The sequence below is a fragment of the Callospermophilus lateralis genome, chromosome 7 (genome assembly GCF_048772815.1).
Source record: "Callospermophilus lateralis isolate mCalLat2 chromosome 7, mCalLat2.hap1, whole genome shotgun sequence".
Classification (NCBI taxonomy): Eukaryota; Metazoa; Chordata; class Mammalia; order Rodentia; family Sciuridae; genus Callospermophilus; species Callospermophilus lateralis.
The window spans coordinates 17,223,003-17,328,253 of record NC_135311.1 but is presented as its reverse complement, the minus strand read 5'-3'; the positions used below and the strand labels follow the sequence as shown (position 1 = coordinate 17,328,253).

General features: G+C 40.1%; 1 protein-coding gene and 4 pseudogenes across 2 annotated transcripts; 2 read left to right on the top strand and 3 right to left on the bottom strand.

Moving 5' to 3' along the window:
• The first annotated feature begins 11,270 nt into the window (after positions 1-11,270).
• Positions 11,271-11,977, top strand: LOC143405195 (large ribosomal subunit protein eL29-like; annotated as a pseudogene).
• A 14,355-nt stretch (positions 11,978-26,332) lies between these two features.
• On the bottom strand, positions 26,333-40,554 carry Reg4 (regenerating family member 4). 2 transcript variants are annotated; one of them, XM_076863466.1, is made up of 5 exons: positions 40,488-40,554; positions 34,765-34,862; positions 33,345-33,482; positions 30,303-30,408; positions 26,333-26,400 (listed from the first exon to the last, which is right to left on the bottom strand). In XM_076863466.1, exons 1-5 carry the CDS (start codon positions 40,552-40,554, stop codon positions 26,333-26,335), a joined length of 477 nt encoding a protein of 158 aa, XP_076719581.1. The 2 variants fall into 2 exon arrangements, with proteins under 2 accessions (XP_076719581.1, XP_076719582.1); XM_076863467.1 differs by having other exon boundaries at positions 40,491-40,554.
• Positions 40,555-55,758: 15,204 nt separating this feature from the next.
• On the top strand, positions 55,759-79,557 carry LOC143404079 (ras-related protein Ral-A pseudogene; annotated as a pseudogene).
• A 3,840-nt stretch (positions 79,558-83,397) lies between these two features.
• On the bottom strand, positions 83,398-83,490 carry LOC143405284 (U6 spliceosomal RNA; annotated as a pseudogene).
• A 6,058-nt stretch (positions 83,491-89,548) lies between these two features.
• Positions 89,549-98,392, bottom strand: LOC143404078 (autophagy-related protein 16-1-like; annotated as a pseudogene).
• Positions 98,393-105,251: the final 6,859 nt, after the last annotated feature.

Below are 105,251 nucleotides of genomic sequence, written 5' to 3'. Positions count from 1 at the left end.
CCTTTATTGCCATCATTTTGTTTGTATAGTCTAACACAATTTCCATTTGGGGTGTGATTAGTGCTGTAGTAGATGTATGGAACTCCCCAAAGAGGTTACTGTCATTTGATGTTCAAGCTCTCCTAAGGAAAAAAGACTTATTTTAAAAATGATATAGCTGGTTGTTAGAGTGCTTGTCTAGCATATGTGAGGCACTGGGTTCAATCCTTAGCACCACATAAAAATAAAATATAGGTATTGTGTTCATCTACTATAAAAATATTTTTTAAAAATGATATCAGAAATATGTAGAAAGGTGTGATTTTTTTCTCCCCAAAACTTACAGCTAGTGAGTTGCAGAGTAGGGCTCAACCTTATCTTTTGACTTTAGATTCTAGTTTTTCCATGTTGCTCTTCTACTTCTCAATACAAAGTTTCCTGCTGATATTCTAAGTGAATCTCTCATAGCATCAATCTCCCTCTCCGCCTCTTGCAGTACTGGGAATCAAACTCAGGGTCTTATGCATACTAGCCAAGTGTTCTACCACTGAGCTACATCCCCCGCCCTGCCTCTATCTTTTATGAGGGTCATGTATTCACTTATTAATTCATTCAGCTAACCACTCTTCTCTAATATAACACTAGGGAGGACACAGAAGATCGAAAGTGATTTTTATATTAGGGAGACAGAGTTTCCTGGAAACAGAGAACTTCTAGGCGTCCCCAAAAGTCTGAGACCCCTAGGTCTTCTACCATCTTTAGGTTCTTGTCTCCATGCATTTTGGTTCATTACTATCCCACCTCATTCTGTCACTCCAATGAGCCTTTTGCAAAGTTCTATCATCAAGAAACTACTTTATTACCTATCGCTTCTCTGAAATGCCCATTGTTTCTTGTCTATGTCAACCCGAAGCTCTTTCAAATGGTGTGTGCTTTGTTTCCTCCCAAGCCCCACACTCTGGCCACAAACACTCAGTGTATTTCAGCGCTTAGAAAAAGGCATGTGTCCTCTTTGCTCTCTGTTGATACTCCAGAATATTTTTGCTCTTCATGTTCTCAAAAATCCCCACTAACTTAAAGCACACACCATCAGTCTGGCAACCAAGGGCACCTTTGTTCTGATAGTCCTCTAAGAGTCTTGCTCTACTTCCCCCATTCATAAAGAGTTAAGCACATGGATCAAGCCTTCCTCTCCACCATCAGTCCTCTCATCCACCTTGGCCATTTGGTAAAGCTCTCCTTTCCATGTTCTTATCCTGCCATGACTTCAGCTTCTCCCTCCTCGATGATAAGCTTGACTTATTATTACAGTACCCATACCACCTCCAAAATTTCATTTTCATGCATCCCAATTTCTAACAACTTCTACTTTTCCAGCTCACTTTTAAAATACCTTCATCTTTGCTTCCCCTGGGACCACCATTGATTCTACTAGTTTTGCACCCTTTATCATAGCTCATAACATCTTTTCTTTCCTTACTCAGCTCAGATTAGCCATGGTGTATATCATAAATAATTCCTTGGATACATTTTGCCATTCATTCTCTTTGACCCAGCAAACCTTCTTCTGTGTATAAACCCAGCTCCTGATCTATTCTAAACTTGCAGCTGAGCACCTAACATGGGCGAATTAGAACACAATGTCATATTGACTGCTAGGCTTTAAATTTACAAATATGCTCCTCAATTGGACAGACCCTTAGCATGGCCTGGTCATTCTACTGCATTTTTTCAATCCCAAGAGGGCTAGTAACAATGTCCCTTTTGTCTTGATCCCCTCTCTGCTTGTTCTCAGCTGATCACTTTGACCTTTGTTTCATTGAGAACATAGCAGCAATCAGAAAAGGGCTACTCCGATTCCCATTAACAAGTTCAGCAACCTGCCTTTATTTGCAGTCCCTACTCTACCTTCTCTCTGTTCCTACAGAGAGGAACCAGCCCCGTTTTGGTGCAGGGCCAAAGTCACCCTTATACAGTGATTACTTGCCTCTTTTCTGCATAAGGTCTGTCCTACAGCTACTCTCCCTCTTTCTTGTACTCAATTTTCCCTTTCTACTAGGTTATTTTTATCTTATTGTTCTTGCATCATCCCATCTTTAAAAACTCTCTTGGCCCTATATGTCTTATTGAGTGCACCACCAACTTTATGTCCCCTTGTATAGCAAAATTTATTAAAATGTCTGTCCTCAGCTGGTGGCCACATGCATATAATCCCAGCAACTTGGGAGACTGAGGCCAGAGGATTACAAGTTCCAGTCCAGCCTGGGCAACTTAATGAGATCCTCAGCAACTTAGCAAGACCCTCTATCAAATTAAAAAATAAAAAAAGACTGGGGATGGAGCTCAGTAGTAAAGTGTGTCTGGGTTCAGCCCCAAGTACAAAAAAAAAAAAAAAAAAAAAGTCTGTCCTTATTTCATATCCTGTCTTTAAACAACCAGTTAGACTTTGTTTCTCAGTGCTCCATTGAAATACCTCTTATCAAAGTCAACAATGATTACCTTTACACCAAATCCAATGGTTGGTCCTGAACCTTTAGTTTCCCACACCTCTCAGGAGCAAAGCTGTGATCCCTTCGCCTCAAAGCACTTTTTTTTTTTCCACTTAGTCCACAAGACCTTACAGTTCCATGGTCTTCCTCTAAATCACTGATCGATCCTTGAAGCTACCTTCCAGGTAATACTCACCTGCTCTTTTTTTCACTAAGGTGATAGATAGAACTGGTTAGAAACATTAGGCTCTTACATAAATAGTCACGTAGGATTATGGGCACAGAATGAGTCAATTTGAAGATTAAAATCATCCACTCTAATACAAACTTTACTTACTGTATATTATAATTCAGGCACTTTGATAGGCCCTTCCCCTGTTTTTGTTTGTATGGGGGATTGAACTCGGGGCACTCAACCACTAAGTCCCATCCCCAGCCCTTTTTATTTTTAATTTTGAGACAGCAGCTTGCTAAGTTGCTGAAGCTTAGTTTTGAACCTGCAATCCTCTTGCCTCAGCCTCCCAAGCTGCTGAGTTTACAGGCATGTGCCACCAAGCACGTGATATGCACTTTTGAAGAGAATGCATCATAATTGTTGCATCTAAAGAAGACATCACCTCTCCAATCCCTAAATGAATCCACATTTATTTTGATACTTCTTAAAGGAAAAGACTTTTCGTTTTTGCTTTGAGATTTTGAGCTCCTTCAACTCCTTTGGAGTATTAATGAAAAGTAGGATTAATCAAAAATGTGTGTTAGGTATTTTATAAACATTAAGAGTCAGAGAAATTGATTATACATCTAGGGCAAGATATTGCAAAACCAGTGTTTGTTTTTTAAGCAATGCTGCTAAGAAAATTGGTTTAGGAGAGCAAAATCATAAACAGAGTTCCCAAGCATCTAGATTTTTCCTCTTTTTGCCCACAAAAGTTCTGTTTCTTGTACCTCAGAAAGCCATAGTCCTTTTAGCAAAGGCCCTGAAAATGCACTTTCCCAAGGTTCCCATGACTGATCAATTGAAGTAATCTCCTCTATGTAGATTGGCACTTTTAACTTCAGCCAAAAGGGAAAAAAAGCTTTTGGAATTCTAGGTATCAGAAAGTGGGTACAAAAGCTATATCTATAGCAAGTGTAGACCTAGGGAGATGTTATATGTTTGCTGTTACATTTTAATGTTATATTTTTGGATATTAATTGTCTATTTCACAATGATACTAATCCAGAGCAAGTATACCTGGTGCTCTTTCAGTTTCCAAATGCACATGGTCTGTACTTACAACAGTTTCGTGAAGTTGACCTGAATTAGAAATGTCCCTTTCAGAAGACACGAACATTGAGGCTTTGAGAGATTAAATAACCTGTCTATGGGATGTGTGAAGAGTGACAGTGGCTGAAAATGGATCTAAACTGCCACAGCTGCAAATCTAGGGCTCTTTCATTTTTACCCACATATGGGTTCTGTTCTGGAAAGGAGAAAGCCAACAATATTTGTGATTTTGCTGCTGGTTAGGCCAATCTCTTATTTGCCAGGTCTTACTTTTTATGATGCCTGGGGTGAAATACAGACCTTTGATTCCAAACCCTGCAGAGTTTGGTGAGGAAGGAGTGTTGAGCCCTGTGGGTAGTGTGTTTAGATTCCTATCTCACTGAGTCAGAGTTGCTGAGAAAAGTAGGGGAAAGGGCATGGGCTGGAAGGAAGTTCTCATAATAACAAGGAGTGCTAGCGTCTGCTTCCCCGTGCCAGGTGTGTCTTTATGTATGTTATACACCCTCCAGGGGACAGACCTAGCAAGATGATATGGGGTCTCAAGTGGGAGTGACTTGGCATCTGCATGGGGCAGGGGGAACCTAGTTAGAGGTGGTGAAGTTGCCTGTGATCATCAGTGAGGGTGTCCTGTGTCATCTTTTCTCCAGCAGCTATTGTCAAGCATTCACCTCCACAGACCTGTAAACAGGTTGAAAAAAGAAAAAAAATGTTTTTCTGTTTTCACAACCATTTGATGTCAATAACAAAAAATAAGTCACAAAAATACCCAATTGGCAAGAGTAATTTCTTTTTCTTCCTTTCCCCTTTCCTTTCTTTCTCTCTCTTTTTAAAGTTTTTGGAGTTTTATTCATAGATAATTAGTAGTATTTGTTCTAGTTATCATCACAACTTACATTTGCCTAGATTTGATCACGTCAAACTTACTGCCTGGCAATATGGTAATTGCCATAGAGTGTTGAATGCTTCTTCCTAAATCTACCTGAAAAGCACCTGAACAAGGGGAAAAGTATAAATTTGAAGAAAAGGTACTTTAAAAATTCATGAGCTGGGCACAGTGGCACATGCCTGTAATCTCAGAGGCTAGGCAAGCTGAAGCAGGTGGATTGTGAGTTCAAAGACAGACTCAGCAATTAGTGAGGGCCTACACAACTCAATGAGACCCTGTCTCTAAACAAAATACAAAAAAGGGCTGGGGATGTGGCTCCGTGGTTAAGTGCTCCTGAGTTCAATACCCCATACTAAAAGAAAAAAAAGAAATTTTCTTAAAAAATTCTTGAAGCATCTACAGGATGCCCAGTATAAATATATCAGGGCAGAGGCAGGGCTGGGGAGGGGAAAAAGCTGGAGCTTGGGGTGGAGGATGGCTGGGGGGGGGGGCGGTGTAGGAGAGGAAACATCATAAAAACCCCATTGTGGTGCCCAGTGGATAAAAAGAGCTACAGATCGACTAATCATACTCCAAAAAATGTCACTTTCATTTCTAAATCCTCACACTGGTATCTCCTCCCAGGACTGTTGCTTCCTGGCACCTTAAATGCTAAACCTGGGAATCTCCTGGTGAGGTGGCAGCAAACCGATTGTCCACAATGGTTCTGCAGGGTCTGGAGCTCTTCACCAGGGAAGTGCTTATCCCCAGCCCCTTCCACCGATCCCATGTAAATACACCCTGAGGAACACAGACCCGGCAGGACTCCAATGCTTCCCCAACACAGCACTGGGGAGAACAGCCATTACTCCTGGCCCCAAACACAAACTCTCATGCCAAAATAACAATGCCCGAGGACTAGAGGAGTGAGAGAGCACAGCGTGTACCCTCTGAAACAGAAGTCTTGAAACAGACAAAACAGGAATTCAGGAAAATCATTCTAGGTGTACTTGAGAAGACAAAGAAAACTTTCAAACTTTCAAAACTTTTTTCAAACGAAAAAAGAAATCATAACTAAGAATTATGTATGTAACTAATTAGGCATAATGTTGAAATAAAATATATGCTAGGTGAGGAATATTATAGGATGGACAGAACTCAAAATCATTCGTGAGTAGGAATATTTTTGAGGAGTGATAACAAAAACATCAATATGTAAGAGCAAAAAAGGGAAGATGATTCATCAGATTTGCCAGAGACAATGTCAATTGGGTTTCCCTGTACTAGCATTCACCGATTAGGAAATAAGGTGAACATGAACGAACAATGGAAACAAAATGTATAGCATCAGAGACATTAGTTTGACCAAGATCTGTGCAAGACTTCTACAGAAAAACTTTCAAAACTTGAATTCATTTTCCCTCCTTCCTTTTGAAATCAGTCCGTGTTTGAGTATGGGGGTGGGCAGGATGTAGAGGAAATGTCAGTGTTAAAGCCTTTGGACAGAATACTCAGAAAACAAATGCTTTGCTCACATGTTCACTGCTGGGGCAGTGGTGTTGCCTGGACTTTGGACTCCTACTCCTGCGAAAACTCTGCAGCCTGCAAATTATAATTAAATACTTGTATTTCCTAATAAAAACATGAACAAGTGTAATATTTCCCCCCAAAGTCAGTTTCCTCAGTTGTTCTCTTCTCCATATAAAGACAAAACACTCATTTCAGCAAAATGCAAACAAGCAAACAAAAAACATACCATGATTCTATAAGGACGAGATTAACACTTTCATGTGTTTATGAATGGTTCCTGAACAGATACATTAAAGTTGAAAAAAAATGTAACATCAATGCAGAAAACTTGAAGCTGATAGGGGGCTGGAGAATTTATATCAGATATCAGATATCCCCTTTTTGCAGTACAGGGTGTTTTGTTGCTGCTGTTTTGGGGTTTTGTTTTGTTTTTGTTTGGGTACCAAGCATTGAACACAGGGACACTTAACTGCTGAGCTACATCCCCAGATCCCCTGTTCCCCCGCCCCTTTCTGACACAAGGTCTCACTAAATTGTTTAGGGTCTCGCTAAATTGCTGAGGCTAGCTTTGAACTCCTCCTGCCTCTGCCTTCAGAGTTTCCGGAATTACAAGTGTGTGCCTCCATGTCTGGCTATTTTTTTTATTCTTATGATTTTTTTCATCCTAATTTAAAAGCCACTTTTTCTTCACTTTCTGTTTTGACACTGCTAAGCTGTTCATGGTGTGCTTCCCAAGTATTGTCTCATCAGTACAAATCCACCCATCCTCCAGATGGGTCCACTGGCACCTTCCAGATGATTCATCATGCTTACACTGATGTCACTGTTCTCTGACTTCAGGAATTGATTGTTCAAGGCAGAACTGTGTTCTTCAGTAGTCCCTAGTCCCAATTCACCAATTCTGGAATCCCCACAAAACCAAGCCATCTCCCTCACACTTTCCCTCCTGCTACCATCTCAGTTTGGGTTGAGAGGATTATTAGACACACTCCTCTTTCTAATCATATTATAGAAATCAGTACACAAAGAGCCATTTCCTTCTGTGAAGGAAGATCAGCTAATTTCTTCATGCAATGGTGTCTGATGAAAAAAAGAAAAGAAATATAGAAAATGGAAAGAAAGAAATGAAGGAGGAAAGGAGGGGAGAAAGGAAGGGAGGGGGATAAAGGGAGAAAGGATTAAATATCCTGGAGTTGGATTTGTGCTATTTACTCTCTGTACCATCTCAGTTGGTTTATTTAACCTCCCAAGCTTTAACTTCCTCATCTATAAAACTGGAATAATAAAATTAAAATATTTAAATGTGTTGTGAGGGTTAAATGAGTTAATTTAAAATTAACATACTTGAAAAATATTCAACAAGTACTGGTTAACTGTGATGGTTAATTTTATGTGCACTGGACTAAGGTTCCCAAACATATGACCAAATAGTATTATGGGTGTTTCTGTGAGGATATTTTTTGGATGAGTTTAACTTTTTTTCAGTATTAGGAATTGAGCCCAAGGCCTGTGCCTGCTGAGCAAGCACTCCATCACTGAGCCACATTCCCAGGGCTTTTTATTTTTCATTTTGAGATGGGGTCTTGCTATGTTGCCCAGGTTGGTCTCCAGCTTGCAGTGGTCTTGGCTCAGTCTCCTGTCACTGAGATTACAGGAATGTACCACAGAATCCAGCATGTTTAACGTTTTAATCAATAGACTAAATAACGCAGATCGACCTATCTAACATGGTGAGCCTCATCCAATCACTTGAAGATTTGAGCAGAACTAAAAGTTCTATGAGTGAGATGGAACCCCTCCTACCTGACAACCATCATGCTGGAACATCAGCCTCTCCTTGCCTTTGAACTCAAACAGTTGGAGAAGTAATCTCTTTCTAGGTTTCAAGCTTACAACCTTTGGACTAGAGCCATCTTAACAGCTCCCCTGGTTCTCAGGCCTTCAGATGCCAACCAGAACTATAGTACTATCTCCCCCGAGTCTCCAGTTTGCTATTTGCAGACCTTTTGACTTGTGAATCTCAATAATTGTATAAGCCAGTTCCTTAAAATAAAACCACACACACACACACACACACACACACACACACACACCCTGTTGGTTCTGTTTCTCTGGAAAGCCCTGATTAGTACAGTAATTTATATCATTATTTAAAGATTGCATCTTGATGCTTTTCTGTTATATTCAAGATATCTTCACTCCCTGATTCATTCAGTCCTGTGGAAAATTATTTTATTTGCAAAGTAAGAAACTGACATTAAGTCTTCTAACAGAAATCTCCTGAAACCACAGTCCTAGAACCTTTATTTCTTTTTCTGGTGGTGAAGTGGTGGAACCCTCTTTCTCCACAGAAAAGCCCTCCTCACCATGGCTGATTTTAGGACTGTCAGCAAAAGAGTTCAATGTAGATAAACTTCCTATTTTCCTGTCACCCTGTTTACGTGGCCCCTGGCAGAGAAGATACCAGCACTCCAGGTGCTGGACACCCCCTTACTAGTTTTTCACAAACGTATCCAGTATAGTACTTTATAGAAATGTGCAAACAAAGCCTCTGGCCTTGAGCTGGACTTCACAGAGATGTCTACATTTTTAAGATAAGTTACAAATGGGCTCCATGGTAACAGCTGGCAGGGGGAGGAAAGAAAGGGGAGATGAAGCTCTCCCCTTCTCAGGTGTTGTCCTTGAAGGGTTAACTTGCCCAGAACAGTGAAAGAAAAATATGCTTTATGTGAATTTCTGCAGACTGTGAACTTCTGAGCCCCTCCCCTTACACACTGGGTATAAAACTCTGAAACTCCCTGAACTCGGGGTTCAGGGGGATTGATTGATTACAGCAAAAGCTGTGCCCTCTGAACCTGGCTGTAGTCAAATAAAACTGTTTCCTGCTATCTTCGGTGCCCTGCCTTGTTTGTCCCTATAACAGTGGGGGAACATTTCCAGAAAAGTGGCTATTTATTTGGAGGTGATGGTTTCACACCCTGTTTTTAAATTTTTATTATAATTGCTTTGGTATCTGATGAGTTAAACAGTGACTAGAAAGTCAGGGGGAAATCAGAGGCTGTATGGAGTAGGCAAAAGTTTGGCAAGTTCAAAGGAGAAAGCTCCAGACCCCAACAGCTGGTAGAAAAGGGGAAGTACATTCTATAAAAGTTTAACTGGGTGGGTGCGGTGGTGCATGCCTGTAATCCCATTTAGCTCAGGAGGCTGAGGCAGGAGGATTGAGAGTTCAAAGCCAGCCTCAGCAATGGCAAGGCACTAAGCAACTCAGTAAGATCCTGTCTCGAAATAAAGTACAAAATAGGGCTGCGGATGTGGCTTAGTGGTTGCGTGCCCTTGAGTTGAATCCCTAGAACCCGCCCGTTCCCCCCTTCCCCCCCCCCCCCCCGCCCCCACTAAAAAAAAAAATGTTAAACAGAAGACCTTTCCTCTAACAGGCCAGTAGTACTTTAGTCCTTGCCCTCAGGAGGCCTGCAGGGGCCACCTGGGAGGCCAATGATAGCTCTAAGTCCAAGTCACTATTTGACAAAAGAGATTTCAGTGATCTGAACCCAGTTGATTTCAGATCTGGAATGAATCTGAGAAGTTATCCAACTAATAGATTCTGGGAAGGTGACAGTAGCATAATTTTTGAATCTCTGAATTCCCACTTAAAAATAAATAGAGGAATGTCAGAATTTCGAAAACATTTGCAATAATGTGATTGACAGCATATCCCCATGATCCCCCAAATGCAAGTGGGTGAGCATAAACCAACAGCCACGAAAGCTGTGGTGGCATCTGTGAGGGAGAAAGCACAGGACACAATGGTGTGTCTGAGGCATCTGAGAACTGCAGAACCTCTAAAGAGCCTGTGAGAGCCCACTGGAGAGCAGGCAGACACACTGAGGATCTGCAGCCCCAACCCGGAGTGATCTGACCCACCCAGTGCTAATGAGGCTCCACGCCCTGCAGGCTGGAATAGCACCACCACTGGTGCGCCGGTTATTGCTTAACAGTCTGATTGGTAACATTGGCTGATTTCTATGGTATAAACACTGTCATCATAGTGAACTGCCAGCTATCAACATGAACATAAAGTTGGAAAGAGCTGTATTCAATTGATTCTTGTAAGGTGGGAGCCCACTGTGAACAATGGAAAGAACCAGGGCTCTCTTCCATGACTGGCCACAGAAACCACTGAGAGTGAAGGACGAAAAAGCAGAACAAGGACAACCGCAACAAAGGAAAGGAATCTCAACCTTCTTTTCTACTTATTGGGGAATGAAACAGAGAAGGAAAAAGAATGGGCCAGAGCCAGGAAATCTGAGAGGGATGGAACAGAGCCAGGAAATCACAGAGAACCATCCACTGTATTTTGAACACTATACAAAAACAAAAAGAAGAAGGAGCTCTGCAAAACTTCCAACAGCTACTTTAATTCATACCACCTTCCAAAAATTCAGGAAAACTGTTACATAAAATGAGCAATAGAAAGCACAGGGCAATATCCCACACAATGTTATTATAAGAAGTCATGTTAACTCTTTGGATTCCAAACCTGCTGCACATGAGCATCCACCAGAATAGAGCAAAGCCAGAACATGCTCTTCCTGTGCCATTTATTCTGGATAGGAGATCACACTCATGGCCACCTGCCAGGAGTTACAGAGAACGAAGGCAAGCTGTGATGTTAAGGGTGGTTGTCTTCTGCACCTCCTTCCACTCTCTATTCCTTCATGACCCTAATGAAAGCTGATAAAGCTTTGACAACTAATGACTTAGTAATTAATTTTACTTAACAGAGTTCCCTTTCTCAGTGCTTTCATGTGACAGCTATATTTCATTGATTTTCACTGTGTGACTTCCTTAAGGAATCACTAATATGGGAATTTCAAAAGATTTCAGGCAGGGTGTGGTAGGGGAGGGTTTTGGTCACAGATGCTTTAACCATTCAGGTCTTTAGTGGCAAATTAAACTCTAAGCAGACTAGAAGAAATGGCTGATCATGACTTAGGAAGGGTAGGAGCCAGGGACCCAAAGGGAATTGTAGAAACACGGTTCAAGAACCATCTGTTATTAAGGTGAACATTAGGTAACACAGTTCCAAACACATTTTGATTCTAAATATTAAAATCCCTGGGAAGGAAGCAGCTTACGGTGCAGACATGGCCAAGTCCAAGAACCACACCACACACAACCAGTCCCAAAATGGCACAGAAATGGCATCAAGAAACCCTGATCACAAAGATATAAATTTTTTTTGGGGGGGGGAGAGTATTGGGGATTGAATTTAGGGGCACTCGACCACTGAGCCACCTCCCCAGCCCTAGTTTATATTTTATTTAGAGACAGTTTCTCACTGAGCTGCTTAGTGCCTCGCTGTTGCTGAGGCTGGTTTTGCACTCCTGCCTAAGTCCCCCTGCCCTCCCCCTCCCCGCCACAAGCTGCTGGGATTACAGGTGTGTACCACCGCTCCTAAGGGGGTAGACCCCAAGTTCCTGAGAAATATACGTTTTGCTAAGAAGCATAACAAGAAAGCCCTGAAAAAGATGCAGGCAAACCAAGGTGATGAGTGCACATGCCCTGGTAAAGCCCAAGGAGATTAAGCCCAAAATGATAAAGGGTACCAGCAGAAAGCTCGATCGCCTTGCCTTCCTTGCCCACCTTAAGCTTGGGAAGTGTGCTTGTGCCCACATGGCCAGGGGTTATAGACTCTGCCGGCTAAAGGCCAAAGCCCAAGCCCAAGTCCAAGCCAAGACTCAGGCTGTAACTCCAGCTCCAGTATCAGCTCTGGCTCTAGCTCCAGCTCTTGCTCCCAAAGGTTCCCAGGCCCCCAAGGGTGCCCAGGTCCCTGCGAAGGCTCCATAATAAAAGCCTCTGTCTGTGAATGTGAGGACAGAAGGACTGGTATGACCCCTGGGCCCCTGTCTACAGAGAACTGGTGTCCTCATGTTCTTTTGTACAAATAAATCCAGAGGCAGGATCTGTTAAAAAAAAAAAAAAAAGAAAGAAAGAAAGAAAGAAGGAAAGAAAGAAAGAAAAATCCCTGGAAAGGAAGATTCAATTGGTCTTTTGGGGTCACATATCCATTCTACTGAGAAATAAGTGAGATTTTATAATCAGCAACTACAGAGTATACAGAATTTCTCAAAAAGAGAAACAAAGAAGAAAAACCACAATATATCCACCAGATTTTCTCTAGATCTGCCCACTTCCTGTCATCCTAAGATTCAATGCACTTTTGTTGAAAGCCATCTAATAAGTAACCTAAAACATTAGAACAAAAAATTTCAACCTGATGTGGCTGGTTTTCACATGGTTTCTCTTCTGTCCCACACCAACCCAGGACTGGACTTGACACTGCTTCACATTCCCTTGCAGAACTCCCTCACGTATCACATCCTTAAAGAAAGATGCTGCACTGAGACAGAGAAGAAAACTATTGCATGCCCAGAGTAAACAAACTAAAATACTGCTAAGAAATGACCCCAATACCCATCATCTGTAAAATGAACAAGCAAAATAAGTGTAAGTGCAGAACGGAATTGCTTCACAGCCTGAGAGTGAGCGATGTACAATTGCACAACAGCATGGGTGATCTCACAAACAACACTGAGCCAAAGAAGTTGGGCAAAAACAAACACCTACTCTATGGTTCTACATGGAATACAAAACAGGCAAAACTAACCCATGTTGTTCTAAGTCACAATGCTGGTTACCCTATGGGAGGGGTCCTGAGTACAAGAGGACAAAGAGGACAGCTTCTAGAGCTCTAGTTCTGTGGGTGTTAAGGTCTGTAAACAAGTCAGGATGGCACCTGTTATTTTGCCAGAGAAATGTTAGAGTCTGTAAACAAGTCTGGATGGAGCCTGGCAAAATGCCAGAGGGTGTGGTTTGTGAAGTAACAAAAGCAAGCCATTAAGTGTGGAGATTCCTTATTGGTTGACTGCTGTATCTATTTTATGCTAATTAGATAAGCTGTGTAAAATGTATAAATATCGCTCAGATTCTACAATAAACGGCTTCCACTCCTGCTGCATCAAGGTACACAAGTCATTCATCACCCCCCTGGCTATTCTGCTGCAGCCGGACTGCGGCATGTAGGTGTGTTCTATTGGTGAAAATGTACCAGGGGTGAATTTTTTTTTTTATACAAGTGCACTTTTGTTTGTATATCATATACCTCAATAAAAAGTCAAAAAGCCAGGCGTGGTGGCACATGCCTGTAATACCAGCACCTCAGGAGGCTGAGGCAGGAGGATGGTGAGTGCAAAGCCTGCCTTGACAAAAGGGAGGCACTAAGCAACTCAGTGAGACCCTGTCTCTAAATAAAATACCAACTAGGGCTGGGGATGTGGCTCAGTGGTCGAGTGCCCAGTGTACCCCCCCACACACACACACAAAAAAAAAAGTCAAAGAAACTTTATCAGACATTGTTGCCCTTCCTAAAGTCCCTCCTGAGCTCCCTGAGCATCTCTCCTACCTTGTACTCAGAAGCCTTCTCTGGCTTCTCTGCTCCTGCTACACACACACCACCAGCGCCATCCTGTGTAGCTCCCCAGAGGGGGCTGGTCTTCTGATTATCTCTTAGACAGCAACCTTGCCTGACCTTCTGTCCTATGCTTTTTCACAGTTTTCGTGAACAAAATGTTCTTCATCTCATCACATCCTCACCTGAAAAGCACATTTGCAAACATTCATAATTTTGGATTCACGAATCCTCTCCTCAAGGTATGGATTAGACAAGATTCCACTAATTTATAGTCCAAACTTCCTCCTGCTCCTTCCTTTCCTTCTCTCAGGGAAGTTAGACATTAAGTCCAAAGGGTGCATGAAGGGTGCATGTCTAGTGATAACATCTATGACATCATGAGTGTGAAGTATCTGTCTGGGCTTTGGATCCTCTCAGTCCTGCCTCAATAAAAAGTCAAAAAGCCAGTAAATACCTCAGCTCCTTTGCCCCTGGATAATACTCTAGGGAACTTGTATTATGTGGGCTCCTGAGCTCCCCAGAGGAATTCAAGCTCAGGTTGCCCATCATTTGTAATTTGTTGAAATCTTTTATGGGTTGCCCTTCTTTCCCTATCTCAATTCTCCAATCCCCTATATCCCTTGAAGATGTCTCCTAGATCATCTCCCAAATAGAACTGCTCCACTTGAACATCTCTGTTATGGAGACTGAATCAAATCTGGGAACTAGAAAACTAAAAGTGGTGAACTACCTCACCTATAACACACACATGCCAATGTGCACACACACACACACACACACACACACATACAATAAAGTATATTAGTGTGTGACAGACATCCCCTGGGGTGATTCCCAAGGAGTCGCCTTTGCATAAACCCTCCCCTGAGTATGTATGTATGTATGTATGGAACTTGTGACTTCCTTCTATCCAACTGAATATGGCAGAATTGATAAGCTGGTCACTCCTGGGATTACGTTCCATACAGTAGACCAGGGAAAGATGACTGCTGCTTGGAAAGAAGCAGACTGCCGTGTTTGAGACACCTGAGAAGATCATAGGACAAAACTGCCGTTGTCCTCTAGAAGCTGGGTCTGATCTCTAGCAAGAAAACAGGGACCTCAGGCCTGCAACCACAAGGAAAGAAATTCTGGCAACAACCAGAGTAATTCTGGAAGTGGATTCTTTTTATGTCAAGCTCCAGATGAGAACGCAGCCCTGCTAACATCATGGTTGCAGCCTCATGAGACCTTGAGCAAGAGGACCCAGGTAAGCCATTTCTTTTTTATCATCTGAGGACAGCCAATACTGCTGTGCTTTCTTATTCCTCTTGAATTGTTTTCACTAAAAGTGAATATCCAGATGGCCCAACAGTTCTCTGGTGAAGGCAAGTTTCTTTGATAATGCCTCCATAAATTCCTTCTGGAGGGCTTGATCCAGCAGAGCCCGATTTTCTCATTGACATGACCAGGTCAAGGTTCACAAGATCTGGTTCCAGGCTCGTTGCAAAAGTCAGCTGTGTTGGAATAGAGGACATGAATTTCTTTCCTTACTGAACATGTATGTCAAAGATTTATATCATGAATTCAGGCAATCCTCCAAAATACTGTAAGGCTGAAAGGTTCTCATTTTTGCTATGAGAAACTTAACAGGATTATTTGGCAGCTCTGCATGATGGGTTTCCAAAAACTGCCCTCCAGCTGCGGAGGCTGAACTGTGTTTGTCTCTTCTCGTTCTCCCTGATAATCTGCTTTCTCTAACATTTCAGCGCTCTTTCCAATCAAGTTGCAAGGATATCTTTCCTGGGGTTTGGTGGGATGATGGGGTCATTCTTCTTTCATCTCAGCATTTCCATTCAGTTGAGTGAATTTTTATCCTGACTGTCCACCTGCCAGCTCCCATGTCTGTTGGTTGTCCCCAGTTTGGGCAAAAGGCATGCTTTTGCAGCTCAGGCCACAATTATATGTATTCATGTCCCAAGAAGAGTATTCATCTTTAAAAAAAAAAATTGGATGAAGTTAGGATCTTAAAAAAATCACTTTCTAGTTATTTTTCACCTCTATTACCATACCAGAAATTTTTAAAAAATCCTAATAAAGTTTTATTAGCCTTTTCTGTGAATAATTTTGCAAACCATTTTATATTTCTCTCAATTTAAAATGGTCTCCCTGGGACTGGGGATGTGGCTCAAGCAGTAGCGCGCTCGCCTGGCATGGGTGCGGCCCGGGTTTGATCCTCAGCACCACATACAAACAAAGATGTTGTGTCTGCCAAAAACTAAATGTAAATAAAATATTAAAAAACAATAACAAAATAAAATGTTCTCCCAGTAGGTTCCTGTAAACTTCATCTCATCACAGTCCACAGTTTTTTCCCCAGATGTGCAGTACTTCTGAGCCTCCTCATCACCCCTGCATGTGAATCCTTCCCAGGGCAGCTCTCTGCTAAATTCTGGATTATTGCTGCCATTGCTCTTGGTCTCACTATTGTTCAGCCTATAAGAGGATGGCTAGGCATATTCAGTTGACGTTCTGGGTTCACTTCTGGGGAAGGGGACTTGGCCAAGGGTGGCTCATGGGTGGGCTCTAAGCTCACCACTCTCTCAGGTTCCCTACTCATGCTCTACCAGGAACCTGAAGCCCAACCACTGTGTTGAGAGAGCGACTTTCCTGGAGCTGGCAGACTCAGTCACAAGCTGGGCTGAAGCCATTCTCCACTCTCTGGAGCGCAGCTACTATCCCTGCGCTGGAGCTGCTGATGCAGAGTCACTTCTTTCCTGCAACAACTTTTCATAATGAGACTCAGGAATTTTAATCAAGTCTCAGAACTTTCTGTTAAATTCTTATCCTAGAACAAAGACTGCCTGGAGCAACATACCCTTGAGGACAGCCTTCAGATTTGTTCTCTTGAACTGGGCACAGTTGGTGTCACCGTGTTCCCATTGAATACCTGCCTTGACAAACAAGTTCATTAAATCTATTTGATGACCCCTTACAAAGTCATATATTTTTGCATTTTCCAGATAGGAAAGAAAGATTGTTTAAAGTCACACAGACATCAGTTGGTAAAGCTGGGATTGGGACCCAAGTGTGTTTGACTACAAAATTCATTCTTTTTCCTTGTCTATGGACATGAAAGAAGAGAATATGGAGACTTGTCTTCCAAACCTAAAACACCGAATGGTGTTTTGCAAAACCTTGTGTTCTGTAGGAATATTTTGTGTTTGCTGCCGATTTTCTGGGGAAAAATAATCTTAAAAATTATGTTTAAAAAGTGCTGGAGGTATTATTGACATAAACTACTATATATTTTTTATATGTACAACTTGATGTGTTTAAAGAAAAACCATCATGCTAATCAATGTAACAAAGTTGTGCATTGTCTCCCAATGTGCCCCCCCCCGCCCCTTTTTAAGTATATTTTCATTTTGCTGATAATGTGTGGGGGAAAACAAAGGAAATTTCTAGATTATTTTGGTTACTTTGATTACTTTCTGAGTAATTTCCAGAGATTTTTCATGCTGTTTTGCATTTATGATAAGACTCCCTGGCGCCAAGTGATGTACCTACTTGAATTATGAGTTCACTTCCCAAGTGTCGTGATGTAGAGGTCATGGAGAATGAAAACCCCACGTGGTCTGGATAGAGAAAAATAAACTGATATTTGAGCCAGAGTGATTGTTGAACTCCAAGAGAACCTGAACCAGAGCAAGACATTCCAGGCTCCTTTCATAAGCCAAGTTTAGTTACAACAAACTCACATCCTGTAAGTCAAATTGATGTGATTTTGAAATTACTAGAAATGTAGTTTATTTCTATTTACTGTGTCATTTTTTGGTTTTATAAGAGCCACAAGCATCAAGGATATATTTCTAGTTTCATGATTGCCTATTTTTAACATAAGAAGATGATTTTCTCATATACTGGAGATCTACAAAATTTTTTCTCTATATAAAATCTGAACATAATTCAAGTTTTAAAATGTTTTAAAATTAAAGTCTAAAAGCTTTACCTTTTTTGGAAAGAAAGATGAGCATGTTATAAAAATTAATTCTAAAAAAAATACAAAGAAAGTAAATTTTAAAAAGTGTACTTCAATCCCACTACTGCAAAAATAAACATTGCTAATGATGAGCATGGTTTTAAATATCTCTCTACATACATGCAAGTGGAAGGGGAGGGAAATAATTTTACAGAAATGAGATTATACCAGATACAACATTTTAAACAAAAGTGTCAAGTTTGGTTTTTATAGAAAAGAAATAACTGCAGAGTGAAATTAAAGGAATTCAAGTTTGGATAAATGTTCTTTCTGATAGAAAATATTACTATCTGAAGAATCATTTAAAAACAATCTTGAGAACCCTAACAACTTTTATTGTAATAAATACACATTTCAATTCTAGAGAGTACCTATTAGCTCCTTACTAAAAAAATGAGATAATTCATACATTTGTACTTCATTTCCTCCCCTTCATATTTCTAATATTATATTAATGTTTTTCATGTTGTTGAGGTTAAAAACACTTGCATACCATTCCATTACCATAATTCACATAGTTGCTCAGGCTTGTTTTATGGAGTCAATGAGTACCAAGAGTGACAATCTTGATTTTAATTAATCACTACTGTTATTTTGAATTATGTTTTTTTTTCCATTGATGAGCTTTTTATTTTGTTTTCTCTTTTGATTGTTTATATTTCATCACTGGATATTCTTTCCAGGAAAGAGGCTCATAGGGTCTGGATCTCCTGAGATCTTGCATGCTTCAGTATTTAGTACCTTTTTACTTTGTGTATTCAACTATTGGCTATATTTCTTTCCTTCACAAGTTTTTAAGTGTTACTTCACTGATTTTTTTTTTTTTTTTATATATATAGGGTCTCACTACCTTGCCCAGACTGGACTCCAACCCCTGGGCTCAAGTGATCCTGCTGACTTCGCCTCCTGAATGTCTGGACTACAGGCATTTTCACTTCACTGAATTTTGATATTGAGCATTGCTGTCAAGAAGTTGGAGATTAGCAGTATATTTTATACATTTGACTTTATTTTTGCCTACATATCCACTGGGATTTTTTTTTTAATCCTCAGACCTGAGAAGTAAAAATTGGGTCATCTTTTCAAGAGAACATTTGTGTCTTTTCAGTGAGCAGATTCTATTCTGGAGTTCAAATTTTCTTATAGTTTATCTTTGAATTTTTTTTTTTTTTTTTTTTTTTTTTTTGCTATTCTGTATGTTCTGGTCTCTTCTTCAGGAACAAAAAAAATCACACATTTATTCTTTTATGTTTTCCATACCTGTCACCTTTTCTCTAACACTTAAATATGTGAGGATATTTTTCTTTTCTTTATGTGATTTCTTCTAGCCAAGTCACCATGCTACGTCATTTTCTTAGAAATATTTTTCTCCTTTTAATCGTTGCTACTCTAGCTCTCATCTTAGTGCTACATTCATTCTGTGTGAGTCACTTTCCATTACTAAAACAAATATCTAAGAAAAAAATTTACAAAAAGAAAAGGTTTACTTTAATTCACGGTTTTAGTGCATGATTGATTGAACCCCCAAAGCTTTGAGCCTTTGGTGGCATATCATGGTAGGAGCATAAGGCAGGGTAAAACTGTTACCTCATGGTTGGGTAGCAAAAAGAAAAGAGAAAGAAGAAGAGACTGAGGGCCCATAATCCCCTTGGAGGGCATACCCTTAATAAACTGAAGATTTCCCACTAGGCCTCACCTTTTAAATGTTATATCATCTTCCAAAAAGGATCACACTAAGGTTCAAGCTTCCAAACACACGGGCCTTTGGGGAACATTTAAGGACCAAACTATAGCACTTTCTTTCTTTCTTTTTTTCCTAAAATTCTCTTGTATTTCTCTTTTAATCTCTTTTTGAGAGTTAGTCATGGAGTGCTTACCATATTATCTGTAATTTATTTGAATGTGGAATTATTTTTCTGATTTTTCCTTGTTTCCTCCTTAAGCAATTCCTCTTGGGATAGACTTTTTTTTTTACCCTCTAGGTTAATAATCTCTTCTTCACTTTTTTTTTTTTTTTTTTTTTTTTTTTTTTGTGGTGCTGGGGATTGAATCCAGGGCTTTGTGAGTGTGGGACAAGCACTCTATCAACTGAATTATATCCCCAGCCTTCCTCTTTTCTTTGCAATAATTACTCATAGGTGTAATGATTTCATTTTAATTATTAATGTAGAAAAAAATTGTGTTTCAAAGAAAATCTATACATTACCTATAACATACCATTCTAGGTTATTAGATTCTAGACCTGTTCCTTGTCTGAGTGTCATCCTCGGAAATTTTTGAAGCAATAATGGTTTTTAATTAGATGCAATCAATCAGGTATTTACTATGTATTTACTGTGGTGTAGCACTATATTCTAGAATCTTAAACAGCCTTAAATTCAAAGCAATACTCTCAAATCTAGGCTTCCACCTCAGCTTCCTTTTTTCCTGAACTTTATCCCTAAATCTTCCTTTCCAATTGCCTGCATGGGGCCCTCAGGCTGCAGGGTAGGGCCCTAAGCCTGGTCATAAACTTCTACTTTCATAATCTGTTCACCTGTGCTGTGTTGTTTGCAACATAGCCTGGATTCACTGACTTTAATAAAACATATCAATCCTTCATTAAGGTGTATGTTCTTTTATTTTAGGGTCACGGTTACTTTTATAAAAGTTCCCGATGACTTCAGAGACTGATCCTGGACAGGGAATGCTATGACATGTTCATGATACAAATGAACAAGAGAGCATTGGAGCCAGAGGGATTGTTCATTCCAGGGTTATCAACTTACCCTCAGGGGCAAAGTGCAACACACCCACTTAGTTTGGATCACACCTAGTTGAAAGAAATAAATTTTAATGCTAGCTTCCCAATCCTAATTACCTGACACCAGAGCACTGCACTTATTCACACCTAAGACCCTGTAAGTGCTGGAGTTTAGATCAAGGACCTCATTTTACAGATAATGAAACTGAGGTTTGGGAAAGAGTCACATATCAGAAATGGCAATTAAATAGGCAGAGGCCGTGTGCTCTAGCAGCTAGGAGAAAGAGGCTAGCAGAAGCAGGATAGGTGCCTAGAGGTGGTGGGGCACTTCATTGCCAATAGCAGTTGGAGGAGTTCTGGGGATTTCCGCTACAAGTCATGATGTGTTTTAAAGGAGGAAGAGTGATTAATCCATAGGTTTCTTACTTCACTTCACGGGGGCTCTTTGAAAAGTTGCCAGGGTTAAGTGCCTTGGTATTTTGGTTAAGAAAGTAGGTACAGGGTCACTCAGCTAGTCTGGGGCTGTCAGATCCAGAACAGCTTAACTCCAAACCCTTTGCTCCTCCTACTGTAATAAACTGCAGTAGGCCCTGGCTGGAGTCTTACCTAAGTGGCCTCTTCTCAGGAAGTAACTCCTAACCACAGAGAGTGCACAGGAGGGCAGGGCTTGGATGGAAAATAATGAGTTCTGATGAGGGAAGTCCTTAGGACTGAAGTACAGCAAATTTTATCCCATGCAGATATGATTGTGCCAAAACAATCCCCCCAATTATGTGTAACTATAATGCACTAATAAAAACAAAACAATTATTCTGACAAGGGATGAGGATGAGAGGTACACAACATGATCAGGGTGGGCTTTTGTCAATAGATAGATTTAAACCTGAAGTTTTTTTTTGTTTTGTTTTGTTTTTTTCCCTTGTTGGTCACAGTCCTTTACCAGACATGTGTGGTACAACTGTTTCCACCCATTCTCCAGCTTGTCTTTCCGATTTTTCACAGTGTATTTTAAGAGCATAGATTTACATTTCGAAGCCAAATTTATCAGTGTTTTTTTTTCTTTTATGCCTTGTGCTTTTTGTGTCCTAAGAAATGTCACCTGAGATCACACACAAATTTTCACTCATTTTTAATTTAAAAATCAATGGTTTGTGACTGTCTTGATGTGATCAGTTTACTTTGTACTTATTGATTCAATGGCTACAAAGACTTCACATAAATAAATCTGGTGGAAGTGCTCATTGTACTTTTGAGACAATGCTCAGTCTTCACTTTCTTCGGCTGTCTTGTGTCTATACTGCCCCCTCTGTCCACAGAGCCTGCTGGAACCCACAGTTTTCCTGTTGCAGTCCTCCCATACTCCAGTAGAGGGGGCTTGATTATAGTTCGGCAGCTACTGTGGTCTAGCAGCTAATTATGACGGCTCCTGTGACTTCCAATAATGTTTGTCCTCATTCCAAACTCTTCTCATATCTTAACTAATTTAATGCACAAATCCCTGAGAAAAGAAGACAAATATTGAGAAATGAAGCTCTAGGTCACACAACCAGTTTGGGGATGTCAGACAGATCCAGAGTAGCTTAGCTCCCAACCCTCTGTTCTTCCTACTGTAATTCACTCCCGCGGGTTGAGATGGGAATCTTACGTAACTGGACCCATCTCATGAAATCACACCTACCTGAATTTTCCCTTTCTCACATCAGGTGCTTCTCCAGTTTTAGTTTAGACTCCCAAGTCTCAGGTCTTGTAGTGGAAACCTAGGATAGAATTTCTCAAAGGACTCTTGGCTATTTGGGTAAAGAATCACTCTGACCCACTCTCAGCCCATGTATGTCAGCAAAGTCCCAGAATAGGGCTGTGGAGTTTGTGCACAATACAAGAATACACGGCTAAGAGGACAAATGGTGGCTAAAATCCAGTCTGCTTTGGTCATATGAGCCCATGGGTTTGTTTTTTTCCCATGAAAATAAGGAGTGATCCCTTTTCAGTTTCTACCAAGTCATCATGTGGGCTAGGAGTGGTCCTCTCTTTCCAGGAAAGCGGAGTAAATTCCTGAGCTGTAGAGGAGTTACATGTGGTATTGTCCCGACCGGCAGGACACATCAACGTGGGCAGCGAACCTAGATGGGGAGGAATGAAGGGACAAGAGACACAAACGGAGACAGCAAGACAGTAGTTCTGATCAAGCTGCAAACTTTTATTGTTCACACAGGGGTATTTATGGGCTGGGGATGGGGAAGCTCTCTTATCAGCAGTTGCTAGAAGTCTTCACAAAGTGAGATAACGCAGGATGCTTCAGGAAGACAGATGGCCGTAGGATGTCTCAGGAGATGTCTCCCAGGGAGCTGTTTCTTGTAACTGTCAGGCTATTCTTTGAAGGAGAACTCCCTTTTGGTCCCTGGCATGGTATAACTTGGCCAACTTAATCATCACATTCTGTCCTCCTGGCTGTGGCGATTGGTTGGGGGAATGACACATAACTCAGGTCAGGCTATTCCTGGCGAATGAGACTTCATTTGGAGGCTTTTGTGTGAGGGATGAAGACCTCTCTTCTGGTAGGGCTGAGCGCTGGATCTATAGGGATGGCTATAGCCATCTTGCAACTAGATGGAGTCTGATAATGAAGCTAATTCCCAGAAAAAAATGACCAAAAAATGAACAGAGAAAACTTTATCCTTGAACTCGACAGCATTATGCTAAGAAAAAGTAGCCAGACGAACTCTAGATAGGGCAAAGGGGTGGGAGGGGAAGGAAGGAGGCACGGGAGTAAAAAAGATGGTAGAATGAGATGGACAGCATTACTCTAACTAAGCACATGTATGAAGACACGAATGGTGTGAATATATACTTTGTATACAACCAGAGATATGGAAATTTGTGCTGTATATATGTAATATGAATTGTAATGCATTCTGCTGTCATGTATAACAAATTTGAATAAAAAACATATAAAGTAAGTAAATAAAAATAAAATTTTAAAAAGGTAGCCAGACTCAGAAAGTCGAGTGTCGTATGTTTTTTTCTCATTATGTGGAAGCTAGGGAGAAAAAAGAGGGAAGTGGGTATGAAGGAATCTTTTGAAAATAGAAGGAAAACTAGTTGAATAGAGGAAAGGGACCAGGGAAGGGAGGAGATGAGGGAAAGGGGAGGTACTGGGGAATGGAATTGGCCAAATTATGTTATGTGCATTTAAAATATGTCACAATGCATCCCACTATTATGTATAATTATAATGCACCAGGAAAAAAACATTTTAGAGATGTAATTTCCAATGCTCCTGTGGTTTAAAGCTATATATCCATCTGCTATTTTGTGAAACTTCAGCACATTTTCAACCTACTTGAATCTGTTTTTTTCTGTTTACAATCCTAATTAGCCCCCCCCCCCCCCCCACACACAATTTTACTTTCTTTGAAAAACAAAAAACAAATCCTATCCTGGGGATTCTATTGAGCCATTGGTCAAGTTATACCTGAATCTCCCATGTGTTTATAGAATGTGAATAGCATAAATTCTCTTCTCATTTGGTTGTCATAAGCTATTCCATACATACCCCAGCACATTTCTATTTCCTGCACCCTGTCTTGGCCTTATATTTTCATTACAGAACCTTTCATCTTCTCATACTGTATTTTTTATTTAGTTTAGTACTGTCTGTTTCTACTCCCCACTCCTGCTGAAATGCATGCTCCATGTTAACAAAGAATTTTATCTGTTTTGTTCAGTGCTGGTTTCTCAGCCCCGAAAACGAGTTTTTGTACACAATTTGTTTTAATAAAGTTTTGCTGAATGATGTAACTACTCAGTGAATCATTAAGGATAATTGAAATTTCAAATGCATTCGTGAAAATCATCACAGTTCTAGAGTTAACCTAGAGTCTAGTGCTCTTTCTCTTTTTATTTTTTGTGGTACTAGGGATTGAACCCAGGGCCTCACATATTCTAGGCAAGTGTTCTACCACTGAGCTATACCTCCAGCCCAAACCTCCTTGTAGTAAGAAAGGTGACTACTTGTCAATTCTTAGCAATGTCATGAGGATCCCAATGTGTACATGCAGATCTTTGGCATTTCAGCAATTCCAGGGAGAGTGCTGTACTATTATTACATCACCAAGACTGTTAAGGTGGCCATGCTTTTCAATTGGAATTACTTTAAAATATTTTTTTTTCAATTTTATTTTATTAGCTTTTTTTTTTTTGGTTTTGAGTTTTCATTGGTGTAAAATATATTTTAAATATTTTTAGTATATTTACAGAATGACAAATTTTACTTTATTTTGATGTATCTACTATTATTTTTTGGCTTTTCAAGTTGCTCATCCTTACTTTTACTATCATGAGGCATTATTTCTCCTGGAAATGTAAATACATTAAGAAGGGAAGGTGGGCCATATTTTCTTTTATCTCTTGGTATGTGTCTTAGAAAAAAAAATGAGACCTACTTTGAGGGGATGTTTTCATCCATGTATCCTTGACGTATTTGGCATTTAACTCAGCAGGCTTCTCTGGCTCACATCAGTCTGGCAATCTGAATTTATCTATTTTCTTTATCCAAGAATCTGGTACTTTTCTTTCCCCAGCGGCAACCTACTCGGAACCTTTTAGGAACTGGTAGTTGCTATTTTGCTAAAACTAACTCTATTCTTCCAAAAGATGATCCTTTGCCACTTGCCTATCATCTCATCTGAAATCTCACTATTAACAGATTTATCTTTTATATGGACTATCCTTTCTAATGCTTCAGAGGAATAATTCATTGTTTTTGATGTTTTCTTCTTTGACAAGGAAGAGTATAGTGGTCCTTTCTTCCCAGAACCCTTCTTTCAGCCAGCACTCAGCGGGTGGTCTTGGACTGCTGAGGTGATAAGGAGTGTTTTCAAATTAGGGTAGCAGAGTCTGCATGTTTACTGGCTGCTGTGCCAGTAGAGGAAGCAGCTGCCTTCTCCCAGCCTGACTGCAAGGTGGGGCTCCAAGACCTTCCCATTGCTTTTGCCTCTAAGAAATAGGAATGTGATTCTGCCAAAGAAAAACTTTCTATAATCAAGTCCTTTTTATTTCTTCTTAGATTGCTATGCAGATTTATGATCTAGGGGACGTAGTCTGTTCGAGGGTACAATTATTTCCTCATAATTGAAGTAACCACACAACAATTTCAACTGTCAAAGCAAAAGAGAATTGAGAAAGGCCATGCAGGTGACTCCTAGGCCCACTAGGCTGCACTATCTGTGATTGTCTTCCCAGCTCCCAGATCTGAAGTCCGCATAATCCAACCACCCCCCACTCACTCATCCCTGCTCTGAGGTTGGCAGGCATGTCACCTCCTTTTCTCCCCTATTCAAGCCAGGGCTACTGCTGAGCAGGTGAGAGGCAGAGACTCAAAGGAGGAAAATGAAGAAATGCTTGGGAGTATTTCTGAGTCTATTATTACCTTTCCACTCACTGGATTGGAACACAGAATCCTCCTATGTATGTAACTATTTATTAAAAGAATTCATAGCCCAGCTCAGTCTACCAGGGACTCTAGTGATGAATGTTTCCATGGTAAAAGGAAGAATAGGCGGGTGGCTGATGGAGTGGGCATGAGCTATGGAGAGGGTGGAGAAGCTGAAGTGGGTAGAAGCTCATTCTTGTCTTTCTGCTGTCTTTGAATCTTTACAGCCAAAGACCTAGCTGTTTCCTCAGTTGGGGATGCACACCCCTTGCCTGCTTGAGACAATCAGAGAGAGGGGAGGAGGAAAAAAGAGTACAAAGGAAAGAGATTGTGGGGTGAGCATTTAGTGCTAGAAGCCACTAGCATACCAATCCTGAGATCTCTGTCTCTAGGCCTAATAAAATCAGTGCACTAGAGACCTTATCCATCTTAGTGGCTATGTCTACTGTCTGAGACAATGATCAGATTTAGACAGCAGGGCAGAGAAGGAAGAGCAAGAAGTTTGTGCAAGGGCTGGCAGAATCTTGATTCTTGCTCTATGGTCGGTACTTGCACAAGAAGTGTTGGCGCTTGCTGCATTCATTTTTGTTCCAAGTTACAAAGTCTGTAAGAGAATAAACAGACATTTAAATCAATCATCAATCCAGTTCAGTACTGAGCTTACCCATGTTGTCTTGTTGTTTTGCTTTTAGTCATGGGGAAAGCCCAGTGATGGCTATTTTTCTGTTTTTGTATTTTTGGTACCAGAGCACTTAACCAAACAGCCACATCCCCAGCCCTTTTTTTTTGCATTTTATTTATAGACAGGGTTTCACTAAGTTGCTGAGACTGGCTTTGAACTTGTGATCTTCCTGCCTCAGCCCCCCAAGCCGCTGGGATTACAGGCATGCACCACTGCACCTGGCTAATTATGTCTATTTTATGTATCAACTCGGCCAGGCTATGAGGTCCAGTTTTTTGGTCCAGATGTCTAGCAGTTGCTAGTTGTCTAGCTGTCTAGATGCTGTGGTGACAGTATTATTTTTTAGTTACGATGGACATTTAAATTAGTAGACTTTGAGTAAAGCAAGTTACCCTCCATAACGTGTGGGTGAGCCTTGTCTAATGAGTTGAAGGTTTTAAGAGGAAAGACTAAGGTCCCCTAAAGCTAAAGGAATTCTGCCTCTGGACTGTCATTAGGCTCGAGAATGAAGCCTTGACTCTTGCAGGAATTTTCAGTCTGCCAACCTGCCCTGCATGCTTCAGACTGACCAGTCCTCACAATTACATGTGCCACTTCCTTTAAATAAATCTCTCCATATACATACATCCTTTTATTTGTGTTTCTCTGGAGATCCCTTACTAATGCAAATACTAACAGAAAGAAGAACCATTTAAAGGTTACACGCACTTGCAAAAGTTCCCTTCCATCCTGTTTTGGAGGGAGGCAAGGCTTGACATGAATCTACTGAAAATGTCTCATGTTTGACAAAGGGTACAGTGAGGACTTGGGGGTGCTCCTCCGTAAAGTCCATAGTTGATCTCTAAGAAGCTTCTTCTCAAAGAACTGGAAGCTGCTGAAGCCAGTCACATCCCACCAGGCTACCCATTTATAAAGATGGATGGAGCCAGGAGCCAGGAGCCTTTTGAAGGACTTGAGATGTTTTTGAGGAGAGGCTTAACTATTTCACTCCCCCAAAATCAAGTTCTTCAGAGTCCCCTGTCATCCCAGGGTGTTCTGCTACAGAGTGATGCATCTTTCCCCAATTTGGTGTCTGCCTGGGCTTTGGCCAGCAGACGCGATCTTGTTGGCAGTGTGTGTTTCTTGGGTGTGAGAAAGCCTAGGAGGGAGGGGTGTTGCTCCATTCCCTCTCCCATTCCAAGATCTCAGGAAGCACAGAGAAGGGACTGCCCATGTTCACATCCATGGAGCCCAAAGTTGGAGACACATAGTGTAAATGCAATGGGGATGGCAGGCTTATTGGGCATTTTCACAGTGCAGGGCAAAAAGATGGTGCATGAGGTCACCAGCATGGAATTTACCCCAAGGGGGTCTGGTTGAGTCTGGTTTGGAGCATAAATGCTTTGGGTGCTGCTTGAGATGGAAGGTGTTCTTACTGGGTCCTTTTGAGTTGATACCCACAGATTCCAAAAATAAACCGTAACTGAAGCTTTAAGCAACCAAGAACAGCCAGCTCACCCCAGGCACCCACCTAGAGAGACATCTGTCTCCCCTTCTCCATCATGGGAGGGGAAGTGCAGGGAAGGGGGGGGTAAAGATCAAACTCCTCCACTTGGGGGCACAGGAGTCATGAGCCCAGCCTGCACTGCAGTGGAAGCACTTCACCTGGTTGGTACTGTTGTTTCCTTCAGGCATCTGAGGTACAAAGGAATGGGAAGAGCTGGAATTCTACCTGGGCACTCAGAATACAGAACCCCTGCTCTTGACCACAAACCAGATTGAATGTGAAATTTCTTTATAAACTGCAGAATGTAGTTACCATTATTAAATGTCTCAAAGTGAACCAAAGATAAGTCAGGAAACACAACACCACCAGGGAGTCACGAAACAGTTTACACTGTGGTATAAAGCAGAAGGTCCCAGAGGATGACCAAAGGCCACACAGAATAAAATTTCCTATTTTTTTTTCTAAATAGAAATCAGAAAAAGGAATGAGCCTTGTCACTGAGAGAGGAGAATGTGTATGTCACTATGAGTTGGGAGATTAATATTACACACTTTGAATTTTAAAATTAAAAAGTAGAAAGGGAATATGGGGGCAAAAATCCATTTTCTACATAGGAAATGACACTGACGGGGTTGAAGACCATGTCCTTTCCAATTATACCTTCCACCTGGTTTTCACTCAGCCTTGGTTCCTTACTTGTGGTTTCTTTCTGGGAGCCTGTTCTCTAAGAGTCAAGTTGAGGTAAGTAAATACAGTGAAAGAAGGAGATGCAACAGACCAGATGCTCCCGAGAACCTGAGGCGACATCACTATGGAATTTTTTTTTTTTTTTTTTTTTTTTTTTGCTCATCTGATCAAGGGCTGACAGGGAAAAGACTTTTTTTTTTTGTTTGAGAACTTTGACCAGTGGAAACCTCAGAAACCTGAGTCTGCAAGGAACTCTGGGAGGCATCTGGTGTACCACTTCCCCAAAGCTGGTCCATCTTCCAGCCCCAGAGAGTCTGATGTTGTAGATCTGAAATGAATACCTGGAATTCATAGTTTAACATGCTCCTCGGTGGATCTTTTGTGTGTCATTAAGCTTCTCGTCAAACACTCTGAATGTTTCAACTACAATGAAAACTATGATGTCCACCTTTTGCTTAGTTGGCTCTAGCAATGGGTTTATCACAACTTCCTGGGCGAGCCTGTGGTGTGTTTGGATGGTGCCGAAAGCTCAGCTTTCTCCTTCATTTGGGTAGGCATCCACATTTTGGTAGCTTCTGCTGATGGGTCCTGTGCTGACGGACGCCTGGTACAGCAGTATGGACTCTGACGGTCAGTGAAAGTCCTCTCTCCAGCTTTCTGTCTCTGAGGGTCTTCCTCAAGTCTGTCTCCTCATGACCACCCTCCCCCCCTTTGCTGTTAGAAAGTTCCCTCACTCTTTTTTGTTGTTGTTCTTATGAGCTTTATCCCTCGGTCAGTAGTAAACCAAAGCACCTGGTCCCTTTTCTACCCTAGACCCAGTTGCTGAGTACTTGACCCAGTCCCTACACCAGTCCACTTTTTGGCTAAGAGACGGGTCTGGTGTCACTTATGGTGGTCTTTTAGACTCACAAAGATGTTCTCAAATATACATATTCTTTCACCTTTAAAACTCTGTGTTCTTATTTTGCCACTGAAAACTTCCATTCACTTACTGGCTGTGGTTCTCAATGCCCAGTGAATCTGACCCCGGAGAACACACTTAGCAATATCTGGAGAGATTTTTTTGGTAGGCACATCCTGGGAAGGAGAGTGGTGTTTATGGGATCTATGGACTAGAGAGACCAGGGATGCTGCTAAACCTCCCAGATTATACAGGATAGCCCCCCCTCCCCCACACCAACAATGAATTTCCATTCCACATCATTGGTCCTTGGTATTAAGGTTGGAAAATATAACTTAGTATCATAAAGAGAGAAGAATGAAAGCAAGCAAAGGCAAGCCTGAACCCCAAGTGACTGAGTGCACGCAGTTTGCAGCTGAGATTCAGCCTGGATTTACCAAAGGGGGACATGTGTCCCCTTCAGGGTATACAGTCTGATTTTAAAATAAATATATTTAAGAAAATATGTAAGAGTGGATCTAAAGAAAATACAGAGTAAATTGTTGAACAGCTTGTATTACTGGCATGGCAAAGATTGTTCAGTGGTCACAGACGACTGAAGTTTGGTAAACATTTGCTTTGGCAATGCCATTGTCCTGTAGGAGAAAATTGTTGTGACAGGGAAAATGTGACAATGTCCATCTTTGCTCTCAACAGATCAAGGGAAGGAGCCGTGCTTTGGGAAGAGGTACAGAATGCAGGTGCACTTACTGTTCCTGTAGCCCATCTCGGTACAGTGCTTGTTCCCACCCACGGACCTTCCGCTCCAGGGTCTGTACAGGTATGAGGCCCCATCAATCCACTGCCACTGCTGCTTCTGCAATGACAGGAGACAGAAGTTAGCCAGCCTACCTTCCCAAGCCGGAACCCTAGTAGGCTTTTTAAAAATAGTTTCCACTGTAAAAACTGGATAGTACAGGTATATGTAAAGAATGAAAAACAGAAAAGTTACTATCCTCAAAAACTGAGAGGAGAAAACTGCTGCTATTTCAGCAAACTTACTTCTGAAGTGAATATTTTCATGGATCATTACATTTCTCTGTTTACTCATAAAGAAATAATATTTGTATATACTTATAATGTGATAATCAAATACATATATATATATATATATATATATATATATATATATATATAATGGGTAATAATCGGTTAGGGTAAAGGCACTTCCATCTCTTCAAATATTAATCATCTTTATGTGTTCAGAATGTTGATAATCTTCAAGTTATTTTGAAATATGTCAGGGATTGCTGTAGACAACAATTGCTCTATTGTGCTATGGAAAGCCAGAAAAAAATTCCTCTAATCTGTGTTTTGGTGCCCAATTTTCAATCATTTCCCTCTCCTGGAGGGCTTCAGGAAGACTTGCTTTTTCCTGTCTCTAGTGACCATTGTTATACTCCATTCTTCACAGTTTCTACAGAGGAGTGAGAAGATGTGGCATTTTTCTGTGTCTGGCTTATTTTACTTAATCTAGCAATCTCCAGTTCCAACTGTGTTGCTGCACACGGGAGGATTTTATTTTCTTATGGATAAATAAAATTCCATTGTATACAGGGCCACGTTTTCCTTATCTATTGATCCTTAGGTTGATTCCATAACTTGACTATTATGAATAGTGCTGCAATAAACTTGAGAGTGCAGGTATCTCCTTGACATAATAGTTTCTTTTCCTTTGGCTAAATACCCAATAGTGAGATTTCTGGGCCCTACCATAACTCAATTTTTTAATTTCAAAGGAACCCCCATACTGTTTTCCATAATGACTGTACTAATTTGTATTCCCATCAACAGTGTGCCAGGGTTCCCTCTTCCCCCAGATCCTAACCGCCTTTATTATTGGTTCTATTTGATAATGTCCATTCTCACCGCAGTGAGGTGACAGGTGGTTTTGATTGGCATTTCCCTGATGATTTGTGATGTTGAACATTTTCCAGCACTCATCGACCATTTGCATGTCTTTCTTTGAAAAACACCTATTCACATTTTTAGTCCATTTTTTAATTAATTTTTTTTTTTGTTAAATTTGTTGAGTTCCTCCTATATTCTGAATACTAATCCCTTGTCAGATGAATAGTTTGTAAATATGTCCTCCCATTCTGCAAGCTGTCTCTTCATTCTGTTGATGTTTCTTTTGCTATAGGGAAGCTTCCTAGTTTGATGATTATTTAACTATTATAAATTTTATATTCTTATCTATTCACAATTACTATTAAACAGAACTTTACTCTTCAGAGATTATTTCTCTATTTTTGCCTTTACTTTTTGGGTCCTATCAAACAAACAAACAAACAACTTTTCCCATATCAATGTTTTGAAGTATTTCCCCAATGTTGTAATCTTTAAAATATATATTCAATTTGTAACTTGTTTTCCAATTATTTTTTAATGGCAAAAATGTACAATAATTTCCCTTTATTTTCTTCTATTGACATTTATATTATTTCCAAATTACAATTATTATAAAGAAAACTGCTCTGAATACTTTATGAATAGTTCATAAAGCTGTTTCATATTCTATCATATTCCTTATGATAGAATTTCAGAAGAAGAATTAATGGGTTAAAGGGTATGAATATTTTGAGATTATTGATATGAATTGCCAAAAGTATGTTTCAAAATAGTTCAGTTGTAGAAGTTACATGCTTACAAACTGGGCATAAGAACAATTTCTCAATATACTTAAAAATATTCATCAAGACAAAGCAAAAATTAGACAATCTAACAAGTCAAATTATATTATCTTAACTTATACTTTTTGACTACTAGAGACTTTGCTCAATTTTTAAAATGTTTATTTGTCACTTATTTTTCTCGGTCACAAATATAAAACATTAAATTACAAAGCTCTTCTAGAAACAGATGTAAATATTTATCCTATCTATGAAGAGCAGCATTCTATTTAACAGCAATTACAAATAGATAAAAATGTAAAATTTATGATAATAAAATAAACATCATTAAAGGATGAGTAAGTGTATAAAATATTTATAGCAACTATGACCAAAGGTTACTGGTTTCCTCATACTATTCAAGAGGAGAAAAAAACAGGAAGATATTTATGGTACATTCTAAATGATAAATATGTGTTCACGACAGATGTGATATGAATGTCTGTGGTATCTCTTGCAGTGTGACCAAGAAACAAAGTTTTGGGGTTTTCTCCTGTGTCCCTATGAGTTAAGAACCAAAGCTCCACAAAATATCTATAAACTGCAGACCTCAGCAACCTCACATGGCATGCCTTACAATGAAGTATTGATGGAAGGTATAGCCAGAGTTCATTGGGAAAAAACTCAAGGATAATGAAAAGAAATAACAGCATCTGAGAAAAAGATCAGCAAAAAGTTTTCAATTTCCATTCAAGATCTAATGAAGATGTAATAAATCTGAGTTTCATGATAAGTCTCCCTGCACACACACACACACACACACACACACAGACACACACATACTGACACCAACCTAATTTCTTTTTTGAAAGGGTCTAGAAAGCAGGTAATTTCACATTCTAAGATTCAAGAGGACCTTAATTAGATAGAAGTTTGTAAAATGGTACTATTTAAATTATATCCTCCACTGTAGGCCAGATCTGGGTTCCTGACCCTGATGTCTTGGCTTTTATCGGTTAGAGGCACCTGACAGAAGAGCCACTACCTGTGCCCCTATTAGTGGGCCACGAGGCCATTTCCCAGAAAGGGACTATCTTTCTGGCTTTTTCAAAAGGCATTTGTGAGCCATGTCTGGGGTTACCTTCTGTGGGTCATGCAGGCCAATCCATACAGGCTGGGTTCTTTGATAGCCACTTATGTACTCTGCTATGACGCTGGCTTCCTTTAGATTCAGGATAGATGCCAAGTGGGCTCCGTTTCCATAAGACTGACACTCAAGCTGCACACAAGGAGAGGTCCCATTAATGATGCCAAAGCACAGCCCTCTCCTTGGAACCTTAGTGTGCCAAGCAGAAGGGACTCACATAGCCCCCTCTTACTCCTCCAGCAACTAAGACCTAAATCCCACAGGAGACTCCTGTCACCATGGGAAAAAACAATGCTACAGACTCAGGTCTGTGAGGAACAGGCAGCACAAGGTGCGGGCAAGAGATTTAGGTCAGAGGAAGTGCCTGATGACCTGGTCTTGCCTCTTGTTAGTGTTTGTGACCTTGACAAGTCACTTCACCTCTCTGAGGTTCAGTTTCCTCAAAATTGCAGTTTGGGAAATTCCTTTGCTTAATCCTCTCTCACACACTCTTTCTCTCCCTCCTTCCCTCCATTGCACGCGTGTGCACACACTCTCTCTGTCTCTCTGTCTCTCTCTCTCTCTCTGGTTATTCAGGACTCAGCTCAGGAAAGCACTGCATTACTGCAGACCTCCCTGGGTTTTCCCTATTAATCATTTTTGGTATAATCTTAGAAAAGTCATCTATGCTCATGCTGTGTTGGCATTTTCTGTTCAAATGTCACAATCCTCACTCATCCTGTACTTTTTAAAGCCATGGATTATTTTTTGAGTCCTCAGTAGCTATCACGTGGTAGGTGCTCCACCCTTGCTTTATTTCTTTTAAGTTGTGTGCAGGGGCTCTGAGACCAAACCATGCCACATCATACCCCCATGGCCTCCCCAGCCAGTCGCTTCAATAAACCACATTCAGAGACAACAGTGAATGTCCACTTACTGAGACTGGCTATTTGGGGATGCTGCACACAAAGTCTCAATGAAATAACATCAGTACATTTTGGGGTTGTGTAGAGCAATGAAATCTCCCATTTGTTGGGATTACTTCCATTTCTTTAGGCAGTTATGAGGCCTCTGTCCCACGCCTTCCTACATATTACTCTCTTTCTGGTAAATCTCACTCAAGAATTCAACTAATTTTTCCTGCAAGTTCCTGGTATTTTCATTCTCCTTTGTTCTATGTGGAGGTCAGGGGCTGTTTCCTATTCATTCTTGTGTCCTTGCAGCCCATCCAGGGCCTGAGCATATCCTATCTGCTTCATCAGTGCTTACAATATGGAATGAGTTGAACACAGCAGCCCTCTTCTCTATATTTCACCGTCCAGGTGGCTTCTCCTCAAAATGCCAAGGGGGAGCTCTTCCTCGTTCTGAATCAAATGAGATCTGGGGCTCTGGATGGCCCCTTGCTTGAGAGAAGCCAAATGGTCAAATCCCTTACCTCAGCATCAGACCAGTTTCTCAGCTTCCGGAAGTATCCATAGCAATTGGACCTGTAGTAAAACCATCCGGTAGCACAGCTGGGTCTCATGATGATGTCTGTTCAAAAACAAAAGTAAGAAAAATTAAAAGTCATGACAGCAAAAACAGTCAAGCCCAGACTTGATGCAGCTTATAGATTGAGAACCCTTTGAATGAAAAGATAGAAGAGTCCTTTCTTCAGAAGGACCCTGCTGCATTGCTAAAAATGTACACTGTTAATCTTTCCCTCAGGCTTCCTCAAAGGGACCGGTGGACTTTTACCAGAATAACTGTGCAGTGGAGAGAAGAAAATAGTCAGAGCTTTCTGGGACTGCTGGACCCTGACTCTGGACCCTGACTCTGAACTGACACTAATTCTAGGAGGCCTAAATGATACTGTGGCCTAGCAGTCAAGAGTGGGGCTTATAGAGGTCAGGTGAACAATGGAATTTTGGCTCAGGTCTGTCTCACAGTGGGTCCCCTAACCAACTGTGGTTAAGCAACTGTGGTCATTTCCTCAGATCTAAAATGCATAACTGGGTAAACATACTCAGCATCTGGCAGAAAACCACATTGGTATCTGAGACCAAACAACTATGATTCAGGCAGCACAGGACTGGAGGAGGGGTATAAAGTGGTGGGTTTAGGTATCAGTGAGAGGAAAGAATCCTTTAGGTGGAGATACATGGAACAGGTTCAAAGGCAACTTGGCTGGAAGCAGAGTACAGGTGGGCTGTGCTTCTGTTGCAAGGGGAGGGGACAGGTTAAGAAAAGGGGCTGGGTTGGGCAGAAGAGCCTTGAGGCAAAGAAAGCCATGATTCAGGGCAACTCACACTCTTTCTGCTCACCAACTAGTGAATGGGCCACATCACTTGACTTGGAAGTTTATGAAGGGGATATGGATGGAAGTGCAGAGGGGCTAGGTGACAAAGGGAATGTCAAGCTAGCAGTCTGGACTTTGTGATAATGTGGCTACACTCTGACACCCTGGATGGGTACAAGGGTCTTTCCTCCCACAGTGGCTATCCACAGACTAGTTATCATAGTAACATTCTTCTCTTCCCAATCAGTTGACACGGTTGTCATTGGTTTGCCCTGCCCTTCTGATCTGTTTCATCTCCAGGTGCCCCCCACTGCTTTCCCATAAGCTCTTGTTCATTAGCATTTAAGGACTTTCTCAATCTAGTATCCAGCCACATCTTCCTGTACTGCAGTCCCAGCTGTGGCTTGGAACAAGATGCTCATGATAGATTTAGATCCTTCCCATGTGCTGTTGTGTCTATGAATGATGGCTAATGATCACCCAGCTAAGAAGGAGAAGTGCTGAGGGGTACCAGAAATACACTGAGACCAAGCAGCAAAGATATTCATTTATCTAAATGCCTTGTGTTCAACTACTTCTAGAAAATTGGACAAAATTTTATGTTACGTGAAAAAGAAAAACTTTATGCCACTGCTGCTCCTAATGCTGTCACCACTATCACCAAATTCCACATAGGAATCATTTACTTGGTGCCAGGTACTAGGCAAAGGGGCTTATCCATATTATGTTTTCATCAGAATAATTTAGGGAGATGAGGAAACAGGCTGAGGTGGTCACCTGCTCAAGGTCACACAGTAACATGGAAAAGCTGCTTTTCAGATTCAGTTCTAAGACTTAAAATTCCATGTTCCCGCCACTAACTCTCGCAACCTTCAATAAATATGAAATAATTAGAAATTAGGAATTTAGCAACAGAAATGATCAGCAGGTTGGGATGCCTCGCTTACGATATCAGGAGGAAAGAAAGCAAAGAAGATCCTTGACCCTGAAGTTAAAGCTGATCTTAAGAAGGAGGCTGACCATTGATCATCATCCATAAAGACAGAGCTGATGAACTGGCTGGGATGTCTGAAAGGGGCAGCCTGAAGATTCAGAAGCAAAGCTTCTGACTTACTATTGGTGGGAATATCCTGAAAGAAAGGTCCAGAAGAGCCCAAGTCTTCCACCCTAAGTCTGAGGACAAAGAGCCCTGACCTCACACCCAATATTCTTGGTGCAGTTGGATCGGAATTCCTCATTAATTCTGAAATGCCAGAATCCTTGGCGTTCTGTGGGCAAATGCATCAGAACAGATCCTCCACCGCGGTGGCCTTTCCTTCTCCTGACTCTGGGTAGTGACAGCAGAGATCCCAGAGGCTCAGGCAGAGAATCCAGAGTGGATGGAGGGGCGGGGGTTGGGAAAAGCAGACCTAATGTTACATTTCAGGCCAGACAATCAGTAATCTCTTCTCCCCTCATTCCTTCCTCTGTGTCTGTTTCTTTGAGGGTTTCTTTCCGTCTCTGACCGTCTCGGTTATTTTCCCCAATCTGTCTCTGTGCATCTCCAGGTCTTTCTAAGTGTTGGTTTCTCTTTCTCTGTCTCCATGTCTCTCTGTCTCTCTCTTTCTCTTTGGTCTCTGTGCTTTGTGTGTCACTCTTTTTTTTTTTCAAAGCAAGATTCTTTAAAGATGACTTAGCTACTTTTTCTCCTGATGACAAGGGCTTGTAAATCTCTCTTTATCTGCAATTCTGTGTTCGCCTTCTGTTCTTTCTCCATCTTCCCCTTCTCTCCTCCTCGGCCCTGCAGGAGTGCAGCTCTGGCCATGTGCCCCCTGGTGGAGACATTTCAGCTCCTAGAAATGCAACCAACTGCTGCTCTGCTGAGGCACTGCTGGGCCTCCTACTGCTCCACACAATCGTGGAGCATTTGCTGTGTACCAGGTACTGTTCCAGGCGATTTACATATATTCTAATCATCCCCACAATAACCCTATGAGTTAGATACTCATCCCCATGATCCAGATGAGAAAATGAAACGGTCATGTCCTAGGATCCCATAGCAAAGACAGAGACAAGATTTCACCCCAGACAGTCTGACTCCAGGGAGAAGCTCCTGCCATCTTAGTCACTATTCTGAAGCTATTTGTTTTAAAGCCAACCACATTCTTTTCAGAATGCCCTAAGTACCACACCCTCCCTGAGACACAGGGATGGGTATCTCATTGTACAGAGGAAGAGACCTCCTCAGAAAGACCCTCTGAGGTCACCAGATGGGGAGTGTAGTGGACCCTCAGGAAGGGTTCAATGTTTTTCCAGCAGCCCTAGACCCCAGATCCCACCTCTCATGATGCTAGAGCTCCCCATTATATGCATGCAGTGACAAGAAGTCTCAGCTGTTGACATCTGGTTTGTACTTCTCTGACCATCTTTCTCCATCAGAGACCAACTTCTTTAGCAGAAGTATGATGCTGAGGCACTGCTTCTCTTGACAGAGGAGCAATGTCAGGAACATTGTTTAACCTCCTCTGGTCTTGTTTTCTTGTCTGCAGAGGGAAATTCACAATATATATCTTCTTCAGAGAGTTCCTGGGAGGATCAATTAGTTTAACGAATATACGGTGATTAGCACAGAGCCTAGTATATTGTAATTGTTCAATAAATACAAGCTGATAGAATAATTGCTATTAAAATCATCATTATTACTGTAGTCAGTGTGATATTGTTGAAAATATTAACCAGATGAAGCCTTTTTTTTTGTTGTCTCTGAATCATGATGCTGTATGGCTCTCTAACCATTGAATTGGTCCTGTGCATTGCTCCAAGGTGAAGGACAGACACAGTCCAGAACAAAGAAATCATTGCAGAAACAATAAGAGTTACAATCATCACCATAGGTCCTGTTGAGAGAGAAAATTCATTTCTAAGTTCTCCATACTTCCTTTAAGCACAAGATCAGACTTTTCCCGTAAGCCATAGCACAGAGAATATACAGATTCTCTATATGACATATTTACAACATATGCTCCTAAAGAGGGAAACTAGAGAGGTTGGTGAAATCTGAAATACGGGTTTGCTTATTATTCCCAGGAGATAGCAGACGCAAATGCCAAGCCCCAGCCTGAGGTCAACCCAGCACCAGAGCAGCAAGAAACTACCTGTTCATGTAGAAATGGCCACAAAGGTAACCGTGCAGGCCAGTTCAGGGCAGTCCTGCATTCTCTTGCCCAGTTCAGAAAAGGTGGATGATGTCCATCAATGGATGAATGGATGAAGAAAATGTGGTATCTGTACACAATGGAGTTTTATTCAACCATAAAGAAGAATAGAATTATGCCATTTGCAAGAAAAGGAATGGAAGTTGAAAACATTGTGTTAAGTGAAATAAGCCAAACTTGTAAAGATAAGGGTTGTATGTTTCTGTCATGTGTGGAAGCCACAGAGGAAAAGGAAAGGAAAGGTAGTGGGGGGCGGAGGATCTCATGAAAATTAAAGGGATATCAGTGGAGTAGAGGAAAAGGATTAGGAGGAGGAAAGAGGGGAGGAAAAGGGAAAATAATAAGGAATGCTATTGGCCAAATTATACTGTTGTATCATGTGCGTATACAAATATTTAACAATGAATTCCACCATTCTGTGTAATTATAATGCACCAATAAGAAATATTAGGAAGGGCTGGGGATGTGGCTCAAGCAGTAACGCACTTGCCCGGCATGCGCAGGGCGCTGGGTTCGATCCTCAACACCACATAAAAATAAAATAAAGATGTTGTGTCCACCGAAAACTAAAAAAAAATAAATATTAAAGAATTCTCTCTCTCTCTCTCTAAAAAAAAAAAAAAAAAAAGAAAGAAAAGAAAAGATGATTGAGTTCCCAGAATCTGAACACCCATAAATGGTTGAAAGAATTAGTAGCTAGAAATAGTTGTGAGGTTGAGGACAGAGGACCACATAGTACAAGGACGTATAAAGAGTAGAAGATAGCAAGGTCCACAGATTTCAACTGTGGGGGCCAACATGGTACCCAAGAATGCTGCTTTCCTTCAGATTTCCTCCCAAGGGTAAGTGGGAACGATACTAAGTTATGGACGATACTAAGTTAAGGATCCCTTAGAAGCCCTTCTTCTCAACAGAAGTGATGCTCAGGTCAGGATTCTTCACTCTTCCACATACAACTCCCAGAAGGCCACATGGGATTTTACTAGACACTTAGGGCCAGGAGCCAGCCAGAGGAAAACATCATCTTGTTGTGTGATCCTGGGCAAGTCTCCACCTTTCTCTGGGCCTCATTTTTTTCATAAGTAGAACAAAATAGTTATATCACATAAACCCACATTTTATGGAAATGGAAGATTTCAGATCTTCCATGATATTTATTTTTAGCACACTCAGTTCCCCATCCCCCACTTTCTCCATTGGTAGATTCTATAGCATTGCTTCCCATTTTGTTGACATGCTACTTTGTACTTGACTCTTGGCCTACAAGTGTGAAGAGTCATCTCTCCGATTAGGTTGCAGATTTCTTGCAAACTGGAGTTCCTGCTCAGTGGAACTCTAGGAAAACAGTGTCTAAATATTACAAGGTTCTGACGATAGCTATCATTTATTGGCAGTCTGCTAGGTGTATGGTGTTTTCAACAGTTTCTATATCCTTCACAATAAACTTTCAAAACTTATTCTATTTATGTCTGGCTTACAACCATCTAGGGTTGGCTGTAGTTTGATTCAAGAGCCCTAGAACTTTTTACCACATTGTTGTTCATTTGCACCTTTAATATGTATTTCCTGCAGTGCTCAAATGGCTTTTTTTTTGGAGGTGGGGGCAGGAGAGGGAAAGTCCATGACTGTATCATGAGCATTGTGGAATCAACCGCGGGCTCAGTTCCACTCCATGGCCTTACTCACCACCTAGGACTTCAGGGCTGAGCACACAGCTCAGCAGCAGGAGCAGTCGCATACTTCTGGATGCCATCTTCCTCTTCCCCTAAGGACAGTACTTTCGATACTTCAACTCCAAGAGTCTCAGAGTCCTTGTTAGTTTTTCTTTGCAACTCCTAGATTTTCCCAGATCTGCAATCAGAACACATTTTCACCAATGTAAAGGACCTAGGAATTTAATGGAGGAAAATAATATTTTTCTGGTGAAATGCAGATTTTGCAATGAAGAGAATATCAAGTTAATGTAGAGATAGGAAAACTTAATTTAAACGATTTTGTTCTTTCCTGCAAGGCATTCTGGACCAGTGCCCCGAGACCTAACTACAGCAGTCTGAACAGTTTAATAGTCTAAATGGAGAAGGCAATTAATAAACTATGGGAGAGCCGGTTCCTGTTATTTTCGGGAGAGCCAGCAGAGGGCGAGCTTTCTCAACTAGATAGTGAAGGGCTTTCTAAAGTCAAGAAAAGTAAATCAAATGGTTCCAACACTGAATTTTTTAATATTAAGGTTCAAATTAAACATAAGGCCCAACGTTCAGATTTTAAATGTAAAAAAAAAACATGAGGTCTAAAAAAATAAAGTCTTATTTTTACTAGTTACAGCTAGATCTGTCTTCAACCCAGCACTTTTTCCTTTATAATTTGTTGACATCACTTTTTTTAGTAGCTTTGTTATCTTCCCCCATTATCAAAAAGTATATGTTATTAAAACATCAATGCAAAACCAGAAAATAAAAATTAAATACCATTGCTCAGAACTAAACTATTCAGTGAATAGCCTTACAGACATCTTTCTATGAATCTCTTTGTATAATTTTATATAAATTGCATCATTATGGTTTTGTTTCTCAGAAACAGATTGATTTTAATGGTGTTCTTGTACTCACATTTCCTCATGCAATTTTGATTCTCATATAAATTCACCTATGCCAGGTTGCAACTTAAGAGTGTGCACAATTTTTGTTTTGAAACTCTGCTAAAATTCCTTCTGAAAGGTTTTACCGGGTGTTCCACCAGAAGTTTTCAGGGATGTTGGTTTCTCCAACCTCTACACCAAAATCCCGCACCCCCCCACCCGCCTCCCCCCCCCCCCCAATTTAGGTATATTAAAGAAAACATCAATATTTTGTCACTATATTAAAGTTGCTAATAAAGTCATCTTTTTTAATAATTATTAGCTTTTTGTATTTCTTTTGTGTATTTTAAGTTGACAGTTTTTAATATTTTTCTATTTCACCATTTTTTGGAGGTGGTACTTGACCTCTGAGCCACATCCCAGTCCTATTTTGTATTTTGTTTATTTTGAGACAGGGTTTCACTGAGTTACTTAGCATCTTAATTTTGCCGAGGCTGGCTTTGAACTCATGATCCTCCTGCCTCAACCTCCAGAGCTGCTGGGATCACAGGTGTGCGCCACTGTGCATTCATCGTTCTTTTTGATCATGATTTGTGAGATCTTTTTGTATGTCTTTTATATGCTATTAACAGTGTTTCCCAGTTTCTATTTTTCTCTGATTCATATTTTTGTTACCATTCTGAAATTTTCAAAAGATTCCATTGTCCTATGTATGATCTCCCTTAGAATTTTTGGAATTTATATCAGGCTATCTGACCATCACTGTTGCAATAGTTTAAAATAGTCATCCTTAATCCCTTCTTTTTCATCTATCTAGGCTTTATGTTAGTATAAGTCTGAAACTGGGTTCTAGATTTTCTTTGTCAAATAATTATTTAAGTGAATGACCCATTCAGTTTTTATTTGACCATAATTTATGGTAAAAAGTCAGGACACATGGTCGAGCTATCAAAGAATAGATGGCTTAGGGGGAATAGTGGAATTACAGATCTGAACTGGAGACTTTCCTGCAATATGTAATCTGGGGTCCATATGAACACTTTGATGAGTGTTAACAGGAGAAAACAAAAGGTGAAGAGTGTGGAACTGTTGTATACCCTCCTTTTTTATTAATTACATGAATACACACTTATATCCTCCCACAAGTAATGGAATATTATCAGTGTCCTAAAACCCTTTATAATGCAAATTATTAAAATTTATCAAGATGTGTGGGGGGAAGAAGGATGCAGCTTTTTTTTTTTTTAAATCAATCTAAATGAATCATTGATGTCTAATGGATGCCTATGCCATGGTATTTAAGTCCCACAATTAGGCTGCATTACTGGTATCATTACCTTATTTTACAGGTGAGGAAAGTGATGTTCATTGAGATTAAGTCACATTTCTAAAGTTTTACAGCTGGTAGGTGGCAGAGCTGTGATTTAACCCAACACTGAGAGACACCAAAGCAGATTCTCCTCAAAATGAGGGAGAAAGAAAATAAGCAATTCAAATCAGACAACACAGCAACAAAAAGCATCACTAACCTCATGAGAGCTATGATTTGTAATTTCTAGCAGAGGAAAACAGAGGTCCAAAGAAAGCCATTTGACCCTGTTTCCATGAGGGTTATTACCTGGTTGGCCCCGAGGCTTTGAGAACCCTGCCTTCTTCAGCGTCTCCAGTGGTCCCAGGCAAAATTTCTGGAGCTCTTATATCATCTTGCTTCAGGATTTAATAACCTTTATTTTCATCATAGGGGCAATAAGGTTATTTGCCAACAATAAGCCTTATCTGTGGTAAAAAAAAAAATGAGTGAGAGAGAGAGAGAGAAGAAAATCAACCATGTAACCATGCAAGTGATGACTTAAAGGTAGAGGCAACTTGTGCTTTGAACAGCCAGAAAAAGAACCTCTCCCAGTATGCAAACAGAATCTCTCCTTTATATCCCATGTCATAAAAATCAACAGTATCCTATAGTCTGTTGATAGCCCATCTTCCTCTCCCCTTACTTCACTTATTATTTTTTTGTTGTTCTCTGTCTTTATATTTTTTTGTTGCAGATTGCCCATATCTCCCCTTTCTTTTTAGAAAGATGCCCCACTTTAGCTCCAAAGAATCATGTTTCTATCCTTGAAGACAGGTTTTACCATCAGGCATGGTCCTATGTGTCATGACCCATGTGGTTTGCCTTACATAATTCCCTCTCTGAAGCCCAACCTCCTCTCTCCCAGCATGCATTGGGTTTCTCAGATTTCTACTATGTGAGTTCTTCCTGTAGAACAAGATACTGAAACTCTGTTCTTATGCAGGGCAATGATGTCAAAATATCTTTTGTTGATATAATATTTTACAACGGTTTCTCTTAGATCATCAGATGAGATCCTAATAAAATCCCTATGATCAATGTAGGACAAGGCATCCCCATTACACCCTCAAGAAACCCAATGTCAAGAAAGATTAGGAAACGGGCGCAGGTTCTCAATGCTGGCCAGTAGTGGAACTAGAACCTGGGACCTCTCACTCAAAATATGGCCCTGCTTGCAGAAGCATGGTCTTGTTGAAAAAATAAACTATTTGGAAAGGGCAACAAGGTTTCCTTTCCAGAGTAGATGGCAAAGTATTAAACTACGTTGTAGTTGCCAGAAGTCATTAGCCTTGAAGTACAGACTTCAGTCTGTAAAGGGTCTGTGTGTCTGGAAACCTTAAACCTGGAAAGAACTGCAATAATTATCAAATCTTACTCTACTGGAAAGGAGCTGAGGCCCAGAGAAGGGTCATGAGCTCTTCAGTCCACAGTTGATTGTAGGTGAAGCTGACATCAGAAGTTAAGCTTCCATGTTCCAAGCTCAGTGCTGTTTTTTAAAAATGCTACTGAGCCTTTTTTGATTGTATTTTTCCAACCTGTGCATGAAGTTATGATAGGACCTGAGAAGGCTCTGCTTCAATGGTTTACAAAGGACGTTTTAACTTCTACTCTGATGATGCTCTGGGGGTCTGATTTCCCATGGCGCTTGGCCCCTTTTCACTAGGTAGCACTGAGCATGCTATGGAAACTCTCTGAGCCTTGGTTTTCACATCGGTATGTGGAAGGATGGTATGACCAGATGAATTTCATTGTATGCACTACCTGTTTAACACAAACCTTTTTCTGTTAGGCAGCTGGATGGGAATCACCACTGCTTCGCAGCACAATGAGCAACAAAGATAGTAACTCCAAGCCTTGTAAGTTCCAAAACCCAGGTCCACATGTAATACAGAAAAGTTTTTACAGGTTAGGAATTGTGGTGTGTGCCTGCCATCCCAGCAGAAGGATGACAGATGGATCACCTTAGCCAGATCATGTTTCAAAATAGAAAAAAAAAATTAAACAGTCTGGGGATATAGCTTAGTGGTGAGGTGCCTCTGGGTTCAATCCTCAGAGCCCAAACAAACAAAAACAAAACAAAAACCAAGCTTTTACAAAATATGTGATTAGGTAGATCACTTCCCACTCCACCCTGTCCCTTGCTCTGCTATTCTACACCACTGTATAAAGATTTAATATAATGAACAAAAGAGGAGAGAGAAATAGAACAGCTAATAAAATTAGCCATTTCTAGAACTTAAGAAGCTTCCCACTGAATCCTCCCTTGATTAGTTCCAAATGAGGGCATTTGTAGAATACAACTGAAGCTCCCCCCCCTTCTTAGGGCCTTGCTAAATTGCTGAGACTGGTCTTGAACTTGTAATACTTCTGCCCCAGCCCCGCTAGTTTCTGGGATTATAGGCATGTGTCACCACATCTGGCCATACCTGAAATTTTGGGACGGACTAGAAAAATATCTGAATCAAAAAGATCCACCCAATGCGGAGTAAAATTAGTTTAAAATGAAAGAGCAATCTGCATGAAGACACACTATATATGAAATTTAGAAAGCATGAACCCTAGAAACCACAAATCAGTAACAATTACATATAAGGTATGAAAGATCAGAATGACTCCATAATGGAGAAATATAATGGGATCCAGGCAGCTTGAGAGAGGTATCTTGAAAGTGTGAAGAGAAGCACTTTGGAATTCTACATCTAGCCAACCAATCACTAAGGGTGAGTATGGGATAAAGACATGTTGAAATCATACTAACTTAAAAGGTTTTTATTCATTGTTTTGTTTCATTCATTGCACCAGTATGTCCTTTGGCAAGAACATAGAATGACCCCAGAAGAAAAGCATGTGAATCAATAAAGAAATAAGTGTTGACTGGAATGAATAATTACAACTATGCTTAGAATAAGATTAGTAGTATCTTTATTTTTAATATGAACAGGAACTAAAATACCAGACAATAACAACTGAGATTAGAGAGAATTTGGAATAAAGTTAAAATGTTCTAAAATCAGATGTGGATTAAATTTAGACTTTATTAGAACTCTGAGTATATGTATTATCAGAGAACTCTTGACATGCAAACTTGATGTTGTTGTGGTTATAAAGAAAAACTGCAGTTGAGCCCCACCTTCACCCAGATTTTAGCACAGCAGGAAACCCTTTCCACATCCCAGCCCCTCCTGTCACTCTTGCCTCCATACACTTGAATTTCTGTTCCCTCAATACCACATGTCAGTATTTCCCCCCAGGGCCATCTTCTGTTCCCTTTTTCATGCTATTCCCTTTTTGCAATGCCTTCTTCTCTTTCTTTGATGGTGTTTATTCATCTCTTAATTATTTCAATAATTAGCAAAGGTGATTGCAAGGATCTGGGTACATGGGTGTAGGTACCATGATGAAGGGAACAAGAAGTTCTTTTTGTGGGAGAAGACATTCACTTCTTTTTCATGGAGAGATGTTTTCTTTCCTCTCTTGGAAGGATTCATCCCTTAAGTGATGTAATGACTCCACTTGGCTTCCTAAAAGACCCTTCCAAATGGGAACATACATATTGATATATCTCTATGGATAGTACATTCCAGAAAAAAGATGCATGATTAAAAATGCTTCCATTAGGGACTGAGATCATGGCTCGTGATAGAGCACTTGCCTAGCATGTGAGAGGCACAGGGTTCAATTCTCAGCATCACATATAAATAAAGATCCAATGACAACTAATATATATATTTATATATATATTTATATGTATATATTTAAATAATGCTTCCATTGGGTTGGAGATATAGCTCAATAGTAGAGCACATACATAGCATGTGCAAGGCCCTGGAATCCACTCCCAGAACCTCTTCTCGTGTGTCCACAAATACTCAGTGAGCTCTCAACAATTCATGACATACTGGTATGACTATCCAGTGGAATCTTCTATGCTCATAGACATGCTCCAATCTGTGATATCTATGAGGTAGTCACCAAAAGCACATGTTCATCAAGTATTTTAAATGTGACTTGTGATGATGAAGAATTGAATTTTAAATTTTATTTAATTTTAATAATAAAATTTATTGTTAAATGCCTATGTGTGACTTGAGGCTACCATACTGGATAACGCAGACCAGCAAGATGGGAACCAATTTCTTGTGGAGATGAGTTGATGAATACCAAAAGAAAAATTGTTTCTGTTTGCAGGGAAGTTTAGGGACAGAGGAAAACTTGTACAGGTAAGTCCTAAGAACTTGAAGGAACTGTGGGGAGTATGGAAGGAAGCTGTCAAACCTACATTTAAGCCAAAGTTAATTATATCTCTAAGCATTAGGGCCTCTGCTGACATGTAAGGTACACGTTGATGAGAAAGCTTTGTCACTGTGTGTGATGTTATAGGCTGAGTTCCGAATTTTTTCATCAAGTCTACCATGTTTTTTTCTGGCTTTACTTTCCTTGGTTGAAGCTTGGATCACAGTGACCCCTTGACTTTCTCCTTAAATGATTGATAAGCTCCATTTTTGAGTCAAATAGTGAAACCCTTAATTGTTTCTTCATTTGAATCCAGGGATAATTTTTTCTAGCTTTGCTATGACAGCAACTCATGTAGTATCCACTTTAACTAATGAACAGTTTCTATTTTACTATTGCTTCTGGTCCAAAGTATTTTCAAAGTTTCTATTATCATCATCATCATTATTATTATGTTACACCTAAGTACTAGATTATCATGAAAGAAGAGCCTCAATCACTGGCAGTGTCGTGGAAAGAACTGAATGGAATGGTAAACATGAAAGAGAGATCAAAGAATGCATTTTAAGAGAATATTTTCCAAATGAAGTCTTTTAGAAGGATTTGCGAAAGATGTGAAGAGGCTATATGATCAGGAAGTGAGTCTTTAACTTTTTCCCCCCAGTTCTAAGCCCTAAGAAAACAGCATGAACTACTCATTATTAAAAAAAAAAAACACTATCAAGAGCTCTTTACTGTCCCCAGAGGGTACAAATTTTTATGGTCTTGAACTTTGCATTTCATATTTGACAGAGATATTAACCATGGGCACCAATGCAAGCATGCCCTACAACATCCCTTGATAGTGAAGCAAATACTACCAGCAGGAGAGAGGAAATGAGTCACTGTGGAGGTGTTCATTAACTTTTACAGCCAGTCTGAAGAAAGGATTCATTGAGCCCACCGATCTCCAGAGTGGGAAACAGGTGGCAGTGAGCCCCCTTCCCCTCCATTTCATGAACAATTTATTATCTAGATTCATGAAAAACTTTCCTGCTAGAAATCATCAATTGATTCACTCAAGAGGCTCAGTAGAAAGTCCACTACCAAATGTAAATAGAAAAGTCTTCACACTTCTAGATTTTTAACTCAAGCCTTAGTCTCTCCCAGAAGGCTGCCCTAAACCAGCCACTTTCTCTATAACATCATCTCCAGAGTTTATGGAAAGCAGTGTTTATGGGCCTTTTGCTTCCAACAAAGTGCCATTTTTCAAGAGCAGGGATGTGATATTCCATCTTTACCTGTATGTCTAACACCTAGGTGGTATTCAAAATGTGTTTGTTGGAGAAAAGTTAGCCTTTAAACAAATGGTGCGGAGAAAACTGGATATCCATAGGTAGAAAAATGAAGCTATATCTCTAGCTCTTACCCTGTACAAGTCAAGTCTCAATGGATCAAAGACCTAGGAATTAGACTAACAAATTTGCTTCTGCTAGAAGAAAATGTAGAGTCAATCATCCAGCATATTGGCACAGGCAATGACTTCCTCAAAAGGGTTCCTAAAGCTTGAGAAATAATATGAAGAATTAATGAATGGATGACATCAAACTTAAAAGTTTCTGCACAGCGAAGAAAACAATTAAGAGCAAGAAGAGAGAACTTGCATAACTTAACACCAAAAATATAGCCTCAGAAATAAATGGGTAAGTGAACTAAACAGACACTTCTCAAAAGATGAAATACAATGGCCAACAAGTATGTGACAAATATTTGAATGAAATACAAATGGCCCAAAAGTATATTCAACATCTTTAGCAATAAGAGAAATGAAAATCAAAACTATGCTGAGATTTCATCTCATTCCAGTTAGAATGGCAGCCATCAAGAAAAATAAATGTTGAACAGGTCGTGGGGGAAAAGGAACAACTTTATACTGATGGTGGGATTGTCGATTAGAACAACCCTATTGAAATCAGGGCAGAGATTCCTCAGAAACTTAGTGGAATCACCATGTGACTCAGCTATACCACTCTTTGGTATTTATACCAAAGAATCAAAGTCAACATAATATAGCAATACATGTATCCCCATGTTCATAGAAGCACAATTCACAATATACAAATTATGGAACAAGTCTAGGTATCTGTCTATGGATGAATGGATAATGTGGTATGTATACACAATGGAGTTTAATCCAGCCATAAAGAATGAAATTATATTATTTGTAAGAAAATGGATGGAATTTGAGTACATTATGTTAAGTATAATAAGCCAAACTCAGAAAGCCAAGGGTTATATATTTTCTCTTATATGTGGAAGCTAGAGAGGAAAAAGGAAAAGAAAGGTTGTGGGCACTCTTATGAAGATAGAAGGGAGACCAGCGAACACAGGAAGGGGACCAGAGGAAGGGAGGTGGGGCAGTAAAAGGGAAATACTGGGGAATGAAATGAACCAAATTATATTGTCCTACTGTGCAAATTCCACTATTATGTATGATTATAATGAACCAATAATTTAAAAATCAATAGTTATTGTGATGACCTGGAAAAAATGTATTTGTTGTACCAGTCTCATAAACAATTTCAACATAGTAAAATTCCTGGGAGAGTCTGAACACATAAAAGACCCACAAAACCCATTAGCTGCCAGATTCTATTTTCATCTAAAGCTTTTTACAGAATAGATTGGGTTTTTATCTTAGTATTGTATATACTTGTATCTTAGTAAAGTATATATATATATATATATATATACTTTACATATACATATGTAGAGGTGTGAAACGTTGTTATAGTAGCAGGAACAATAATTTATTTTTGAGGAAATTATCTTGATAAGGAATATACCTTGATAAGAAAATTGGAGTGGGAAGACCCCAAGAACACTGATCAGGAAAATATAAGGCAGTAAAACATCCATATTTTAGGCAATAGAATTGATATAGGAAGAGGTGGTCAGAAAAGTGGTGAGCAGAGGGAGAATGAGGAGAAAGTGGAAAGCATGGTGTGGGTAAGGGACATTGAGGCATCTTTGTCTATTGTCAAATATAAAACTAATCTTTTTGTTTTCATTATTTTTGTAATTTTTAAATTAATTGATAAATTCTTTCATTTTATTTATTTGTTTATTTTAAATATTTATTTTTTAGTTATAGTTGGACACAGTACCTTTATTTTACTTATTTATTTTTAATGTGGTGCTGAGGATCGAACCCAGGGGCTCACACATGCTAGGTGAGAGCTCTCCCACTGAGCCTCAAACCCAGCCCAATTTATTCATTTTTAGTACTGTGGACTGAACTGAGGGGTTCTCTATCACTGGACTACATCCTCAGCCCTTTCCAAATAGCACATTTTGAGAGAGTCTCACTAAGTTGCTGAAGCTGGCCTCAAAACTTGGGATCCGGGCTGGGGTTGTGGCTCAGCGGTAGAGTGCTCACCTCATGCGTGAGAGACCCTGGGTTCGATCCTCAGCACCACATACAAAAATAAAGTAAGTGAAATAAAGGTGTTGTGTTCAACTACAAATAAAAAATAAATGTTTAAAAAAAAAAAAACTTGGGATCCTTCTGTCTCAGTCTCCCCAGGCACTAGGATTACAGGTGTGCAGAACTATATCTGACTATTTGGTAAACTTCTTTACATTTCCCTAAGAGTTCTACAAATTTCATCATACTCATAGAGAGAGGCCTTCTGAGAATGGGGGTTTTAGTGTGCTTTTATTTTATTTCATATAAAGATTTCATGGTATAATGATTAGAAATTTCAGTAATGTATGTAGATTTATACCATTTTTGTAAAATAAGCTATATATATATATTTTTTAATGTGTGTAGTACTAAGGATGGAACCCAGGTGTGCTTTACCACTGAGCTACATCCAGAGCCCTTTTTATTTTCTATTTTGAGAGAGGGTCTCCATAAGCTGCTGAGGCTGGACTGGAAACCGTGTTCCTCCTGCCTCGGCTTCTAAAGTCACTGGGATTAAGGCTTGCATCACGGCACCCAGCTAGATTTTTAGGTGGGTATTAATTTATGTGCATAGAACACCATGCAAATCATGTTTATCTGTGATTATCCATCTGGAGAATGAAATAGAATATAAAAGGGAATGACTTTCACTTTTTATCTTTATTTATTTATTTTTATGTGGTGTTGGGGATCGAACCCAGGGCCTCGCCCGTGCTAGGCGAGAACTTTACTGCTGAGCCACAACCCCAGCCCACAACTTTCACTTTTTATGTAGTTCTGTTTTCTTTGAAAATAGTCACCAGTATATTTTATTTTTGTAAGTAGGTCAAAACAGCAAATAAATAATCTTTCCTCTTTACCTCACCAGTCTGCTGGGAAAACCAATAAGTATGATGGAAATGAAAGACATTTTATATTGCAAAATGCCCAATAAACTCAGAACTGCTGTATATGCACATAAGGAATTACTAATAACATTGAGCAAAACACCCATGACTTTGGCTTTTCATCTATCATTCAAATGAGAGAATTGGACTAGACGGTTTCTCTAGCTCCTGCTAAGTTCAGATTCTTTGGGTCTTGCCTCTTCTCCTGATTTTCAACCATATGGCTCTTTAAATTTCATCCTTCTTCCTCATGGGTTTTTGCCGCATGCCCTTAGTAGCTCAGCTGTTCCTCTGCCCTGGGCTTTGTGAATAATTGGAGATTGTTTATACTGGGTTCAAGGGGGGCCTGCTCTCCAGCACTAAATATACAGGATGTCTTTCCTGTGTGCTGACCTCACTGGGTTGCCATAAGGCTGGATTAGATGTCTGCAAACATCTTTAATGACTAGGATTATCTGATAACTTGTCAATACCTGGTCTTTCTTGGAGAAAGCTTTTAACCAGAAGTTCTAGCATGTGATTTAGTTACTTCCTTTCTCACTTTTGGATTCTGATGACTTTAAATTTTCTCCCTCCTTCCTCTCCTCCTTCTCCCCATTTCTTCCTTCTCTCCCTTCTTCCTTCTCCCCTTGCCCTCTAAGTTATTTTTTATTGCATATGCACCCACTTGTTTCTTATCTGTTGGGTCTTGCCACATTACCTCCTCTAAATAACAGGCTGAAAATGTGGTTTCCCTAATTGCCAGATTTCTTGTTTAATTTTGTTTTGCATTTTAAAAGATTTTTTATGATGTTACTTTTGACATGTCTATACGTCTGTGTAACAATGACATGGATCCAGATAGAGGCCATTTCCATTTCCTTGGGACAGCTCCTTCTGCCTCTGCTCAGCAGGTACTCTCACCAAGGCTACAACTATGCTGATCTCTATCACCATGGATTCATTTTGCCACTTTCTGAATTTTATATTTATGAAATCCTATATTATGTACTCTTCCATGTCTGGATTATTTCACTCAACATAATGTATTTGTGAGCCATACACTTTGTTGCTTGCATGGATATAATAGTTGCTCTTTTAAATTGCTAAGTAGCATTTCATTCCATGAATACAGCAAAACTGATTGATTCTCAGTTGACATTTTGTCTATTTCAATACTTCTTTTTATGTGTGTGTGAATAGTTTTTTTGTGTGTGTGTGTTTGTTTTTGGGGTTTATTTTCATATGTTTTTGGTGCACCTATGTTTTTATTTCACATGTAAAAAATGAGTTCTCTTGGCTGGGGTTGTGGCTCAGTGGTAGAGCACTTGCCTAGCATGTGTGAGGCACTGGGTTCGATCCTCAGCACCACATAAATATAAATTAGTGAGACAGAGGTACTGCGTGCATCTACAACTAAAACTATTTTTAAGAAAAGAATGAGTTTTTTTGTGTTGTGGAATATGTTCATTTTAAAATCTGTTAGAGACTGACAGACTGTTTTCCAGAGCATTTTAACCATTTTATATACACACCAGCAATGCCTGAGAGTTAGAAGTGCTCCACATCCTGAGTAACACTTGGCATTGTCAGTCTTTTAATACTTTTTGTTCTAGTTTTAAAAATAAGATATATATTTCACGTACTATAACTAATCTTGAAGTTAAGAATTAGAGACTGCCTACCCATCAAAGGCAACCCACAGGATGGGAAAAAGTATCTGTAAATCATATATCTCACAAGAGATTGATATCCAGTTATATAGAGAACTAATAAAACTCAACAAGAAAACACCAAAAGACTCCTATTGAAGAGATATCTGCGTCCACATGTTTATTGCAGCTCTATTCACAATAGATAAGATACAGAATCAACCTAGGCGTCCATCAATGAATAAGTACGTAAAGAATATATGGTATTTACACAATGAAATATAGTTGTTTGTGTTGGAGATTTGGTTCCAGAACCTCACGGACACTTGTGCCTTGTTGGAAGGAATGTAAAATAGTACAGTCACTGTGGAAAACAGTATGACAGCTCCTTAAAAGGTTAAAAACAGAATTGTCATCCATTGCTGGGACAAAATACCTGAGATAAACAACTGAAAGTTAGAAAGATTTATTTTAAGTCACAGTTTCAGAGGTTTCAGTCCATGGTCACTTGACTGTATTGCTTTGGGCCGTGGCAGCATAGTATGTCACAGTACAGGAGCACATAGTAGAAGTGGGTTCACCTTGTGGATTCCAGGAAGCAAAAAGAGAGAAAGGGGCTAGGGTTTCAAGATCCCCTTCAAGGGCATGTCCCCCATGACCTAACTTCCTCCCATTAGTTCCCACCTCCTAAAGGTTTTACCACCTTCTACTAGTGCCATAGATTGTGAACAGCCTTTAACATGTGGACCTTTAGGGTACATTTAAGCTCCAAATCATAACACCATATGATCCAGCAATTCTACTTCTGAGTGTATGCCCCAAAGAATTGAAAGCAGGATCTTAAAAAGATTTTGGTACACTCAGGTTCATAACAGTATTATTCACAATAGCTAAAATGTGAAAGTAAGCCAAGTGTCCATCAACAGATGAATGGATAGGCTAACTTTGGTAAATCCATACAATGGAATATTATTCAAAATTTAAAAAGACATTTGATAATGCACTACAACAAGGATGAATCTTGAGGACAGTATGCTAAATGAAATAAGATAGCCACAAAAAGACAAATAGTTTATGATTCCATTTGTTTGAGGTGCTTAAATTAGTCAAATATCTTTTTTTACAGAAAGTAGGATGGTAGCTTCCAGAAGTTGAGGAGAGTGGGGGAGGGGAGTTATTGTTTTAGAGATAGTTTCTGTTTTATATGACAAAAGAGTTATATATGGTGGTAGTTTTGCACAACATTATATATGTACTTAGAACCACTTAAGATGATTAAGATGTAAATTGTTATGCATGTTTTTAAAAACTTGAGGAGGGGGGAGACCTTTTTAAAGAAAATGTCCCAGCCCTTCTCAAGAAGATAGTTCCTATGTGGGAAAATCAATATTCCTCTCTGGGCCTCAGTTTCCTCATCTTCAAAAGAAGCGTATTTGAGTGGATGATTTCTAAAGTCATCTCCTACTCAGATACTAGGTTGGAAGGAAGCAGAGGAGCATGGTGTTTGGTGTCTGGACTCTGGCAACAGTCAGATTTTCACTGGGTGCTGCCACTTGTTAGTTGGGGCATTTTGAAGTAGATACTGAACCTTCAAGGGTCCACTATTTTTTTTTATCTAATAAAATCAGATATTAATTGTACACCTTTCATGGGGAAATTGTGACTATTGAATGAGACAGTGAATGAAACATGATTAGCACAGTGCTTGGGACTTAGTCAGAGCTTAACAAATGTCAGATTTTTAAAAACAGACACTTTCCAAAGTGCCCCAGTTGTTCATGTGACTCATACAAGTTGGGAAGGAAGCATAGAATATCATGCACTCCCAGTGGTCTATCCAAAGCATTTGCTCTAAGTGGAACATGAAGTACATTTCCATACACAGAGTTTGTTCAGATGTGACTAAACCAAGACTGTGGTGAATGGCAAGCCTCCACTACCTTTAGCCTCCCTTAATTTATAAACAAACCCTTCCCCCAAAGTTCCTATGAAAGTATTGTTTATTCTGCTTTCTAATCTCTTCAAGAAAAATAGGAAAGAAATTATCATTTACTTTCAAGTCTGAAAGTTATTCATATCCTTCAATGCTCTCAAAAGATGTCTAATCTTGCATAAATAATGATTAAGTTTTCTTCTAAAAGGTGGAAGTGAATATTGGCAGTTTATCTTAAAGGATGGATTTATATAATTTTTTTTATATACATCAATCATTGGTTAAAAATTTTTAAAACATCAACAAATTAGTTGACTCCATGCTTTTTGACTGAGGGAGACTTGAAGCCCTGGTCCTGATAGGAAGGGAAGGAGCAAGCCAAGTTTCTTGCAGGTATTCGACAAAGTGGTAGGGAATTAGGTTTTATATCATTCAGCCCTGTGTACTGAAAGGTAGGGTTTGTGGTACATGGTTTCACATGACAGCAATGAACTTGGTCTGCTACATGAAGTTTCAAGAGTATGAACTTTTGCTGATGAATACCAGAGTACCCATCAGCTGTTTCAGTAATCTTATCCCTAGCTAACATTGGGAAGCCATCCTGGAAGAACCCCAGAGCCAGAAAGTGAAAGCCTATAAAATTATCATGTGAGCATGTAGCAGTAAGGATCAACTATGGGCTGCAAAAATGCTGACATTTTGAGCTGGGTGACAGTAGAAGCTCATTGCTTTTTTTACAGCACCTTAGACACTGCCTGGAATGTAGTAAAAGCTTAATATATGTTTACTGAATATACTAGGGGATTGTTTTGAGGATCCATGTGCTTATAAACTAGCTACCTTGAATGCAATGCTCCTTGGGGCTTTCTCCCTATAGAGACATCCAGATATTTGGAGAAATGGTTGATCCAACAGTGGTCAACCTGGGTCATACAGGTGAATCCAAGTCTTCCAGTTGGAAGCCACCTTATCAGGTAGTGGGCTATTTGGGCCAGAGCAATTTTATGTGAAAGTAGCACTCAGAAGAGGAGCAGCAACTGATGGTGCTCCCCAGATGCATTATTATGTACAAAGACCAAGCCCAGTGGGGGTCTCTCTAGCAATAGAGTTGGTTACTCCTTGACCAGCTTTAGCAGGTTTGTTTCAAACTGATCACAAAGGATGGTTTTTATTCTGGATAGATTGTTGTTCTAATGAATATGGTCAGCTCTTGATGTGGCTAACAGGTGATGTTGATGGCAATTTTCCTCCTTGTGGGGTTTCCATTACAAACATTTTCCGACATAAAGCAAAACTGAAAGACTTTCACAAATTTGGGATTCTTTCACCTATACGCCCATCACCCAGATTCTATCATTAACATTTATTGCCCTTGCTTTATCACAGTCTATACCTCTAACCATCTCCCAATTCATCCATCAATCCATCTTAGATTTTGTTGCATTTCCAAGTAAATTACAGACATCACTATACTTTCCTATAAGTATTTCTGTTTTTTGCTAAATTTTTATATTTAGGCTTTTTTTTTGGAGGTAAAATTTACACACAATGAAATGAACAAATCATTATAATTAGCTGAGAATTGACAAATGCATAAATACATGTAAACTGATCCTTTTGAAGATATCAACCATTTCCATCACCCTAAAAATTCCTAATGCCCCTTTCCAGGCAACTCCTATCCTATATATAACAGCTTCTATTCTGATGTTTTTCCACTGACTTAAATTTGTGTTTTCGGAACTTGTATCAGTGGGAATCAAGAGTGTGTACACTTCATTTATGGCTCTTTCTACACAATAAAATATTTTTTGAAATTTATCCAAAACAAATAAAAATATTGCTGTGTACATCAGAAGTCTGCTTCATTTTACTATCCCCTTGAATAAATATACCAAAGCAAAGCTTATTATTCTGTTTTTATATTGACAGATACTTGAGTATTGCCAGTTTTGCCATTATGAATGAGGCTGCTATGAACATTGTTGTGTAAATTGTTTTGTGGACTATGTTTTAATTTCTCTTGGATAAATATCTTGGGATTCCTGAGACATAAGGTAGGTAGTAGATTAGTTGAATAAGAATCTGCCAGGCTTTTTACTTACCCCCCAAATGTTTATACCATTGTACAATCTCACCATGTATAAAAGGGGGGGGTTCTACATAATTGGGTTATTTTTTTTCCTAAATTGTAGATACAGCTGATGAATTCAAGGGGCAACTCCCCACCCTCATAACCTTGGGCTTCAGAAAGGAGGCTAATTGTGTAAGGAAACCTGGGACTAGGATGAGCTGATGTCCGACCACACAGGGTATGCAAGTGATCAAGGCATAGGGTCAGAGGTAGAAAAGGGCCTCACTGATGAATCATGATATCTGTGCCCAGGGGGCAAATAAGTAAATTCTCTGGGTAGCCCTTGAAGATAAGAATGGTCAAACAAAATAATTTATCCAGAGAAACTCAGGTCTTGGTAAGATTTAATAGTTGGGAATACAGTCTTTGAATGGCATAGTCCCTCATTCAACAATTTCTGAAACATTATTTAGATAAGCATTTTATGGACATCCTTCACTGGGTTAGGCTTAAAATTAATAAATCTTACAGCACTCTTCCAAAGTCTTGCCTTCATGTCCTTTTTAAGATGGCATATTTCATGCTACGCATGTTCGCTATCTGTCTGTCCTCCTCCCTTTATGTATATACCAAATGAGCAAATGTTTATTCAGGAAACAGATGGCCTTAGAGTAGTTTGTGAGTACAGGCCACCTGGGAGGCTTTTATCTGAAATAGCCCTAGGAATGCCTGGACACAGTAGACAAAGGTTGTCAAAATGATTACTTAGGAATATGTGCTTCCAAAAGTGAAGTCTGTGAAAAGAAACCAGCATTATAGAGCCAGGAGAATTTGGAAGAGACCCAGAACCTCCACCTCATCTTACCAGGGAGATGGTGAAACCAAAGCAGGGATCTGACTACTGTACTCTCAGTTCCTTGCAGGCTGTTAAGACTTTTGTTATAATGAAGGAGAAATACACCCCAGAAAGCTCAAATTCAAGTGAGTGATTTGAAAGACTGACGAGGCATCTCGTGGAAATATTTGTGCCTGACACAGCCACGGACTCTGGGGCCACACGGTCTGTTGCACTCTTTGGATATCTATTCTGTTCTCTTTCTTTCATTCTCAGAATTTAGCACACACTTGAACACAGCTGCCACCTGAAACTTTAGGGCAAATTACAAGGCCATGGGCATCTAAGCTGTCCCTTTATATTATTTCTGTTGAAATAATGGTTGCAAATCTAGTGTTGTGACTCCTAGTTTAGTGCTTTATGCAGAACTTTTCTGAACATGAGCACAGAGTTTGGGAGAGTTTAACCTGAGTTTCTTCCCAGTAAGGCAGGGATAGTGATAGTTCTACCCCAAGGTGTTTCTTTGAGGATAAAAATCCATTTAGTGCATGCAAAGTGAGTAGAACAATGCCTGTCTAGTATGGTATTAGTGTAAGCTGATGTCATTAGCTGGTAATCTCCTCTCTCTCCCTCCTCAAAAATCTCCCCCACCTCCTCTACCTCCACTCTCCACTCATCTCTGCCCTGGTTTGTGCCACTCCTGGCTCACTCTCTCTAGATTGCACCCCCTTGGATTCCTTGCTTACTCACCTCTGGCTAGGTTTGGTGAAAAGGGGATGCCTGGTGAAGCCTGGAAGGTGAGAGAAGGGTGAGGTTGGTACTTCTTCCATCTCCTTCCTTGTCCAGCACAGAGTATCCAGCAGTAGCTACTTGCTCCCATTACTTCAGTGGCCCCTGTTCTACAGTCCCAGTTCTCAGTGGCTCCCCTTAGCACTATTTCTCTAGTTTCTTTGGCTGGCTCCCACCTAGGAAGGTCCAGGACATTTTCTTCCCTGTGGCATTAAGAAATGCACTAGTGAGGGGAACAGTGGCATTCATGCAAAGGTCCTGTGGTACCTGCCCTCTGGAGGCTGGAGGTAATAATGAGACATGCTCCTATGGACTTGCCTTCCCTGAAGGAGGAGAAGACACGTGGTGGCACTTAACCATTTATACACAATGAGAGTAATTACCTTGAGAGGCAAGGATATATGATGGTGATTAATCATTGTGGGATCCCTAGGAATCAAATAGATGGGAAGCCCACTAAGAGACTGATTTATGTAATCATGAGAAAGACTCCGGTTCTGAGAACAGAAACCTGATTGAGTCACCACAGTAGGAACTTGTGACCTCTTATTCAGTTCCTAGAGCTGGAGCTCCTTGTCTGAGAGGAGGTTGGGTTCCTTTGAGGAAGAATGAGCCCTGCATCGCTGTCAGAGGTATATGCTGTAAATCTTCTTCCAGGTCTTCCCTGTAGGGACTCAGGGGTATTTGCCATGGTGATGGGAAAAGGTTTGTGTCTCTGAGAGATGCTCAAATCAGGACATCTGTGGTAGCCATTGAAATGCACCATTGACAGGTTCAAGAAGCTTAGCTGGCCAGCAACCCCAGCTGCTATGCTCTAAATACAGGACTTGCGGGCATGATCCCAGGCTCTGTACTATCCCATGAGGAATACCTTTCCCTTCCAATAGAACACCCAAGATGAATCATGAGGACGTAGAAGCTATTTTCCTGATGAAACTCAGATGTTTCTTTCTCCACAGTCTATTTCATTTTTGCATATTAACTTGTTTTATACAAAAGACAATAATAAATCCCTAAACTCCCATGAATCTGTCTTTTAGTGAACCCCATAGCATGATTCAAAGACCCTTTGGCTGGTTGGTTTGTTAATTCTAGAGCATGCAAACCCCTGTTCCACAGGATCGATCCTGATACTCATATTTGGGCCAGGTCTTAGAATAAGACCTATTCTAGACTAGCCCTCCTAGAGCTTAGAACCAAACTATGATGTATCCCACGGGGGAGATGGATTTTTTGGCTGAATTCTGCCAAATTAAAAGGCCTTAGGAAATACTGTGGGATTTCCAAGGTTTCCCCCTAATGGAGCATAAACCAAGTCTGCACAAGTCCAGAGTGATCAGACGGTAAGTTAACCATCCACTGGAGCAAATCAATCAATCTAAATTGACAACCACAGAGAAATAGGTAGTGCCACTAAGGACTATGCACCTCTTTTCAAATACACATAGAGCATTCATTAAGATAGAACATCAAATAAATGAGACATGAAAGAAATATAAAGGATGTATGAGCATTTCTGTGTTGGACACCTGCAACACTTCTCTAGCTGTTTTCAAATATATAAGTCCTTACTGTAAGGGATAGTCTCTGTAACGTGTTAGGTAACATGAGACCACTTCCCCTCCTCCTACTGTGTTCTGATGCTCATTGCCCACTCTCTATCCCCTCCAACCGTCCTAGCTGCTATGATTAATATCTGCTCTCTTCGTCTAGATGATCCGTTTTTTTTTAACTTACACATGTGTGAGAATAACCAGTATTTGTCTTTTTGATCTTATTTCATGAAATACCCTCCTATTTCCATGAATGTTGCTGAAACTGACACTATTTCACTCTTTTATGGCTGAATAATATTATCTTGTATGTGTACACCACATTTTTCAGAATCCATTCATTGATAGATGGGCACATAAGTGGATTGCATATTTTGACTTCTACTTCCACAATAAATATGGGTGTGCTAATATCACTTTAATATAATGATTTCATTTCCTTTGATATATACAAAATACTGAGATGAATGGATTATATGATAGTGCTATTTTCAGGTTTTAAAAATATTCCATATTATTCTCCATAATGACTGTACTGATTTATATTCCCATAACACTGTATAAAGTTGTTTTTTATCTACATCCTCACCAGCACTGTTTTTTTTTTCCAATATCATGTTCTTTCTACTAGAGCACAAATTCTGGGTTTGTTGTTGTTGTTGTTTGTTCGTTTGTTTTTTGATACTAGGGATTAAACTCAGAGGATTGAACTCAGGGGCACTCGACCATCAACCCACATCCCCAGCCCTATTTTGTATTTTATTCAGAGACAAGGTCTCACTGAGCTGCTTAGCACCTTGCTTTTGCAGAGGCTGGCTTTGAACTCGCGATCCTCCTGCCTCAGCCTCCCAAGCCCCTGAGATTACAGGCATGCGCCACCACACCCAGCTCAAATTCTGGATTTTTGTGGGCCCCGCTGTAACTGAATAAACTGTACTTCATTGTAATTTTGATTTCCATTTCCCTGATATTAGTAATGCTGAGCATTTTGGCATATAGTTGGTGACCGTTAGTCACCAAAAAGAATAGTATATCTTTTTTTTTTTTTTTAGAAATATCAGATTTTTTTTTACCCATTTTAAATCAGAGTATTTATTTTCTGTTGAGATTTTTGAATTCTTAATATATTCTAAATAGATAAATGAATAGTCTGAAACATTGTCTCTACATCTGTAGAATGTTTACTCTGTTCTTTCCTCTGCTGTGCAGAAGCTTTTTAATTTAATATAATATCATTGGTCTGTTTTTGCTTTTGTTGTCTGTGCTTTGGGGGTTTTTCCAAAAGTGTCCCAGTGTCCTGAACTGTTTCCCTTTTGTGTTCTTTCAGTCATTTCAAACTCTGCATTCTTCCCTTTTACTTTGTGGTACAGTTTTAGTTGATTTCTTTTTTAGTGCTGGGAATAGAACCCAGGCCTGCACATATATTGGGTAAGAACTCTACCATTCAGCTACATCCTGAGATTTTAGTTGATTTATTTAATGTGGTGAGAGGTATAGAGATTAATTCTTTTGTGTATGTATATGTTTATTTCCCAGCACCGTTTATAAAGAACACTGTAATTTCTCCAAGGTATGTTCTTGGAATCTTCAAAAATTCAAGTGGCTAAAAGATAAATTGATATCTCAATTTTTAATTCCACATAAAAATTTAATTCTCAACTGAATTCTCAGTTTTTAATAGGCATGTGTGTCTGATTTTGTGGTAGTACCATGCTGTCTCTATTATTACGACTTTGTAGTCTATTTTGGAATCACATACTTTAATGCTTCCTGCTTTGTCCCTTTCAACACCTCCTAAGGGTTCTTAAGGCAATTCTGGATTTTGGGGGGTCCCTATAAATTTTGTGATTATGTTTTCTAGTTTTGTGATCAATGTCCATTATTTGTTGCTAGATAGTTGATTGAATCTGCATTGATATTATACAATATCAGTGATTCCAATCCATGCCATGGGATATCTTTTAAACGTGTGTGTGTGTGTGTGTGTGTGTGTGTGTGTATGCGAGCGCACGCGCAAACATGTTCTTTATACTTTCTTTCATAAGAGTTTGATAATTTTAATTATTAGAGATCTTCAATCTTCTTGGTAAAATTTATTCCCAAGCACTCTTTGGAGATATTGCAAATAGGATATTTTTTAAAGTATCTTTTTCAGTCAGTCTGTTATTGGTGTATAAAAGAATGCTGGTTTTTTATGTTAATTATGCATTCTGCAACTTTATCCGGTGTGTTTATCAGGTTCAAGAGCTACTTGCTGATGTCTTCAGGTTTTATTTTACATATAATATATGATCCACCAAAAGACATCATTTGACTTCCTCTTTTCCTATTTGGATGTCTCCTATTCCTTTCTTTGGCCTATTGTTCTGTTTCCCAGGACTACAGAGGACAAGAGTGGTGAAAGTGGACATCCTTGTTTTCTTACAGCTCTTAGAGGAAGTGCTTTCAACTTTCTTCCAATTCAGTAGCATGATTTTGACAATGGGTTTGTCACATATAGCCTGTGTTCTGTTGAGGTATATTCCCACAATACTTAACTGGTTTTTTTTTTAATAATCATGTTGGGATATTGAATTTTATAGCATGCTTCATTGCAGCTCATGGAGATTTCAGATCCCAGAAGAAAAAAGTAGAAACTCAGAATTCAAACATGTAACATTCCCATCTCCAAAACCAAGACAGTATTTTCCAAATACTAAAGAAAAATCATTTTCAACAAATACTAAATATACTCTGACATATTCATATATCAAGGCCATAGACAAGGAGAACTATGCCAAACTCAGAGTATCACGATCCCATCATGAGAATATGTTAAGAACAAATTCCAGGGAAAAAGTGATGAATGAAGCCACTCAATTTTAAATACCTGGTGAGCATTAACATATTCAGTTTTTATCTAAAGCAAAACCAATGTGGAGATAAGGTGGGAGAAATAAATGTAACTGGGATATAGATGATCAGGTTGGAATAACAATACAAGAAACAGGTTCTGTAAATAGACATGAAATAAATGAATAATGTTATACTGGCCATTACAGCTGAAATTGAATGATATGATGTAAAATATATAAAACAAATATTAAGACATTTTTCAAGTAGAGGAGACAAAAGAAGTCAAAATGTTCTTAAGGTAATGTGAAACATGAGCTATATGACTCTTCCTAAATACCAAAGAATACATACACAAGCATGGAGAAAAAAACTCTAATAAATACAATCCACTATAATGGTAAATACAACCTAAATGATATGGGAAAGGTCAGAATATAAATAGGAAAATAAGTATGTTTATATCCTTAACCACAAAACTAATCACAGTATTAAAAGATTATAACATTGAAATTAACAAGTCCATGAGTTCATAGTGATAAAAACATTTTAATTATTCGGGTTAACATTAACTGTGGAAGAAAATTGAACTTCAGAGAAATAACTGCACATTTTTTAACAACACAAGGCTAGTTAAGGGAATAATATAGGAAGAACTGAATTAGAATATTTCCAGGTTTCAAATAGGAATATAATAATTAACACAAGTAAGGATCATAAATGATAAAATTTTTAGAGAAAGATCATTGGTGAACAAAATATTTGTACATTATTCAAGTACCAGTCTCCAAACTGCTTTACAATGAGAAACAGTGTATCTGCTCCACAAACTGACCCAGTGGATGCTTCCATCACGAAATGACCAGTTCTAGCATCAAGTGATGGGCACACAGGACACAGCATATTCTGCCTGCAGGTTGGATGTGATGGGACGCACACAGCATTAACTGCTCAGTGTTCTCAGCTAAAAGTTCAGGCTGAATTTAATCCTAAGGATATTGTCATATATCACTGTAGGATGTAGGCATAGGGCAAAATAATAACTGATCTATCTTCTATAAACAAGTCAAAGTCACCAAAAACTGTGAGAACAAAAAGATGAAGAGGCCTTTTCAAGAGTACATATTTATATATATATGTATATATACATATATATATATGTGTATATATGCATATATATGTAAAATATGTGTGTATATTTTGTTACAGCTCTTAGAGGAAGTGCTTTCAACTTTTCTCCAATATGTGCATTAAATATACACACACATAAATGTATGTATATATATATATATACACACACACACACACACACACACACACAAGTATATACATACACATAAATATACCCTAGGTAGATGTATATATGTGTATATGTGTGTATGTTTTAAAAGATTTTTTTTAACTCTAAATGCCTTTTCTTTTTATTTCTGGTTATTTTTCCTAGTGACATTGACTGAAGATATGTCAGCTGTCTTTTTTCAGTGGTTTACATTTTACAGTTGTCTGATAATTTTGTGCTTGAATTCAGGCTAAACATTCAGCAAAAACACTCATGTCTGTGCCTATCTGGAGGCAGAGTGTCCATCTAGAATTGTGGTCTCCTTCCAGTTTCTCATGTCTTTAGTTTTATGCAGGTTGAGATTGGAGACAACAAGAATTAAGACTGGTCAACAGAATATGAAGATCTAGGCTTTGGAATTCTTGTCACAGTTAATGGCTAAGGGAGTGGAATAACTGTAAAACTGGACATTTGGAGGAAAAAAAGCTGTATACATCTGAGAAATCCATTGTTCATAAATGATCCCTCCAGTGTTCACTGTGGCCTTTAACTTGGTTTGCTCTCTTTTTTTATCGTGTGGAAAACTACATTTGTCAGTGCAGTTTTGTTCAAATAGGCAATATCTTTTCTTAGTTGCAGCAGAACTTAGCCTCTGAGGGAAAGAGAAATCAAATGAGAGCTTTGGTCAGGCCAGCTGACAGTTACTCAAGAGGTATGGCTCAGTGGCAGTAACAGTCAGCGGTCCCCTAAGCTCCTCTGGAAAGATAAGCTAAAGGGCTGGGCCAGCAGCTGGCTGGTGGAAATGTGAACGTGCACTTTAGCATGGGCTACAGGATATTGGGCACCTGCACTGCCCCACCCATCAGCACTGATACCAAACACCTTCCTCCTGTTCCTCTCTGACCCAGCTGAGGGCTTTTCCCACCTACCAGGGAAGGAGGCTCTTAGTACCACTATTGCAGGTTCAGAATAGACTGGTGCAGGAGGAAGAAGTTCATGCTCTTAGAAATCTGTGACCAAGGTTCTAATGGCAATGGGTGGGTAGGAGGGACAATTCTAGAAGGCAAGCCAGCAGGGACCATAGACAACATCCAAGGCCACTACCACATTTTACTGGGAAAAAAGTGATGCCACAGGGGTTGGGGGTGAGCTTTAAGCTACATGACCTGTCTTAAGAAGCCTGGATCCAAAACCCAGGCCTCAGGTCCTTTCCATAAATATTGGGGGAGAGGAAGGCTGCAATCTGAAGGCCTCCACAGGCACTATGGACTGTTGGGTCACTTTGGCTAGACAGAATCACCCATGGGAAACAGTTCTTCCAAAGCAGATCAGGAGTGAAGAGAAAAAGGAGTCGAAGTGCCATGGTCCAAGGGAGAGCAGTGGGCTTATCCATAGCCCAAATCTTTTTCTCTAGTTCCCCATAGGTGATTCTGCGCCTTGTCGGAAGGTGAATTATTTTGAGGACATTCTGTCTGGACAGTTCAGCACCTCTCTGAAGTTAAAGGATGGCATTGTGTATTACTGTACTCTCCTCCCTTCATCTTTTTCCTTCCCCAAGTTCTACTTTGGGAAAGATTTCTTGATTAGTCTAAAGTCTAATAACCATCATTTTCTGCATTTCCATTGTGATTTACCATTTTATTGGGGGATTTTTACCTAATGAAAACAATGGGCTTAATGTAAAACTCCCAGTTGTGGTGCTGATCCCATTAAAAGGTTGTTAGGTCATGTGGTAGGATGTAATTGTAGTTTTTGTTTAAAAAAATACTCGTTTTGATAATTTGTAATGGCAGGAGGTATTATTTTTTGTGCACTGAGTTTTAATGTAACTATTATTTTGTATTTGAAACAAGTTGCACATGGGTGCTTCAACAGAGAGGATACAGGTTTAAGCCATGAATCTGCGTGTTTTCCTTTGAAATTTTTTTCTGAGATATAAAACAAGTCTTCATGAGAGGCAAATTGACCTTTTCTCAATGGTTGATGGACGCTCGGCCTTTTCTAGGCAGTAAACCACATGTGTGGAGGATTTCCATGTTGGTGATCTGAGATCATTGTATACCCCATGCTCTTCTCATTGCTAAAATTATCTGAGAGCTTTTGAAAATGCTGATGCTCAAATTATATCCCAGACCACTTGAGAATCCCAGGTGTGCTCTCATATTCATCTTAAGGAACATCTTAAGATACCTGTTGCATGGTGGCATCATTTAGATATAGTGAATGGCCCCCAGCTCCTATCAAGTCCTTTCACCTCTCCATCACTTACATGGTTGGCTCTTTCACTCTTGGCACTATAGGTGGATCTCTTCTAGCTGAAAATTGCACATAAATCCCTCTTTTATCATTTGGACAGGTTTGAGGAAACAAATGTCCTGTGTTCTTGACAATAATATTGGGTTTTGAGCCGGTCCCCAAACTTACTTTTGCCAATAACAAAGTCTGATATTCTAAGACTTCAAGATTCAATAAAGTTGCATTTTCAACTCTTAACCGGACACGCAGAGGTGGAAACAGGAATAAAAAGGGAGAACGCAGAGCCCAAGGAGCTCAGGATCTGAGCTGTTTGAAGCACCACTCTGGGGTCTGTTACTAAACTGATATCCATTTTATAATGCCATCTAATGTCCTCTAGTTGATGTCAGCTTAAATGAGCCCATGATCTTTAGACACTGAGTCCTGGAAAACACTAAAGACAAATTGTGCCTCAGGCAAGCATGCTTCTCCCACCTACAGCCCAGTTTGTAATTTAGTGTTTGTAATCAAGGGTCTTTCTCATCAGTTTTAACACTTTCCATTTGCATTTCCAAGAGAACAGTCCAGGTTGACTCAGTCTTGTTTCTCAAGGCAGGCCCAAGAGAAGGACCCTTGTGCCAGTGACTTGAGCAGTGCCATGCTCCCAGAAGAAAGAGGCAGTGGAGTCAAGGAAGCTGGAAAAGAAGATCAAAAAGCCCAGGAAGTGTGTGATTTCAGGGAGGGCAGCACGTATTTAGAAGATGCTCCTCAGAGGTATCGGACCCTAATCTGACTGAGCTTCCCTCTGGGTGCTAAAGGACATAAAGCAGAGACCCCAAGTGCAAACAAGAGATGCATATTAAAGGGCATGGCAGGGCAGCAACTCAAGGAAGATAGAGGTAAAACCAGACAGAAAGAAGCTCCATCAGCTCTTAGAAAAAAAATGAAGAAAAGTCACAGCATTAGAAGGAGTGAGTGACTCCCAGATCCACAGATATAATCACTGCTATACCAGAAGGCTGAAGGCCAGAGAATCAGCATGCTATTTTCCACATGCTAAACCAATGCTTTCTTTGTAGAATCATGTGTCTCAGCACAGTTGTGGCATCAATGAAGCCAGGCACTCGAAACCCATGTTTTGTTAGCAGTTGAGCCTTCAAGAGCATCACACTCCAGCTTGGGAGGGTTCTTCTTCTGAAAGGAAAACCATAGAAACAGGATCTATTATCTATGATGTTACTGTAATAAACTCTTCCACACAAGATGTTCATTAAATCAAAGAAGCTGTCTTAGACAAGGAAGTCCAGAAATGGGTTAAAGTCTAGAAAGACTTGGATATTTCTATTTTTATTGTTGTTTTTACATATCCAGTGATGATCAAGCTTGCCAGGAAGCAAAGATTCTCCCATTTTATAGAAATATTCAAGTAAAATAGGATTGTTTAAAAAACAATAGGTTTAGGGACTGGGGTTGTGGCTCAGCAGTAGAGCACTCTACTAGCACATGCTAGGTCCTGGGTTTGATCCTCAGCACCACATATAAATAAATAAAATAAAGGCATTGTGTCCAACTACAACCAAAAAATAAATATATTTTTTTTAAAAAAATGGGTTTATAAGGCAAAGATAAGGAAATCATACTTGGTATAGTTTGCACTATGGGAAGAAAGGAGAAAGTAAATAATCAAGCAAAATCAAAGTAGGAGGAGACCACTATTAATGAAGAGTAAACCTATAAATTTCAAAAAAGTTGCATAAGAATGATATATCTCATACATAACCATTGTATATGTTACCCACCGTGTAGACATCATGTAGGTACTCATGTTTGTCTGAACAAGTATAATATAGGAATAAAGGAGAGTCATTATACAATTATTATTATGGTCACTTAGAAAGAGAAAACCTTTAGAAATGTGAGAGATGTCATGAAAAGCAGATGCCCTATTAGACAGCAGCAATAAACCAGTGTGAGGGTATGGAACTAAACAGAGGGCTCAAACTATCCTTTTCACAAAATCTTGACTGGAGCTGGTTTCATGCTCTTGGCTTCTGTGGAAGTTGTGCAGGAGAGCAAAAACTCAGCCATAGGCTGAATCTTGACAGAGATTGTGGGAAACCATGGAGAAGTAGAAGGCCAGTGGCAAGAAAAGGTGTTCACCACTGTATGTTATCATGTGTGTGTCAGGAACAACGCACCCTGAGGTTACGGAGCACTTTCAAGGGAGCTGTCCTTGTGCAAGGCAGGTGCTCCTTATCTGGCGTGACCCTTGCCTCCTCCTGCAAAGAGGGTCTCATCTCTCAGATGAGGGCACCACCTTAGGTAAACACAGAGGCTCCAGGAGGTGATATTGAGAGTGACAGAGAGTAAGATGAACATGAGCCAGGTGAAGTGGGCTCGAGGAGCTGAAAGCTCAATCTTCACATCTGAGCAAAGTGGACCCTTGTGAGAAGGACACTGAGGACATGGCCATGGAGACAGATGGATAGAGAGGATGGACTCAGTGCAGAATCATCATGGAGACCAATTTGTGCACTTTCTATGTGAAGGTTGAACTTTATTTCAAAGAGAGGGGGAAAGGAGAAAAATGAGCTGGATATGTCAGAACATAGAGTTTTGGGCCCAGGATTTATACTGTTACTGAAAAATCACTCTGTATTAGATGAAAAATTTCCTAGAGATTAGGAAATTATATTGCCAGAAAGACCTAAGGACTTGATATTACATAGTCAATGCTTTTAGTGGACAATTTTATTTATTGAATTGTCACTATGAAAATTATTTTAATTCATGATTCCACAAATGTATAAATGTAGATATTATTTATCAGTTCTCTGAGATAAGGGAATCGAGATGTAAACACCTGGCCAAGGACAGTCCAGGACCTGAGAGCAGGCCTGATGTTAAACCCAATCCTGCTCACCTTATCATATCAGAGAATCTCAGATGTCAGTCCACCCTGAAAGAACTGGAGAGGCCCATTATCTCCTCCACCCACAACACCCTGACAACCTCTAACTGGATTTGGGCTTCCTCTTCCCCTTTCCTTCCCTACCTTGGAAGAGTATCCATTGTTTCGCAGAATCAGTATTGGCCAAAAAGATGTTGTTGGTATAGGAAGGGCTCAGCCTGTTTGCTCTCACTTTAGTCAAAGTGTGGACCCAGTTGCATCCCCAGACATGTCCAACTTTGGATTCTTGATTCCATGTGTGCATGTGATGCTTGCACATCTGGGATTTTGGGGCTCACCTCTACACTCAAAGGTCTTTGGGGACAGGCCTCCTGGGAAGGAACTGAAAGAGGAAGAGGGTTCCAATCCCTGTTCTTCCTTTTCCAAGCATCTTCAGAACATCCATTTCTGATGTCAGTGAAACCATCTGGTGACCCAGACAAAAAGGCAGACATCAGGTATCTGATGTATATGTCTGATGCTTAGATGGCAAGTGCTGAGACAAAAATGTTTTCTGAAGTCATCCTCTTGAGTACAGAGGGGTTTAAAGAAGCAAGCTATTAATATTATCTCTATATTGTTAACCTTAGTTGACATCCCTAGATAGAACATGCTATTCAGTCTCCAGAGCATGGAAAGAACAAGGTGTCTACTCACAGGGATCAAAGAAATAGAACCTCCAGGTTTGGGGATACCATGAAGTGAGGAGTTGAGTAACTGCATAACACATTCCTATTCAGGGGACCTTTCATGATTTTAAAGCCTGTGAATTCCCTGTTGACTATGGGTCACTCATACATACACACATAGAGTCTGTTGCCACCTGGAGGGTGTTACCTGCTCTAAGAAAGGTAGCAGAGGGGCCTGTCCCTTATTGTAACTAAGGGATAAGATGTGCTACAGATTCTCAGTGTATAGTTCTTCAGAGATTTAACAGGTGCATAATCCTTCTATTATCACCATCTGTTTAGAAGGGTCTTCTCAGTTCTCCCTAATAAAAATGATTTGAATTTCCAGACAGAAAAGAATAGATGTCCTCAGAACATGGGCTAAGCAAAGGCTTCCAGCAGCCTTATGTCAATCCTCACAGGCCCAGGAAGGTACTGGTCCAGCAAGGCATACTGTACATTGCTGTGGGCCCGACACTTTCCTCTCTTTTCTTCCTCATTCTCACTTTTCTTAAACTATCTTCCATAAACCTGATCTTCATCTTCCTGAAATGACAGCACATCCAATTCTCATCACTGGTACCTAGATCTATCCACTCTCCTCACTTTCTTTAATAATTGTCAGGTCCCCAAAATATCAGTTGTCTCACCAGTTTTGTTTTATTGTTTTGTTTTTATATGGGCTCTCACTCACTTGCTCAGTTGCTCAGGCCACCCTCCTGCCTCAGCCTACCAATTAGCTGGCTTGACAGCCATGTTCCACCTTCCCAGATCCACTACTATTCTCGTTCAAAGTCTTCTTCTTATCATGTTGTTATTCTCCTTATGATAACCTTTTCAACTGTACACTAAATAATTCTAACTCCTCACCTTGCCTTTATATTCCCAATAACTAGCTCCCGCTGGCTAACTTCCTTTCAATTCCCTTCACTTCTTTATTCAAATCCTCCCCTAGAATCAGAATGACCCTTTTCTGACTCCAGAAAAGACAAAAATGTCTTCCAGCCTCCAGGTTTTGTCTACAAAGTGATGCTCTCAGCCTGATATTCTTCCAGGTTTCCTCAAGTTTCAGTTTACACATCAATAATCATCAGTCACAACTATTTTTTGGATCTGAGGTGTTTCCCCAAATCTCCTATGTTAACGTAGAAGTGCTGGCAGAAGTGCTGACATCTATTCTTTTCTGTCTGGAAATACAAATCATTTTTATTAGGGAGAACTGATTGGATTGTGGGAGCTGCAAACTAAACAGTCCATCCTATTTTGAATGGGCTAAGTGGGATTGTAGGCAAGTGGGCAGGCTGGAAGAAGTGGTCACAGCAGAGGGTGGTTGCTCCAGAGGGTTCATATTCCCTTTGGCCTCTCCCTCTTTCTCTTTGCTTTCAGCTGCCATAAGGTGAATAGCATTCTTCCACCATGACCTCCCGCCATGATATTCTGCCTCACTTTAAACCCAGAGCAATGGAGCTGGATCATGTGTCACCATGGTCTGAATCCCTGAAACCATGAGTTAAAATAAACCTAGCTGCTCTCCAAGTTCTCCTTTTCAGGTATTTGTGTTCCAGCAACAAAGAGCTGAAAAACAATCACTGAAGATGCTTAGTAAGGTTTTGAGATAAATCCTATTTGTCTGAAAGGTAAACATCTGGAACCAATATTCTTACTCTTGCAAAAAGTTGACAAGCTCAGATAAAAGGATCTTAGTGTTTCAAGAATTGAAAGGGGCTACTAACACAAGAATCTCTTTAAGGACTCTTGGCACATCAGGCAGTTTCTTCTCAAATGTCCTGTGAAGCGAGTTATTCACAACCAGTCATCCATCCCATCATTTGACAACTCTCAAGGCCAGGAAACTTCCTTGGATATGGCCAACCCATGATGTCCTGAATTCTTCCTTCACATGTTCTCCTTGTATATACCCATAATGCCACAAAACAAATCTGTTCTCCTCTCCTCTAGTTTCTTTAAATATTTGAAGCTGGATCTCAGTTCTCTATGATTTCTCAATCATTAATGTTGACTTCAATTCTGGCCAAATTTCTGGCCCACCATCATACACTGTCTATTAATAAAAGTGTCCAAATCAACCAAGATCCTGGGGAGTTTGTACTCCCATAAGGACATTCCCTATAAAATATGGCCTACTCAGACCACAGGTCTTGCAGGCAGCTTTGTCTCAAGGGTAACATCTATTCCCTGTGGAATCACTCTCTGTGGCCTCCCATGCAGGACTAACAAAGCTATTCAGGCGTTCTGCCATAGATATTTTAAACCAAGGTGAGGGTTGTGTCACATTTTCTGTTGCTTGCTTTTTGTTGCTCTTCCTCCCTGCAAATATTTCACAAGACTAACCTTAGCAGACACTCTGCTTTCCTGGGAGACACAGACGATGTGTGTCAAACTCCCGAACTACTGACATGGTACTAATTGAGCAAGGGGAATGCTGTCAATAAAAGTTCACGTGAGAGCTTGGGTTATATTTATGCTGTTTCTCCTGCTTTTTGTGTGTGTGTGTGTGTGCACAGGGAGGATGGGATTGAGCAGACTGTGTGGCAGGACTGCTGCAGTTGCAGCTGTGGTTTGTACATACTATTTACATGTGAGTGTTGGTGGACATGCATGGGGTCAATCCTCATTCAACTAAGATGATCTTTTTATCATTAACAGCAAGTGTATCCTATTCTGGCTTTTCTATCAATGTTCTGGCAAGAAATTGTCATATCATACACATCTTCTGAGACACGTCTTCATACTTCTAATCTTCCTTATTGGATTCAGTCCTCCCAGTGGGGTTTTATGAGATACAGCCCCCAATTTTTAAAAAGGCTCCAAGACAGTCAAACTCAAGGCCTCACTGGGACCTGAGATAGAGCAGAAAGCCTGGATGCAAGTGTTGAGTCAAAGCCCTTTCAGCACAAGATTGATTTTCCATAGAGACCCTCACTAATCTGCATCTCCTCCTGAAAGCATTTGATAAGGTGCTGGCTCTGCTCATAGACAAAGTGCACTCACACTTTAGTGTTTTGACATCTGTATCATGGGTCATAGGACCTCTTTGTATCTGGCAGTAAAGTTAATGCATAAGTTTCAAATTATCTCTTAATAATTCTTTGAAAAAATAAGGAAGACATAAATGTTGTTAGTTTTCAACAGGTCAGGATTCAGAACAGTAGGCCCACGTTAACTTTGGAGTAGGTAGACATGGGGCCCATGTTCCCACCACACACCAGTTGGGGATTCTTGGGCAGGTTTAGTGACCTTGCTGAGTCTCAGCTCCTACAAAAAGATACTACCAGATACATGAAAGGGTCTGTGGAGGATTTACTGGTCTACAGTGGAGAGAGAACTCGCTTGGTACTCACTGGTCATTGTGCACAGCGGATGCAAGTAAACATGGATTTCATTATAGCCTGGTGAATTGCTGTAACGTCAGTGCACCTATGCAAAACTGGGATCAGGAAACATCATGGTCACATTACAAAATGGTACCAAACAAAGGACTGGGGGGAAAATTTCTCATGGCAAATTTCACAATAATAAATTTAGGTATAGTTAAAGACATCAGAGTTTTGCTTTTCCTCCAAGTTGATTTACTGAGAAAAGAAATCTTCAGAATTCCAAAGGTTTCTCTCTTAGGAAAATTTCAACACTATCTTGAATTGGTAGATAGGAGAACTGATGTTTTTCTCCAGGAAGCTGCCATTCCATGAGGTCCTTGCTCAACAAGCAGACATTTCTGGAATATATGAAGACAAGCGTTCTGATGGTCCATATATTAGGTAAGAGCTTCATCAACTACACTGGTTGTTGACATTTTACATGAAAATAGAATTCTTGAGACTAAATGCATATTTGGAAACATGAACCCAGATGGGGAAAAACCACTGGTGTAGCCCAGTGATGTATGGAGGAAAGTGAACTAGATTGTTTAATTGGAGGAAAGACACCTTAGAGGAAACAGAGAATCTGAGTTAGGACTCAGGAATCATAAGACCTCCAAATAATTGGGCAAATGTTTTGTTAGCATCTGTAGCTGTCTAGAGAAGAGTGGAGGGTAGAGTCAATAAATGCAATTCACTAGAACACTGTGGGAGAGATAAGAAAACCCTTTGAAGACAGATGTTGACAGACCCCTGCTGGGAAGACGGGCTGACAGACAGGCGGTAGTGGTGACTGTGAGAATCTCATGATCCCCTCCCTCCTAACTTCATCCTACCTGTAAACCTATGGCCTGCACAGTGAGGACCAGGCTCAACAAGATCTAGGCAGATAGTAGGAAGAAGGGAAAGCTGGGGATTTCCAGTCCTCTGAATCTTCTCTAAAACAAAATAGGTCTTTTGGACCTACAGGCACATCTATCAGCTTATACTACAGAGAATTTGGAGGTTACTTGGGAGACCTGTTGGATTCATGTGCATTATGATTAGAATACTCACTGCTTCCAGCAGGGCTGACTTTAGGCTCATCAAATGGGAAGTCTGAACTTCTGAGACCTTCTTGTGAGTCAGAAGAATCAGGATAACCAGAGGGTACATAATACTGTTCATCTGGCAGGACTTTATTCTCTTTCTTCTCCTGCAGTGCACTGCTGAGACTAGAGAGATCAGGAAAAACAACAGATGAAATCAAGATGGATTAGAATCATAGAATCCTATCTGTTCATGGTCAGAAGAACATGGACTCCTCTCTTCAAAAAAGCAAGAATAAAACATGCTGCACTGATGCCCATAGCTTGGATGCCATGAGAACGGAGATGAGAAATAAAGAAAGAAATAGGCATGAGTACCAGTGAACTGGGCAGATCACAAGCTGATGAGGAAGGAGACTTAAGGTCACCTCTACGGTACAGTCACAAGAGGGAGCACGCAATGAGAAGCATAGGCAGGGTCAACCTTGGGCATAACCAAATTCAACACTCACCTACCCAGTGAATCAGCCTCAGCATTGTAGAGTGCTAGAGACCTTGTAACTTTTATATCTTTTTCTATCAATATTATGACAAGTTTCTTTTCTATATGATTATTGATATATAAATCAATAATCTTGGGCAATAGTACATAAGGAACTGACTTATCTCATTCTTATTTTAGTCCTTACAAATGAACAAGTGACTTCTTAATGGGAAAAAAATCCACAAGACTACTTAGGTCCCCTTGGACAGACCCACTCCAAAATTAACATAAAGAAAACTAATTATCTGGCTAACTGACTATGTCATCTTTGGGTGAGTGAACAACATCACAGCAATCAGAAGCTTTTTCACCTTTGATTATGGAATCTGCAGCTAATTTTGACCTGGTGTATATTTCAGGACACTCAAACCCCATTAGATTGCCTTTGCTTATTTTATCCCTGATCATTCATTGTTACCTGGAATCCAGTGACTCTTGTTCTTCTTCATCATTCTCATCATCATTATATTCTTCAAACAAATTCAGAAATATATAGAAGTTGTTAAATAGCTATATTTTACATATTTCAATACAGTGGCCACCTGAGAATGGGGACATTCTATTATGTGTGGCATGAATTTAGGATGCACATACAGGATTGTACTGAATGATCCCATACAGTGACTTCAAAGAAATGAGTGGTCTGTGTTAATGTGCTAATCTTCATGTAAAATGTCACTAGTTGCTTGGATCATTATTATTACATGCTCTGAGTTAGATACTTGGCCAGGTTCTTCTAGATATCTCTAGTTACATCTCTCTTCTTTCTACAAAACTCATTCCCAGACATGGTGGTTCTGTGTCCCCTCACAATCTTCAAATAGAATCTATTCCCTATTTCTTATTCCTTTCCATATTGTGACTTTTGCACTGATTTCCATATTAGTTTTGATGATGTACTAGAGCCAATTTTTCTTTGGAATCTGTTAGAGTATGAGCTGAATTTCTACCTCCTGATTCTACTCATTGTTTTTGGATTCTACTCTTTTAACTGAACCATCACCAAAAACTTATGGATTATATTACTTCTTAAAGTGAGTTTATGAATAATCTTTCACTCAGTAGAGCTAAAAGGAATATCCTATTTGGTTTATTTTATAGATAATGAGGCAAAAAATCTGGAAGTGAGCCACATCCCTACAGGTAATAAAAGCCAATGCGCAGGAAGAACTTGGGAGACTGTCATTCCTAGCCCAGGCTCTCTGACTCCTGTCCTGCAGCACTGGTAAATGTTGCCTCTTGCTCCAGAGTTTGTGCACCACCAGGGAGCACAAAAACAGCAGAAATACTGTGACCTCCAATACCGTACATTTCTCCTTAGTGCTCCAGCTACTACTGTGCTCATATTGTAATAGACTCAATTGACATGTGGAATCCAAGACAGCTGGTGAAATGTTACTGGTGAAGGTGTGGAGTGTCCTCTGAGCCAGGGACTTTGGAGCAATTCAATGTAATCAAGGTCTGTGCCACCTCACCATAGTTGAGTCTGCAGAGAAGCCTCTCCGCCAGGCTGCAGCTCTCTGACAGTTGGTCCCAGAGGCCAATTGGTTCTGCTGAAGTTTCAGCTGTGACTTCAGAAATGGACATATTGTCCCATTCCATAAAATAATAATGGCACCTTCTCCCAATTAAAACTATTTTTTATCCCAGTGATCAGGAATAACTTGAAGACTGGCTTCTAGAATACTTTTCAACACTCAGAACTAACTCCATCAGATATGATGGTGCTTCTTGATAGATTTGAGATTAGATGGTGAGAATAAACTTATACATGGAATCTATACATTGTCCAAGTGAAAAGAGCTTTTGTCATAAGAAGGAAATAGGAGGCACAGGTGTCCAGGATCCAAGTCATGCCTTCAGGAATAATTTCAGGCACATGCATGAGGGTCCATGCAAATGGTATCTCCAAAGACATAGTAAAGAGTAGTAACCTATCTGAACAGTCACTAACACTGGAAGTACACTGAGTGTTCAGGATCAAAAATTCGCAAGAAAAAAAATTAGCAAAAACTTTTAGGAAAGATCAGCTGGCCTAGTTTAGAAGACAGGACTCATGTAGACCCCTGCTATATACATGCGTCAGTAGTGCCTGTGAATTCGGTATAATCTCTGCAACCTCCCCTTTCTGGTTAGTCCTATGTTCGCCACCCTGAATTTCTCACTGAACACCCAGAAATATGACTATTGGAATTCAGTTCTCTTTTTAATGGCGTACTCACGAGTTGCAACCAGAGAAGAAGTGACTTCACATTCACCCAACAGGTCAGCACTATTTTGGGGAGGCTGGTGGACAACAGGCAGTTCACACCGACTGCAGGAAGTTTTATGGCTCTCATTCAATGAGTCTGGCAAGGGTTCTTTTACTTCTTCCTCTTCCTCCTGTTCCTCTTTTCTCAGCTTGGTGGGATAAAGAGTATGATTAAACAAGAAGGATTGGATGCAAGAGTCCCAGGAGTTGATGATAGAGGCCTAAGGCAGTGGTCACAGAAGGTCGGGGTACTCCCTTTAAAGAGAAAGAAAAGGGTACTCCTGAGGGCAGAGTGTAGCTGCCTTTGTGACATGAGGCAGGAGAAGAGGTTCATTATACTGGCTGGACAATTAGCTGAGGGAGTAGGTGTCTCAACTCTCTTTGTATGCTACCACCATGACCCACAGCACACAGAGAACATAACACAAGTTCAAACTTTTCTATATGTGTTAACATACAACAGTTAATGCTTCAGAGACATTGTAAAGTCCAAGACATCTAATGCAATCCAATATATGGAGATATAAATCTCCATTATCCAATTTCATGGCTATGAAAGGCCTGCCAACAAACTAAGGACAACTATAAAGAAAATAGATATACATCTCATCCTCAATTGATCAATACCCTATATATTAGTCTCATCCTCAATTGGTCCATATGTATATTCTGTGAGTTAAAAATAAGAACTTTAGTGAGATTGATTACGTCTACCTGGATACAAACCAGAACCAGTACAATGGGCACCTTGTTAAAAGATGGACTTCTTCATTGGTTGAGGAATGTAGTCATACCAGCAGTTTTTGTTTCCCTTTGAACCTCTTGGTTTCCTCATGGGGGACCCTTGTCATATTTTACCTATCCTTTCCTAGGCCCTTAATATTCATTGTTATCAGGGATTTATTCATTGTTATCAGGGAGCCTGTGATTCCTGCTCTTTTCCATCTTCACAATTCTCTGAAATCAAATTCAGAAATGTCCAGTAGGCATTGATTAGTTCCACATCACTCATTACAAACACATGGGAGCCTTGGAGCATGGAGCCATAAGTATCAATGTGTGACCTTTTTATGGACATAAAGTTCTCCTCTAGATGCAGCTCATGAGGACTCCACTGAAAGAACTTCAATTGTACCAATCACATAGCGGGGGTCCACTGCAAATCATGTTGGTGTACATAGGACTAACCAGATTGCAGAGGTACAAGAAACACAAGAGTAGTTGGGAAGGTCACAACCCAAGTCACAGGCTGATTAAAACCTAAGAATAAATTGCAGGACTGTTGAAAGAGTCTTGTCCTTCCACAACTCACCTACACAGCAACAGGGCTCAAATAATAACAGAAGAATTAATCTGAAAGAAATACAGTCTTAGATTTAAACAGAACAATCAGGAGAAATTGAGACACTGAAATAGAAAAAGTAAAAACAGTAGAGGAGATTTTGATCAGTGGCATCTCTAGTTACGGCATGCACATAACATAGCCTGGAAGCTGCCAGGAAGAGGGTGGATCCCCCCAGAGACTAGCCTGGATCCCCTTCCTTCTCCTTCATTGGCCCACACTCTGCTGCTACCCTGCAGCCTCCTCCTTCTGACTCCCCTTAAAAGGAGCCTCCCAGACAACAAAGGCAGAGCACCCTCCTCCACAGCCAATCCAGCTGAGGCTTCTGGAACCTACTAGGTGGCACACAGCTTGCTGTGCAGATCATTCTGAATACTGTGGTGAAAACTCCACAACACTAGGTGGCTGCACATCACTGCAAATATCAGAATTTCTTAACCTTACACAAAGTCATCATGAAGAGCAGTGCTGGTGTGGGCAAATCTATTGGGACTCTACAGTTCATCTATGAGGAGTTTGTGGAGGACTCTGAACCTAGCAAAGCAGAGAGCTACAGGAAGAAGGTGTGCTGGATGGGGAGGAAGAGCACATCTCCACAACTCAGAGCAGCTGAACAGGAAGATCAAGCTGCAATTGGAGACAACTGCTTCCATATGGGGGAGGGGTTCCTCGGACCTTCTCGACTGCAGAAATGCAATTGTTGGCAACCACCGCTGGCTTCAAGGAGGATATTTTAAGAGGAAAAAAAGATGAGAATCTTTCATTTCTACTGGTTGGTAACAGATCAAATTTGAAAGATAAAAAGGCAGATTTCTATAGAAAAGGCAAAAAAGAGAGCTGGCCAGTGGAAGGATAAGTATGTGGAAACTTCTGCTAAAATATGAGCTAATGTTGATAATGTCAAAGTTGTACAGGCATTTGGGGTAACAGGTGCATAGATAAAGTTGATAAAGTTATCAAAAAGAGGCTTTTTAGGAATTCGTGTCTTTAGATATTACATCTAGTTTGTCATGTCAAATATTTTTGCTTAGGGGTTTATGATGTACATCTTTCGTTTCTTACTTCTCACAAGCAATGTCGTGCATGGAATTAAAGTGACCAATGTCACACTGGCCAGCAGGCCCAGCAGACTCCAGGTGTGTTCACTGCAGCCATTAAACCAGGAATCCTAACCACAAACACTGTGGTTTTGTCTTGAGACCTTTCCTCTCCTGGGTACTAAGGAAACTGTGAAGCCAAATGACAAAGATGCATATAGTTTCTTAGGCTGATGCCACTACCTGATTCATTTATTGGCAATTTGAGCCACTTAAAGGCCAATTAACTTTCTTTAAATGAAAAAAAGTACACAGTCTACTCACTAGGGAGGTAAACTGGGCAAATCTATTGGGACTCTACAGTTCATCTATGAGGAGTTTGTGGAGGACTCTGAACCTAGCAAAGCGGAGAGCTACAGGAAGAAGGTGTGCTGCATGGGGAGGAAGAGCACATCTCCACAACTCAGAGCAGCTGAACAGGAAGACCAAGCTGCAATTGGAGACAACCCAAGTCACAGGCTGATTAAAACCTAAGAATAAATTGCAGGACTGTTGAAAGAGTCTTGTCCTTCCACAACTCACCTACACAGCAACAGGGAACCTTACTGAAATTTGAATTTACTTCCATTCATGTCACCCACCTGACCAACTGTGGCACCTAAGGTATAATTTAAAGAAATATTGGGAATAAACTTTGGAGTAAACATTATTTTAGGAGAGAGACCAAACAGATATTTTAAAGTTACTAGATCAGGAATTTAAGACCATCCACAGGAGAAAGGAGACTTTTTATCAACTGGTGCTGTAACAAGTGGACATTCACATCCCTCAAAAATGAAACTGGACACAGACCTTACACTTTTCACAAAAATTAAATAGAAATCTCAACCTAAAACATAAAACATAAAATGTTTAATAAGCCTCCTAAAGATGATGAAGAAAAATATTCAACCTAGGAGTCTTTGAGTTTGCACATGACTTCTCAGACACATCACCAAGGCATATTCCATGAGAAAAAGAGCCGAGAAGTTGCACTTTGTTAGAATCTACCTCTGCTCTGTGAAAGACACTGTTAACAAAGTTAAAAGATGAGCCACATATGGGGAGAAAAGTTTTGCCAGGTATGCAGCTGATGATACACAAAGACATGATGCTTTGAGGTTCTCAGTGAGGGAGAGATGAGCAGGTGGATGACAGTGGACTCTTACTAAACTAGCTGTGTGGCACAGCCCACAGAAGTTATAAATGCCATTACACATTTTCCAAAGTTCACAGACTCTACAAATCAGAGTAAGTCCCAATGTAATGTATTTTCTTTAGTTAATAGTAATTTATGACTCTTTTCTCATCAATCATGACAAACATAAAAATTCAGCCTGGGCTGTTATGAGGAGAAATTCCCTCTATGGAAGTTGAAGGAGGTATAAAGCAATGTTTCTATCATCAGGTGGTATTTCCAAGGCCCAAAACAAGCTCCAAAGACTGAAGGTCTATACCTTTTTTTAAAAAATGCATTCATAAACATTCCTTTTCCACACATGATAGCTCCAACTACTACTAGATTGATTTTTGGAAATCTGGAGACAGGAATTTAGGAGAGATTAAATGATCAAAGGCTATAGATAGTAAGAATTCAGGCTGGAGAATGGAACCCTCTCACTTCTAGTCAAGAATGATATCAGTCTAACAGGGCTCCTGTCACTTCTTTGTCCTCTTCTTTAACATTAGATGAATTCTGTCTCCTCATCCAGAGACCACATTCTTCCAGGGAGAAAGATATAGTTGCACTATGACATTCACTTGTGTACTTGCTTTTGTGTTCCTACATAGGCAGCTTGTGTGTTCCTACATAACATGGAAACTGACGTTTCCATGCTCTAATTTTGACATAGATAGCAAAAGACCTGATCAAAAATCACTTTGGGAGAGGAGCATCCCTTGATCCAGGAACCTTGGACCAGCTCAGTGTAATTATGGCCACATTACCTGGGCTTAGCTTGAAGACAAGACACTCAGCCAGTCTACACCCTTCCACCAGTAGCTCTTGAAGGTGGTATTACTTATGGCAGTCAGAGCCTTCTTGAGTAATGAGGTCTTTCAGAAAATCATTGATAAAAGATGAAACTTCTCAAGTTTTTTTCTTAAGTGGGAAAGCTCCCAGGCTTGCTCTGGATTTTAATATTGGATTATCTGGGGTGAAATAGAAGGAAATTGAAGCCTGCAGAATTACACAATAGATTATATGGCCTTTGAGATTTTGATAAGAATATGCCCATGGAACCATCTAAGCACAATTCCCTTAGGCAATAGAGAAAGAAAATAATAATAAGGCCAAACAAAGGCCCCCTCTGTATCAGAAAGTGCTCTGTAAGGTTCTTAGACATCCGCCTCATCTACTCTTCCCTATTCAAAGTCAAGCATCTTCCTGAATCTCCTTTATAAAGATGCCCCTTCACTTTCTCATTTGGCCAAAGACATTTCTATGTGGACATAAACATAGTGCATTGTGCCTGAATTGTATGTGAGACATACACATGAATGTGTCCTGATTCATCCAGCTGGGGTTAACAGCAACAATGACAGGAAAAGGAATTGGCTAGCTGTAAAACTACGAATGAGTTTTGGTCCATCATTTATCATATTATGTAGTTCCAATTTGTTTTATAAATATTTGTAATCATGTCTTCCATGTGACATTCAGCCTTTCTTATTTAAAAAAAATAATGCATTAGAATTCATATTATACAAATAGAATACAATTTTTCATATTCTGGTTGCACACAAAGTATACTCACACCATTTGTGTCTTTATATCTGTACTTAGGGTAATGATATCTATCTCATTCTGCCATCTTTTTTGCCCCTACATCTCCGTCTCCTATCTTCCCCTCCCACACCTCTGCCCTATCTAGATTTCATCTAATTTACTCATGCTCCCTACCCCCAACCCCATAATGAATCAGCATCCTTATATCAGAGAAAACATTCAGCATTTCGTTTTGGGGGATTGGCTAACTTCAGTTAGCATTCTATTCTCTAACTCCATCCATTTACCTGAAAATGCCATGATTATATTCTGTTTTAATGAGGAATAATATTTCATTCTGTGTGTGTGTGTGTGTGTGTATATATATATACACACACACACACACACACACACACACACACACACACACATATATATATATATATATATATATATATATATATATATATATATATAACATTTTCCTTATCCATTCATCTACTGAATGGCATCTAGATTGGTTCCACAGTTTTGCTATTGAGAATTGTGCTGCTATAAACATTGATGTGGCTGTGTCCCTGTAGTATGCTGTTTTTTTAAGTCTTTTGGGTATCGACAGAGGAGTGAGATAGCTGGGTCAAATAGTGGTTCCATTCCCAGTTTTCTAAGGATTCTCTATACTACTTTCCATATTGGCTGCACCAATTTGCAGTCCCACTAGCAATGCATGAGTATGCATTTTCCTCCACATCCTCACAAACACTTGTTTGTATTTTTAATAGCTGCCATTATGACTGGAGTGAGATGAAATCTAGAGTATTTTGATTTTCATTTCTCTAATTGAACATTTTTTTAATATATTTGTTGATTGATTGTATATCATCTTCTGAGAAGTGTCTGTTCAGTTCCTTGGCCCATTTATTGATTGGGTTATTTGGCTTTTTTTGGGTGTTTATATTTTTGAGTGATTTATATATCCTAGAGATTAGTGCTCTAAAAATATGGAATGCTTCACAAATGTGTCACTATTGCACAGGGGCCATGCTAATCTTCTCTGTATAGTTCCAATTTTAGTTTATGTGCTGCCCTTCTTCTTAAAGGTATCCTTTTTCCATTGCCATGATACTGAGGGTAATATACTAAATCCTAGACTTTTAAAAATATGCTAAGAATGAAATTTACTTTAAGTAAAGGAAGAGAAGAATCCATTTTGGAAGGCATCTTCTATCTCGGAGAGGAAATAGGAGATTATTCATTTGGTGACTGGGATCCTATGTACAACTTAACATATTTTTGCAGCTGGTTGGCTAGGAAGTAGTCTGTAAGCAATTTTTCATTGAGGTCTCCCAATTCTTGTTTGCTCTCTTTCAGTTGATAATGCAATTCCTGGATGATTTCTTCTGAAGGGCTGACTGATACAGCCATGATAATTTTAGGCCTTATAGGTATAGCCTGGGACTGCAGAGAAGAAACCCAAACATGTTATGGGCTAAAAACAAACCAAGTAGCATTCATCAGGACTAAGAGAGGACAGTAACTGTAATCATTAACTTACGGTCAAAAGAGATTGATCACCACACCGCACCGGTTCAAAGGCCTTAACTCCCCAAACAAGATTTTGGATTCCAGATCTCAGAGCTGAAGGCTGTTGGACAGGAGTGGAGAGGTAGGGCTGAGTGCGCCAGGTACATTCTAACAGAATTAGAAATGTGGAGATGTCATGGAATGGGGGGAGCCCTTTGCCTTCCAGGCTGATACACAGGCCTCATGATCTCTTCAGAAGCTCACCACAAATGAGGAATTTTTACTCATAAGGCAGTTAACAATAATTCTACTTCTCACTTTTCATTCTTGGGCATGTAGGAAACCATCAACACAGAAATAGTCTCCCCAAAAGTTATATTTTCTTCAGGGCTACCCAGAAGACACCTCATCATTTCCTTAAGAACAAAGTGGAGAGTAAGGCTTTTCCTCAAGTCAAAAATGCATAACTTTGCCAATGTAAAGCTGTCCTGATATTCTTCTCTGAATATCATCCATGATTTCTAACTCTGTTAAGTATAGAATAATAAAGACCACTGTAGAACACTAAGAAAGTCCATTATTAGGTCTTTAAATTTTTTCTGTTCTTTTTCAATATATCATCACCACATTTCATTTTTATGTTTCCTTTCTCTCTGTTTTCAGTGTTTCATTAAAACCTAAGTTTGACATCCCTACCTCTTTACCTCCTCCTCTATGTTGGATTGCTTTGCTTTTGTTTCTTAAAATCATTAAGGCTACATTTAATATTTATTAGCTGTGGATTTTATTCTAGCCACACACAAGATCTTTCTAAGATCAATGTGATTAAAGAGTTCATATAATCCTGAATGCACGTAAAGGCCACACATTTGGGGAGGAAGCTGTAAATGTGATGCTATTTTTGTTTTCAGTCACTTCACTCACATGCCAAACAATGCAGGGACCTGAAATATTTTATAGACATTGCTCAAAAAATCTGTGTGGCCTTTCTCAACCCACATCATTTACCATTAGTCTATGTAATGATACTGGTGCTAAGATTTATCTAAGGCTATAAAGAAATTCCTAACTTCCATTAGAAGTTTCTATTGTCCCAGGAAAATTCAGGATAAATTTAGTAGAGAATGGTCACAGATCATAGACTACATATTTAGTGTGGAACTCTACTCTATTTTTGAAGACAGTCTTACATGGAGTCAGCTCACTTGCTGTTTCAGAAGCTTCAGGTTCTTTTTTTCACAACCACCTTGCCATAGTACAAACTCTCCCTCCATCTGTGTCTCCTAACCTGGGATGAGTTCCCATTCTTGGCCCTAGAGTCATAGCCTTTCTTCCTGTTTAAGTGCAGGAGGGACCTCAGGTTTCTGTGAGGTCAGAGGAAGTCTTTGTCACTGGGTATAGGGCCACCAATGGGATCACTTGGAAATGTATTTTTTTCCTGAAGCCATGAGGAGTTCTAAGTGCAGTGAATATTCTCTCACCACAGAAAAGTTATCCCCACCCCATGAATTGAATTCCTCTGGCTTCACTTTCTGGGCAGGATCTTGATCTTGTTGGAGAATCACTGCACAAACTCATATTTTTCAGGCTTATCCACTCCCTCTCTGTGAGATTTCTCTTGATTTTGCTACTATCTAAATATGATCTGTGAATGGAAAACATGGAGGGGACCCATACCAAGTGTTTATGCACCTCAACCGTGGGACACTCAGAAAATTTTCAGATTCCTTTTGTCCTGAATCCTCAATAGGTCAAGAATCCAATGTGGACTCTCTCACCAGGTTGGGTGTATTGGTGTACACTATCCATGTTCTCACCTATTGAAAACCCTGGATGAATCTGGTGCAAACATTTTAACCTCCTTTCCACAAGGACTGCAATATCCTACCTCTGCATGCCGCAGTGTAATCAGCACTATGCTTTACTTACAGGGGATCAGCAAATGCATACATTGATTACTTAAGTAAAGATGTTATGTATTATATGTATGATGGTAAACAGAGAAGCAAAGCAGGTGTGTTCACTTATTTGGGTGCTAAGAGCACAAAAATTATTTCTTGATCAACCACTTGAATGTCAGAAACCCAGAATTTATCCCCACATTGCCCCTACCTTTCTACTGCAAACACAAAAATTGTTTCAATCCTATCCCCCCCATTTGATATGAAATTAGAGAAAAAAGAACAAGAACTGCAATTCAAATATCACCAGTGTTTCATTTGCTTTCACGTAAAGAGATAATACTAAGATAAGGAAGAAATAATTTGGCAAAGAGAAACTGAAAAATCTCACTTAACTTGCTCCTTCCTTCCTCCACCTGAACAGAACACAGTCAGTAGCCACTGATGTTATCAGTTCCATCTTTAGACCTTGGCAGTGGAGATTGTTTTGAAACAACCTGGAGCCCATAAACTCATGATAATCTAACAGGTCAGGAATCATTATCCCAAGCCAGGTCACCCAGCTGTTGAAAACTACCAGGTATATTGACACAGCCATTGATGTTTTCTGACATAGCATTGACTACTTCCTCCAATGAGAAAGCTGTCACTTCTTGTGCCTTGCTTGTCAACAGGTTGGCAGCAGTATGAAGGCTGACAGAATGTTTTGTTTGTCTCTCTAGACATAGGTCCAAACTCAGGGCCAAGAAGGAGGAGGCTCTCATCAGTGTCTATTCAATGAATGCATAAAAATGGTTGTAAACTCCTATCATCTCACCTATACTCCTGCCCAAATGTCCTGTCAGGGATGCTCTGTTTTATCCCAGGATGTAACAACATCCCCTCCTGAGAGAATCCTGTCCCTCCTATCTATACCTCATGACTTTCCTCTATGGAAACCACTGTTCTCATGGATCCCTGCTATGGGTAACCTCTTCATTAGGAACAGATGTCTTGATCCACTTACCCATATGCTGTGCTGCCACACAAAACCCCATTGGGGCACTACCATCTATGGTTAAAACTGATGACATTCTCCCTCCCACTACTTTACTTTCTTTAGGGAAATACTGAAATCCTAACTCCAAGGTCTTTAATAGAGGGTAAGAATAATAATATGCTTAAGAAACATGTGAGCAATATTGTGTATAAACCTTCCTCTACTGAAAGTGCAGGAAAGTATGAACATCACTAGTTCTGACACAAGATCCTTTTAACTATGTTCTGCTTAAATTAGAGCAGAAATGTTTAAACTACAAGTGGATACTTCCAACTTCTGCAAGCCTTCTGAATTCCCTTTAAGCTCATGTTTGCTTGGTGGGCATCAACTATGTGGATCAGCTCCAAATTCAAGGCTAAAACCCCGAACAAACTAAAAATCTCTAGTTCTTATCTTGAATTGAGGTCCCAGGACAGCCTGTCATATCCAAACTAAAAAAAAAAAAAACTAACACATGGAATCACAGCACACCAGGAATAGAAGCTGCTGGAGCCAGCAACTGGTAGAATATTTAATTGGTAATCCACATATTGCTAGATTCTGGGATTGCCTCCCTTGAAGTTAATTATCCTGAGGGCTGAGATTTGGGAGGATCCTGGGTTTTTGTATATTTACCTACAAAAAACTCTTTTTCATCTAAGGAATGAGCTAAGGAAAAAAAAAAAACTAAGGGTAGGAAAGATTTCTTCTGGACCATGGTATTAGAGGTTTCAGTCCATGGTCAGCTGGCTCCAATGCTTTGATCCTCAGGTGAGACAGAACAGCATGGTGGAAAGATGTGGTGGAGGAAAACTTCTCAATTCATGGCAGCTGGGAAGAAGAGACAGAGAAAGGTGCAGGGGACAAGAAATACTATTGCAGGCTGGCCCCTAGTCATCTAATTATGCATTATATCTTCCACTACCTCCCAGTGATCACCATTCAGCCATCAATGAATTCTCCACTCAAGAGCAGTCATGATCCAATCCCATCTTAAAAGCCACACCTATGAATATTGTTACATTGAGTATGATGCTTTGTGGGATATTCCAGATATAACATAACCCAACCAGGTTCTCATAATGAAGAACAGAAAAACACTAAGAAGACTGACACTACCAACTTTAGAACTTACCATACAGCTAATTTAACCAAAACAGTGTGAAATTGGTGAATAAAGAAAAAAAAACCAAGAGAATGAACAATGAAAAGGAATACAGAGTCCAGAAAACAGGACTCACTCATATAAGTCGACTGATCTTTGACAAAGTTTAAAAGCAATTTAAAAGAGAATAGTATTCAATAAATGATGCTGTTACCAATAGATATCCACATGAAAAAAAGAAAATCTTGACAGAGATCTTACACCTTTCATAATGAATCACTGATGCAAATGTGAGATGTGGAGCTATAAAATTCTTTGCTATGGTGTGGATGTGGTTTGACTATGTCCCCAAAAATTCATGTGGTGGCTCCTTGCTCCCCACTATAACAGTACTGAGGTGATGGCAGCTTTAATAGATGATTAGATCAGGGGAACCACACTCAGCAGGAATTTTTGTAGTTCTCCAAGGATGACAGGACTAGCTCAGTTCCTATGAGATTAGGTTGTTATAAAAAGAGGCACCTCTTCTGTCTCCTGCTTCTTCTCTCACTTTATGGTATCTCTAGCACATGCTTCCACTCTGTGCTGCCATCTGCCATGTTGTGATACAGCATAGCCTGTAGGCAGATGTGCTTGCCCATCTCTCATCCAGAACTCTGAGCCAAAATAAAACTCTTTCCTTAAAAGTACCCACACTCAAGTAATTTAGTTAATAAAGATCAATATTGGTTATCAGTATCAATATTGGTTAATTAATTGTAACAAATGTACTGTATTAAGACGAGATATTGAGCAGAGGTTCTGCCGTTCCTGCCTGCTGCTGGCTGGGGCTATAAGGCTCTGTGAGATCACCACCACCAGCTCTGGAAAAAATATATCAGAGGCCTCAAATCCTTTATCACCAGTAAGAATGTGGCAAGTACCCACCTTCTAGGCATTTGAAAAGTGATACAGGAGCCATTTTCAGTTCTGCCACAAACCCACCTCACTGGAAAAGGTTGACACATGTCCTTCTGTCTCAAAAAGATTTTTAACCAAATTGATATTCATTTCTTGACCAAGAAGTAGATATGCAGAAGAACTGGAGGGAATCAAAGTTCTGAAGACCACTCAAGAGACCTCAAGTTTCAGCAATAATGAGATCATGAGAGCCCTGTGACCACCCCAGGACCTGTGTTTGGAGTTTCCTCTAATCCAATGCTTAGAGCAAGTCCACTGGGCAAAGGACCTCCAGGTGAGGGGCTGTGCATCCATCAGAACAGGACGGGAGCAGCACAGCTGGGGACCGACCCAGACCTGTGGGTGTCTTGGCACTGTCATCCACCAAAGAGACCCAGAGGGGACCCTGTGCTCCCCAATGAGGTATGGAAGATCAGAACTACTAGTGTTTCCCACACCAACTGAGGCAAGAGCCTGAACCTTGGCCAGGTAACTTGCAGGGTCAGGCTATTACAGTATTTTTTCCTCCAGGCCCTTAGAGAGCTTAGTCAAAATTCTCAGAAATCCTGTCCAAAGGAAGGTCACCATGTTGCATGAATTGGGCTCTTCTCTGGAAGGACCTGTGTGAATCCCTGCACCTCTCCTAAAGGTCATCAAGTCTATGCCCTCAGCACAGCTTTGCTGCTTTTGTCCACACTGACAACATGCACACTGGAGGGAGACCACACCACAGTGTTGATGGAGGAGCTTCTGGGAGAGACCAGAAGAGCACTGGAGTCAAGACCACAAACCAGACCCATTGCATTCCAAGTCCAGCTGCACCCACTCAAGCAGGGACTACTTGACAACAAAAGAATTCTGGAGAACTTCTCCATGCACTATAAGTCTGGCTCCCTTAGCAGTGGAGCCTCACTGAATCCAGCCTAAGGGAGCGGCTGTGCTGTTTTTGAAAGAATCTCTTTCCCCGTGAGCACAATCCAGACATAGAGAGAGTAGAGAGAGCCCTTGGCCAAGCCTGCTGCCGCATAACTGCCATCTACAGTCAGACCTGCACTTGAATCCAGGCGCACTGAACCTCTGCTTGAGGGCATTTGTCTGAGAATCAATGATTTTCAGCAGGTCATCATGGGAAGAGCTCAGAAGTGCAGTCCTTTCTGGGTTTAGATCCAAGGCAAAGATTTTCCCCAACAGCTCCATTTCTCAAGCCATGCTCTCTGATGGAATGTCCCAGAGATGACTTTTCTTGTCAAAATGCCCACTCATTACACATTGCTCTGTGCAAACATCATCATTGCAACTGAATCCTGCAAATGCTGTCTTTATGCTTTCTTGCATAGGTCCCAGAGTTTGAGAGTCAGGTCATGACTTCCTGAGATATCCATGCATTGTCCAACAGGAAATCAGCAGAGAGCACTTCCCCACTATGTCCTGTGAGCAGGTGCCATAATCAATAATAATCCACAGTCCAGATTCAGCTTGCAAAATCATTTGAAGTTGTAAGCCCCAGCACTATCAAATGTTATATATAACTAAAAAGAACAAGTAAAAAGTAAAAAAAAAAAAAACAGCAAAAAATTGAAAATTCAATGCTTGTGATTCCACCATTATTACCAGATTGGTAGCCTTTGAACTCACATTTGTCTCTAAATCCTTCCCATAAGTTAACAATTCCATCCCGTGGTCAATAACCCTGAACCTGGACTGAACTGCACAGCATTAACTTCCCCATCATGTGTATCAAAGACACATAGGCAATAGTTGGTACCCTCATATGTTTACCAGAACCAGGATGAGGATGCACATTGTCTTGGAGGACTGGAAAGGGAGAGACAGAGCATCTCCCAAAGATCTTAGTGATAGAATCCAGAAGGCCTCCAACAGGCTGAGAGAGTCACTTAGCAGCTGCTCTGCTGATAGCTTGCACAGGAGAGATCTCCTCTGTGTGCTCTGTCCCATCCACAATGACTTCAGTGTCATCATCCTGTTCAACGGGCAGCGGTTCCTTTGTGGCTTCGGCAAGCTCTTTCTGCAGCCAGGCTTGCTGTCTCCTGGAGTCCTTTTCCTTCTCTGCATTGAGGCAGCTGGCTTCCTGGGCCTTCTTGGCCATCTGCATAGTGACTGGCTCCTGGTTCTCTGCAGTAGTTTTCCTCAGTTTCTCCTCCAAGGCAGTAGAAGTGACCTGCAGGGCATCATATTTGTCCTTCAAGGTCTAGTTGGATATGTCAACATTCCATGTGCCACTGTGTCCAGGAACTGCAGGATTATCTCCCCAAAGACTCCCTCTGCAGCCGGTCCCAGCGCCTCAGCTCCTCCGCAAGGTGGCATGTCAGCTGGAGATGCAGGCAACACTGAGGCCTGAAAAAGTGGCACGTTGCCACAGCACCTAAGGGACTCCTATCCTAGTGAAGGCCTGCAGCCACAGCCTGTGGCATAAGGGGACCAAAGGACGCAGGAAGGACAGCAGTCCCAGAGATCAGCTCCACACACAGGTGCTCCCCCAATACCATGTCCATTTTGTAATATTTTGAGATTTACTTTCCTAATATTTGGTGGTGTTTATTGTGTCTCTGTTCATGAAGAATATTAGTTTGCCATTTTCTTATCTCAAAATGTCCTTGGGATGACTGAGGTCCTTGCTTAGCAGTAGAATCCTTGACTAGGGTTCACAGGGCCCTGGGTTTAATCACCAGCACTGAAAAAGTAATACTAGTTATAAGTTTTAATAAAACATTTAAGTGTTGTTTGGGTATTTTGTGACCAGGATCCTTCTGACCTCATAAGATGGGTTTGGCTGTATCGTATATCCAGGGCATGCTATCAGAAAAACTTTGTATAAGATTAGTATTATTTCTTAAATATTTTACATAATCACCAATGAAGTAATATTTTTAGAGTACATTTGATATGTTTTTATGAATTTAGTTACAATCATATGTATATAGCTGTTCAGATTTTTCACTTTTTGCTGGTATGAATTTTGATTGTTTTTCAAGGTTTTTTTTTTTTTTTGGATTAAAATTTCTTTATTTTCTTCTTTCTTTCTCTCTTTCCAGTACTGGGAATTGAACCTAAGGGAAAGATACTACTGAACTACATTCCCAGCCATTTTCATTTAAAAATTTTTTTAAATTAATTTTTATTGTAGGTTGTTCAAAACATTACATAGTTCTTGATATATCATATTTCACACTTTGGTTCAAGTGGGATATGAGCTCCCATTTTTACCCCATATACAGATTGCAGAATCACATCAGTTGCACAACCATTGATTTACATATTGCCATTCTGGTGACTGTTGTATTCTGCTGCCTTTCCTATCCTCTACTATCCCCCCTCCCCCCTCCCCTCCCCTCTTCTCTCTCTACCCCCTCTACTGTAATTCATTTCTCCCCCTTAAAGAACTAAAAAAATTAGACAATGAGATAACAAATAACCCAATCAACAAATGGGCCAAGGACCTGAACAGAAATTTCTCAGAGGAGGACATACAATCAATCAACAAGTATATGAAAAAATGCTCACCATCTCTAGCAGTCAGAGAAATGCAAATCAAAACCACCCTGAGATACCATCTCACTCCAGTAAGATTGGCAGCCATTAGGAAGTCAAACAACAACAAGTGCTGGCGAGGATGTGGGGAAAAGGGTACTCTTGTACATTGCTGGTGGGACTGCAAATTGGTGCGGCCAATTTGGAAAGCAGTATGGAGATTTCTTGGAAAGCTCGGAATGGAACCACCATTTGATGCAGCTATTCCCCTACTCGGTCTATTCCCTAAAGACCTAAAAAGAGCACACTATAGGGACACTGCTACATCCATGTTCATAGCAGCACAATTCACAATAGCAAGACTGTGGAACCAACCTAGATGCCCTTCGATAGACGAATGGATAAAAAAATGTGGCATTTATACACAATGGAGTATTACTCTGCATTAAGAAATGACAAAATCATAGAATTTGGAGGGAAATGGATGGCATTAGAGCAGATTATGCTAAGTGAAGCTAGCCAATCCCTTAAAAACAAATGCCAAATGTCTTCTTTGATATAAGGAGAGTAACTAAGAACAGAGTAGGGACGAAGAGCATGAGAAGAAGATTAACATTAAACAGGGATGAGAGGTGGGAGGGAAAGGGAGAGAGAAGGGAAATTGCATGTAAATGGAAGGAGACCCTCAGGGGTATACAAAATTACATACAAGAGGAAGTGAGGGGAAAGGAGGAAAAATATAAGGGGGAGAAATGAATTTTCAAGTTTTTTTTAAATCTGTGTTGTCATTTTTTTATCTATGTTGTCTTTGTTTTTTATACAATAGATCCTTACAGAAAGATACACAATACTACATTATTGTAGTAGTATGTTAGGATCTGTTGAGATGCCTTTTGTATTTGGTATTGCTTATTGCACTTTTCTCTCTTGCTTGATCTTACTCTCAGCAACTTTATTAAGCTTTTTGAAGAATCATTTTTTGTTTTCTTGTTTTTCTTTATGGTGTCATCATTTTCTATTTTATTTTTCCTCCTATCTTTATTATTTCTCTTCATCCATTTACTTTGGCTTATTTCCTTTCTTTATATGTAGCTTCTCAAGGTGGGAGCTCAAGACTTCATTGATTTTATCCCTGTGTCTTTTTCTAATGTAAGCAGGTGGAAGTAGAAATGCTCTTTTAAGAACTTCTTCAACTACCTGCTATTGCTGTTGCTTGGTTGAATCTCAAGCTATCCATCAGCTCAAAATAATTTCCAATTTCCCTTGTAATTATTTTCTTTAACCCACATGTATTTTTAAGAGAAATACATTACTCAATTCCAAAAGGTTTGGTTATCTTTCAGATATTTACATTGTTGACACATAATTCTGTTGTCAAATAATATACTCTGAAAAAAAATCTTAAGAAAATCTTGAGACTCACTTTATGATTGTATGAGTTAACTTGCCAACACTGTGACAAAATACCTAAGATAAACAACTTAAAAGAAGAAAAGATGTGTTTAAGCAAAATGTTTTGAAATGGATTCTTAGCCCCTTTCCTTTGACCTGTAGTGAAGCCAAACACTTTGGTCGGGGTCATGTGGTGGATCAAAGAAGGTGTTCACATCATGGTGTGTGAGAAGTGAGAGAGTAGAAGGGGATCCAAGTCCTTATTGCCCGCTTCCAGGACATGCCTCCAATGACTTTAATTTCTCAAAAATAGGTCCAAGTTCCCAAAGTTTCCATCACTCCTAATAGAGCCATCAGTGAGGGACTCAACATTCAGCACTTAAGTATGTGTGGAAAATACAAGATTAAAACTATAACCACGATGTACCTTACAGTTCACTTTGGTGAATATTCCATGTAATCCTGAAATGAATATGTCTTTAATATCTGCTGGATATAATACTCTTTAAATCTTTGTGGTATTTAAATCCTTTATAGCCATACACTTTTCTTTTCTTTTCTTGTACTTGTTCTACCATTTACAGACAACAAATGTTTATAACTCTATATAGTGATGGTAGATTGCCTTTAGTTCTTGTCATTTTTTCTCCATTTTTGAAGCTCTTATGCATGTACATTTATGAATTTCATGTTTTCTTAAAATATCAACTCCTGGGCTGGGGTTGTGGCTCAGTGGTAGCTGTATGCCAAGCATGTGTGAGTCACTGGGTCCACTTTATTTATTTATTTATAAAAATAAATAAAATAAATGTCTACCAACAACTAAAGAAAAATTTTTTTTAACAATATCAACTCCTTTATAATTGTGAAAGATCACCTTTTGTTCTGGTAATATTCCTTGTCTGGAAATCTATTTTAAGGATCTTGTATTTTGTGCCCTGTCAACTCAGCTTAATTGGAACTAAGTTCCCCAGAATTTCCTTTGTTGTACACTTCTCAGAATTGGCCCAAAGAGAAATTAGTTAAAAGAGAAATGTACAACCAGAGAAATGAAAAGTTGTGCTGCAACTGTGTACAATGAATCAAAGTGCATTCTGATGTCATATATACCTAATTAATTAATTATAAAAGAAATGTGTATGAGAGAAGTCTACATTATAATTTTAGGACTCTTCTGGTTTAATGTGGTGATGAAGAGATGGAGAGGAACTGGTGGGTTCCAGCTTTCCCTTGCTCTCCTCCATTTGCATGGAGCTCTCCTTCGTGACTGTTGCCAGCATAGACCCACAGTGGCATGAAGCCCATACCCAGATATTTGGGTGCAGAACCACAAAGGAATAACTCCCTATGTGAGTCCAGCACTTCTTTCCTTGAGGTCCCACTTGAGTTAACTGACATATCAGCTCTATGCATTACCTTCATTACCTTCTCAGTGGTTCTTCTGACTCTCCAACTCCACTGTTCAGATCCTCTCTCCCCCAATTCTTCCTCTAATTTTTGAAAATGTTATTCTCTGAGAAAGTAAAAATGTTATATTATAACTGGTATTTATAAAAAAAGAAGGAAAACACACATTAGTATTATCAGGAATGACATTGGGATATCATTAAAGATCCTAAAAATATCAAGAGCATAATATGGGAATATTGTAACATTATGAACTACCCTATACATATAAATTCAAATGTGAATTCCTTTCTGGAAAACCCCAAGCTACTAAACTAACTCAAAATGAAACAAAAACCTGAATAGTGTTCTATTATTAAAACCATATTAATAATAAAAAGTAATCTCGAGGTCCATATTGATTAACTGAGTAATTCTGTTAACAACTAAAGAAAAAAAAAATTATAAAAGCTACAGAATTTTTTTCAGAAAATGGAAAAGGAGGAAATACTTCATGATTTATTTTGTGAAGTCAGCATGGCCTTAATACTAAGATCCCTGCCTTCTAAACAAAACCAAAGAACCCCAAAACCTATAGATCAATAGCCCTCATGAACATACATGCAAGTTTGTAATAAATTATTAACAAATTAATTCCAGCAATATACAAAATGAGCAATACAATAAAGTGGGTGTGATAATTTTTTTCTAATGTGAATTCAACTGCATTTAGATACATGCCAATAACTGGTGAGACATTTTTTTCTGCCTGTGTAAAGATTAGTATTTGACTCAGGACTGGGAAAGAAGATCCATCTTCACTGATGTGGGCACACATTATTCAATTCATCCATGGTCCCATAAAAATAAAGATAGAGGGCTTAGCATGATGGCTCACACCTGTACTCCCAATTTTTGAGAGCCTGAGGCAAAAGGATCTCAAGTTCAAGGCCAGCCTGGAAAACTCAGTGAGACCCTGTCACAAAATAAAATAAAAATGGCTGGAATGTATCTCCGTGGCAGATTGCTTGCCTCGTATGTAGAAGGCTCTGGGATCAATCTCCAATACAGCAAAGAATAACAGCAGCAATAATAATCAAGATGGAGGAATAACTAATTCACTTTGTCTTCTGGAGCTGGGACCTCCATCACTTCGACTCTGCAGTGAAAGCTCCCCTGCTTCTTAAGCCTGTGGACTCAGAGTGAATTACATCTGGGTCTCCAGGTTTGATGGCATATCATGGGACTTCCTGGCCTTCCCAATTGTGGGTCAATTCTCATAATGCATCCTCTCATATCTATATATCTTATTGGTTCTCTTTTTTTGTGGGGAGAAACTTCCCTAATTGCTGGGTTAATCCCAGGGATGCCTGACTGGTTCTCTGTAAAATAATCAACTGTTGTAATTCACTATGTTGATAGTTTAAATTCTAAAACTACATAATAATATCAGTTGGTATAGTAACTAAATTTGACAATATGTATTATACTACCCAATTTTAAGACTTACTGTAATGCTACAGTTAACAAGATATTGTACTATGGGCAAAGGGATAAGCACATAGATGAAAATAACAAAAAGATTAGCCTACACAAAGAGGGCCCCATCAGTATGGCCAATTGATTATTGACAAAGGGGCAAAGGCAGTTCAGTGAGAACATCTACTGATGATAAAAAAAATAGCAGTATATTATGAATAGAAGAAAAAATCCTCAAACTGATAAAGGATGTATCTACGAAATGGAACAGCTAACATCACACTCATCACACTTCCGGGAGAAAACCAAATGCTCTCCCCATCACACTGGTAACAAGGCAAGGTGTGCACCCTCACCACTCACATCAGCATTCTATGTCAGTCCTAACAATGAGACAGTGCAGAACAAGAAAAGGCATCCATTCTGGAAAAGGCAGAGATAAAACTGTTTCTATCACAGATGATATGATTGTCCATAGAGAAGATCCCAAAGATTCTGGGTGAAAACCCCCCAAAATATTAAAAACTAATGAGCAGGATTAGCTGAGTTGTAGGGTGCAGTGTACATGAACAAAAATCAAATGTATTTCTATTAATAGCAATATACAACTAGAAAGCAAACTTTTAAAATCAATACCATTTAAAATGGTTTTCCCAAAATGAAATACTTCAAAAAAATATTAGAGTGTATAAGTGGCAAAGAATTTAAAAAGGATAAACGGACACCTAAATTAGGAGATATAATGTGTTTATGGATTAGAGCACCCACAGAGTAATAGCTGAGTAATATCCGTACTCATCGGAGGAAGAAAAGCTGGGGCTTGATGGAGTCGGAGAAAGGGCTTGCAAATCTAGGGCAGGAGAGTTGGGACTTGTTCATTACTGTGGTTCCATGCAGTAATGGTGAGCCCTCTGGACACTTTAAGTCCAACAATCAGAGTTTAATTCTAGGTGGAACCTTTTGTCTAATTGGGGTAAAGCCCATTTTCTCTCATTCCTTAAGTGGGACTTGGTTTCCCCTCCAAGTTCTATTTTAGGGGAGAGGTGGGATTCAGGGCAGGGAGAGAGGCTGCTCAGGACAGTGGCTGCTCCCTTAGTCCTCCATGGTCCCCTGCTGTTTGCCCACTCAGCCCTGTCCCCCAGCGCTGTCCCCTGGCTCCTCATTAATTCAGGTGCCTGAGGCCACAACTACTGGGAAACTGGATACATCAAATCTGGTGTCCAAGTTTGGGACATCCTGTCCTCGGTGACTCTGAGGGCTCCATGCTTGCTGGAACTGGAGGTCTCCACCCCGTGGCCAATGGGCCCCATAGCCCTGAAAGACCCCCCTCTGTCCTCAGGTGACCCTAAGCCTCTGGCCACCAAATCCTTCGCCAGGACACCTGCTTCTATTTGGACCTATTGTCCTATTTCCGTACAAGTAGAAAATACTTGAAACAGGAAAAGGTGTTCCTTAGCTCAGAGGTGGGATGGTCAGACTCAGTTTCAAGTCCTGGGTTCAAGCAGGTTGGGAGCAAGTCTGTCAGTCGGTTACTTCTTGTCACTCACGTTTTACCGGAAGAATCGCGCGCTTCCTATTGAGGCCAGTAGGGGGCGCAGGTGCCCAGGATTTTGCGCCTCAGTGTAGGGGATCCCAGCGGAGTTCGTCCTGGGAGAAGGCGAGAGGAGCCTGAGCAGCTCGAGGGGCGCCCCCAGAATCGCAGGGTTGCTCCTTGCTTCTGCCAGGCTCTGCTCTGTGAAGACGCCCTTGGAGACCATGAAAAGTTATTGCGATTTCCTCCTCTTCACGGAGAAATTTAGAAGAGGATTTGAAAGGACCTTCCTGTCTAGTTAAAATGTTCCCCACCTGGCGCTAGACAGATTTTCTTTGATTTTTTTTTTTTTTAATTTCCGTGGGAAATGGTTGCTTTTTTGAGAGACGCACATGGGAGCATCTGAAAAGAAAGAGTTGGGAGCCTTGGACGGTCGTGTAGGGAGGGGATAGCAACAGAAAGGAGAAAGAAGAGGGTCTACCAGCAGGGAGCCAAGAGGGTAGTTTTCAGTTGCTGTTTTTTTTTTTTTTTTTTTCCTTTGGGGAGTGGGAGGGTGGGGGGATGTATCTGGGATTGAACTCAGGGCACTCGACCACTAAGCCATGTCCTCAGCCCCATTTTGTATTTTATTTAGAGACAGGGTCTCACTCAGTTGCTGAGGCTGGCTTTGAACTCCTGATCCTCTGCCTCAGCCTCCCCAGTTGCTGGGTTTACAGGCAGGAGCCACCACTCCTGGCAGTTACTGGGTTTGAAACACCAGATTTGCCTATATATATATATATATATATATATATATATATATATATATCTTATTTATGAAACATCAAAAAACTTAAATTGAGCCATAAATAGAAAATGTGTCCCCTCACACATCTGTGAAGGTAGAAAGCCTGGAGTGTCCTATTCTGCCAATCCGGAGGGTCTCTCCTCTCTGGATTGCATCTATTAGTATCCTGTGAAGACAGTGCCCTTTGGTTTCATTGTCCAGCTGCCTCCACTATCCACTACCAGCCACAGTTCCAGGGCTGGAGATTGATCCACAGTTGTCCACCCAGTTGTCTTGCTTGCCTAGGCTAAGTGGACACCCTTCCTGGAATCACATATCCAGTGTCCTCTGGGGGTAGTGAGCCAACCTCAGGACTACTGATTGATCATGACTTCTATCAAAGAACAGGCAGCAATTAGCAGGCTCTTAAGCTTTTTACAAGAGTGGGACCATGCTGGCAAAGTCACAAGGAATCACATCCTCAACTACTTCATTCGAACCCACCAAGGCAAGACTTCCCCTGAATTGAAGCAGGAGTTTTGCCAAGGATCCAGCTTGTTCCTTGTAAGATTGATCCTGCCTTAGAAGCAGGTAGCCTTTGCTACATGGTCAAAACAATAGGAAATTTCAAAAGAAAAAAAAAAGAGAACATTTTTAAGGGAGCTTTCTCTTGATATTCTTAATATTTTAGAACAGGACATTTGATGATTAAAAAAATATATATCTCCCCAAAGTCAAGGAGTCCATCGAGTTCCTATCTTCCCATCCTGTAAGGGTGTTCCCAGTCTGACCTCTATCTCTTTTTGCTCCCATCAGAGTTGAAGTCGGTATTCTTTCTTAGGGCTAATTCTCATTTGTTCAACATTTGAATCCCTTCTCATCTCCTCAAGGACTTTATTTTTTCTCTCCTGTAGTTTCCCCCTTTGCCTCATTACAGCTTTTTTTTTTCATTAGTATTTTGTATGCTGGAATCTCTTTTGCCTTAAAAATAAAATTAAACCCATGCCTCAAACGTAAGTTGCACCAGATCCTGCCCTTCATAGTGAAGCTTGTTGAAAAGGCTAGTCACTCTCCCTGTCTCCACATCCTCTCCTGGTTCCTCCTCTGCCTACTGCAGTTTAATTCCTGTTGCCCCGACTCCACTGATGCTGGTCTTGTCAAGATTACCAATGGTTTTCTAATTGCGGAGTCCAGTGACTACATCCTCATTCCTTATATGTGACCTGAGTGGCATTTGTCAATCAAACTTTCCCACTTCTCAAAACACTCTTCTCTAGGTTTCTGTGATGCCAAGTCTCTTTATTCCTCCCTTTTTTCTTCTTTAAAGGAATACTTTCCCTTAAATGTTGTTGTTCCTTGAGACTCTATTGTCCCTCTTCTCTGCTCACACTATCAAGTTCTCCCTAAGTGTTCTCATCCATTTTCATGATAATTTCCCTCTGGAATCTGGGCTCCATATTTATATATCCAGCTACTCTCTCTCCACTCATGCCTCAGGATGACTCTCATATTTCTGGCTTGGGAAATGAGGTGAATGGAAAGAGAAAATAAAAAAAGGAGCAAGTTTAGGTGCAGTTAAGTTTGATTTGGGACATGCTGAGTTTGAGGTTCCTGTGTTCAGGAGCCCTGTAGGCAGAGCAGGACTGAAAGCAGATTTGGACATCTTTGAGGTGGTTTGTATTATGGTAGGATCTGGGGATATTCTTGGTCTGTCTGCCTGTGGATTCATCTCAGACCATTTCATTTGTTTTGTTTTGTTTGGCAGGACAAAGGATTGAACCCAGGGTCACTGTACTACTGAGATATAACCCGAGTCCTTTGTATTTTTTATTTTGAGAAAGGGTCTCATTAAATTGCCAGAGCTGGCTCTTGGACTGTAATCCTCCTGCCTCAGTCTTTCTGGTAACTGGCTTATAGGTGTACACCACTACACCCAACTCAGACCCTTTTATGATAGAGTTTTCCCCTTGTCCAAACCCTCTCCCCTTCTGAAAACCCCCTTCTTATTTGACTAATTCCTACTCCCATATTCAGACCTCAATTTAAACATCAGTTTTTAGAAAGCCCTTCACTGAGGGCCAGACTACCCGAGAACCTGAGGTTCCTATTATCTGTACTCACAGCCCTCCTTCTGTCCTGATAGTCATAACATCTGATTGTTATTACCTGCTCAATATCTCTTTCACCCCCACTGAGAGACCAGGAATTGCATCTGTCTCCTTCATTGTTCAGCTGTACATTTCTATTATCTAGGAGGGCTGGCACTTGTTTGCTGAATAAAAGAGTGAATGAAGCAGAGAGTCTGCCGCTGGGCAGAACTGAAGGCTTAATTAAACAGAGCTGTTTTTTTTTTCTTCCATTTAAGTCACTGATAAAATTATTAAACAGCCTGGTGTGGTGGCACATGAATGTAATCCCAGCTATGGGTGTGCTGGGGTGAAAAGATCAAAAGTTATGGGCCACCTGGGTGGCTTGGTGTGACTTTGTCTCAAAATGGAAAGTAGGGGCTTCTGGAGATGTGGGGATGGAGCTCCGTGGTAGAATGCTTCCTTGGCATGAATGAGGCCCTGGATTTGATACCCGGCTCCACCAAAATAAGCTTTTTAAAAAGTAAAAAGGGCTGAAGATATAACTCAGTGAGAAAGGGCACCTACTTTTTTTTTTTAATTATTAATCAGATTCAGACCTAGAACACAGACCAAAGGAAATACCTCAGAATATGTCTCTAGGTTCACCCTAATGTCATCCTTTGGTGTGCATAAAAGAGGTTTAAAATAAAGGTTAAGGTTGGGGACATAACTCCAAAGTAGAGTGCTTACCTAACATCATGAAACCCTGGGTTTTAATCCAGCCCAGCAAAAAATTAAAAATAACAAGTACAAATTACTAGTCTACCTCCCTACACCCACCCCACCCCTAGGGTTCTGATTTAACAGATTAAGTATAGGGCCCTGACCTTTATTTCTAACAAGCACTCCCAGTAACTCTGATGCTATGGTTCAGGGATCATGCTTTGAGAAATGTCAGTACCTGTAATCTGGCTTCTCAACCCTCAAATCATGACACTAAGCTCACCATGGTTATCAGCAACCTCTGTGCAGCCAAATCCAGACTTCCAGTTTTCTTTCCTAGTCTTAACATTTTACATTTGAACACAGGGTGAGGTAAGTGAGGCAGGATCTCAGGTGCAGAGTCAGATCCTGTTTTTATGTAAAATGTTGATATTTGGTTCATCATGAATTTTATATTAATTTGATTATTTTAAATGTTGCATTGAAATATGATTTTATTGCTGAGGTTTTTTTTTTTTAATTTTAGTGCCCTTTACAGGGATGATTTATCACTGAGCTATATCCCCACCCCTTTTTTGGGGGGGTCTTGCTGGGTTGCAAGGACTGGTCTCAGGCTTACAGTTCTCCTATCTCAACTGCCCAAGTCACTGGGATCATAGGTGTCTGCCATTGCACACAACTTTGGTGCCCCTTTAAATTTGAGATCCAAGGCAAGTGCTGGGCCTCCCTCACCTCATCTAGCCCAGCCTGATGGCCACTGCCCTTCTCAGCTCTCTTCTTCTTGTCCTTCTTCTATTGCTATTTCTCTGTCTCAGCTGCAGAATTTCCTCCCACTCCTTAAATGTTAGTGTTTCCAAGGATTCTGTGTTCAGCCCACTTTCTTTCTTATTCAGTCATTACACTTGTGCTAGGCATCACCATTCTTCCCCACACCTCAGGTGCTAGTAATAGTGCCTTACATTTAGTGGACATTCAGCTAATGCTTGTGCAATGACTGGATGAACCAGGCCTTAAAGGTACAGCTGTAGATTCACTTTCTGTAGCCAGAATTATGTATTAATTCCTAACTTTGGGAGGTGGGGGAAGTACTGAGGATTGAGCTCAGGGGCGCCACATTCCCAGCCCTTTGCTTATTTGTTTTGTGGTTTGGGACAGGGTCTCATTTTACTGCTTGGGGCCTCCTAGGTTGCTGAAGTTGGCTTTGGACTTGTGGTCCTTCTGCCTCAGCCTCCCACGCTGTGGTATTGTGGCATGCACCACCATGCCCAGCTCATAATTTCCTAAAATTTGTGATCCTGTCATGTAACAGAAAATATAGACCGACTGAAGTGATAGTGTATTTTGAATTAGAGATCCCATGTCTCCTCCCCAGCCCTGCAGTTATAGTGAATTTTGGAGGGAAATAAATCAATACAGTGTCATTAACTTTTGCAAAACTGACTACCAAATGAGCCTAAACCGTTTTTGTTAATCTTGAACTTCCAGAATAGATCAGTGACAACTAAGGATTTATATATTATAATAACAAAATTAGGTGACACATACCTGTGGTCCCAGTGGCTCATGAAGCTCCAGCAAGAGGATCAAAAATTCAGAGCCAGCTTAGTGGCTTGGTGGGACCCTCAGAAATTTAGGGAGATAAATAAATAAATGAATATTAGAAAGGGGGGGGGTGTTTCTCAGTGATGGAGAACCCGTGGGTTCAATCCTCCTCAGTCCTGCCAAAAACAGTAATAATGGCAAAATTATTAGTTACCATTTATTGAGTTGTTTTTCATTTTCTAGGCACTGATACAAATATTTATCTCATTTGAGCATAACATCATCCTAGTAGGTGACATTTATTATAGATAAGAAAAAATGAACCTAAGAAAGATTGAGTAATTTACTAGTAAATGGCAGAGATAAGGCTTGGAATGGGTCTGTCTGCCCCAAAGCCCATAGGCCATCCATTGTACTCCAGGGTCTCCCACTAGGTAGGCAGTGCAAACCCACAACTCTACCTGCAACACCATACAGGGAGAACACCCACATCAGCAGCCTCGCCCACTCCCTATGTCTACAGGGAGAAAGGCCTGGCAGGAAGAAACTGGGCTAGCCTGTTCAGGTTCAAATCCCAGTTCCACCAGTTCCCTTTGGTAACTTCATGTTACTAATTGAGTAAATGGAAATACTGACAGTGAGCACCAGAGAGCTGTAGTGAGGATTATATGAGACAATGCGAGTAAAGCAGTTAGCACAATGCCTGGTACTTGTTATCTACTGCTGATAGTGTGACAACCTTCTAGAACTAAATGATGGAAATAATAGACCCAAAATATGTATAGCAAGTGACTATGACAACAAGATCAGTCTAGTACAGAGAGAAAAGATGGTGACAAAAGTTGGTTGGCCTAGCTAGTCATTGAAGAAAAGGAGAATGCACTGAGTCAGGAACAGGGCAGAGGGGATAAGGTAGGGATAAAGAGACTGCCATGTTGCTGATAACCTGGTCCCCAGCTATGGTGGCAACATGCAGGGGAGCCTAGCTCTAGAGCAAATGCTGTTTTTGCAGTAAAGAGCCTTTCCTAATGAACCAATCTGTATTTACTTCTATTGGCATCCTGGGAACCAGGGTGCAGCAGAGATAATTCGACTCATTCCCCCACCCTTCCCCCAACAAAGCATCATTACCTCCAACCCTTTACATTAGCTTTCATCAGTCTTGGAAGCTCTCAGTCATCCTCCATGAGCTGTAATAATTTCAGCTAATTTCTTAAAGTGTTCAAAGGGCCTGTGATACGTTATGAGTCTAGTAATTGTTGACTGGTTCCCTTTCTATTGTGGCTTGATTTTATACCTTGTATCCAAGCTGACACGTGCTCTGGGTGCTATCAAATGATGAGACTTTTTGCAAAGGCTGATTTAAAAAAAATAAACATTAAATATTGAGGTTGTTTTAAATCAAAGTTTAATTTTCCTACCATCTCTTGTTATTCTTATTATGAAGCCATATAATTCTTCATAAGGGCAGTAACCTCCAGTGTAAAACTTTGAGCAAGTACACAATTGAGAATTAATAATGAAGTTGAAGTCTAGGAATGGGACCAAAAATAATGAACTATACTGAGATGCAAGAGTGCAATGATCATGGCTTAGAGAGACTTGAGAAATTGACCCTCAGCTTTTTCCATGCACCTTTGATTGATGCAAGCATCCTTGCTCCCTAGGGAACCTGTCAGAGCCACGGTGTGTCCCATAGATTCCGGTATGTTGTGTCTGTATTGTCATTTATCTCTAAGAAGTTTTTGATTTCCTCCTTTATGTCTTCTGTAACCCATTCAGTAACATATTCTTTATTTTCCATGTGATGCAGGATTTTTCCTTCCTTTTTTTATCATTGATTTCCAGTTTCATTCCATTATGATCAGATATGGTGCATGGTATTATCTCCATGCCTTTATATTTACTAAGAGTTGCCCTATGGCATAATATATGGTCTATCTTTGAGTAGGATCCATGTGCTGCTGGAAAGAATGTGTATCCAC

Coding starts and splice junctions, on each gene's coding strand:
- Reg4 (XM_076863466.1), bottom strand. CDS start 40,554: ATGGCATCCAGAAGTATGCGACTGCTCCTGCTGCTGAGCTGTGTGCTC. Junction 33,483..34,764: donor GAAACTGGTCTGATGCTGAG/GTAAGGGATTTG, acceptor CCTTGTGTGCAG/CTTGAGTGTCAGTCTTATGG. Junction 30,409..33,344: donor GCCTGCATGACCCACAGAAG/GTAACCCCAGAC, acceptor CTGTCATTGCAG/AAGCAGCAGTGGCAGTGGAT.